The sequence below is a fragment of the Budorcas taxicolor genome, chromosome 15 (genome assembly GCF_023091745.1).
Source record: "Budorcas taxicolor isolate Tak-1 chromosome 15, Takin1.1, whole genome shotgun sequence".
NCBI lineage: Eukaryota > Metazoa > Chordata > Mammalia > Artiodactyla > Bovidae > Budorcas > Budorcas taxicolor.
Window position 1 is genome coordinate 42,914,242 of NC_068924.1, and position 126,622 is coordinate 43,040,863.

A 126,622-nucleotide genomic window follows, 5' to 3' on the forward strand; every position below is an offset into this window, starting at 1 on the left:
TGAAGTTGAAGGTGGGGCAGCTTCCCTCCGAGGAACAGGGGGTATCTGGGGCAGGGGAAAACATCTGTTGTGAGGGACAAAAGATCAAATGGAGGTGGGTCCAGATCAAACATACTGGAAAGGTTTTTCAGGAGATGTGAAAGCCATCCACGGAGGAGAAATGAATGTGTGTGTGAGAGCTGATGAGTTTTCTTTTCTGCATTAGTTCTCAGGACCTGCTAACCTGCAGACTCTAGTACTTTCATCCGTATCTCATTGCTGCCTGGAGGACGTCTCAGCAAACACCTTTCCCCTGGGGTACAGTATCATTTGTTAATCAAGACATTGCATTTTATTTATTGAGACCCACTTTGTGTCTTTTAGGCAAAGGGAAGGGTGTGAGCAAAAGAAAAGATACTATGAGGTGGGAAATGGCAAACTCCTGATACAAGTAGTTCAGTGTTGCTGGAGCATAACTTGTGGGTAGGAGAGAAGTTGGAAGGGCAGAGGGTGTCAGGCAGACCACAAAGCTCTTTGGCTAGGCAGTTCTTGTTTTAACTTACTTTTTGAGGTAAAACACATACAATAAGGTGCATAAAATGTTTTACATGTAAGCCAGCGTCTCAGTGAATTTTTATATGTATACATCTATCACCCAGATCAAGATCTAAAACATTTCTAGTGTTCCAGAAAGTTCCTTCATGCTTCTTCCCAGTCAACACCCATTCCCAGAGGGAATTACTATCCTGGCCTCTATCACAATTCATTAGTTCTATCTGTTCTTAACCTTCATAGAAGTGGAACTGTACCATATGTGCCCTTTTGTATTTGGCTTCTTTCACTTAATGTAAATAATCATGAGATGCCTCTGTGTCATTGAATGTGTTAGAGTTTGTTCATTTTATTGTCCTACAGTATTCCGTTGAATGAATATCTCACAATTTGTTTATGCATCCTCTATTTGATGGAGATCTGAGTTATTTCTAGTTTTGTGCTAGTGTGAATACAGTCATTATGAACATTCTTGTATGTGTTTTTTTGAATAAACACTCATTTCTCTTGGGTATGTACCTAAAAGCAGGTAGTCATGTTTTGCTTGAGTAATACTGCACAAATGGTTTTCAGAGTGATTGAATCAAGGGATTTGGACTTTAGCCTGAGAGAGACTGGGATTGGTGTGACAAAATTTACATTTTACTCCCACAACCACTGTGAAGATGCACTGAAGGTAAGATTCTAAACAGGGAGATCAATAAAGAACTACAGACTAGGAACAACAGACCAAGTGAGGGATGATGAGGTCCTGAGCTCTGGAAGCTTGCATGAAGGAAGAGGATGGTTTTGAGAGATGATAAGAAGGTTGGGTTGACATGAGGGTTTGTATTTTGTATGTCATGGGAAGAGAGAAGATGGACTCTGGTGTGACTGACAGGTCTCTGACCTAGTGCTGGCAGAATGACGGTGCCTTTCTATCAGGTGCTATCAAGAGGAAGCGCTTGATAAGGAGCAGGTTTGAGGAAGAAGATGAACTCCATTTTGAATGTCTTGAATCTGAGGGACCTGTGGGTGATCAAGGTGCGGGTATCCAGTAGACAGCTGGAGGCAATGCACAGAATCGAAGCTAAAGGGAGATTCCTATTACAGAAACAAGTGACTGAACGAACCATTGGGGAGAGGGTGTCGAAAGGGGATCTCGAAAAGATGACTGAGAAGGTAATTCCTGATAGGCTGGAAAATCAGGAGCTTGCCTGCTGCCATGAAAACCCAAGGGAAGGAGAATTGCCAAAAGGAGTTTCCAAAAGCTGCTGGAGAGTCAAAAAAGTGGGCACTGAAAGGTGTCCAGCGAATGCAGAGTTTATCTCAGCCATATGCAGTTCAGGGGCACGCACAGTTTTTGCTTCCACAGTCTTCTTAGTGCCAGAAGCCCACACCAGTGAGACAAGGCTGGCTGGGTTCTCTCTCCCCTCCGGTCTGGTTCACAGGCTCTTAGCCTGAGGGAGGTGAGAGGGAGGTACAGCCTTAGTCCACGGACAGTCTGGGGACCTCAGTGAGACAATGGAGGGCAGACAGCAGCTACCTCAGGGCCCACCAAGTCCCCCCTGATGTTGGAACACTGAAAACATTGACATTTGAGCACAAATTTCCCTGAAGCCTTTCCCCTATGGAAATTCCCCAGTTGTAAACCATATTGACTTTAATCTGAAGCGTCAGAAAGGTTGCCCAGGCATCTGGGAGCTGACCAGCTGAAAGAACGTTTGTATGGAAGTTTGGGGAAACAAAATAGGATTCACAACATTTTTGGAGATCTGTGCCAGTGGTAAACTTTTCCAGGAAACACGAGGGAAAACTGACTCTCTTAGGCAAAGAAGCACTGGGTCTTATAATTAATTTGTATTCTTACTGACATATAAACTTGGGGAAATGGTGAAGGGAAAGAACAGTACATCTTATTTCTTACCAGGCACAAGGACTGGAGGAGGCTCCCATAGAGTTTAACGGGCAGCTTTATGTATTTATATGCTTTGACTGGAGCTAACGAGGTCTGTGCCACACAATGGGCAGTTTCTAGTTGGATTTTCAAAGAAGATAACTTTGATCATTTCAAAAGCAATGAAGCCTGATGCAGCTGGAGAGAAAAAGAAGGCAGTAATTTATGGCTACCGTTAAGGACACAAAGACAAAGGCGGAGAGAATGTTTCACTAAGTGAAGATTTACAAATGTGTAAAAAACCACCCTTATGACTAGAAATAGCTGAGTGAGTGTCTCTCAGCACCAAACAAAAGAGGGTGGGAGGGATGGGGGAAAGATAGAAGAAGGGATGCAACCTGCTTGCCTTAGCTGGGGATGAAAAGGTCAAAAAAAAAAAACCAACCACAGAAAAGTTATTTTCTCCGATTCTCCTTCGGACAGCAGCTCTAGGAAGTAGGAACGAAGACGTGAAGAGGCAGTCTCATCCTGGGAGTGGTGGGGATGGGCGGGGCAGAGGCAGTGGAGGAGAGGTGCTGAGTGGGGAGACATGTTTTTGTGCCAGAGCTAGGTGGGGATTTTTGTGATGTTTATTTTTTTCTGATTATCAAAGGAATGAATATATATACATATACACACACACAGACATACACATATGTATGTCCGCATATATTCACGGGAGAAAATTTAATAAATACAGAGAAGCTCAAAGAACATTGAAATCCCTGAGTATGGTGTTTTGCTGCATCTGGGAATTGCCGCTACCTTTGCCCCTGGAGCCATGCTGATGCCGCTCATCATGAGCTCCAGTCTCCCGTGCCTAGGACCGTGTGGGAGGGCCCTGTGCAGGTGTGTTCTCTTGTAAGGATGTCTTGCTTGGAGGGCCAGGTGACAAGTACTGCCTTGTACATGCAGCTGGCCAGACCTGATGGTTATTAGCTCAGGTGGTCGTACATACCACTTGTGCCCCTGTTGGGCTGTCTCTTGTTCCTGGCGGCTCATCCTTGACCTTCTGGTCCCCCTTTCCCTTCACTTTAGGTTCCAAAAATACATTCAACCGGTTTTCAATGAAATGAACTTTTTCTTTTATGATTCTGGGCCCAGCATTTTGCCAGAGAGGGACAGTCTCAGCAGTGTGTGTGTGTGTGTGTTGGGCGGCGGTGGAGGGGGGGACAAGTGGGCCACTGTCATCCGAGGACTTTGGGCCAGGGGATCAGAGAAGGCCTGGGCTGAGCAGAATGGAGAAGGGCATAGACAGAGTGCCTGCTGAGGTGAGCAGAGAAGCTAGGGTCCCACTCTCCAGTGAGCTCTTCTGAGGCTCCGAAGGAGGCAAAATCACTTTCATTCCATCCACATTCCCCTAGTAAGCGGAGAGAAGGTCAAGTCCCGTAGGTGGCGTCGAGGTTTGGGGACTATAGGACTCTGAGATACACAGGACACTTTCCGGGTGCCCCGTGTCCGAATATTTCATGCCAAAAGTGCTGTTTGTCCTCACAAGAGGGACCGGGTCAAGTTGGAGGACACCGCGAACGGGCGGAGCGCGGCGGCGGTGCGGGAGCGGCGGGTTTGGGGCGCGGGGCCTGCGCGGGGGACTGGGGGCCCGCCCGCGCCCCGCTGACAGCCGCCCGCAGGCCACTGCGGCCGCGCCCCCTCCGCCCGGACCGCGAGGGAGAAGGGAGGGGGCCGGGAGGGGCGGCCCGGGGAGGACCGTGTGAAAATGAGGCCGGGGCTCGGGGGCCGGGCGGGGCCGGGCCGGGGGTGTCAGAGCGCGGCGGGCACGGCGCCCGCACACACCTCCCGGAGCCGCCGCCGCGCTCGCCGCCCGCGCTCCCCTGCCTCTGCCCGCAGCCGCCGCGCCTGCCATGGGCGTCGCGGGCCGCGGCTGCCCTAGGGCTGCCCGGGCGCTGCTGCTGCTGCTGCTGCTGCTGACGGCGGCCGTCCCGCCCGATCGGGGCCGCGCCGCGGGGCCGCCGGAGGGTGAGTGTCCGGCCGCGGGGACGCACCTGGCACGCCGGGCGGGACGGGCGCCGGAAAGGGTCCGGGTCCCCTCGCGGGGGGTGAGGGGCGCTCGGGAAGGGCGGGATCGCGGCTCGGATGCGGGGCTCCGCGTGGCCCCTGCTTCCCTGGGGCCCCAGCCGCCGGACAGGCCGAGGCGCCGTCACCGCGCGGGTTAGAGGCCGGGGCCTGAGTGCGCGGCCGGGCCTGGGACCCGGGGCTGATGACAGTTCCCGCTCCGGTCCGCGCGGAGCGTCTGCTGGTCAGACTCGCGCTGGCAGAGCTCGAGGAGCAGGGCTTGGGAGTCTCCTCTGCGGAGATGGGGAAACTGAGGGCTCCGGCCGCGGTCCAGAGTGAGGTCGGGGCCGGGAAGTTCTCCGATGGGCTTCGGGTATGTTTCTATCCGTGGAACAGCTGCTGTTGGAGAATCGGGGAACCCCGTTCTGCACTAACTGGCCTTGCAATACTTTCAAAACTTTTGTTTTTAGTTCACATGCTAGAGGGATATCAGCCAAGCAAATACTTGTTTTGCCCAGGCGGGTTTCCAGGTTGAGAGGGTGGGCAGCTGTGAGGGGCTGCGGGTGGAGGCACCACTCCCGCTTTGCCTGGTTGGAGGGCTCAGGGTGCTGTGCTCAGAGCCCAGGGTGAGCTGTCCCCCCATATCGCAAACCCTGAGAAAGCTGACAGACCCTGCTTGGTTTCTCAGATCATCTTTGCCAACTTGGTCTTTCCTTCAGTAGGCCTTTACCATCGCCTGCTCATGTGCCAGGCACTGTGCGTGGCCTCAGGGACACAGACCCAGTCTGTAATCAACCGTCTAGATGGCAAGACAGGCAGGAAAGCAATGACAGTGTGATATGCGAGCACATCCTGGGCAGGCATCTCACCTGCACTCTGGGGTCCTGGCATGCTCCCTAGGGGAGGTGGGTCTGAGCTGTGTAGAGAGGGCATCCCAGTCAGAGTGAACAGTCTGCACCTGGAAACAAGGACCTGGAAATCATATGTCAATCCCCAGACTTCCAAAATGGTGAGATGTGAGGTAGGGTGGGCTGGTGGGAGATGATGCTAGAGAGGGACCAAGGCCAGGTCATCTAGGGAGACACCCTAGGAGCTGCTGTACTCTTTTGCAGACGTGGACGAGTGTGCCCAGGGGTTAGATGACTGCCACATCAATGCCCTGTGTGAGAACACACCCACCTCCTACAAATGCTCCTGCAGGCCTGGCTACCAAGGGGAGGGCAGGCAGTGTGAGGGTAAGTGACCTGGTAACCAGTAATGTGTGGGCCACCAGGGGAAGCCCTCAGCGCTTGTAGTGGCCACTCGTGTTGGTAGAAATGCTTCTACTCCCACGCTCCCACCCCAGCCCTGGGTCACATCACCCATTCTCTGAAATGTATTTCAGATCCGTAAAAAACTGGGAACATCAGGTTTTCCCCAGAGCTGATCATACAGTTTCATCTGCCTCTGGCTCTGAAATGCCCTTTTGTCTAGCTTCTGCAAAGGAAAAGTGGTGCTTTAGTAGTGTCTTTTGGTCCCACTCAGTTTGGGGGCAGAAAGTTAACAGCTGTGTTGATCAGACAGCCATGCCTGCCAGAGCAGGGCTGATCCCTCACCTCCCTGGGGTAGCTTGTACTCTCACTCTGGAGTCTGAGTGCCAGAGTTCTGCCCTCCCCTGAGGCTCTGGTGACTCCATCTTGTCCATGACTTCGGACGGTTTGGCGTTGTGACCTGCCAAGCTTTACAGCTGCATCAGGAGGCTGCCTCGTTTGGAGCTGCAGGTTTGCCCCAGCCCTGGAAAAGTGTATGTGGAGGGATGTTTTAAGCCCTTAGAGCTCCAGATCTGGGAGCCTGAAGGCTGGACTCCACTATATTGTGTTCTGGGCCACTGGAGATTAGCTCGTGTCAGGAATTCTGAAGTTGGGAACTGGCTGTAGAGTGGACTTTCGTAGGAGCAGGCTGCTCTGGGGAATGGCAGTTGTAGCATGTTGGAGCTGGCTGGGCTCTTCTGGGAGCTCTTAGCCAATCCTGTCTCTCTTGTTACTGATGAAGACATGGGGCTCAAGGGAATTGGGAAAGGGATTGTGGGCATGCTCACACAATTAGCCTGGACGTGAAAGAATGTTAGATAAAACTCCAGCTCCGTTGCTGGCCTCACATCTCTCCTGTTCACTCAGCTCCTGGTGTCCCTCTTTGGTTGAGTGTGAAATCCTATTATTTACAGTCTCTTTTGTGCATGAGGAACAAAACTCTCACTTCTCGCATCAGAGGAGATGTGCTCCTGGTCAGGTTCATAGCAAGTGGGGTTGGTGGACCATCCATAAAGCCCTTCTGTTTCTTCAAGCTCATCTTTTCCTGGAGATAGACGGCCATCTCTCTCTATCTGCCCTATATCATGGGAGGCCAAAAGACTACCTCTCTCTGAAACATTTCTCTGTCAGTTCCTCCATACCACATCCTCACTGTATTAAATATTCTATGTACAGTACTGGAATTCACATATGTTCATATACTGCTTGGGGATTTCACTTTTTCACTGTGACTTCCAATCACTGTATGCTTTCTGGGGGTAGAAACCATGCCATGGTTTCTTTTGAATAAAGTACATATTTAGTAAATGATATTGAATGACAAGTGGCAAGAGTTTGGTGATTCTTAGCTGTTGAGTTTTGCTTATCACAATTGAAATTGAATTACTAACAGTTTAGAGTGAAAAGTTTGCTATTTAATTTAAAAGAATTAATGATCGGCATTGCTGCTCTTACACCTTTAAATTTTTTCAAAATAATTTGTGATTATTATTATAAACACAAAACAATACAAAAACGTGTGAGATAGAAAAGTAAAGGTCCTCCTCTTCCTCTCTCCATGGGTGATCGTTGTTAACAGGGGCGTGTATTCTTTGCACTGTCATTTTCAACCCAAACCCTAGGACAAGCTGATCTTTTGAATACTTGTAGTATTTATAAACCTAGCAAGTAAGGCTCTCCCTGTTTAGTTTGGATTTCTTGGCACAGGGATCCTTAAGTGGAAACTTTCTTCCAAGAAGGGAAAGGAAAGAAAATGAGGATTGCAAAGACTCAAAGATACAGATATTCAAAGATGTGACTCCTTCATGTGTACTTTCTGGCTTATTAGTTTTTAAGCCTCTTGGGTCCCGTCTGTGGTATTTGTGATAATCACAAGACAACAACATTTGTGTTGTGATTATCACCAGAGTCACTTGGCCCTATTTAAGTTCAAGGATGGGAACTGGTTTGCTCAGAGTGAACAAAATTTTATACTCCATGAATTTCTTCTGCCAAAATGTTGGAAAAATGAAAGTATAGGACCTGAGTAAGTATTTTTAAAATAATGTGATTCAGAAGTGACTTTAGGTGAAGGATGTTATATTCTAAATGATCTTTGCTTATACCCCAGACTTTGGAGAGGGGATGTTTCAGTGGTCAATATTCATTACATGGTCCTTATTTCTAAGTTTAAGGAACTGAATCATCTAGGGATAAATCTAGACTTGGCCTTTGTATTTTTTTTTAACTTTTTATTTTGAAATAATTTTAGGCTTCAGAAAATTTGCAAAAATAGTGCAGAATTCGTTACATATGTCTGCTACTTATTTTACCCTAGTGTTAGCAACTTACATAACTGCAGTAGAGTATTAAAACCAGGAAATTAACATTGGCACAATATTATTACCTATATAGACTAACTCAAATGCCACCAGTTTTTCCCTAATGTTCTATTTTTTCCCTTCCAGAATCCAGCTCAAAGTCCCACAGTACATTTAACTGTTGTCTCCTTGTCTCCTCCGGTCTGTGACAGCTCCTCAGTCTTTCCTGGTCTTTCTTGACGATGACATGTGGATGAGTACGGTTCTTTTGTTGGTGTTATGTCTCCACATGATAAAAAGTAATATGGTAGGAACAGACACAGTAAGAGAATGTCCTGTGTTTTCTCGTTCTGCATTTTTAATAATGCAAAAGTGGAACTTTTGGCAAAGGCTGCTGCAGAAGTATTTTTGTGTGCTTTTCAGTGCATCACAGCTGGGGTACACAATGTCAACATGTCCCACTACAGGCAATGTTAATCTTATCACCTGGTTAAAATGATATATTCTGTTTTTCCCCACTTCAAAGTTACTTCTTTTTTCTGTTTCAACAGAGCTGTATCTTGGGGCAGATACTTTTGGCCCGTGCTAATGTCGTGTTTGTTCTCACATTTTTGTCCACTGATTTTAGCCTCTCACGGTGGATCTTGCCTGCATCAGTTGTCACTGTAAAGTGTGCCTCTTGGTGGTTTTGTATTTCTCTTGTTCCTTGCACATCTAGTAATAGGGCTTCTCTAAGGAAGCTCTGTCCTCATTTCCCATTTACTTATGTGTTGATTTATGTGTTTGTGTATGTTATGCCAGTATGGACTCACAGGTATTTATTTAATTATATAGTTGTTTATTTTGGGCTTAAGTTCTTCCAACTTTAGCCATTGGGAGCTTCTTCACATGGTCTCCTGTGTCCTGTTGACATGCCCCCATCCTTTTTTGAGAAACTCCTAATTTTCTGATACCACAAAATGCTCCAGCCTCAACCTGTATTTCCCCCTCCCTAACCCTGGAATCAACCACTTCTTCAAGGACCCCTGGCTTTCCTTTTATTGGGAAATGGTGTATGGAAACCAAGATCTGGATGCTTGATATTTTCACTGTTACTGGGATGTCATTCCTCCTAGGCCCTCTCAGTGGACAGAGCTAGGAAATATATGTATGTATACTAACCCACACATACACACTTATCTATTTTTATTCCTTTTATTTATGCATTTCTCTCTATATTAAAAACAGTGAGTTATATGGATATTTCAGATTTCAAAGCAGTATCACAGGATTATTCTAACCTCCCTCTTGGCTTATTTGTAACTTCTTTCTCTAACAGTGAGAAGCCTGACTCTCATTATTTGCCATATATATATATTTGTTCAATCCCAGTATACACATAACATATATACAGAATTGCTACTCCATAATCCTGTGGGTAAAACAGATATAATAATTAGGGTATGGTATTTATATACAACTGCTTTTGTTTTCAGCCTTACAATATCCAGTCAAGTTAGTATTTTTTGAATTTACTTAGGCTGGTACTTTTCTTCCCCATCCTCTTCGGTGTGGTTATGTTACTCATTTATAGTACGTTTGGATTCGTTTGTTCCTCTCTGTATTCCATTTTTTCTCTCCCCTCAGTCCCCACTTCTGCTTCCTGCTTGACGTGTGTATGTAAAACATCACCATGGTTCTGAGTCGAAGCTGTACAAAAACCAGAGAAGTGTGACTCCCTCCTCCCATTCCCATCCTGCTTACATTCCTCATTTCCACCCCTTTTCCCACAAGCAAGGGTCACCAGTCTATGCTTTCTGGTTTCTCCTTCCTACGTTTCTTTTGTACAAATAAGCAACTGAATATGTATTTTCTTTTTAATGATTCACTGAGTTGTAATTTACATAGCGTAAAACTCACCAGTTCAAGTAATGTACAAATCAGTGATTCTGAGTGAACTGGTTGAGGTGTACAGTCACCACATAATACAGTCTTCAAGCATTCTTCTTGTCTCAGTTTCAGCCCCATTCCAGGCAACCGCTACCCTATTTCCCTGTTTCTGTAGCTTTGCCTTTGTGACTATTTCTTCTAAATGGAATTATATAATATATGGTCTTTTGTGTTTGGCCTCTTTCGCTTAGCATAATGTTTTTGAGGTTCATCCATGCTATATCCTGTAATGATATTTCATTCCTTTTTATTGTCAACTAGTATTTCATGGATGTTTAGGTTGTTTCAGCTTTTAGACTATTATAAATAAATATGGTGCTGTGAATATTCACCTGCAAGTACACGTGATTTGGCATTTCCCTTGGATATATATCTAGTAGTAGAATCTTTGGATTATGTGGTAAATTTGTGTTTAATCTTTTAAGAAACTGCCAAGGAACTTCCCAAAGTGACTTATTACTATTATTATGCCATCTTATTACCATCAGCAACGTATGAGGATTCCCATTTCTCTGCAACCTTACCAACATTTGTCATTGTCTTTCTTTTAAAAAATTGATTGATTTCTGGCTGTGCTGGGTCTTCTTTGCTTTGCGTGGGCTTTCTCTAGTTGCGGCGAGTGGGGGCTCCTTTCTAGTTTCGGTCCATGGGCTGCTTCTCGTGGCTGACTTCTCTTGTCGCTCAGCACAGGCTGTAGGCGCACAGGCTTCAGTAGTTGCAGAACAGGGGCTCAGTAGTTGTAGCACATGTTCCCCTATGGCATGTGGGATCTTCCCAAACCAGGGGTCAAACCCATGTCCCCTGCATCGGCAGGCAGATTCTTATCCACGACACCACCAGAGAAGTCCCTGTCTGTCTTTTTTATTAAAACTGTCTAGGGAGTGTGGTGGAGAAGGAAATGGCGCCCCACTCCAGTACTCTTGCCTGGAAAATCCCATGGACAGAGGAGCCTGGGAGGCTGCAGTCCACGGGGTCACTAAGAGTTGGACACGACTGAAGTGACTTAGCAGCAGCAGCAGGGAGTGTGGAATGGTATCTCGTGATTATAATTTGAATTTCTCAAATAACTAACGATGTACTTTTTTTATGTGCTTATTGTGTCGGAGCAGAGTGTTAGTCACTTAGTGGTGTCCAGCCCTTTGTGACCCTGTGGACTGTAGCCCACAAGACTCCTCTGTCCATGGAGTTCTCTAAGCAAGAATACTGGAGTGGGTTGCCGGTTCTTTCTCTAGTGTATCTTCCCAACCCAGGGATTGAAGCTAGGTCTCCTGCATTGAAGGCAGATTCTTTACCATCTGAGCCAGCGTATCGTCTTTGGTAAAACGTCTGTTCAGATCTCTTGCCCATTCTAAAACTGGGTTGTTTGTCTTATTGAATTATAAGATGAGGTATGTGATTTGCAAATATTTTCTATCAATTTGTGCTTCTCTTCACTTTCTTAATGATGTCTTTTGAAATGTAAAAGTTTTAAATTTCCACAAAGTCCAATTTATTAATTTTTAAATGTATGGATTTTGTGTTTTGTGTTATATATGATGTTGTACCTAAAAAAATCTTTACCTAACCAAAGGTCTCAAAGATTTTCTCATAAAACTTTTATATTTTTTTATCTTAAAAGTTTTTTAGTTTTAGCTCTCACATTTAGGTCTCTGATGCATTTTGTGACTTTTGTGTATGATATGAGATAAGGGCCTAAATGAATCTTTTTTGCATATGGATATCCGGTTGTCTCAGCACCATTTGTTAAAAAGACTATCATTTCTCCCAATAAATTGCCTTAGGATTTTTGTCTAAAATCAAGTGACCATAAATACAGGTTTATTTCTGGACTCTTGATTCTGTTCCAGTGATCTGTTTGCCTGCCTCTATGCCAGTACCACACACTGTCTTGATAGTGAAAATCTTCCAAATATGTTTTCCTTTTTCAAAATTGTTTTAACTCTTGAGTCTTTTGCATTTCCATGTAAATTTTAAAATAAGCTTGTCTAATTCTGAGAAGAAAAAAAAAGCATGTTGGAATTTTATGTGTATTTGTATCTCCTTATTTTTTACATGAAGATAACATATAACAAATAATCTTATGCATTTTGACTCTTTTTTACTTATTAGTATATTCTAAAAATCACTCCAAATCAGTTTGTAGAGATCTTTCCCATTGTTTCTTTTTAACAGCTGCACAGTATTCCACCAAGTAAACGTACCTTAATTCTTTAACTATTTATTATGGACATTTAGGTTTTTTCCAGTATTTTGTAATTACAAATTCTGCAGTGAATAACCTTATGTATATTAATTTTTACTGTTGTTGGAGATTCCTAGAAGTGGGATGGCTGGTTAAAAGGTAAATATATATTTCTCTACATTAAAAAAATAGTGCCTGTGTGGCTTACTTCTGTTTTACTCCTCAGATATTGATGAATGTGAAAATGAACTCAATGGAGGCTGTGTCCATGACTGTTTGAATATTCCTGGCAATTATCGCTGCACTTGTTTTGATGGCTTCATGTTGGCTCATGATGGTCATAATTGTCTCGGTAAGAAAAACAGGTAGAAATGGTAATTATCATTTACCTCCCCTCTAGCACCTCACCCCTTTCTTTTCTTTGACAAAAACATATTCATTAAAAGAAAACTGGGATCATAAACTTGTGTTTTCTGGCTCCCGAGAAATCATACTCCCTCATAGAAAACCAGGGTATGTATTTTAGTTTTTATCTGGTCATTCATAATATAAACCCTCCATTGTCCAAGGAGGTGGGTGGATATTGTCATTAGTACTTATTGACTTTCTGGCATTGACTTGTTACTTTTAAGATCTTTAGTCTTGTGTTAAAAGGGTCTTGGCTTAAAGCTATTTCTTTAATCCTGTAAATACCTCTATTCCAGAATCATGTAAAACTATTTGTCGTAAATATTCCACATGTGTGCTTGGATCTCAGCCAGATAGACTCCCTTCTTTTTCCTTCAAAGAGAGAAAAATTAAAACAGAAACCTTCCATTAACATCCTCCTAGTATCCCACAAACCAAAAACATCTGTTAGAGTTTCAGTCTCTGAGTTAGGAACTGCAAAGAGCATTGTTTACATTGGTTCCTTATGCTAGGAATAAAACAGAACTTAAAAATAGCAAGCAGTTGGTTAGGGTTGAATGTTGGATGGTCTTAGAAGATGTGGCACACCTGGAAGGCAAGTGTTTATGGTCTAATTGCACTTGAAGGCCGATGTTAGCAGTGGTACAGAGGACATCATGGGACTCGGAGGACGTCAGATTCCTTTGGCATCAATCCTTCATGTGGTTGACCCACTGATGTCCATTTGGCTAACCAAGAGAAGCTTGAGCCAGGCCCCACCTCTGCGGGGACAGCTAATTCAGATGCTCCCTTGCTGTGCTGTGGAAATGGCCACTTGATCAAATGCTTTGAGATGAGCATGGTGGTGGTGGTGATTTAGTCACCAAGTTAAGTCCAACTCTTATGATCCCATGATCCCGTAGACTGTAGCCTGCCAGGCTCCTCTGTCCATGGGATTTCCCAGGCAAGAATGCTGGAATGGGTTGCCATTTCCTTCTCTAGGGGATCTTTCCAACCCAGGGATCAAACCTGCATCTGGCTCCTGCATTACAGGCAGTCTGCTGTATTGCAGGCAGATTCTTTACCGACGGAGCCGCTGGGGAAGCCCTAAAGGTCACTAAGTGAGTATAGGCCGAACTTGTATTTTGAGTGTTGGGGAAGGAGAGTATTTGGGACTTAGGCCTGATATGACCTTTGTCATGTCACCTGGAGCCCCATCCTGATGTCGACTCTGTCCCTTCCTGTCTGTGTGTGGTATGAGAGGTCCAGCACTGGTTAGACCACTTGGCCTTCCAAGCCTGCAGCTCTCAGGGAGGAGAGATTGAGGGCTGGGAGTCACTAATCCCTCTGCAACTTTCTAGGTCATCAGCACCACCAAAAGACACATTAGAGACACAGTCCTGAGAGCAGCAATAAATTGAGATTAATTAAAAACTAAAAAAAAAAAAAAGAAATTATATTTAGTGTGTAATTTACAGTATGTTTTAAAAAAAACAAACATTTTCTGGGGGAAATCACTTATTTCCCTTTGATTAGCCAATGGCATGTTGAGGATCTGTAGTTGATGGAAGACCCATTGATCAGTTGTGCTCAAACTCACAGCCTAGGGTAAGTGTGAACTTCTGAAGAACAACACGCAGAACTGTCCAAGAGTTAAGGACTAAGGACCTTGGGTGGGGTCATTTGGAGTAAAGGCCTGCTCAGAAATCCCGAGGCCCCAAGTTCTTCCTTGCCTGGCTCAGATATTTCAGCAGACTATTTCCATTTCCCTCTCTCTGGGCTCTCTTTCTGGGTTTGGTAGCAAGAGTCTGCCTTGCAGAAAGGTTCTGAGCATCCACTGAGTACCTCTGAAGGGGCTCAGGATTCTATGAAAAGGAAGGCGAGAGAAAATACAGTGATACGTGAAGAGCAGGGCCAGCACACAGAGAAACCTCTCTGCCATTTGGACTCAAAAGAGCAGAAAAGCATTTTGTGACAGGAAAGGAGCTCAGTATCAACATTTAGGAGTGGCAGTTTCCTATGTTCTCTTGGATGGCCCCTACCTCTCCTTGGCCCCTCACCCTACACCAGCTGCCGATATATGAACCAGGATACGCAGGGGACAAACACCACTGAGTTCTGGCTGTCTACCCAGATTGCTCTAGGGTCTTGGGTGCCTGTGAGCCTGAAAAACAAAATGTAGCTCTTCCAGACAGCTCACCCCACCTGAATTCCATTTCTGTTTATTGGATATCTGGGAGCACGGAATAGCTACTAGGTCTTGTAGCATCACTTGAGAAGTTTAAAATGACACCAGGTCTCATCCAAGGCTAGTTAGCCCAGTGTGGCCCAGATATCAGCGTTCTAACCTGCGGCCAGGTTGTGAAACACTGTTTTATGCTCTGAAGAAACTCACCAGCTTAGTGTGCATGTGAACTTTGGTATTAATTCATTCCCTGATAGCTCAATTGGTAAAGAACCCACCTGCAATGCGGGAGACCTGGGTTCGATTCCTGGGTTGGGAAGATCCCCTGGAGAAGGGAAAGACTACCTACTCCAGTATTCTGGCCTGGAGAATTCCAGGGACTGTATAGTCCATGGGATTGCATAGAGTTGGACACGACTGAGTGACTTTCACTTTAATCCGAGTGCATCGCCCAACTTGATACATTTCTGATTGCTCTGGAGAAAAGGAATAGTGGGTGAAGCATAGGGTAGGGTGGGGCAACTCAGAGCCAGGCCAGGTGTTGGTGTCCAGAGAGGCAGATTGCTCCTGCTCACCCCAGTCCTCTCTGCAGGAACAGCTGGGCCAGGTGTGTCCCAGCATCTCTCATCCTCCGGAATGTGCTCCCTTCACCCTTTGGCACGGAGAAGGGCGAGTTTGTTAGGCTTCAGGGGATGGCTGGAGTCCCATCAGTTTAGAAAGGCATCTGCTGGGTAGTGTGGGAGGACGGATGACTGTAAGATCTGAAGCTTGAAACCAGATAACAGATATTTAAATGTGGATGTTCCTGTTACAGATGCCCCCAGGAGCTAGTGATAGGCACATGGGAAATCAGGGCTGGAGAAAATAAATTGCTTTTTCCATTAGCCTTCTCCTCGAGCCTCTATCAGATCTGAGATTTTTCTGGAAGTTTCCTCTTCTTTAGCTCTGATGATGCTATGCTCTTCTTCTTGTTTGTTCATGCATTGAAGAGTTAATATGTGCCTGCAGGTTACAGGGCTATGCTAAATATATATATTTTTTAAAAATCTGTCTTCAAGGAGTTTGCAATCTAGTGGAGATGGATAAATAAACAATTTTGAGGAGTCAAAAGGTACAAATTAAAAAAAAAATATTTGAGAATGCATAGCGGTAAGTGTATTGATGGAGCCGTGTGCAGGAGAGTTTGTGACTCAGTGGAAGAAAGGTCCTCTAACCTTCCCCTGGGGGCACAGCACTGGGTCAAGGCTCCCTCCCTCCCTCCCTGCTGATGGCTTCTTTATTGGGGCTCCAGCTCTCTCATCCTGCTACCCTCAGAGTTCTCCAAATTCTTCCTCTGGCCGTCTCCTCACTCTTCTCTCCTCTCCCTTCCTACACTCCTGCCTTTGACTTGCTCAGCTGCCTCCAGCATTTTATCAGGACACCACAAGTAAGTGGTTTCCAGCGCTGTCTTCACACCGGGCTCAGGTTTCCCATAGCCTACTGGATCTAGCCCTGGATGTCAGCATCTCAAAGGTATCACCTCCCTGCCCTGCTGGGGACCAAACAATCTCCACCCCCAGTTCTTCCCCGTGTTTCTCAGCCACCTCACCCTATGTCCACATGACACCTTGTCCACAGTTCTCCTTTATTTCTTCCATCATAGACATCCCCTCTATTGTCCCCTTCTCCTCCTGCCCTCAATCTTTCCCAGCATCAGGGTCTTTTCCTGTGAGTTGACTCTTCGCATTAGGCAGCTTAAGTATTGGAGCTTCAGCATCAGTCCTTCCAATGAATATTCAGGGTTGATTTTCTTTAGGTCACCAACTCAATGGGCATGAGTTTGAGCAAACTCCAGGAGATAGTGAAGGACAGGGATGTGCTGCACTTCTTGGAGTCGCAAAGAGTCGGACATGACGAGCAACTGAACAGCAGCAGGCATCCTCACGGCCAGGCCCCAGGTCAGGTGCCTACTGGCACCAGCTATGGCTATTTCAGGCGCATGCTTGAAGCTGGACTCCCAGGTTTCAATTCTTCCCTTCCCTGTGTCCCTCCCCCAGTGCTGTCTTATCCTTCCCAACATGAGGGGCTGACCGTGTCATCCCAGCTCCCGTGATTTCCAATTGCCTCTCTGATGAAGTGGGAACTTCTTCGCCTGGTATTTAAGGTCCTCTGCATTGTGACCCCAATTTGTTTTCCCAGCTCTATCTCCTGTAACTTCCCTACCTATACCATGCTTCAGTCAAATTGAATGACCCACAGTTATCTGGACATACTCCATGTCCCCCAGCCTTCCTGCTACACTCATGCCCTTTCTTCTGCCTCCATCCCCTTCTCCTGATTTATCATTGAAGAAAGACTGCAAGGCTCACGCCTTCATCAGCTTTTCCAAGGAACCCATCCTGAAACCCACAGCCAGATGTGACCTCCGTCCTCTGTACCCCCATTTACCTTACCTCACCATTACTCCTACAGTGTCTCTTTCCCTTCGCTGAAGGGGATGCTCCTAGAGCCAGGGAATTGCATCTTACTCATCTGTGCCTTATTGTCTCCTCTAGCACTGAGCTTTGGAAAGAGAAGGTGAATACTCACTGGACTGATTGCCTTGTGTCCAGGTGGAGGGCCTGTTTAAGGGAGCCACGGACTTGTGAGGGCTGGAGTTAATTACCTGCAGTCCCACTAGCTTCAATTCTGAGAGCTTCTGTGACATAAGGACCTGAAGAGGGACCTCGTCTCTGCTTAGCAGGAGCCCCTGAGCTGCTGGGCAGTGGGGTGGGGAGTTGGGTGGGGTATGGGAGTGTGCCGGGGAGGGTGTGTGTGTGAAGCAGCCCCACAAGCAAAGGCTCAGCCTTCTCCCCCTGCAGACGTGGACGAGTGCCTGGAGAACAATGGTGGCTGCCAGCACACCTGCGTCAACGTCATGGGGAGCTACGAGTGCCGCTGCAAGGAGGGCTTCTTCCTGAGCGACAATCAGCACACGTGCATTCACCGCTCAGAAGGTATCTCTGCTTGGCCAGGGGGAGGCAGGGAGAGGGGCAGGGTCACATCTGAGAGTCCCCCTACCCCCCAGTGACTCTAGAGGGAAAGCGTGCCGTGTATAAAGTCTGGAGGCCTGATGAGTACGCAGGGTATTTCAGCTTCACCTTCTTCACCTGGCAAAATGAGAGAGTTGGTCTGGGTGAGATCTGAGGTCTCTTCAGACTCTCACAGTTGCTGATTCTAATCTCTAAATAGAGCACATTTCAAACATGACGATGTCTCAGAAGAAATGATCTGCCAAGTTTTTGAAAAAGGTGCTGCAAAGCACAGCACCAAGTGCAAGCCTGCTCTTAGTGGGGAGGGCCGGGAGGGGCTGGAGCCTTCCTGTGGAGACTCAGTAAACAGCCCTGTTTTCAGCAAGAGCGGGCCTTCCCTATATTTTGTGTTTTTGAACTCTGACTTCTGGGATTCCAGGGGGCAGGTGGACCCCTTCCCGAGACTGGGGGGTCTCTATTTTAGGGTTTCCTTCACCCATATTGCTATTCACCATTTCTCCATAAATTTGCAGAAAACTCTCCTCTGATGGCTTTCGTTCTCTCTGCTTTGTGTTTCTATCTATTTTCGTTTTCTGTTAGTTCAGTGGATTGTCAGGAGGGAAAGGCATTAAGTTCTTGTGGCCAGCCAGCCATTTTTAACTCAGTGCTGTGGTTTCCATTCTTCCCTGCTCTTTCTTAAGCCACAGAGCCACACTTTGATGGCTGTATGTCTCCCATGGCTGTCCGTGCCTGCTTTTAAGGGAAGTGCTCCAAATACTAGACTATGAACCCCTTTGTGCTGCTTGTTCATCCTCTTAAGTTAAAATGAGGTGATTTTCAGTTTTTCTGCTATTTAATCACAAGATTTATAGATTTATTATTTTAATTGTGGTAGTTTTAGTGATTTTTCAAGGGTTTCTTTGTGGAAGATGATTTTTGCCTCATTTTCCAAGAATGATGGCTCCTTCCTTAGCCCTCACCAGCTGTTTGGGTACTAAGAAGAGGAGTCAGAGAAATGGGGAGTTGGATGCTCTTATCCCCCAGCCTGCTTACTGTCAGAGTGTGAGCTGGTTACACATAGCCCCTGGCTCTGATCAGGTGATCTTTTATCTCTTTAGGTGTGGCCCTTGACTGAGTAGCAGGTTTGATTTTCATTTCCCCTGCAGGGTTCTCTGGACTCTTCCATGAGCTGTGCCTCTTGTTGGAGGCTGAATTAAGAGGCCAGCAGCACGAGAATGATCCTGATCTCAGGGCCCCTCCCGTTTGGTTGCTCAAAGCTGCTTCCTGGAAAGTCCCTCTGGCTTCCTCCTCAGGTGGCGGGGAGGTAGAGCTGTGCTTGAACACCCCCAGTATGGGTCCCATCTCTCGTGAAGCCACTGGCAGTGATTAAGACCTTCTCTTACCCTCGCTCCTCCAGAGCAGTGATTCAGCCCCTTTCTCCTGTCCCCAAGTCCCCAGACTGATTACAGACACAGGCTCCTCAGACTGCAAGACCATAGGAGCAGTTCCTTTCTGCAATCTGTGTTTTCTAAGTTTTTTATGATTCAGACATTCTTAGAACCCTTAAAGAGTGTTTAAAATGAGCATATTTGTTTGGGGCTAAAACCCAAGTCCAAGTATTGGAGTTGTGCTCTGGAAGCACTCTGTGATTTTCTGTTGTGTTTCAACCTGGCTGCTGGGTGAATTCACAGTGGCGTGAGCCCACAGATTAGAGTAGTTTGCAGCTGCCCAATTCCATTGTAGGGTTTTAACTCTCCAAATCGGAGAAGGCAATGGCACCCCACTCCAGTACTCTTGCCTGGAAAATCCCACGGACGGAGGAGCCTGGTAGGCTGCAGTCCATGGGGTCTCTAAGAGTCGGGCACAACTGAGTGATTTCACTTTCGCTTTTCACTTTCATGCATTGGAGAAGGAAATGGCAACCCACTCCAGTGTTCTGGAGAATCCCAGGGATTGGGGAGCCTAGTGGGCTGCCGTCTATGGGGTCGCACAGAGTTGGACACGACTGAAGCGACTTAGCAGCAGCAGCAACTCTCCAAATAGAGCCAGCTGTAAACAGTATTCCCCTTAGGATGCCCTCCTTGAAGTGCACATTAAACTCCTGAAATCTATATTAAAATAGACTTTAAAATCCACAGCTGATCCTTTAAAAATGGTTCAAAGAAGGTAAACACTGCAAGCTAGTATTTTCTGGAGTCATCAATGTTGTTATTAATAATTATATACTAAATGTTCTTTAATATAAGGGATCACACTAGTTAATTCCGAGAGAAACTCAAGCTATTTGTGTTTTTTTCATCCTTTGAGACCCCAAAGTTCTGATAAAGAGACTGTGTGTTTTCACCCATGTAATGGGGGTAGGCTGGAGAGAGACACATGGCCCCAGCCTGCCTTTGTCCCTATTCATGGGTGCTCAGGCTCTCAAAATGAGCATTCCTCTTTTGTTTTGTCCTCTCTGAGAATATTTCTAAATGTTTGCACCACTGCCTTTTTAGAGTAGTGGGCAAGGTGGCAGGTTAGTGAATAAGGGGCTGTGCTGTTAACAGGGGCTGTTTCTTCCTTTTCTTGCCCTATTTGCAAAGCTTATTTTTATTCAGTTTCCAATAATGTACTTCAGTGAGATCCTGGGCCAGGGGTCCCCCAGAATGGGATATTTTTCAAGTTTCTGAGCTGTTTCCTTCCTGGTGAACTAACAGTCCTAAACATAACTGTCCAGGCAGTTTCTGGGATAGCCAGGACCCTAGCTGGGTCGCCCAGTTTGGACCAGTCCATCTGCCTACCCTAGCAGTGGCCTTGTTTTGAGTCAAGTACTCTGAAAAGCTTCGGGGGCCCCTCTTAAAAAGCCCTTAGCATTCCCAGAGCCATTTAAACCTTTAGTGTCTTCTGGTAACTTTAGGTCTTGCTTGATCTGATATGACATCAGGGGGCAACTTCTTTGTGCATCCCCATGGTATCTGGTGCACAGTCAGTTCTTAGAAAATATTGCTTGTGCAAATGAATTGCTCTGAGAAGCAGTAAAGGTCACTTTGCAAACATCTTAACAGACTTGTAAACGGAATGAAAAAGAAAAAGAGGAAGAAGCAGCTGATTTGTATGGGAGTGTACTTTGCGGTGCTTCCCCCATCCCCCACCCTGGGAACCATCTTGTGCAGCCCAGCATCAGAAACGTCGGAAAGGCCGGCATGAGATGTGGAAGATAGTCTCCTGTAGGGAAGGGAAATGATGTTTCTACTGCTGCCTTTTCTTGGGCACTGTTACATTTACCCCCAGATGCTCCTGGAGCCTGTTATTGTAAATGCCCTGCTGATCCAAGAACAACTGTAATGCTGGCTCCTTCTTAGGAGGACAGGGTGCTTCCTGGAAGCAGCTCCCACCTCCTGTGGCATCTTAGTACTGGGAGCAAATAATGTCTTCAGAAATCACTGGCCCAAGCCAAGAGAAAGCTCCCCTCTCCGACCCAGTGCAAGCTTCTTTCTGTGTTAATTGACAGCAGCCCTTGGCACGGGTGAATAGATCCCAACCACCTCCAGCAGATTGAGTGCTGGAGCTCAAACAGCTCGTAACTGTCAGATAAAAAACAAGGTTTTAAGAGAATGTGGGATGTATTAGCTGTTGCCCTCTCTTTTGGAATAGAAATGACATCTGTGTATTAAAACAATCATTCCAGTTAAGCATAGATCCATGGGGCCCATGGTGAGATTTGGAGAGAAATGACTTTTGACTTCATTAGAACCAATTGGCTAAGGTTTTAGGGGCACAATACAGAGCAGTATTGGATCCTGGAGAAGTCGAATGAAATCTTTTTGTACTCATGTTAAAAGAGTGCCACTTCCAGTATTAGAAAATGTCTTGTCAGTGCAGAATCAATGAGAACAAAATCCCTACTCTTAAAAATGTTTTAGAGTTACATTGCACAAAGGCAAAAAAGCATCGCATGAATACATACCTATTTAGTTCAGTTCAGTCACTCAGTCATGTCCGACTCTTTGCAACCCAATAGACTGCAGCACACCAGGCTTCCCTGTCCATCACCAACTCCCGGAGCTTGCTCAAACTGATGTCCATTGAGTCGGTGATGCCATTCAACCATCTCATCCTCTGTCGTCCCCTTCTCCTCCTGTCTTCAATCTTTCCCAGCATCAGGGTCTTTTCTAATGAGTCAGTTCTTCGCATCAGGTGGCCAAAGTATTGGCGCTTCACCTTCAGCATCAGTCCTTCCAATGAATATTCAGGACTGATTTCCTTTAGGATGGACTGGTTGGATCTCCCATGCAGTCCAAGGGACTCTCAAGAGTCTTCTCCAACACCACAGTTCAAAAGCATCAATTCTTCGGTGCTCAGCTTTCTTTATAGTCCAATTCTCACATCCATAATGACTACTGGAAAAACCATAGCTTTGACTATATGGACCTTTGTCAGTAAAGTAATGTGTCTGCTTTTTATTTTATTTATTTTTAATAAAATTTTTTTTTTTAAAGAAATGAGGTCATTAGCAGATGGAATCAGCTGCCCCTCACCCCTCTCAGTCTAGATGAAGATGATGTCTCTGCTTTTTAATATGCTGTCTAGGTTGGTCGGAGCTTTTCTTCCAAGGAGCAAGCATCTTTTGATTTCATGGCTGCAGTTACCATCTGCAGTGATTTTGGAGCCCAAGAAAATAAAGTATCTTACTGAACCCCATGAACAGTATGAATAAGAAAAAAAGATATGACATACCTATTAATGTTGTGCAAACCAGGGAGAGGTTTTGAGAATACTCTTGGGTATGATAACAGTTCCTGCAGAGTGCTAGGATATGGCAGAGTCCTAAAGAATTGGTATTGAGAAGAGGCATGAAGCTGGCAAACCACACAGATGTCTGTTTTGCTGCAACCCCATCAGTTAGATGCATGCTAACCCATCTAGGAAAATAACTCCCTTCCCACCATATTTATCACAAGATCAGGCCTAATGAAAATTACAGTTTACTCGGGAAGGATTTTACAGCAGCTCAAGGAAACCACATGTATGAGGTCTCTCTTTCTGTTCTTTCTGCTGTTGACCTCTGAGCCTGCTGAGGGAGGGCCCAGGAACTAACTGAAGGTGGTCACATAAGAGAGGTCCCTGGGCAGGTGTCCACGGGGTGATGCCAAAATACAGAAGTAGTCACAGTGGCCTCCAGAGTGTGGATTTGGTGGGGGTAGAGAGGAGGGTTGAAATTTTCTGAAAATCTTCGAGAATATATGAAAAGGAGGATTTCCCTGGTTAAGACTCTGCTCCAAATGTAGGGGGCTTGGGTTCCATCCCTGGTCAGAGACCTAAGATCCCATATGCTGCAGAGCATGGTGCTCCCCTGCCCCCCCCCAAAAGAATATGTGAAAAGGTTGAGAATCTTCACCTATCTGCAGATTTTTGTAGAGAGATTCTCCTTTTCTGTTTGCATTCTTGATCAGCATGGGTAACAGCATGGAAGAGATAAGAGTCTGAGGACAAGTTCCTGGGGTCCACAGGTTCTGATTCCACATCCAAAAGAGAGCTCCTAGTGGTACTTCTTTTTTTTAAATTTTTTGATCACACCACATGGGATCTTAGTTCCCTGCCCAGGGACTGAACCCAGGCCCTCTGCAGTGAAAGCATGGAGTCCTAACCACTGGACCGTGAGGGAATTCCCTTCTAGTGGGTACTTTCTTCTTAGTGTATTGAGTGGGCTCCTATCTCTTTTGGAGAATTGAAACGTCCTATCTTTTGGGTGACATAAGAAAATTTTCACATCTCTGTTAACTGGCTTGATATGAATGACATATTCTTGTAAAATGTGGGGCTGATGGACATCCAGACAGGCAGGTCTGTGGCCTGCCTGCCAGCCCCTCCAGACACTCCAGGGCTCTGGATTCTGGTGCAACCTGGTCATCGGCTGCATGCTGCTGTTTTGCAGAGGGTCTGAGCTGCATGAATAAGAATCATGGCTGTAGTCACATCTGCAAGGAGGCCCCGAAGGGCAGTGTTGCCTGCGAGTGCAGGCCAGGCTTTGAGCTGGCCAAGAACCAGAGAGATTGCATCTGTAAGTACAGACTGGTACCCCACCCCTCCCTGCACCCTGGGAACCATGAGCCATCCTACCCCAGAGGTTGTCTTGTGCAGCCCAGCATCAGAAACATCAGGGAAGGCAGCTGGCATGAGATACAGAGAATAGTCTCATGTAGGGAAGGAAAATGATGTTTCTAAAGGGACCAGTCAGAAGGAGCTCACACTCAGGAGTGAGGAATGTGAATGCTGGGGGACAGGTCTCCCTCTTTCCATGGAATAAAATAAAATTTCCTCATTTGGCAACTCTTTGATACCCGCTTCCTGCTTCTTGTGCAAGCCTCATCTACCTCCTTTCTCCAAACACCAAACTCCTTACTTTTGGAAGATAGTTCCCATTCTTTCATGCCTTCAAGGCTTTTCCAAGACTCCTCCCCTTCCTGGCTTGGTGAATTCTCCCTCAATATTTACTTACTTATTTTTGGCTGTGCTGGGTCTTTGTTGCTGCAGGTGGGCTTTCTCTAGTTGTGACGAGCAGAGGCTAACTCTTCTCTGTGGTGCTCGGGCTTCTCATTGCAGAGGCTTCTCTTGTTATAGAGCACTGGGCTCCAGGGTGCATGGCCTTCAGTCGTTGCAGCACCACGGGCTTAAGTGCATGTGGGATCTTCCCAGACCAGGAATCGAACTTGTGTCCCCTACATTGCCAGGTGGATTCTTATCCACTGTACCACCAGAAAAGTCCTCACTCAGTTTTTAATATCCTGCCTAAGTTCTAATGATAAAGATAATAGGTACTTTGGGAGAGCACTTATTATGTGCAAAGGCTTATCTAAAAAGGTACCATATTCCACTTAATTCTTACAGGCATCACCTGATGAGCCAAGCTGAGAAAACTGTGGAGAAGGTAAAGCTGTAAGGTCACAGAGGGAGCAAGTGGCAAATGTAGGATTCACACATAGATCTAGCCTAACTGTAAGGCTTGCGCTCCTAATCACCATGCTGCACGACCTCAGAAGCAGTCCCCAGTGGCCTCAGACAAGGCAGCCAGTTTGTATTTTGGCTCCCACAGTGGTGTTTATTCCTCAATCATAGCACGTGGCTCTGTGGGTTGAAATGTATGTTTATGTGTTTGTTTCTCCAGCTATGAACCTCTCCAAGTCAGGGATTTTGTCTTACTTTTGCCTCTTGGTCTTGTCCTGGATGTGTTCAATACACATTTGTATAATGGATGAGTCAGTACATGGTGTACACAGTCCAGATGCAGCTGCCTCAGGATGAAGAAACACAATAATAGCTCCAACGGATAACAGGAAACAACCACCATTAAAGGTGTTTCTAAACCACTATTTATGCCAGAGGAAACACTGAGGGTTTCCTTTTAGGAACTCTTCCCAAAGTCATTGGGCTTCCATGGTGGTTCAGCTGGTGAAGAATCCGCCTGCTAATGCAGGAGACATATGAGATGTGGGTTCCATCCCTGGAGGAGGAAATGGCAACCCGTTCCAATATTCTTGCTTGGAAGATTCCATAGAGGAGCCTGGTGGGCTGCAGGCCATGGGGTCTCAAAGACTTGAACATGGCTGAGTGAACATGCACCTCTATTACATTTTGGGGTTTCTCAGGTGGCTCAGCAGGTAAAGAATCTGCTTGCAAATGCAGGAGATGCAGGAGTCATGGATTCGATCCCTGGGTCAGGAAGATCCCCTGGAGAAGGGCATGGCAACCCACTCCAGTATTCTTGCCTGGAGAATCCCTTGGACAGAGGAGCCTGACAGACTGCAGTCCCTAGTGTTGAAGAGAGTTGGACTGAGCATGCACGCGGCATGCCCAAAGTCATGGGCCTTCTAGAAGATGCCCGCAGTTTGCTAGGGTTGGTTGTTTACAGTGAGTAGACCCCCATGGTTAAGAGATGGAGAGACAGGGACTTCCCTGGTGGTCCAGTGGCTGAAACTCCGCACTCCCAATGCAGGGGGCCCAGGTTTGATTCCTGGTTGGGAAACTAGTTCCCACATGCTGCTACTAAGACCTGGTGCAGCCAAGTAAATAAATATTTTTTAAAAAATTGAGATGGAGAGACAGTTTTGCTGGTGAGAGACTTCTCTCTGGTATCTCCATCACAAAGCAGAGCGCGGCCTCATAGCCTGACACACTAGGGCTGATGCTACCATCACCATCGGCAGGTTCTGACAGCCTCATAGGGCCCTAAAAGTGGGACTGGCTACAGCTGTCTTCAAAAAGAGGACCCAGGTCTCTGCAGGAGACTCACCTGTGGATGAGATCCAGCATTTTACAGCCTTTCAGGAGCCAGTAGGCTACCTGAGAGCTTATTTTTAAAGATTTAAAATGTTTTAAAGATATCATTGCTCAAATAATACCATAAGATTATATTCAAATAATATTATAAAACTTGAAATAATTTTAAAAAAACCCAGAATTTCACCACATAATCCAGCTGTTTTGCTTTTCTCATATTCCTATTTAGTTGTTGACATGCATATGCAATTATTATACAGCTATAATCATAGAACATTTTCTTTCTTACAGCACAAATATAGTTTTAGTTCTTTTAAATTAAAAAATTAAAAATGATTGTATAAGAATTTAAACAGTCCGAAGAAACATATAACCTTCCCCCCTTCCCATTTCCTTTGCCAGAGGTAACCACTGTTCAGTTTGATGAACAGATAGTTTTGTGGTTGGCTTTCTTCCCCTCCTTGGCTTGTTATCAATGTGTTCATACACAGTCTTTGTAATTATTGGTTAATGTTGCATTAACTGTGCGAAAAGTCATCATTTCCTCTGATTACCCTCCCTTCTAACTAATCAGATATAATCTGATGAGAGAAATCCTAACATATACATATAAATTAAATACCATCTGTTCCAGACATAAAACGTGAAAGCATTTCCAAATGTCCTAGTACTTCTTCTGATAGAGCAGAGCACTAGTTTAGAATCTTTTGGTATCATTTCCTTTAAATGGTGAAAATCTCCCTCCACCTTCGCATCTCTGTCTTCCTATATAGTGTTGCTCAGATCCGTCATTCAGCATTTCTACAAATCTTATCGTGACTGCTTGCTTACATAGACAGGGATATGGACTGGGTCAAGGGTCTTTTATGCACAGTCCCTAGTACATGCTAGGGGCCTGAAGACTTCCTGAATGAAAATCAGAGCTCTTCTGAAGTAAACACAGCCCCAGGTGTGGACATCAGTGTTCGATGTGTCAATTCATTTTCTCTTAGTGACCTGTAACCATGGAAACGGTGGATGCCAGCACTCCTGTGAGGACACTGCTGAAGGCCCAGAGTGTAGCTGCCATCCTCAGTACAAGATGCACTCGGATGGGAGGAGCTGCCTCGGTGAATGGTGACCCCAACACTGGGTTAGGGTCTTCCCCAGCCTGCTTGCCACTAACCCAACCCTAACCCAAACCCTAAGTATTAATAGCATTTGGAACCAGAGGTAGGGTGTTGCCAGTGCACTCGCCCTCGGGTTCCATGCTGCTTCACATGGGGCAGGGGGACCCTCCAGACCTGGAATGGGGGCCCTTTTCTCCCTGTGAGGACTCGGAGAGCCGTTGATCCTCTCCTGGACTAGGCTGCTCCCAGAGCTGGTATTCTGGAGATTGGAACAACACCTCCCAAGAGACCAGGACAACCGAAGTTACAGCTAGCTGTTCATTGTGACGGGATGGCCTTTGCCATCAGCAGAAGCCAGAGTTGCATACTTATGGCTGGATGCCTGCCCTGTCCATCATGATGTGTCCTTTGCTGGCTCCATTTTAGAGGTTCCCCGATCCAAGATTCTTTTTGTCCTGAACTAGGGGTTCTGAAGTGAATCTGAAGCTTGTATTCCCCAGGGTCTGTGGTCAGTACAATATAATAAAAAAACTCTTTCCCATATTTAATGTCTATTAAGGCTCTGTGGCCATGTAACACAGAGCCTCATTGCAACATGTTTTTGTTGAGCAAAGAGTCACATTTCTCACATTGTTCTCGTGTCTGGGATTTCCAAGGAAGTGGTTGTGCTGGGGATGAACGATCTGACTCATTCAGTCTGAGAACTGTGCTTTCTGCGTCTCTTGCAGAGCGAGAGGACATTGCCCTGGAGGTGATGGAGAGCAACGCCACATCTGTGGCGGATGGGGATAAACGGGTGAAACGGCGGCTGCTCATGGGTAGGCACCTCACACACACCCCCAGCCCAGCCACTGCATTGTCCCTTTCCCTCCCCAACTTACGGCCTCAGGACTGAAGCTGGGGCCATGTGCCCCAGACCAGTTGGACCAGAGTAAGTAGCTCCTGTCCAGCTGGGGTATGTCTGTTCTCCATCCAGGACCATCCAGGACCCTTGGTCTGGTGGGAAGAACATCGGTCCAGCCATCAGCATAGCTGGTTAGCATCTGAAACTTGCCGTGGGACTTGGACAAACCGTGTCCTGGTCTTCGTCTAAAATGGATGTAATACAGTTGATCTCTTCTGGCTATCAGGAAGCTCAGTTGACAATAATATGCCAAAGTGCTCAGAGTCCACTGCCTGGGACTTACTGGGTGGTCAGTACATGTCAGATCCCCTCTCCACTGAGTAACTATGAAGAGAGAGGCATTTTGGGCAGCCCCTGCTTAGCATGGCACTTTGGCTGGGTTTTTGTCCACTGAGTCTTCTAGTTAAGACTCAGCCAGTGTTAATGGCAGGGTAGATGAATGGAGAAGGGTGGCACTTGGCTGAGGGACACAGGGAGGTCTGCCAGCAGGCCCGCTGGAGCTGGAGGCCACAGACAGCAGACGCTCAGCCTTGGCTGTGGGGCAGGAATCAAGCAGCTCCTTTGATGTTATTTTTCTGGAGAAAGCTTGGCTTGACCTAAATGAAACTGATCTTTTGATAGCTTCTGGATGTAACAGTCAGGTAAGATATTAAGCAGCCGTTGGTTACCAGGCAGGTGACATTTCTGAGCTCTTTTCTGCTCTGCCCTATTAAAATTATTATTTTTAATTGCCTTAGAACAGTATGTATGAATAATATAAAAACCTTAAAATGTTAATTAGTGCTTAATAGTACTTGTAATGAAATAGATCATTTCCCTGTCTCATAACTTGCTGTTTGCCAGCGGCCACAATTTTTAATTCTCCTGGTTGTTTCTTCTTCTCCTGACTTACCCTCCCCCATATTTCTGAAAAGGGAAGTGTATATAGTTACTTCTTGATGTCAGGTGTTTTTTTTCCCTGCACCACAGGGTTCATGGGATCTTAGTTCCCTGACCAGTTATCGAACTTGCATCCTAGGCAATGAGAGCACAAAGTCTTAAGCACTAGACTGCCAGCGAATTCCCCTGAGGCATCAGTTTTAAGTGTTAGTTTTTTACTTCCTACTACAGAGGATTAAGTTGTTAAGCTCCCTTTTGACCCCCTCCCCCAATACACACACAACTCTCTCATACCCTTAATATGTTGTTAATAGTCACTAAGTTGTGTCCAACTCTTTGCAACCCAATGGACTATAGCCTGCCATGTTCCTCTGTCCATGGGATTCTCCAGGCAAGAATACTGGAGTGGGTTGCCATTTCCTTCTCCAGGGGATCTTCCCAACCCAGGAATTGAACCCAGGTTTCCTGCATTAGGGCAGATTTTTTACCAACTGGGCTGTGAGAGAAGCTAGTTTTCTTAGTACCTCTTACCATTTTTTTTCCCCAAATTTCTGGCAGACCTCTAAAACCCTTTACAATGTGTTCAAATACAGCAGATAACTTGCCAATTCCATTTTTTACAAAAAAGTCCCTTCGGGGGACCCTGCTCCAGTGGGGCCTCCCTCCTGGGCCAGTTGCATACCTGTCATCTTGGCCTTCCCTGGGGCCCCCACTTGGAAATTCCCTTCCCCATGCTCCTGCTTTGCTGGATCCCATGGCTTCTGTTTTGCTAGTTTGCAAGGGTAGGTAGAGATTTTTTTAAAAACTTTGCACACCTGAAAATGCCTTTATAGTTTACCTTCCCCCTTTCTTAAGAATTTGGCTTAGTACAGTTCAAAATTGGGAAGAATATTCCGTCAGAGTTTTGAATAATGCCCTGTTGTTTTGAACATTCGGTGTTCTTTCCAGAAGTCTAATTCTTGATTCTTTGTGTGAAACCTATAAGAGCTTCTCTCTGGGTGTTTTCAGAGTCTTAACGTTGTCCCTGGTAATCTGAAATTTCATGACAGTGTCCCCCACTGAAGGATTTGTCTCACCTGTTATACTGAGCACTTAGTAGGCCTTTTCAGGAGGGACATTCACATCCCTAGGTTCCAAGAAATTTTCTTTTATTTTTCTTTCAATAATTTTCTTTACTTTTCTCAGTCTTTCTGAAACTCCTGTTAGTTGACTATTGCAACTCCTGGTTTGCTCCTCAAATTTACTTCTTTTTTCTCTTCTTGATATTTACTTCCTAGGAGATCCTTCATTTCCGCCACTAAACTTTCTATAGGGTTCTTTTTATATTTCAGCCTTCATATTTTAATTTTTCAAGAACTTTACTTTGGTATTTTGTTTTTGGAACTTGTTCTTATTTCATGGATGGTTTTCTTACCTCCCTGAGGAAATTAATGATAAGATTTTCTAACTTCTCTGTTGTTCCCCTGTACTAGCTTTGTTTTCCCCAGATTCCTTGTCCTGTGTTTGTGTGACTTGATGTATTGTTTCATACTGGAGGCTTTCCTGAAATGGATGGTGATCCTCGGCTGACTTTTCATAATCTGTCAGCTGGTGGGCTTTATGCTTGGTGGACTAGGCAGTGGCTTAGTCATTTCATCTGGAGATCTTCAGATGCCAATATCTGCAAGTCTATTACTTGGGCAGGTCAGTTTAACTGGAAAGGAATCCTCCGTCTCCTGCTGGGGTTGTTTAGGCTTGGCTACCAGCGTCCCAGGAAATAGGGAGACAGAGGGTGAAAGTGAGAGATCGCTCTTCTCACAGTATAGACTTTCCCCTGACAGCATCTCCCCTTCCTTCCTCTGCTGTTTTTGGTGCCAGTGAGTCCAGAGTTTCTCTGATCTGGCTTTTTCAGAGATTATATTAACTTGCTTTAGCCTGAATAGGGATGAGCTATGGGCTATGGAATTAAGATGGGTATCTGGGGGCTTATTTGTTATATGGACTCTCAAATCAGTCTTCATATTTTAACTCCATCCTCACCTCTGCCTCTCGAGTAACTTTAGTGCTTCCAATTCCCGAGCCCCTCTGGGATTCTGTGGCTCACATGAGCTGACCACTTGTTGGCATCTCTCTGCAGACTGCAAGGGTTTAACTGCTAGTTACCGTTCCTCCATTGACATGCCACTTCCAGAAGATTTGACATCTTTCATCTATTATTTTCTATTTTATTTGTACTTAAGGATTTATACTTAAATTTTTATTTACTCTCATTTTAGTGAGGTTTGGAGAGGAAACAGAGATAAACATATTTGTTCTATCTGTCATATTTAATCAGAACTAAGTTTGTCCCCCAAGACTTCACAAAGAGGTAGTTTTGGGGGTAAAATCAGTTTCTGGTAGCTAAATGCTAACAGTTGGATGAATGTTGAATAGCATTTGTGTAATACTTGGAATTAATGCAGAGCTAAAAAGTTGTTACCTGATTGTTACTCATCTCTACAGATATGATTTAGTAACTGCAGCTAAGTTTTTGCACAGCCATAACAGGTCTTTCTCCTTTCAAGGAAAGGTAAACTTCTAATCTGAGTTACTGGGCAGTTGCCGAGGAAGTCATTGGTCTGCAGGAAGGGAAGGGTTGGGATGGGTGATATTTCCCCTTTCTCACTTTGCCCATAACACACAGTGAACAGAGAAGGTTCAGGTTAAAGGAAGGAACATCCCCCTTGGCTCTGTTCTGCATTCGCATCTAGCCTGCTAGGAGAGGTTGTCATACTCAGCCTCTTTAGTGTCTTCACTAAAGAACATTTGGGTTCTTTAGTGACTTCACACCTGCCAGGAACTTTTTGTGTTTTCACATCTGCCAGTAGAGAGGAAAGCAGGCTGGCAAGGGCGTCTGTGCCCCCTGTCATCCTGTCAGGTTTCTTGGGGAGATGTCACTTGTTTATCTGGCTGCTCTGGATCTTAGCTGTGGCACGTGAGGTCTTTTAGTTGCAGCACGTATGATCTTTAGTTGCAGCATGTGAGCTCTTGGTTGCAGCATGTGGGATCTAGTTCCCCAACCAGGGATTGAACCTGGGTCCCCTGCATTGGGAGCGCAGAGCCTTAGCCACTGGACCACTGGGGAAGTCCCGATGTCACTTATGTAGATAGGGAAGGGGGAGGAGCTGCACTTGCTCTTCCTCCATCTCACCTGTGGGTGGCAGAGACTTGGGGTAAGGCTGTGAGTACCCCACATACTCCCTGATGTTCATGAATTTTTGTCAAGTATTACCACTGCACGATGTCCCTTTCCTCCCAGCTGTGTCAGCACTTCTCTACGAAGCTAACTGCCTCTTTCTCACCTCCCTGGCAGAAACGTGTGCTGTTAACAATGGAGGCTGTGACCGCACCTGCAAGGATACTTCGACAGGGGTTCATTGCAGTTGTCCCGTCGGCTTCACGCTCCAGATGGATGGAAAGACCTGTAAAGGTAGCCTGGGCCTCTCCATGCAGCTCACCTGGGGGAGTAAAGGCAGTTCTCCCCCTCCACGCCTCCTGAGCGACTCCAGATTTGCTTATGATTCATATTGATCAAAAGAAAGCGTTTCTTCCCTAGGCTAGTAGAAGGTTATAATTGAGGAAGCGTAATTAGAACTGACTTAATTACAGTAACTGTAGAGAAGGTCAGCTTCTACAGGCACGATCCATTTCAGGCAGTGGCCTTATTAGAAAAAAGCAGTCGTTCACGGAAACATTCATTTCCAGGAGATAATATCATCCTATCATAAATAACAGCCAAGATTGTTATCCAGAGAGCTTAATGAATGTACCATTAACATGTAGTAATGAATAGAGACCCCAGTTACTTAGTATTTCATGGGCAAGAGTACAAAGGCATCGTTCTTTAATGTGATTTAAAAAAGTAGATAAACAGTTACCAGATGGAACAGAAGAGATAAGATTAATCAAGTATCAGAAATCATTTAAAAGCATTGAGGCTATTTAATCATTATGTAATTTGCCAAAACAAATATTCTCGTTCCTTATAGTTTAAATCATTAAACTGGAATGGGAAGTATAGAAGAGGAAGCCATCTCATCTTGAGAGACCAGTGCAGGCATGAGAAAGTAATAGGGCATCCCTATTTTCCCTTAGTTTGTTTCCTTAATGCCGGTTAAGAGAAGGGCAGCGTAAGTCTGAATTCTCCAGGGTATGAGGCACTTGTCTTTCAAAACGGGTTAAGCCAGGCAAGAGAAGTTGTGTAAGATGGAAAACATCAGTAAACATCCTTAAATGCCTTTATGGGTCTCTTTCTGTTTCAGAGAATAATGAAGCACGCACAATAGCACTTCAGGGATTTGTGGCTAACAAGGCAAGTACTGCTGTCTGATTTGCCGATGCTTGCCTGTTACAGATATTGATGAGTGCCAGACGCGCAATGGAGGGTGTGATCATTTCTGCAGAAACACCGTGGGCAGTTTTGACTGCAGCTGCAAAAAGGGATTTAAATTATTAACAGATGAGAAGTCTTGCCAAGGTATGTGCTGAAACATAGCTGTGCCCTGCAGCGCCCACTGGTTGGATTGGAGAAGACGAAACCTCACTTGGGCCGAGACCGGCTCTCTGGGCTTCTCAACGGAGTCGTTAATCCAACCTCCAGCCTGTGCTTCACTTTTTTCATCTGTTAGGTAAAATAAAAACATGAGTTAGCTCACAGGTATATTTTGGAAATTCAGTTGATGATTAGAGAACACCTCAAAGAACCTGTGTGGTGTGATTACAGCCAGATCTTGCTGCTAGAAATGGGTCACAGAATGCAAGCAGGGTTGTGTTAGGGTTGAGATGATGAATATGTTCCCTTTTCTAAAACTTCCTTGAGTGTTATAGATTTGCTAACAAAATTTGGTACAAAAAGATGTTGATTTAATTAACATATCTTTTCTCAGCAAAAAGTTGGGGTCAACTAATTGGTCCCTTTCTTATAGGCCTTGTTTGAATGACCAGCCTTTGGTGTTTGGGGCAAGGGTAGGGGATGAGGGAGAGAGGGGACTGAGTGGAGGAGAGGCTGGGCAGTCCTTGGGCAGGATGTCAAAACCCCTTCTCAGACACATTCTTCCCACATAAGGGATGTTTTAAGGGAACTTCTCTGGGTAGCTGTTATTGATCTTGATAATTGTTTTGGACAGCGATAAGCTGTTTTGGGTTGAGGGGGCATCATTTATATTTCTAGATGAGCACCTTGTATGCCCTATTGACATGCAGAAAGAAACCCACAGGAAAGATGTGCTGGCATTTATTACTGTTTCATTTCTGAGAATAAGAACAGCTTAATTTATTTTGTTAGAAGTCCCACAAAATCAGAAAAAAAAAATCTGATTTCACTTCAGATAATAAAGATACAACATTTAAAAAAAAATCTTATGGTCTTAAAATCTTAAGTTTCTCTCTTGGTTTTTTCCTTCTTGATACATAATTTGTCAGACTCTTCACATATAGCCCCCTTTAAAGTCAGCGAGTTCATTTTAGATAACTACTGCGTGATTTTCTTCTGTTTGACTTGGAAAGAAAATTTACTGTTCCACATGATGTTTCATAATGTATAGAGCAAGAAATACTATTTAAGCTGTGTAAACACATTAAAAAGGAATTAGAAAAGTGATCTCATTATTTTTGGCAAAGCAAGAGCCCTTTGTGAGCAGCCAAAGTTAGCTACCGAACAAGCCCACATTCTCAGCAACTGGCTGGTATTAATAACAGAATTCATAAAATGACATCAATTGCTACAGAGCAAATAGACTTTTTCTCATTTTTCACTGATCAGTCTTGGTAGAACAAATATTTGCACAGAACAAACTTACTGAAGAAATTTCCAGGACTTCTGGGAAAAAGTGGATGAAGAGGTTTTTTAAGATTTTGTTCTTTTTTATTTCATGTTTTTCATTCCTCCAGTTCCTTCCAAATGTTTGTTTTTTATTAACGAAGTTTCTCATGGCACAGTTGGTGTTGTCAAAGGGATCTAGCAATGGTCTAGTTGGCTTGCACTGAGTCCTGCCCTGGTCCTGGTCTGTCCATCTGGGGACACAAGTCATAACTGTTAAAATCTTCCCAAGAGTTGAGGAAGTGAAACACTGAAATTCCAGTGTACAGGAAAGATGTGAGAACAGACCAGGGAGGAAGAGATGATTAGATCGACGAATGCAGCCTCCTGAGGCTAGTTTCCATGACCTCTACTGAAGCCAAGGAGGCTTCCATGCTGAACCAGGAAGGGAGGGGTCTCCTGGGACTGAAACAGGAGGGAGGAACAAAGCCAAAAGATTGGCCAAAAGGATCTAGTTTGGTACTTAAGCACCACATTTCAGGGTCTGCAATAGAAAATTACTGAGGATGTTAATGTTAATACATTTTTTTTTCTTTTAGTGCAGAGGGCATTAAAGCTCAGGATCAGCTGGTCTCCTGGGGCCAGAAGACAAATTCTGGTTAGACCCAAAAGAGAAATCTCCAGCTCAAGTGTTTTCTCTTTTTAACTGAAGATAGCTTATAACATTACTACGGCTCTTTTACCAATTAGTAATAGAATAGTAATAACGCACAGTTCAGTTCAGTTCAGTTCAGTTGCTCAGTCGTGTCCGACTCTTTGTGACCCCATTAATCGCAGCATGCCAGGCCTCCCTGTCTATCACCAACTCCCAGAGTTTACTCAAACTCATGTAAATCGAGTTGGTGATGCCATCCAGCCATCTCATCCTCTGTCGTCCCCTTCTCCTCCTGCCCCCAATTCCTCCCAGCATCAGTCTTTTCCAATGAGTCAACTCTTCACATGAGGTAGCCAAAGTATTGGGCTTTCAGCTTCAGCATCAGTCCTTCCAGTGAACACCCAGGACTGATCTCCTTTAGAATGGACTGGTTGGATCTCTTTGCAGTCCAAGGGACTCTCAAGAGTCTTCTCCAACACCACAGTTCAAAAGCATCAATTCTTTGGTGCTCAGCTTTCTTTATAGTCCAACTCTCACATCCATACATGACCACAGGAAAAACCATAGCCTTGACTAGAAGGACCTTTGTTGGCAAAGTACTGTCTCTGCTTTTGAATATGCTATCTAGGTTGGTTGTAACTTTCCTTCCAAAGAGTAAGCATCTTTTAATTTCATGGCTGCAATCACCATCTGCAGTGATTTTGGAGCCCCAAATATAAAGTCTGACACTGTTTCCACAGTTTCCCCATCTATTTCCCATGAAGTGACGTGACCAGATGCCATGATCTTAGTTTTCTGAATGTTGAGCTTTAAGCCAGCTTTTTCACTTTCCTCTTTCACTTTCATCAAGAGGCTTTATAGTTCCTCTTCACTTTTTGCCATAAGGGTGGTGTCATCTGCATAGCTGAGGTTATTGATATTTCCCTTGGCAATCTTGATTCCAGCTTGTGCTTCTTCCAGTCCAGCGTTTCTCATGATGTACTCTGCATAGAAGTTAAATAAGCAGGGTGACAATATACAGCCTTGTCGGACTCCTTTTCCTATTTGGAACCAGTCTGTTGTTCCATGTCCAGTTCTAACTGTTGCTTCCTGACCTGCATATAGGCTTCTCAAGAGGCAGGTCAGGTGGTCTGGTATTCCCATCTCTTTCAGAATTTTCCACAGTTTATTGTGATCCACACAGTCAAAGGCTTTGGCACACAGGCAGCACCTTAATAGTTTATAATCATTTTTAGGTATGTTAGGGCTTCCCTGATGGCTCAGATGGTAAAGAATCTGCCTGCAGTGAGGGGGACCAGGGTTTGATCCCTGGGTGGGGAAGATCCCCTGGAAGAGGGTATGGCAACCCACTCCAATATTCTTGCCTGGTGAATTCCACGGACAGAGGAACCTAGTGGGCTACAGTCCATGCGATCACAAACAGCTGGACACGACTGAGTGACTTTCACTTCTCTTTCACTTTTAGGTATGTTATTTCACTTGACTTCATTTCAGTATCTTAAATTGCTCAGCCCTGCAAATAAGCATGGGTGAGAGAGACCCACCTGCAAATAAGCATGGGTGAGAGAGACCCACTGAGCTTTTTAGTTTGCAATAGCACTTGGCAATAAGGGTCCTGGCTGTGTATATACCTATTGTGGGTTGCTCAACACTTTCTTTAATACAAGTGAGCAGGGAGAGCTGATAGGTAATTCTTCGTTGTTTTTGTTATCGGTCAGCAACTAGTGTTCTTATGAGCTTGTTTTTCTCTCCGCTTGTGCCTCAGAGTCAGTTTCAGCTCCTCTCTCCCTTTGACAATTACAGATGTGGATGAATGCTCTCTGGATAGGACCTGTGACCACAGCTGCGTCAACCACCCGGGCACCTTCACATGTGCTTGCAACGAAGGGTACACCCTCTATGGCTTTACCCACTGTGGAGGTGAGCAGAGTCCCTCTAGAGTCAGATGAGGCTGGGCCTTACTCCTAAGGTTTCCTGAGATCAGGGCCAGTTTTTCTAGCATGGGAGCTGGACTGGACATACCAGTCATTTAACAGTAGTAGAGAGTCCCTCAGTTCAAGGGAAGCATCTGCTGTGGGAAATCTTCTCACATTGATGCCTTTAATTCATCAAGTGTGAAATGGAGCAGAGAGAAGAGCTGAGCTCTTTTAGCAGTGAATGCTTTATGGACTTTATTGATGTTGTACTCAGAGAATGGAGGGTCTCTCAGGAGCTGATGCACTGTCTGCTGGAACTTCCCAACAGATAGTGAAGTCACAGTCCTCAGAGAGGCTTGGCGGTGCACCAACTGATTCCACAGTCTTACTGTGCATAGGGGCTGGCTGTGGGGCTTGGTTCGAGCTCTTTGAGCTGGTCTTTGTGCAGGTCTCTCAGCTGGAAGTGGGACCACGGACCCTATCTCTCTGCTCTGAGCCCTTGAAGCAACATCTTCTGATGTCTCATGACCTTACGGCCAAGTAGACTATAGCCCAAGTCGGATTTGGTGTCACTCTGCACCCGCTAATCATCAGATGCATTTAGCAATCTTTGAGAATGCAGATTCTGATTCTTATTCTAAATGGCTAGACTTCCAAGGTGATTTTGGGGATCTGAGGATATGGGAACCACAGGTCTAAGTATTTCCTACCCCATCCTTGTGTCCTGTGTCCTTAGGAAGAATGGATAGTAGTGATTTGTCATAAATAGTGTTGTTTCTTTTCTCCTCTTCAACACATACCTGTCATGGCTGAAGACATACTCTCCAGTCCATCAAGAAAGTTCAAGGAAATGTTTCCTGAATGTGAATATGTATCTGCGTTTTAGTTGGAGTCACCTTCCAACTTGGACCTAGTCTCAGGTTGATGGGGATTAATGCGCATCATTTTTCTTTTTTAATGCCAAAATTTTGACAGCATAACTGCCTCATTTAAAAAAATTTTATTATGTATTTATTTAGCTGCATCAGGTCTTCGTTGTAACACACAGACTCTCTAGTTGTGGCACGTGGGCATTTTTCTTATCTATACCTCAACTTTACGAATTATCAAGTGGGGAATCCTCAGTCTCTCTATCTCCCTTGGGATGTAAGTCAGGAAGACAGTGGAGTTTTAACCTGGGAGCCTGTGCTGTGGCTGAGTTGGACCCTGACTGTAGAGTGTGACCCTTTCTCAATACGCTCATTGGGGCAACTGTTTGGTCAAGAATGGAACTTGAGATCATCCTGTTGAGGCTTCTGCGAGGAAATCCACTGAATGGGGAGTGGGTCAGCTGGTGCCAAGTGCACGTTCCCTTAGTGAGTTTCAGTCACGTGACTCCCCTCCTGCTTCTTCCTTGATGGAGGGGTACTGTCAGCCGGGTCAGCGACAGACGCCTGTGACAGGAGAGTGTTTTACTTCCCAGACACCAACGAGTGCAGCGTCAACAACGGAGGCTGTCAGCAGATCTGTGTGAACACTGTGGGCAGCCACGAATGCCACTGCCACTCTGGGTACAAGCTCCACTGGAATAAAAAGGACTGTGTGGGTAAGAGTCCCCGCGGCTCAGGCTCAGTGCAGCCCAGCAGTTCTCTCCATGCCCCCTGGACCCGGCGTGCGCCGGCCAGTCCTCTACTGAACTCTCCTGCCCTCCGCTGCAGCAGCCCATCTTTAAATAGTTCAAAAACAGGAGATACTTTGCAGGCTCTTTGGTGTTTCCTTCTGTGCTTCAGCATAGGTTGGAACTCACTTCTGTTGGCTTTTCCCTATGAAAGGAATAGCAAACCAGAAGCTCCTTTCCCCGGGGGGTGGTGGGGAATAAGTGGCTGTCTGTGTTTTGGGCCGGGTGTTAGCGCGGCCTTCTTTGCTCAGGTCTTTGGTGTGTGGGAGTCAGCTGGCCTGGTCTCACCAGGAAGTGTCCTTCTCTTTCTGTAAGTGTCTGCATTTTGTCCTGTCTAGAGGTGAAGGGGGGCCTGCCCACTAGCCTGTCACCCCACGTGTCCCTGCAGTGCGGTAAGAGTGGCGGAGGCGACAGGTGCTTCCTCAGATGTCACTCTGGCATTCACCTCTCTCCAGGTGAGTGGGTCCCAGGCCCGGGGCCAGGCCTTCCTGGCTTGAGGTGTTGGAAGCCCTCACAGGTCTTCCCTGACCCCTGGAGGCCTGAGCTCTGAGACCCTGTGTTTTGGGGGTTTTTCTACTGGTTCACGTGGAGTGGGGGGAGGAAGGGACTCGAGCTTCCGGCAGGAGAGCCTGTAATCTCACCCACATGCTGACAATCCACCTTCTGTCTGTCAGGACTGCAAGAGGCCTATTCTGTCACCTGCGGCTCTTCCTCTCCTCTTGGGAACAAACAGCAAAAATCAAATGACTCCACTTTCGGGGGTAATTACCAAATCGGCGTGTTGTCTCTCGGGCTCACCGTGTTCAATGGGCTTCATCTGTGGGGTGCTGTTCTTGGGCGTTGGCTTTGTTTTCTTTTCTCCTAATCTCTGATGCCACGAGCATGATACAGAATGTTCTTGCCTGCAGCCTCGGCGCCTGCGATCTGACTCACCGCCTAGCAGACACTTACTGAGTGTCCACTCGCTTGGGAGGCTCTGTGCAACCCTGGTGGGTCATCATATTGGGCAGAGGGCCATGTAGCTCTGGGACCAGGAGACTCGGGTCTCCCCAGCTCCCGGTTCCATAGAGCCCCTCAGAGGCCCCCCTCAAGGAAACATGTACTTGGGGTGCAAGGCATTGGTGGAGACATGAGCATGACAGGGGAGCAAGGATCCTGTCAAGAGAAAGAAGCCCAAACCCTTTTTGGTTTATCAAAAGACAAAGAGTAACCTTTAAAGCTTTTCAGAGGCCTTGTTCTTCTAGATTTAGATGGGTTTGTGATGATGTCATGAGAATATCTAAATAAGGAAATGGTTCTAGATGTCCATACTATGTGTTTAAGCAAAGATAGAGGCTCAAAGCATGATAATAACAGCTTGTATGAGTTGATGGAGCAGTTAAAACATGTATGAGCTGATTTATTATAATCCACGCTATAGCCCTCTGGGGGTATTTTATTGTTATTTTTATTAACCAGATGAAGAAACTGAGGTTCAGAGAGGTGAAGTAACATATCCAAAGTGAGTCAGATGTGACATTAGTGGAGCCAGGATTTTGACCAGGCGCTCTGGATCCAGAGTCTTGAGCACTGTCCTTCGCTGCTCCTCTTGTCTGATGTTTGCATCCAGTCAGAGGGGACACTATGGTCTGTTTCACTTAGAGATTAAGGCCACCCTAAGGGTGGGCAAGCAAATCGTTAACAGTTATTCAGTTCTTACTATGTACCAGACAGGAGGCTAAACATTTTTTTGTTTCGTTTTGCATTACCTCATTTAGTTCTCATAACAGCTTTAGTAGTGTAGGGACTGCCTGTTTTATGGATGAGGACACTGAGGCTTAGGGAGACTAAGTAACCTGCTCAAGTTCTCATCACAAATCGAAGGGCTGGAATGTGAATCCTGGTCATTGGCTCCAGAGTCTAACACAAGGTTAAGACTGCCTGCGGAAGGAGAGCAGAATGTTCTGTGTGAGGCCCTCAGAGTAGGACCCTTGCTCCCTCACGGACCCTGAGGGTCCTGGCTGTGTTTAGTGATGCTGGCTTTGTCTGGACTGGTGGCTCCCTCGGCCCTGCCCTCCCCGGACGGGCTTATTGAGGAGAACCTGCTTGTCCATTTTTCTCCACTGTCTTGTCCAAATGTGAACTGGGGGATTCTGGTGACCTCATTTTTATCTCACTGCTGAGGCTGTTTTTGGCCCTTCCTTTGTTATGTTTGAGTGCTGGCTTCATCTTAGATGAAGGCCAAGTGTAACTCTTAGGGGACTCCTGGTGCCATTCATCCCAGGGTCATGGGTGCCCCCGGATCCCAGTCTTCCTTGCTCTCAGTGTAAGAGAGGGGCTCAGGGTATGCTTCCAGCAATGGACAATTGCCGTCACCCGCTGTGGTTTTCATTCCTTTGCCTCCAAAGGTAACCTCTCTCACTTGTTTCTTTCTGAAGATGTCGCCACCATCAGGACAAGTGTAACCTTTAAGCTAAATGAAGGCAAATGTAGTTTGAAAAAGGCTGAGCTGTTTCCTGAGGGTCTGCGACCAGTCCTCCCAGGTATGGAATCAGATGGCTGGTGCAGGTAGCGTGTCTGCATGCCGGGGAAGGGATCTGTAGCGAGCAGAGCCCTTCAGATGGGATCCTACCGTTCAGACTCTCTATGGACTCTCTTCTCAAGAGGAAGAAGACCCCTGCCTGGCAGCTCCATATGCCCCTGAGGTTACACATTAGGACTTCCTCTGCAGGGTACAGAGGGCGAACCTCTGGGGAAATCTGTGAGTTAATAGCAATCAATATGGGCTTAAGATGCAAGTAACTTGTGATCATATTGGGTTAAAATTTATAGATCTTAGAGTTTGCTTAAAATATAATCCAAAGAAATGAAAAAAGGTTTGGCTCAGAAAGGATCATCTTTGGTGAACAAAAATATCATATCCAGCTTTTCTGCTGGATCTCGTCTTTGGAGGCAGTGATGCCATTGGCTTCAGCAGAACAAATACTTTCCAAGTAGACCTGGCTTTATGGAAAGAGCAGAATCCAACATTCCTCTTTCTCCCCTAGCTCACATTTCCAGTATTAGTTCATAGAATAATTTTAGAGAATAAAAGAAAAATCAGGATTCATGTATTAGGGAGGGTTCTTTCCCTAGTCTACCCTCAAATAAATCATACAAACAAATAAAAGCATAGTCACTGTAGTCACATCTGGCTGCCTATTTTAAGTAACTAACCAAGATTAATTTGGGCACCTCCATTTGATGGAATTGGAGAAGGAAATGGCAACCCACGCCAATATCCTTGCCTGGGAAATTCCACAGACAGAGGAGGCTGGGCACTACAGCCCACGGGGTAGCAAAGAGTTGGACACAACTTATCAACTAAACAGCAACATTTGATTGAATATTACACAGCTATTAATTATAGGTTTTCTTGATGGACTATTATGCAGCTATTATTTATGGGTTTTCAAAGAACATTTAATGGCATTAGAAAATGTTGTAATAAAGATGAAAAAAAGAGTCACATTTTGTATATCTAATACAACCTAAACTGTGAAAAAAAAAAGCATAAGTAGAAGAAAAAGAAAACTCACCACGTCCTTATTAGTGGGTTAAATCTAGGTGGAAGGATGTTGAGTGATTTTAATTTTTTTGCTGAATTTTCCAAATTCCCCAATAGTGAGCATTTATACATTTAATCAGAGGGTGAAAGCATTATTTAAAGATAGATTTAGTCTTTAGTTCATTTAGTGGTATTATACTAATGTTAATTTCTTAGTTTTGATAAAGATACATGTAAATATAAGATGTTAACATCAGAGAACACTGGATGAAGAGTATGTGAGAACTCTGAGGACCCTCTCAGAAACTTTCCTATACATCTAAGCTTACTTCAAAATAAAAAAATTTAAAAATAGATATGGGAAAATAGAAAGTGAAAGAGGTTCAAAATGAACATCTGTTCAGTTTGAGATTTGAAGTGAGCCTTTTGAGAGGTAAGATGGATCTTTAGGGAAAAATTAATTTGCCTTCTCCTTCCTTTGACCCTGATGCCCTGCTGATTTGAACATCTTTATAATGTTAAGAGAAGAACATGACGCAGACAATTCATCAGTTCAGTGGAGATTAGTTCATTGTGTGAATAGTATGTGGACCTGGTCTTTGGTTCTGGTGAACAATCATTAGTCAAAAGATTCACTGGAAGTCATGGAATGAGGAGTGAGGGTCAGAAACGAGCATGTGCAAGGCCCCGCCTTACATAACACCTTCACTCCCGTCCTGTGTGCCGTCATGACTGTTTGGATCTGTTGATTTTCTTTGTGCCTTTGGTTCCCGTCTTCCACATGTGTAGCTGGGCATTCAGAAACATCCAGCATCTGTTCATGAAAATCAGTTTCGAGAGCTAAATGGTAAAGTTACATAGGAGGCAATACTGGCTCTTCAAGACTAGAATGTCGTCGTGCTCCAGGCTGAGGGCTTGCAGTGTCTTGGCATCTGGAGTTAATCATCTGGTCCCCTGAGAGCTGTTCTAATGAAATGTTTACAGAGTTTGAGCGAATGTTCAGCCGAGTGCTTTGCCAGGATTTGGCTTCCGATAATTTTGTTTCTCCATACAGAGAAGCACAGCTCAGTAAAAGAGAGCTTCCGCTACGCAAACCTTACATGCAGCTCTGGCAAGCAAGTCCCAGGAGGCCCTGGCCAACCGAGCGCCCCTAAGGAAATGTTTATCACTGTTGAGTTTGAGCTTGAAACTAACCAAAAGGAGGTGACAGGTTGGTTTGAAAATAGTCTCTGGTGCCAGGCTTCTTACAGCTTTCTCCTGTTTCTTTGCCTTTCGCTCTTCATCATTCTTGTGGGGGGAAATTGTACTTTCACTTAAGTATCTCCTGTTTTTTTGTTATTGTTGTTTGTTTACCCCCAAACTACACTGAATTGGTTTGGAACCTGATGATTTTATCTGCCTCATCAAAACTCAAAGCTACCATTTTGGCCAACAAATTTCTGTTTGAATCAAATACTGCCCAGCCTGCTAGGTGCCCAGCTCCACGTCTCTCCCCACACTGTCTGCAGGGGGCTGTGAGTGTTGGTAGGCCCTGCAGTCAGTCTAGACATAGTCCAGCAGACACGTACGGCAGCCTGAACTCCCCTCCACTGCACTCTCTGGTTTCTGCAGTGTCTTGTGATCTCAGTTGCATCGTAAAGCGAAGAGAGAAGCGGCTCCGGAAGGCCATCCGCACGCTCCGGAAGGCTGCCCACAGGGAGCAGCTGCACCTCCAGCTCTCAGGCGTGAACCTTGAAGTGGCTAAAAAGTCTCCCCGAACATCTGAACGCCAGATAGAGTCCTGTGCAATGGGCCAGGACCATGGAGGAAACCAGTGTGGTGAGTGGCCTGCTAGCCGGGACATTTTTACTAATAGAACTCTCTTGAGCTCCAAAAACACTAGGGGTAGCCATAAGCAAGTCTGGCCCATCCTTTCTCCCCAGGATCCTTCCAGAGAACTCCCAGGATCCCCACCCTCATTTGAAATCTACGCTTGGTATTGCCCTTTCCTACTGGATCAGGAGCCCCCGTCCACGAGGAATAGTGCCTGGCCCTAAGTAAATGTTGGTTGAGTCAAGGGATGGGATGGAAGAGGCAGGGCTGATGAGAAGAGAGGGTTATCCTTTAAGGATCTGAGGGACTGTGGTCTTCAAAGCGCTGTGGTCCCCTAGCTGGGGCAGGCCTGCAAATATAAGACATCATTGAGCCTTCTTGACACTCCACTCTCAACAGTTCCCCTATCATCTCCCTGTGGTTTGACCCATGGTGGCAGTTAACAAACTCCTGTCCATAATTTTGTGGAGGGGAGAGGCTAGGGATCCTCAGCTGCCTTATGAGATCCCGGAGGTATGGCCCAAGCTTCTGATGAAGTTCCAGGCAAGAGGAATCTGGGCAGGAGGTTCCAAGGTAGTCAGTCTTGAGGTGTGTTTGTTGTGAGAGATTGTTCTGGGCAATTATGGGAGACTCTACCGAAGGAGTCTTAGATAGGGGATAAGTAGGGTCTTACTTTATAGTAATAATGGTAATGATTTGAGGCTTCACCTGTGACAGGCATAACACTAAGCATTTTATGTACATTACTTCATTCAATCCTTATAGTCATCTGACCAGGCAGTATTATTATCTGCATTTTACAGAAGAGCAAACTGGAGTTCAGAGGGGTAAGTATTCTTGCTCAAGGTCACATGGATGGTCCTATTCCAAACCCTGTGCTCTGGTCCCAAAGAAAGGTGAATTTCAACAAGCAGACCCCTCCAGAGTAAAGTGATGTCCTTTCTAAAGTGTCATTAGAGGAACAAGGCCTGAGAAATGAAGCTTGAGCTAAGGAGTAATAAATCAGTGTTTCAAAAGAAGCAAAGCTAAGCCCAGAGGCACTTGTTCAGAAAAGTTGTCAGCAATAGCTCCACAGCCCTATTCTGTTGCTTTGGCAAAACATACTGGAGATCATGTGTAAAATCAAGTGGTAACTGTCTACCAGGGGCTGTTCTCAAATAGTCGTAACTCTCACTCCAGCTGACTCTCTTGCAAAAAAAAAAAAAGATAAAAACAACCTAGCTGGTTGATTTGTTCTCACTTAAAATTCGAAGAGTTCCAGTTTTCATACCAAAATGGTGATGAGAATTGGCCGTTGCTGCCCTAGTTTCCAGGGTGAGCTGCAGAAACTGTCAGGGACAGGCAGGTCTGTCCTGCTTCTGGCCTCAGAGCTGTATTACACCCCTCGTCTCCCAAGTGCTGCAAGCTTGCCAGGGAGACTTTATGGCCAGTTAAGAGTTCAGAAAAAGCTAATGTCAAGGGCCTTGTGGAACAACTCCCAGTGAGAATATTATTACTACTACTATGGGTATGCTTCTGGGGAATAAAGACCTCACGGTGAGGATCGGGAGTTGCTTAGCAGGGGCCTTATGACTGTGGCCACTTGTGGAAGACACACAGTACAAGGTTAGTGTGGCTGTTGTGTGTGTGAATGTGTTCCTGAGATGCTTGTCATACCGAGTTAGGTTGGATTTGCTTCTAAGAGAGGCCCTGTGTCTTGTCTCGAGAGCTCCCTCTAGCACTGGATGAATTTTATAGCCCTCAAGGTTCACCCTGTCTGACAGCAGCATTGACGATTTTACAATGTTAAGGAACACAGCCCAAGGAACTACCAGTGAAGCTTTGCTCCTGCTGGAGGGAGGAAGTGGGTATAAAGAAGGGTCAGTTGAGTTATTTGGAAAGGCTTTTTACCCAGCACACTCCTGGCAACGGCAAACCATGGTGTGTGTGTGTGTCTGTCTTATATTCCTGGTCGATTAACGCAGTTGTGTCTGACTCTTCCCAACCCCACGGACTGTAACCCACCAGGCTCCTCTGTCCGTGGAATTCTCCAGGCAAGAATACTGGAGGGGGTAACCATTCCGTTCTCCAGGGGATCTTCCCGATCCAGGGATCAAACCCACAGACCCACATCTCCTGCATTGCAGGCAGATTCTTTACCATCTGAGCCACCAGAGAAGTCCTGCATTAATGGTGTTAGAACCTCATAAAGACCAGGCTTACTAGTATATTTTGAACTCTGATACCACATGCAATAAAGACAAATGGAGGATAATTCTTTTGGGGAATTATTTTATATTTCTGGGACTTCTTTGGTAGCTCAGATGGTAAAGAATCTGCCTGCAGTGCAGGAGACATGGGTTTAATCCCTGGGTCAGGAATACCTGCAGTATTCTTGCCTAGAGAATTCCATGGACAAAGGAACCTGGTGAGCTACTGTCCATTTATGTTTCTAGAAAAGAGCCCAAGGAGTGTTTTGAGTCACCTAGAAGGAGAGATGGGACCATTATGTTTTTCCTTTAAAATATATATTTTTTTAGTTTTTAATTACCTAGAAGTGGTACATGTGTCAAATGATATAGAAATGTACACAGGATGGAAATTTTCCAATCAGCTTCTAACCTCACTCCCCAGAAATAATCACTGTCAATAGTTTGCTGTGGATTTTTCTACATCTGTTTTTATGCAGATATAAAAATGAAATTTTATTTATTCATTCAACAAATATTTATTGGGCACCAAATGTGTGCCAGGAACTATTCTAGGTGTTGGAATCCAGTAATGAGACGAAAGAGCAAAAATCTCAGCCCTCGCCAAGTTTAGAGTTCTAGAAGAGGGAGACAGACCACAAACCAATAGAGAAGAAAGTATATCCTGTAGCAAATGGTGGTGAGGGAGTGAAGAGCAGGTAAGCATGGAAGTGGAATAGAAAATGCCGAGGCGGGACTTCCCTGGTGATCCGGTGGTTAAGACTCCACGCTTGCAATGCAGGGGGCGCAGGTTTGATCCCTGGTCATGCTGTGCAGCACAGCCATAAAATAAAAATAAATAAATAAAAAAGAAAATGCCTGGGAAAGGGGAGGGGTGAGGAGGAAGGTACTCCGCCAAAATGCAGACTATGCTCAGGGGCTGTGGTCATTGAAAAGTGAAATTTGGGGAGAGATGTGAAGGATGGGAGGCACTAGCAGTGAGGACTTCTAGGGGAAGCATCCTAGGTAAAGGAAACAGCGAGTACTAAAACCCCGAAGCACTGAGGAGAAGGCCGGGATGAACAGAGCTGGGGAGAGGAGGGTGGAGGAAGAAAGTCAGAGCAGAGACAGAGGGCCAGAGCACGTGGGAAGTGGAAATTATGGTGAGGACTCCGAATCTGAGTGAGAGAAAAGCCTGAGAAGGGATTTTAGCAAAGTGATAACAAGGTTCTGACTTACGTTTGAAAAGGATAACTTTGGCTGCTGTATTAAAAACAGGCTGAATGTTTGTGTGTGATAAAACAGTAAAAAATATATCAATGCTATTTTAATGTACTGCATATTGTTTTTAACTACAGAGTAGATCATGGCCACCTTTCCATGCTAACAGAGGAGCTATAATACTTCTTTTAAAGCTTCCTGGTCTACGTTTGTTTTAAGACACCAGTATTTATTAGCCATACTCCTGAGGGTGACATTTAATCAAGCTATTCCTAATTTTTCTATTACCAACAATGCTGCAGTAAATATTCTTTTTGTGCACAGACCAATATTTCTGGAAGGCAGACTTGTAGATGTTTAATTGCAGGTCGAAGGATGTATGTGTTTAAAACTGAATCAGTTCAGTTCAGTCGCTCAGTTGTGTCTGACTCTTTGCGACCCCATGAATTGCAGCACGCCAGGCTTCCCTGTCCATCACCAACTCCCGGAGTTCACTCAGACTCGCGTCCATCGAGTCAGTGATGCCATCCAGCCATCTCATCCTCTGTCGTCCCCTTCTCCTCCTGCCCCCAATCTCTCCCAGCATCAGAGTCTTTTCCAATGAGTCAACTCTTCGCATGAGGTGGCCAAAGTACTGGAGTTTCAGCTTTAGCATCATTCCTTGCAAAGAACTCCCAGGGCTGATCTCCTTCAGAATGGACTGGTTGATCTCCTTGCAGTCCAAGGGACTCTCAAGAGTCTTCTCCAACACCACAGTTCAAAAGCATCAATTCTTCAGCACTCAGCCTTCTTCACAGTCCAACTCTCACATCCATACATGACTACTGGAGAAACCATAGCCTTGACTAGATGGACCTTAGTTGGCAAAGTAATGTCTGCTTTTGAATATGCTATCTAGGTTGATCATAGCTTTCCTTCCAAGGAGTAAGCGTCTTTTAGTTTCATGGCTGCAGTGATTTTGGAGTCCAAAAAAATAAAATCTGACACTGTCTCCACTGTTTCCCCATCTATTTTCCATGAAATGATGAGACCGGATGCCATGATCTTTGTTTTCTGAATGTTGAGCTTTAAGCCAACTTTTTCACTCTCCTCTTTCACTTTCATCAAGAGGCTTTTTAGTTCCTCTTCACTTTCTGCCATAAGGGTGGTGTCATCTGCATAGCTGAGGTTATTGATATTTCTCCTGGCAATCTTGATTCCAGCTTGTGCTTCTTCCAGTCCAGCGTTTCTCATGATGTACTCTGCATAGAAGTTAAATAAGCAAGGTGACAATATACAGCCTTGTCGGACTCCTTTTCCTATTTGGAACCAGTCTGTTGTTCCATGTCCAGTTCTAACTGTTGCTTCCTGGCCTGTATACAGATTTCTCAAGAAGCAGGTCAGCTGGTCTGGTATTCCCATCTCTCTCAGAATTTTCCACAGTTTAGTAAAACTGAATAGATACTGCTAACTCAGCCTCCAAAAACATACTAATATATACTCCCTCCAACATTGTGATTGAGTGCTTATTGCCCCACATCATTGGTAACATGGATTATATTTTATTGATCTTTTTAATTTTTGAAAATCTGATAAGTAAAAATGATGATCATTTGAACTTGTGTTTTTTTGATTATTAGTAAAACTGAGCATGCTGTCATATGTCTATGGCCATTTTGATTTCCTCTTCTGAGAATATCCATTTTCTTTAGCTATTTTTCCATTGAAGTTTTTGTTTTTCCAACATAATTTTAAAAAAATAAAATTTAAGACCCCACGTTTTATCAAAGAACATAGTCACTTCTGACCAAACATTTTCTTTCTTATAATAATTTTATATAGTAAAGTCTCATTATTTTGGCATTTGAGGACTTTGAGGACAGCCCGCTCTCCAAGTGATCTTTGTACCATCAAAGGTCTTTGTACCATCTGTGATCAATTTTAGCAAGATGGCAAAAAAAAAAAAAAGCAATTATATTCTCCAAGGAACAAATTCATCAAGCTCATAGTAATTCATAAAGTCCTTTGTATCTAAAGAAAAATTAATAATGACTTGGATTTCTCTTTTTCTTTCATAGCTATTTATCCTTTCATAAAGGATACATTATTTAAAGAATATACTTGCTAAAGTATAAATTTTTATATTTGATTATTTTGAAACTTGCTGAAATTTTGAAAAGACAACCCAGACAACTGGCAAACTGGGAAGTATTCTAGTGCCTGGGTCCTTGGGAAACTAGAAAAGTTTAATTCAAATTTTAATAGTAGTAGCTTTTTTCTGCAGCAATTGGGAAAAATTAATTCAAGTAGAATTTATTGAGATCCCACTCTGTGCCACAAAAAGAACTTGGGATGAAGCAGTAAGAATATAATGGGTGAAAACCATGCTTTTATGAAGTTCACATTCTAATGGAGAGAGATGGGTAATCAAAAAGTAAAGGAAACGATAGTTTCATGAAGTATAAGTGCTACTGAACATAATAGAACAGAAAGTGTCAGAGGGGAGGAGAGACTTCTACTCTTTCCAGGGTATTCAAGGAAGGCTGTCAGAGCAGGTTGCGTGTGAGCTGAGACCTAAGTCAGAAGGAAGAACTGAGCATGCAAACCCAATGGAGGCAGGGGGCGCTTGGACAGAGGAGACAGCAGCATGTGCAAAGGGCCTGAGGCAGGGAGAAGCCAGGTATTTTCGTCTTGATTTTTTCAAAGCTGAGAAATTATTTGGAATTGAGCAGGTGGAAAATTTCTGTTTTAAATCAAGGAAAATGTAAGTGGTATATTAGCAATATAGACCAATATTAAACTAATATTTATCACCTAGACTTGATAGGAAATTCCTTTAATTAAAAAAGTTTAAAAAACATAATTTAGTAAAATGTTGACATCTATTGAACACTTAATGCATTCAACCCTTTGTTAAGCACCTTACTTCTGTGCGTGTTTAGTCACGTCAATCACGTCTGACTTTTTGCGACCCTGTGGACTATAACTGACTAGGCTCCTCTGTCCATGGGACTCTCCAGGCAAGAATGCTGTAGTGGGTTGTCATGCCCTCCTCCAGGGGATCTTCCTGACCCAGGGATCGAACCCGAGTCTCTAATGTCTCCTGCATTGGCGGGTGGATTCTTTACCACTAGTGCCATGTGGGAAGCCCTAAGCACCTTACACGACTCTTCTAATTTAGTCCTTGTCACAAGTCTATTCTGCATCATACCATTTTTATAGATAAGGAAACAAAGGCATGAGAAGGTAAGCAGTTTTCTCAGTCTCATGCAGCAAGCAAGTGGCAGAGCCAGGATTCAAATTCGGGTCTGACTCAAGAGCCCATGTTCCTAACTCTCAGTTTGAATACTCTCACCTCTCCTGGGTACTGTGTATGCCTTGTGATTATCCTGAGTGAGTGAGTGAAGTCGCACAGTCGTGTCCGACTCTTTGCGACCCCATGGACTGTAGCCTACCAGGCTCCTCTGTCCATGGGATTTTCCAGGCAATAGTACTGGAGTGGATTGCCATTTCCTTCTCCAGGGGATCTTCCTGACCCAAGGATCGAACCCGGGTCTCCCGCACTGTAGACAGATGCTTTACCGTCTGAGCCACAATACCCAACTGATATGGAGAGTCTTCTGTGGGCCAGCTTTGTGGTGGGTGCTGAGGAGGACTGAATAAGTAAGATAGCATCCCTCAAGTCATAACCCTCCCAGGGAAAAGTCAGAGAAGGCTTCCCCAAAGAGGGAAAGCCTTGGTGAGCTTTAAAGGGAGCACAGATGATGCATAAATGGGTAGAGGAACAGCCTTGGAGAGTGAGGACCAGCCAGATGTGCACAGGGGATCTTTGGCAGTTCAGTATTACTATCCCTGGAGTGGAAGGTGGGATGTGATGGGCAGCAAGGCTAGTGGGAAAAACATGGCCAAGTCATGAGAGACCTTGAATATGTTTATCTGTAGGTGACAGGTATCATTAGAGGCTTTAATCAGGGAGCATAAGGTCATATGTTTATTCTAGAAAGAGCTCTCCAACTGAACTGAGGGTCAGGACTGGAGGCAGAAAAACCTATTTGGGAGCTTCTGAATGCTTTGCATAAGAGATACTGAGAACATGAAGGCACTAGATGGAATAGAAAAGCAACAGTGGATTAGAGAAATATTCAGGAGGAGACGTGAACAGCATTTGGTGATAAATTGGACTGGGGACTGAGACGAGGAAAGGGTTGGGGTGAGCTCAGAGGTTTCTGACTTAGCCTCTGATTTGCATTTTCTTCCCATACATCCCCCATCTTACCCAGCCCTGTTTCAGATGCAGGAGGCACCGACAAAAAGCCTATGGGTTGGTTGAATGGTAAGATGAATGTGATCACTGGGGAAGAAATAATCAAAAGATTTATAGGAAAAGTGGGAAAAAAATGGGCTCTTGAGAGGGCATGAGAAAGAATGAAAACTCATATACAGAAAGGGAGACTGAAGGCTGAATTTGAGTTGAAGACACTGAAAAGTGCAGGTTGGCAAGTCGAGGAGGTTTTTGAGGCAGGGAGTGAAGCAGTTAGAGAAGTACTTTAGGAAGGTGAATCTGTTAGTAATAACAGAGCTGGGGCCAGGAGGAATGGCCAGCCAGGGAGTGCACTGGAAGGTTATTGCAGTAATCTAGATATGAGATGGTAAGGAGCAAAGGACACTAGTGCCATAGGGATAAAAAATCGGGGACAGACAAAAGGGACCCAGGTATAGGGTGCTGCAGCAGGGAGAAGAGAAGTCTGGGATAATGTGGTTTGGAGCCTTGGTGACTGGGAGTATAGAGATGCTGTTTATAAAGAGAGTAAAGTCAGAGGGGTAGGAAGGCTTGGACAGGGGGAGGGAAGAGAAGCATTCCCCCTGGGAAAGTAGAATTTGAGTTGCAACAAGACTCCTAGGCAGAAATGTCCACAGGAAGGTTGGAGTCTAGGAAAATGACGTCACCTCTCCATGTGTAGACTGACCCCCCTACCCTGCATCTGTCCACACTGCTCTGACTTGCCTCCTGTTAAAAGGGATGAACAGCCCACGCTGCTTCCTAAGGCCCACTCTTCCCCTGGGGCTCCAGGGCCCATTCCTTCTCACCATCTCAAGAGCAATGTTCCGGCTTTTGTCCCCACCGACCCTGCATCTCAGAATTCTCCTTCTCTACTGGATCATTTCCAACAGCACACAAACCTACTCCAGTCTTAAAACCTGCACAAATCCTCCTTTGACTTCTTTTGCTTGTCTCCAGATCCTGCCTCCTGTCTTTGACCCCCTTTCAAGCAAAACTCCTTGAAAGACTTGTCTAAATTCCCTGTCTTTGCTCCCTCATCGACCATTTTCTCCACCACCCTAACCAACCTGGCTTTCATTCCCAATGTCTTCAGGGGAACCGCTTTTCCCAAGGTTTCTAACAACTTCCATGTTACCAAATCCATTGCCAGCTGTCACCCAGACTCTGCTGAGCCCTCCCTCCTCCCGGAAACTCTCCTCATGGGTTCACATACCACACACCTCTGGTTCTCTTCCTGCTTCACTGACTGCTCCCTTTTCATTTCCCATACTGGGGATCCCCTAATTTTTTATCTCTACACATCAGGGATCCCAGGTCTCAATCCTCCATGCCCATCCCTTATTTTTTTTTTTTTTACTCTCTTCAATGACCTCATTCAGCACTGCAATAGCTTTAAATACCAGCATATGCTGGTGACTCCCAAACTGCCCTCTACAACTCACATGCCTACACACAAACACACACACAGTGAAATACTTTTGAATTTATGAATGTTTACTTATTTTAAAATTATATACTTATACTATTGCCTAATATATTGTATACATCATTTAAAAAAAAAAAGAGATACAGATTAAATAAACAAAATTTTAAATAGCTGGCTAGCCTCTGAAGGCACCATGCTGGCAACTCAGCAAGGTTTATTGTTAACGGTCGTGGCTGTAAATCATTTTTTTCAAATAGTCTTTTTGTTCATTGCTTCTAAGAGTCGAGCACGACTGAGTGACTTCACTTTCACTTTTCACTTTCATGCATTGGAGAAGGAAATGGCAACCCACTCCAATGTTCTTGCCTGGAGAATCCCAGGGACGGCGGAGCCTGGTGGGCTGCCGTCTATGGGGTCGCACAGAGTCGGACACGACTGAAGCGACTTAGCAGCAGCAGCAGCAGCAGCAGCAGTGTTTTGGCTCACTTCTTGTCAGAGCTGATTAAATCGTCACTGTTTATATCTTGGGATATGGTTTGACAAGAGCTGGTATCAGGAGAACAAGCTGTGTCAGTTCTGCGCTTCCCTGGGGCTCACCTGCACCTGCAGCCCTGGTCCTGCATCATGGGTCCCAGATTTCTACAAGAATTGTTGGAAGCTGCTTTCTACTTCCCGATGGTTTGTTCGTTTGAGACCAGATAATATAATCAGGAAACCTGTTCAACGAGGCCTAATTGAAATTCTTCTCAAGACACGGAAAAGCAGTCAGTCAGTTAGTGCCTCCCCACTCACAGGTCTCTTTCTTGGGGACTTTGTGTCTTCACATGTGTGTCTGACTTGTGGAGATGTGGACTGACTGAGGGGCCAATCTCTCTTCTTTTTTAAACAGAAGAACTTTAATATATATATATATATATATATTTCAGTTTTATTGAGATATAATAGACATACAGCAAAGTATAAGTTTAAAGTGTGCAGCATAATGATTTGACTTACATGCATCATGAGATGATTACCACAGTAAGTTTAGTGAACATCCATCATATCAAATATTTATAGCACTGAAGAAAGAGGAAAAAAAATGTTTCTCCTTGTGATGAGAACTCTTAGGGTTTACTCTCTTAACAACTGTCGTGTATAACATACAGCAGTGTCAATTATATTTATCATGTTGTACATTATATTCCTAGTACTTATTTATCTTATAACTGGAAGTTTGTACTTATTGACCACCTTTATCCAATTTCCCCTTCTGCTACCCTGATCTCTTTTTCTGTGAGTTTGTTTGTTTGTTTTTGAATTATAGCTGACCTATGCATTGGAGAAGGAAATGGCAACCCACTCCAGTGTTCTTGCCTGGAGAATCCCAGGGGCAGGGAAGCCTGGTGGGCTGCCGTCTATGGGGTCACACAGAGTCGGACACGACTGAAGTGACTTGGCAGCAGCAGCAGCACAGCACTGTGTTAGTTCCTGGTACATGACATAGTGATTCGATATTTCTATATATTTCAAAATGATTACTGTGGTAAGTCTGGTTTAGATGCTAAACCAATGAACCTTTCTTTATGTCTTATTTTTTAGATAAAATTTAATATGCATAGATGTGAAAATGCTTTGTAAACTGCTGAGGTGTAGTATTCTAGCTTGGAGACCACCAGCATGACGAATGCCCTCTCAATACCAACACTTGCATGGCCCCAAAGTTTCTTAAACTCAAATGTCTAAACAAAACCTTCTCTTCTCCTCCCTCACTCCACACCAAAACCCTCATCTCTGTAACTGGCTTCCCTGTGTCCTCAGTTGCTCTAGTTTTCTTGAGCTCTCTTGTCCTGTCATGCTCCTTATTGGATCCGTTAGCAAATCCTGTCAGATCTGCCTTTTTACCTGAGTCTAACTAGTTTTCTCTTCCTCTGTTTCCACTACTCTGTTCCAAACCACCACCATCTCCTGCCCAGTCTATTGCAATGGGCTCTGAATTGTTCACATTACCCTTGCCTGCCTTCCATCTGTTCTCCGCACAGCAGCCAGAAGATCTTTCAGAAGCATAAGTCAGATCATGTCCCTGCCCCATTCAAAACCTTCAGCACACTTTGAGTAAGAGCTAATTTCCTTACCAAGACCTTCAAGCATCTATGTAATCTGCCCCTTGCTTGCTTTTAGAGCTCATCTCCTATCACTTCAGCCCCTTTCACTATGTTCTTGCTGCACTGGTTTTTTTGCTATCAGGCAAGACCATTGCAAAACTGTTTCCCTCATTTCACTCTGATCTCTGCTCACAGAGGCCTTTCTGGGCTATTCTTCTAAAATAGCATTCATGCAGACCACTACTCTTTGCCTTACTCTCTTCCCTGTTTGAATTTTCTTCGCTGCACTTACCTCTTGTTAGCATTCTACTATATATTTATTTGTTTGCCCATTTATTGCCCATATTCTCCACTAGAGCAAGAGCCCCTTTAGGGCAGGGCCGTGTCTGTCTTCTCTGCTGTATCTCCAGCTCCTAGACAGTACTGGTGCTAAGTACTTAACTGAACAAATGAGTAGATGAATCTTCACAAGAACAACAGATGACATCCGAGAATAGTCACCAACACTAAGAAAAAAGGGGGCTGGGGTAAATCTTAGGGGAAATATTTACATTGAGGGCAAAAGAGACATTTTAAACGCAGGGAAATCAGTCCCATTAACCAGGCATGAAGAAAACATAGCATACCCTGGGAAGTCAACAAGGAAGGCATCAAGTTGGGCTCCTCTCTCAGCCTCAACTATAAGAAAGTTTTCAAATAGGGGACCTGAGAACACACCAAAACCTGGACAGACGCGACAAGTCAACTTCTTGGCCCAAGAGGGTGCTATCTCCTGTCACTCTGAAACGCTCATTTAAAAGGTGTTCAAGTCGAGATCCCTAGGCCACAGCGCTGCCTCGGGTGCCATTGCCTCTGAGCAGGGGCAAAGCAGCAGCTCCAAGAGGCCCTGGGAATTCGTGTGGGCTGCCTGAGGCTCTGCAGAAGGGAGGGCGTGATCCTTAAGAAACCAGTCAAATGCTGGGGAGTGACCTCTTTTATTAGGTTCACCATCTTAACTGCAGAGAGACCACAGTGTTTGTCCACAGCCTGAAATACCCAAAGGCCATGGTGTTGAAAAGAAGGCCAGCCTTCAGGTCTCTTTGTCACCATTAATCCTGGTCCCCACTGGTCTCTCCCTTTTGCATCAGAAAAGCTTTCTCTTTTTCTTTTTTTTTTTTGAAGAGGAGGAGAAAACAGCTGTGCGGGATTGGAGAACGGGATTTTAATGGCCACTGAAGACACACAAAAGCTTTGCTGTGATCGTGAAGTGTTCTGGGGGCAACTGACTCCTTTGTCTGGGGCAGCGAAACAAGCTGGCTGCTCAAGGAGAAAAGAGATGCAGCTGGAACTGGGATGGAGGTCTCTTGAGGCCAGATCTTCAGCACATTTGCAAAGAGCTGTTTTCAGGCATCTCTTCATGACATTTCAGAATTGCTTTTTAGTGTTTGGCTCATTTTTACCTTGAGAAAGAAACAAATTAATCTGGAAAGTTGTTGGCATGGATTATTTTTGTAGGTCTGTAGGTATTTCTCTCTGGAAGGAAAATAGAAACTGTGAGTGACGAGCTTGTTAATGTGGAGCAGGCCTCTAATGCTGAGAAAAAAGAACCAGTGCTTTCTTTTCGGGCTGAGGGGGGTGAAGGGTGGGAGGTGGGTGGCGGCCTGAGGGGCATTTCTCAGTTCTTCACTCACTTGAGAAATTGTAACAGATGTGGGTTATTGTGAGGCTTCCCAAAATGTAACCTTGGAAAAATAGAGGTTTTGGAGTGGGAGTGGTCAGTAGTTTTAAGGAGGAGTGGACATCCAGAACAGCAGGAGTCCATTCAGTTACTGTTTGCAGTAGGAACCAGGTCATTTTTATCCACTCACAGAGGGGGTCTTTTTCTGACAGAGGCGCTGTGATGGAACAGACCAAGCTGATCTGACTCCAAGTTATGATTCGTGGGGCTGTTGGAATCATTGTTGTCCATACAGGCACTGTCCCTTTAGGTGAATGGGTGTTACAAAAACAGCCCTTTCCCACAATGGACATGGCTTGGGCTAGAGGAGCCCCAGACAGCCTTGGTTTTATTTACTTCTTCCAGTCTTCATGACAGTTGGCTTGATAGAGTCATGAAGGGGTTAGCTCTCATTTTCTGTCTGTTGTAGGCACTAGAATAGTCAGGTGGGACCCAGGATAAAAATCCATGAGTTTCTAGTACATAATTCAGCCCTGCTTTTCATGGGAAGGGAAGGGAAAGTCGCTCAGTTGTGTCCGACTCTTTGTGACCCCATGGACTGTAGCCTACCAGGCTTCTCAGTCCATGGGATTTTCCAGGCAAGAGTACTGGAGTGGGTTGCCATTTCCTTCTCCAGCTTTTCATGGGAGATGAGCTGAAATAGAGTAATTATGGAAACCATTATCCAGTAGGGCTACATTTAGAGGCTAAGTCTGGAATTACAGGCTCTGTCTGCCGCAGTTCAGTGCCTCATATCCACTATAATGTCATTTGCCAAGAAAGGAAGAGTTTAGTTCACTTATAATTTTTTTTTAAAAAATCATAAAATTAAATTAAAAACATATGAATATTATAAAAGAAAATCCAAACAATATAAAAAAGTATTAAGATTTAGATTTTAGTGTAGACTTTCTTGATTGATATCTTTTCATTGTAAAAGTAATATTTAAAGTGGCATATTTCAGCTTACTATGATTTTTTTTAAGTCTCATTTTTGTTTTCTTTAGATTATGGAGTAAATAATGAAAAGATTTTTATTACTGATAATAGAGAAAAAGTACATATGCAAATTGCACTTGTAGGGTAGGATGAAAACCAGCACTACCCCTTATACACATCCAAAGGCTGTAATAACTAATTTTATCATGTGATATTTTGTTTTGTAGTTCTGGGCAGCTTAGATATAAAAGAAAATGTGTTTATTCTAGTCAAACTCCCCATATGCCCCATAGAGAATCCTTACAAAGTCTGGAATTGTGATTCAGTTGGCGCTTTTGTTCAATGATCTTTTTCCTCTTTAAACTCAAAGCTCTTGATCTCATTGTAGGTGTATTTCACAGATTAGCTGTGGGACCTTGGCAAAATTATTTATTGTCTCTAAGTCTCTGTGAAATGATAGCTAATAGCACCTTGCTCCTTTGGGTTGTTTCCAGGACTAAGTGAGATAATGTGTGTAAAGCTTATTGCACAGTTGCCGTGTCCATCTCCAGAGGATCTTCCTGACCCAGGGATCGAACCCGTGTCTCCTACATCTTGTGCATTGGCAGCTGGGTTCTTTACTACTAGCGTCACATGAGAAGCCCCAGTAGATCACAAGTAGTCAACAAATTTTAGCCATCAGAAAGCCTGTTTGATGGTTCCAATGATGTTGTTTAAGTATTAAGTAGAGAATCCACTTCAGTGTATTTACTCTATGTTCATATCCTAAATGGAGAAGGCAATGGCACCCCACTCCAATACTCTTGCCTGGAAAATCCCATGGGCGGAGGAGCCTGGTAGGCAGCAGTCCATGGGGTTGCTAAGAGTTGGACACCACTGAGTGACTTCCCTTTCACTTTTCACTTTCATACATTGGAGAAGGAAATGGCAACCCACTCCAGTGTTCTTGCCTGGAGAATCCCAGGGACGGGGGAGCCTGGTGTGCTGCCGTCTATGGGGTCGCACAGAGTCGGACATGACTGAAGCGACTTAGCAGCAGCAGCAGCAGCAGCAGCAGCGTATCCTAAAATAAGATATTAAATGTTTGTTGTTTAACAACACCAAAAAATATGACCAGAAGCATGGTTTATTAACTTCCTTGTAGTTTATTCTTTCAGGAGATGCTTACTAGGATTTGCTCTTTGTAATGTATTAACATTATTACAAATATGAAACATCCTATTTTGTACCGCTCATCTGTAAGACACTTGAGATCACCCTCCCCATAGCCAACAGTCAGTTCAGTTCAGTTGCTCAGTCATGTCTGACTCTTTGTGACCCCATGGACTGCAGCACTCCAGGCTTCCCTGTCCATCACCAACTCCTGGAGTTGCTCAAACTCATGTCCATCGAGTTGGTGATGCCATCCAACCATCTCATCCTCTGTCATTCCCTTCTCCTCCTGCCTTCAATCTTTCCCAGCATCAAGGTCTTTTCCAATGAGTTGGCTCTTCGCATCAGGTGGCCAAAGTATTGGAGTTTCAGCTTTAGCATCAGTCCTTCCAATGAATAGTCAGGACTGATTTCCTCTAGGATGGACTGGTTGGATCTCCTTGCTGTCCAAGGGACTCTCAAGAGTCTTCTCCAATACCACAGTGTGAAAGCATCAATTCTTTGGCACTCACCTTTCTTTATGGTCCAACTCTCACATCCATACATGACTACTGGAAAAACTGTAGATTTGACTAAAGGGACCTTTGTTGGTAAAGTAATGTCTCTGCTTTTTAATATGCTGTCTAGGTTGGTCATAGCTTTTCTTCCAAGAAGCAGGCATCTTTTAATTTCATGGCTACAGTCACCATCTGTGGTGATTTTGGAACCCAAGAAAATAAAGTACCCACAGCCAAGAGAGTGAGCATTTCAAACACAGCTTCTGGTTATATTCCTTGCCTTTCAGTGGCTCTTTCAGGATAAAATCCAATCCTTCAGGATAAAATCCAAAGGCCTGACACTCAGGGACTTTTTTTTCCTATTTTTTAAAATCTATTTTTAATCTTTTTTTATCTATTTTTTTCCACCAAACTTTCTTCCTCCCCTTTCCTCCCATATGTCAGACATGAATCTTTACAACCTGCCCCTTTGCCTATCTGGGGAGCTCCTACTCATCCTTCAAGCCCTCCTGAAGATGTGGCCTCTTCTAGGAAGGCTTCCAGAATGCCACCAGCCTGAATTAATAGCACCTTGCTGTCTATTATTCCAATACCAATCCTATGTTCAGTGAATGATTTTCACCTTTATACTCCTGACAATCCCGTGAAGTAGGGGATGTCATCACGTGCTTGTGTTTGAAACTATTGAGGACCACTGTGATCCCTGCCCTCAAGGAGCTCAAGGTCTAGGGAAAGAGGACCTGTAAACGCCCTGAACAGAGGGTGAGAGGGATCATGGCAGATGAGTGTGCACAAGGAACCCAGAGATGGCACATGTTCTGTGTTCAGGGGGATTGTATAGGAAAGTGTGGGGTCAATGCCAGCAGTTGACCTTCATCCCCAGTACTCATATCATCCTTCCTTGGGCTCTGTCCTCTCACTGATCAGATCATTTCCCCCTTTGGCTAGTCAGTTGCAGGGCTGGGACATATTATGACGGAGCACAGGAACGCTGTATTTTATGTCCAAATGGAACCTTCCAAAATGAGGAAGGGCAAATTACATGCAAACCATGTCCAAGACCAGGAAGTCCTGGGACCCTGAAGACTCCAGAAGCTTGGAATGTGTCTGAATGTGGAGGTAAGAATTCTGTCTGTCCCTTCTTACTCCTCCAGTCTCTGAAATCATTGTTGAGACAGAAGGCATAAATAACATCTTAATGCAGAAAATGTGCACTGCACCATGGAATTCCTACTGGTAGACACTTTACTGGGCTCATCTTATTTGCTGAATAAATAAATGAAGACCTGACCTAACACACTGGCAGAGAAAATGTGTATTTGTTGCGACTGCATGTTTCGTCGCTGTAAATAAATGCCCTCTGAGACCTGAGTGAGCAACCAGTGTGGAGGCACTATCTGAAAGTGTCAAAAAATGGAGAAAGTAGCTCTGATTAGTTCAAGATTTCATCTCAAAGTCACAGCTTATTGATTTTTTTCTTTAAATTGGAGGATAATTACTTTACAGTGTTGTGTTGGTTTCTGCCATATAACAACGTGAATCAGCCGTAAATATACATATATCCCCTTCCCCTTGAACTTCCCTCCTACCTCCCACCCCATCCTACCCCTCTAAGTCATCACAGGGCACCGAGTTGAGCTCCCTGAGTTATATAGCAACTTCCCACTAGCTATTTTACATATGGTCATGTTTATGTTTCAATGCTGCACTCTCAATTTGTCCCACTTTCTCCTTGCCCCGGTGATTTTTTTTAAAAGTGTCCCTCTGGCTATTTTGTTAAAACTCCGTGAAGAGTTTTTAATCATCTATAAAATATTAACTCTGGAGCCACACTTACTCGGGTTCTATGGGCTTTTTTCCTATTTTACTGTAAATGTCTTTATTAAACAGTAGAAGGGCCAGCTGTCCTGACACTCTGTGGGCTCAAATGGATGGTGTGATTTGATCTGGAAATTTTTAGGTGATGTCCAGGGCTGAGTGCACCGGGGCCCTGGCGGCCCTGCCTCTCTTTCTAGTGACCTCTGGGGCCAACTTTAGTTCCCACCTTAATGACTCCAAACTCAACTACAGGACCTTTTCTGATTTAAAAATCAGATCCTCAGATTGACTGTGTGACTTCTAGCATAAACTTTGGCCTGTTATGAAATCCTAGAACCAATGGTAACATTGATAAGGAGGTACTGTGGGGGCATCTGTTCACACTTGTATGTGATCTCAATAATATACATATTTATAGTAAATAAGAACACTAGTAATAACAATTTATTGACTACTTACCTGCGTAAGGCATAATGCAGGCATTCATGGATAGTTCAGTGAATTACTCATGTGGTTGCTGTATCACTACAAAAACTTTATGAGGTTAAAGTGACTCATTCAAGGTCACACAGCCAAAGAGTAGAGGATTTAGAATCTGAACCCAGGTCTGACAGACTCCAGACTCCTCCCTCAGGTGTATTTGTTAAATACTGTTATATCTATAACTTATGGTTAGAAAGAAAACTGTGAAAATTAATAGAGGAGAGAGGATTAGGAATATAAGACAACAGATTTCTTTTTATAGCATCTTGCTAATGACAAGCTAATTCCTAAGTAAATACGTGCTTTTAGAAATCCTTTTGTTTATGGCTGTAATACTTGTCATAAACTAAAATATATAAATAAGGTGTTTAAGGCTTCCCAGGTGGCGCAGTGGTAAAGAATCCACCTGCCAGGGCAGGAGGTGCAGAAGACCTGGGTTCAGTTCCTTCTTTGAGAAGTCCCCTGGAGAAGGAAATGGCGACCCACTCCAATATTCTTACCTAGAGAATCTCCATGGACAGAGGAGCCTGGCAGGCTACAGTCCACGGGGCTGCAAAGAGTCAGACATGACTGAGCGGCTGAGCATGCACACACACACACACACACACACACACACACACACCTGTTTGAATAAATGCCTCTGGGTCCCTCTGTTACTGTGGATGGGATTGGCTGTGCTTAGTAGACTAAATGAAGGAGGCCAGCACACTCCTCAATGTAAGGAGATGTAACTTAGTAAATAAAATTGGTAAAAACTGGTAGACCCTTCCATAACCAAGAGTCTTTTTATCCCAGGATGTAATCAGCTGGGTGACTGCAGGCAGCGAACCCTCTCTCTGGGGCCTCTGGTACTTCAGTGGCTGCCTGGGCCCATGTAGTCCTCAGCCTGCAGCACACTCAGGCCTGCTCCATATTTCAGAAGGGTCAAACACTTGTCTCCATCTTCGCCCTGTGGGTAAACATCAGGCACCCACATGCCACTTCATCGGGGTCAGCCGAAGGGCAGGACAAGGCTTCTGCTTGCTGATGTGGGAGCTGAGGTCAGCACAGGCGGACAGGCCTGACCACATCTCTCTGATCTCACTGGAAGAGAGGTGCGGCAGGCTCTCCCCAGAGGCCTTGCTCACCTAGGGTCCTTCCTCCCCCAGGTCTGTGCCAACCTGGTGAATACTCTGCGGATGGCTTCACACCCTGCCAGCCCTGTGCCCGAGGCACATTCCAGCCTGAAGCCGGCCGCACTTCCTGCTTTCCCTGTGGAGGGGGCCTCCCCACCAAACACCCTGGAGCCACTTCCTTTCAGGACTGTGAAACCAGAGGTGAGGACTTGGCAGCTTGCCTTTTCCCCAAGTGGAATTTTCCTTTTGAGGACCAAGGGGTCTAGTACAGCTCCGAGCAAGCCCAGCCCGAGGTGCCCCATATGGAACTCAGCAGCAGGGAGCTTAGGTCCCCAGGGTGATTCATTCCTGCAGGATGGGCAGGGAGCACAGGAACTGCCTAGACATGGCCTCCTTGCCCTCCCACCTTGGCCCCTTTGGATGGGGCTGACTGCAGGGAGACTGGGGAGAAGCACACAGGTTTAGTCCCCAGCCTCCCTCTGCTCCTTCCTTCCAGGCTTCCTCTAGCGCTTCTCCCTTACCTAGAGCTCCCTGCTCCAGAACAGACCCTGCCCCTTCTCTGGAGCCTTACCCGCCTCCTGCCAGAGTTCAGCCTGGAGCCTGGGGACAGCTCTGTGCCCCTCCATGCTCACAAGCTGCTGTGCATGAAGACAGAGCTGTGAGCTTTCATGTCTGATGGCACAGACCCTAAACTCAGAAGATACACCCATACCTCATTCCCTTTGTACTTTTCTCAGTGTCATGAGTCACAGGTCCCACCCAAGCTGGCTATTTAGGGAATTAAGTGTTGATTAGCCCCAGATTAGTAGGAAAGCAGTACCTCATGTGGGAATAAACATTTCTTTCATGAACTGTGAAATTTCTTGTGTTGCATTTGATAAAAATAGTCTTTTTGTTGTTGTTGTTCTCTCCACCCTCCCCCACTCCTGCAGTTCAGTGTTCACCTGGACATTTCTACAACACCACTACTCACCGATGCATTCGTTGCCCAGCAGGAACATACCAGCCAGAATTTGGAAAAAATCATTGTGTTTCCTGCCCAGGAAATACCACGACTGACTTTGATGGCTCCACAAACATAACCCAGTGTAAAAGTAGGTTTCCCACTAAGGCTTTTCACAGTATGCTTAAGAGGGCAAGTGCCTGGGCCTACCTGGGGGTGGGCGATGGCAGGGGTCCTTGGTTCATTCGGGACCATGGAGCCACTCTTAGCCCCGCTCGGGGCTCTGCCGATCAGCTCTGGATGCTCAGGTGCTCACCTGTATCCATCCAGTCTACTTCTCCAGACAGGCAAGCTGCGCTGGCTGTAATTTCCTGCTAAGAGCCAAATGTCAGCTCAGCCCTGTTCAGCAAGCACTGCTTGAGGATCTGTACTGTGTCAGGCACTGCAGGCAGAATGAGTCCTTGGTTCTGCAGCAGCACCAGCTGTGGGATTTCAGAGGCAGCAGCCACGCCCTCTGTCTGGTGCTGTGCTGTGCTTAGTCGCTCAGACGTGTCCGATTCTTTGCAACCCCATAGACTGTATGTAGCCCACCAGGCTCCTCTGTCCATGGGGATTCTCTAGGTAAGAACACTGGAGTGGATTGCCATATTCTTCTGCAGGGGATCTTCCCAACCCAGGGATTGAATTCAGGTCTCCCGCGTTGTAGTCGGATTCTTTACTGACTGAGCCACCAGGGGAGCCCCCCTCTGTCTGGAGAGATGAGGAAAGGCTTCAGGAAGGTAGGAGAAGGTTTTGAAGGGGGAGGTTGGCGGAGAGAAGAAGAATGAGCCTCAGGCCCAGGAGAGCAGCTGGGAGGAAGCACAGACTCAGGAGAGTAAAAGGCTTTATGGGAGGAAACCCCTGGACCTGATCATGGAATGTGCTGCAGGGAGGCTGAGCAGACCAGGAAGGGAGGCCTTATTGACCAGAAAAGGAAGAAAAACCACAACCTGAAAGTTGAGAGTTATGTTTTATTCGGTGTACAAAGCTGAGAACTTAAGCCTGGAATGCAGCCTCTCTGATAAGCTGTAAGGAACTGCTCCAAAGAGGCAAAGGAGGAGCCAGGATACACAGCAGTAAAGAGAGACCAGGTAGTTGGAGCCTTAAAAGACTACTGTTAATCAAAGAAAACCAGACATCTCAAGGAATTTAACACTCTTCTGTGTATGGGAAGATGCAAGCGTCTGGGCTCACGGATTTCATTCCTTTGACATGTACTCAGCTATCTGGGGCCAGTGCCCTCTGCTTTCTCATCCTGAGTCTCCTCAAGGTGCACCCTTTGGGGTGCCTGCAGTGTCTCATGGCTCGAGGGCCGCAACATCCTTTGTTTACTGCTACTGCTATGGCAGGCAGCATTTTTTCACTGTGGTCTTGAAACTGCCAGGCTAGAGAGTTTGGTTTGTATTCTGTAGGAATGGAGAGGTAAGTCATTCAACAACTTGTGCGGTTTGTTTGATTGTTGTTTATAACCATCATGTGACATTCTCTAGTAAAGGCCAAAAGACAATCTAAGCTGATTCAGTGTCATTAAGACTGTCATGGAGGGTAGCAGAAGGCCTCTCCAAACTGCAAGAGTAGGGGATTGGAGGGGTGAATCATTGGAATTTATGACTGGAAGAGTATCTAGTTTTCTCTCTATCCCAATGAAGTCCTTTTAATAACATCCTCATAAGTAGCTGTCTAGTCTCTTTTTGGGAGAAGGCAGTGGCAACCCACACCACTACTCTTCCCTGGAGAATCCCATGGATGGAGGAACATGGTGGGCTGCAGTGCATGGGGTCGATAAGAGTCAGACACAACTGAGCGACTTCACTTTGACTTTTCACTTTCATGCATTGGAGAAGGAAATGGCAACCCACTCCAGTGTTCTTGCCTGGAGATTCCCAGGGACGGGGGACCCTGGTGGGCTGCCATCTATGGGGTCGCACAGAGTCAGACACGACTGAAGCGACTTAGCAGCAGCAGCAGTAGTCTCTTTTTGAACATTGGCCTTAACAGGAAGCTTACTGCTGATCATAATATCCTAGTCTGTTGGTAGATTAGACTTGGTCAGTTCACAGTGTGAGGAGATAAGGTTTTTTCTCCCTACCGAGATGAATCTGTCTCCTTCTCCCCCATCCCTGGCCCTCATTTGTTTCTTAGTTCCCTGGGTGGCCAGTCAGGCTCAGAGGCATCCAGAGCACTCCCCTCCCCTTTTTCTCTTCCAGGAACAAAAGCCTATTTATTTATTTTTTTCTGCCAGGAATAATAAATCCAAGTTACAACTAGAGAGGCCAAAGGTAGTCCCTTCAACATCTTCTTGAACACATTCACCTGGTAGTTTTAAACAATACGCTCCTCAAGGGCAAGAATATTTGTTGGATGAGTGGAGAGATAGTTAGTGACGATGTGGCTAAGCTGGAATGTGTGTGTGTACCCACAAGTATGTACTCTCCTTGTCTTTGGTGCCAGAGGCGAATGTGTATCATGCTCCATACTGACTGATAGCTGAATGGAATTCTCTTCCCCACTTGAAAATAAAACCTGGTCTTGACCAGAGAGAAAAGTGCAAGTATGGCTGCCAAGTCTTCATCAGAGATGTCTAGGAAAGGGTAGAATACCCTCTGCTGAACAGTCAGCTCTGTTCTCCCTATTTTGACAGACCTGCCAGTTTTGTACCACCTGTTCTCCCAGCGCTTGGACTTTGTAAACAAAACCGTAAAAAATAAAGTTATTCTTTTGTTTCACAAACACCTGCCCCTGACCTTCAAGTTGATGAGAAAATGATGCTCTGGGAACTCAGAGGGGTGGGCTGTGTGTGGAAAGCTAATGTACGTGGGCTCCTAGCGGGGGCTGGGGGTTGGGTGGGTGGGGACTGGTACAGACTTATCCCCACAGTGGTGTCACTTTCAGGCCCTCTTCCTCCATGGCAACAGAGATGTGGGGCTTCTCCCTAGCCAAGTGGGTGCTGGCCGGGACATGATGATAGCTCTGTTGTACTTTCGTGACTCATGGCATTTCCTCTTCCAGACAGAAGATGTGGAGGGGAGCTGGGCGATTTCACCGGATACATCGAATCCCCAAACTACCCAGGCAATTACCCAGCCAACACAGAATGTACCTGGACCATCAATCCACCCCCTAAGCGCCGCATCTTGATTGTGGTCCCTGAGATCTTCCTGCCCATAGAGGACGACTGTGGTGACTACCTCGTGATGAGGAAAACCGGTGCGTCTCACGCCTCTGCTCCCCTCTCTTTCTGAGGCCAGCAGGGAAGCCTGATGGCACACCACCTGGCTTTATTATTTTAAAAATTTTTTATTGATGTAGAGTTGATTTACAAGATCATGTGAATCTCAGGTGTACAAAACAGTGATTCAGATTCTTTTCCCTTATAGGTTATTACATAATATTAAGTATAGTTCCCTGTGTTGTACAATATGTCCTTGTCGGTTATGCCTGACTTTAAATGGGAGATGCAGGCCTAGAATGCCACCCTGTATTAGAACAGAGATGAGACGTGAGTTTACAGGGTTTGCCAAGAAAACAAAATTTAGACAAAACCACAGGTTGAGACCTCCTGTTGAACCCTAGAGGAAGCAGTCCTGCAGGTCGATCTCTCCTCTGTGCTCACTGGGAAGCCTCTTCGGCAAGGACACAGTGTCAGTGAACCTCAGGGAGGGCTGATTTCAGGACGGCAGACACAGGCTTCACCCTGGGAAACAACTCATGGCTTGGGCACTGACCAAGACCAAGGGCCTGGTCCAGCCAGGAGGGACCCACCTCCCATCCTGACACGTGACCCAGTGTCCATAAAAGGATACTGCCATCAGCACAGCTTAGAGGCAGCATAGTGAGGGGGCTCTGCAGCCAGACTTCCTGGGTCAGAATCCCAACTCCACCTCTTATTAGTTCTATGATCTTGGGATACATTCTGGAACTTTCTGCCTCAGTGTGCTCATCTGTTAAAATGAGGATAATAATAGTTGCTACCTCATAGGGTTGTCGCGAGGAATAGCTCAGTTTATATTTGCAAAGCACTGAGAATAGTGATGACACACCAGGCCACCGCAGAGTGTTTGCCATTCTTATTAGTGGTTACAATGCCTGAAGTCAGGTGTGAGTCTGAGTCCTGATTTTTCCACGTATTGGCTGTGTGACCCTGTGTGATCCATATGCTTAATCTCTCTATAAGTGAGGGAACCACTGCACCAACTTCCTCTTGTTTGGGGGAGGGCAGGGTTAAGTGAGACAAAGCCCATAAAGTGCAGAGCACACTGCCTGGTCCCAGGAAGCATGCAGCCAATGGTGGTGATTATCACTAGGTTCCAGCAGGTTGGCTCTAGAATGTGAGGGCCCTAACTCAGCTCCTGCATGACTGCTACAGCCTGAGCTGCTGCTGTTTGCCAGCCAGGGGCCTTGCAGTGAGCTGTCTGTAGGGCCCACCACCACCAGCTGCATCTGCTAGATATCCAGGGCTAGATCTCCAGTTTCCTTTGGTCCTGAAGAACCTTGCACGTGACTTGTTCTGTGGTGTGAGTATCTGAAAAGATGAGTGTCCATTGTCTGCAGGCTCAGTGGTGACTTGAACCCCATCCCCTCCAACTTCTCTTGGCAGCTTCATCCAATTCTGTGACAACGTATGAAACCTGCCAGACCTATGAACGCCCCATTGCCTTCACCTCCAGATCCAAGAGGCTGTGGATTCAGTTTAAGTCCAATGAGGGGAACAGCGCCAGAGGGTTCCAGGTCCCATATGTGACATATGATGGTGAGCACTGTGAAGCTCAGGCTGCAACATGTATAAGGAGCAGCTCTGGTTTGAAGAGAACCTACTCTGGGCCAGCTGGTGGAGTGCTGACAAGCACACATGCTCAGCAATGCAGGCAGGTTAGAGAAAGGACATTGCTGACTCACAAGTGCCAGTTTCTAAGCAGGTATTTGGAGACACTAACAACAGGCATGAAAAGATGTTTGAGAAAGTAAATAAAAGTGAACATAGCTTGAGGGGGTGGAATGTGGGCATTGGAGTTAGGCAGGTTGGGTATCATCTCTTGTGACTTTGTGATGTTACCAACTCTAGGCTTCATTTTCTTAATATGTAAATTAAGATAGATAATCATTAGACTTAATGTGAGAGTTCAGTGGGATAATCCATTAAGAACTTGGTTTGGTGCCTGGCACATAGTAAATGCTCAGCAAATATTAACTTATTATGATTGTGGCTTTTCTTATATGGAATCCTAAGGATGGAGAAAAAGACCTGAGTTCTGATCTTGTCTCTGCCACTAACTTGCTGTTTAACTTTGGGCAAGTTAGATGACCTCTGGTTTTACTTTCTTCTTGTTAAATGAAGGGGTGGCTGATGTGAGCCCTGGGGCCCTATCTAATTCTGAGATTTGGGTAACAAACATTTACTAGGAACACAAAATGAACTAGATCCTGTCCTGGAGGGACTCATAACCTAGTGGGGGAAGAGTCATCTATTCATCATGAACTTATTCATTCATCCATGCAGCAAATATTTAATGAGCATCTACTATGCCAGGTATTGAGTGAAGAGCTGGAGACACTGTGGTTAGTGACCGTCATAAAATGTATATGGTATTATAGATGCTACAACAAGGCATGTACAAAGTTTTGTGTGAGGACAGAGAAGGGGCTGCAGTTCACTTTGCATGGGTTTTTGGAGAGAATAAAGCAAATTCTCAAGAGGTTTGAGTCAAAAGAATTTATAAGTTTTCTTATAAGTGGCAGGAAGAACATTCAGGAAAAGGAAATTACATAGGTGAAATGATGGAGTACTTGGCATGTTGGGGACTGATGATTTGGCCAATTGGTGGGGTGCATGGGGCTCAGCCGTGAGATGGCAGTAGTGGGAGACAGACTTAGGCTGTGACGAGACTCAAGTGCCAAGCCCAGGAGGGGAGACCTAAGTTTATAGGGAGCCACTGAAGGTTTTCAGGTAGACAAGTATGAAAAGTTGGTGTTTTGGAAAGACAGTATTCTATGGAGTTCCTAAGAACATCTCACATAGTTTATTTCTAACATGTGATAAGATCTAGAATCATCACCTTGGTGCCTAAAACATGTCAGACGCCAAGACAAAGCATCTCAGCATCAGACTCCTAGATGGACGCACATGACTCCCATGTGGCTCTGCTGGGAGACAGAATACCTCCTTTCCCCACAGGCAGCCAGCCCACAACCGCCCCCATCTGGGATGAGGAAGGCACCCCAAAACCACGGAGAAGCCAGAACAAATGTCACCAGAGCTCACATACTTTAGTTCAGGCTGTTCTCAACTCTGTGACACATAAAAACATCTTGCTTTTTTAATTAAAAAAAAATTCAAATAAAGAGTTGTCACTTGAACCAGAGAAAATTACGTATAACTCTGGTTAGGCTCATGAGAATGGATCTGGCACGTCACAGCAGAAAATAGTTGAAAAATGCTGCTTTGGCCATGCAGAGCCTCTTAGGTCCTGACCAGAGCCTATTTAATATTTTTTCTCAACATATATTTCAGACAAATCTGATATGTGGTTCTAAACCCAGAAGAACAGCAGTTGCGTTGAGAAGGGGCAGCCGAGGCTGCTACAGACTAGCCCACCGGCCCGGAGAAGCAGGAGGGCCAACAGCTGCGCTATCGTGTGCCGAACTCAGGACCGGTGCCAAGTGCGCTTGACCTGGTGCATTCCTCCCAGCCGCCCAGGCGGTAGATGCGGCTGCACCTCTTTCCTGATTTATAGATGAGGCCGCTCTGGCTTAGAGATTTAAGTAAGCGCCCGAGGACACAGGAGGACAAAGTTGCAGGGCCTTTGCGGCCCCTGAGTTCTTACCTACAACACTGGAGTGCTTTTCCCATGACAACTGGAGCAAGTGAGAAGACAGTCATTCTTAAAAGCAGAGGAAAGATTTTTTTTTTTTTAAATGGTGCTTTTGAGGACTTCCCTAATGGTCCAGTGGTTAAGGCTCCACGCGCTCCCAGATTCAATCCCTGATCAGAGAACTAGATCCCACATGCTGCAACTCAGACCCAGTGGAGCCAAATAAATAAATAAGGATTCAAAAAAAGATGGTGATCTGGAAGCATCTGTGGTGGCAGACAGCTCTCCAGCATAGTGACAGGCATTCCTAATGGTAAACTCCTCATCAGAAGGGGCTAATTCTCTGAGGTAGAAACTCAGCAACAGAGGAATTCAAGATTTTTAAAAAAGTGTACCCTTATTCATATTTTATAGGTTTTGTATTCACTAAAATTAAAGGATAAGAAGAAAGAGACCAAATGAACAGAGGACCAGAGACATTGTACAAACACATATTCAGTTAGTAATTATGAGTATTATCCTATGAATTTCCATTTCCCATCACTTGACTAGGGGAAACTTTTTTGAGAACTCCTCCCACACAGTTCCAGTGATGTTCTTATGATTTGTTTGGTTTTGTTGCACATGATATGCATACAAAGAGGCACTTTTTTTCTGCCTGGAATTTTAAAGAGATTGTGTCTTGCATATGCTTGATTTGAATTATGACTGTAGGAAATAGGCTAGAATTCGAAACGCTGCTGCGTCAGGGAGGATGATGACTGAGAATTGAGCTTTGGGATTTAGCAATGTGAAGGTCACTGGAGACCCCAACAAGCAGTTTTGGGGGAGTGATGGGGGCCACTGTTGACTGGAATGGGTTTAAGATAGAAAGAAAAGAATAGAATTGGAGACAGTGAGTGCTGACAATTCTTTCAAGGAGTTTTGCTACGAAGGGGAGCAAAGACATAGGATGCAAGCTGGAGGGAGAAATAAGGTCAAGAGAAGGTTCTAAAAAAAACCCCAAAACTAGAGACACAACAGCATGTTTGTTATGCTGATGTGAAAGACTAGCAGAAAGAGAGAAGTCCTAATGTAGGAAAGGAAGGGCAGAATGACAGGAATAATGCCCTTGATTTGGTGAGAGAAGAGGGAGCTGGTGAGCAAAGTGGAGGGGGGAGCCTTGGCTGGAGGCTCTGAGGGTTCATCTGAGGGAAAAGGATCAGGAGATGGTGTACAGGTGCTGGTGGGTGACAGAGGCGGGGGAGAGTCTGTGGGAGTCTCTGATTGGCTTCTTAGTATCAGAGGGGTCATTGTTCTCATGGCAGCTGTGTTACCCACCAGGGTTCTTGGCCTTCCCCGATCATTCCTAGAGGACAGACAAGAAATTCAGGCAAGGCTTTACTGGGGCCCTGCTGGAGTGGCCAGGGGAGGGAGAACAAACAGGTTCCCTTGATTGCTTGCTCGCTGCTCTCTGCTCCCCGAGAGGGTGCAAGCTTGTTCCTTATATGGGGTGAGGGAGGGGATGTGTCCAGGGGTCGGGCTGGAGGGGTGGCTTCGGTGTTTTGCCCACCCCTTTAGTGGTGTTGTATGCCGGGGGCATGGGCAGTACCCTGCTTAGTACTCTTGCCTGGAAAATCTCATGGGCAGAGGAGCCTGGTAGGCTGCAGTCCATGGGGTCACAAAGAGTCGGACACGACTGAGTGACTTCACTTTCACTTTTTACTTTCATGCATTGGAGAAGAAAATGGCAACCCACTCCACTGTTCTTGTCTGGAGACTCCCAGGGACGGGGAGCCTGGTGGGCTGCCGTCTATGGGGTCGCACAGAGTCGGACACAACTGAAGCGACTCAGCAGCAGCAGCTTCAAAAGTGGCAGTTGGGTTTTTTGGTCTCCTGTATCTTTGGGGTCGAGAGTTTGCCCCAATTGAATATGCGTGCTGTTATTTTTAGTCCCATACAGTTTCTCTGTATTTTGTTCCAGGAGTGGCGTGTCTAGGTGCAAGCACTGCTGCACAGGGTCCCAGGTCCCAGCCGGTCTCAGCTGCAGAAGGGGCATTTCCCAGAGCATTATTTGAACAATTAAAGAAAAGAGTGAGCTTGGAAATAACTAAACCATAGCAATAAAAAATATGTCCTTTTTTCAGAGGACTACCAGGAGCTCATTGAAGACATAGTTCGAGATGGCAGGCTCTACGCGTCTGAGAACCATCAGGAAATACTTAAGGTGAGTATGTACCTAGGTGGGCATGGCAGTTACCCATGCCAAGCACCACAGAGGAAAGTTTCCTGTCCCACCACGTTGCTGCCTTTCAGACATTGAGCCTGCTCTGGGCTGAGGGCAGTTTTACATCTTCACCAGACTTAGTTTCTTTAAAAACAACAACAGGGAGTTGTTTTTAGTGTTGTCAAGTGTTTATTGTGTTGTTTAGTTGCTAAGTCGTATTTGAATCTTTTGCGACCCCATGGACTGTAGCCCCACCAGTCTCCTCTGTCCATGGCATTTTCCAGGCAAGAATACTGGAGTGGGTTGCCATTTCCTTTTCCAGGGGAGCTTCCCAACCCAGGGATGGAACCCGCGTCTCCTGCATTGGCAGGTGGATTCTTTACCACTGAGCCACCAGGGAAGCTGTTTTTAGTGTTGTCAAGTAAAGTTGTATTTTTTAATCTAGAAATATGAGGAAGAGCAGTGGGAAACTTGTTTATCATAAATCCAAGCCAGCAGCAAATCATGTTTTCATGTTTATTCTCCAAATAGTTGAAGAGTCTTGGCTCCTTGTTCATCCTTCAAGCCTGAAGTTCACCAACTTTCAGATACTTATAAGTATAAATAAACACTTGCCACATCACTAACCCTAAAAATATTCCCCAAATTCCAAAGTTATCATGTGGTTTAACAAAACAATTTTTTACATATTAAGTTTTCTGTTATGAAACTAATATGTGCTTTTTAAAGATCCTTGGGGAGAAAAAAACTGGAAAAAAGGATAAAAATTAGAGGAAACAATTTTCACAAAGTGTTTTTTAGCCTATCAACTTACTGTCTCACAGTGGGACATTATAGTTCCATTGGCAAAATGTCATCATATTTAAATATTTTGGCCCAGTAACAAAAATTCTGTTCTTTTTAGGATAAGAAACTGATCAAGGCTCTGTTTGATGTCTTGGCCCACCCCCAGAACTATTTCAAGTACACAGCCCAGGAGTCCCGGGAAATGTTTCCACGATCCTTCATCCGATTACTCCGTTCCAAAGTGTCCAGGTTTTTGAGGCCTTACAAATGAGACTGCCCACATGCCACTTGACACAATGTTCGGCCTGTGGGCTGGCAGGACACAGCCATCTGCTTCTGCAGCCAGCATAGATGGATAACGCTGCCTCTAGTAGCAGTGACTGGTTAGAGTTCAATTTTTATAGATAATACAGATATTTTGGTAAATTGAACTTGGTTTTTCTTTCCCAGCGTTATAGATGTGGACAGAGAATGGGTTTGAGTCTTACCTGCTTCTCATTGGTGTGGGCAGCCGTCTTGGATACATTAAGGGCTGGCTGAGCTGGATTTCAGTCAGCTTAGGTGAGACTTGCCTGTCCTTCTCGGTCCTCACTTCTCCTCGAGGGGGCTGCCTTGTCTGAAACTTCAGCTTCTTCCAGCATAGCCTTCCCTAAGGGAGCCCTTTGTACTCAGGTGTTGGCTCTGACCAGGCAAAGCAGGAAAGCGGGGAGGAAGGGAAGGGGAGCCCTCCAGGCACCATCCACCTCCCCACGACCCGAGACCTGGGAGGACCCGGTTTTCTCCACAGCCTTCTCCAGTCTGTGTGACTTAAATTTGATCCCAGCAGCTTGGATTCCAAGCAGTGATCACCAAAAAAATACTTAAAGCAGAAAGAATTAGAAATAAAAAGGTAGGAACTCAGCACTTCCACAGACATCATAGTGTGGACCTGTCGATGACCTTCCATGTTGCCAGTTTCCATCTCGTAGCAAATGCACTGTGCTTGGCTTACACCTGCAGCTGTGCCTTCAGGGCACTGCTCTTCTGGGCACCGAGGTAGGGCCTGGACAGGTCAGATCTGATGTGATCTCGTGATGGATGTGACTCCATCCGTCATGAAAAGGAGATTCACACACCCTGAGTCAGTACCACCAAGGGTCCTCCTTCCAGCTGGGCTTCCCACTACGGGGCGGTGGAGGTCCAGGTGGTGGCGCTATGGCCCAGCCTGTCACGCTTGCCTCCCTTGCCCCGCTCCAAGCTCAGAGACCGACTGAGAGCGTGAGCTGCATGGCTCAGGGTGGCCTCACTCCCTCAATGGTCACACCACTGCCAGAAGCAGCTACACTAACCCCAGCCTCTGAGTACCGCAGAATCATCTCACTTTCGGTCAACACGGTGGGACCTCATAATCATTTTCTCCCACAGGAATCCGATTTTTCAATACTATTGAATTTTTAAAAACTGAAATCCACAGGCAAAAACCTTATTACAGTGAATAAAAAAATTCTATCAAACAAGCTGCTGTTTCCCTAATGAAAGGGTTGCCTACAGGCAACCATATTGTTTTATTTCAGTAACTAATTCCACACACAATCAGTTCTCTACACCAAAGTACCAAAAAGATGATCAACAAATATTTCTGAAGAAAACGAAGATTATTTCATTGTTGAATTCACTTTTTACCTCAGTGATTTTTTTTTAACCTATAAGCAATATTGACTTTTTTAAAGCACTTAATCAAAGTTTTTAAATTTATTTGAATGATCCTAAGAACCCTTTTCTAAGTCTCTCATGAAAAACTTGAACATCTTCATTTTTAAAGGTATCATTAATACAAGTCCTTGTAATTTATAATGCTGGAACTTGGCCTATATTTCTGAGTCTGACTATAATATGAAAATTCAGATGTAACATAACATGAGTTAGTGACCTGACCGATGGGGTGAGCTGAACTGCACCATTCTGTCCAAGCATGTTAGTAACTATATGCTCAGGACTGTCTGGTTCCGTACTGCTGATTTCATAAGAAGGCAGCTGATGGCAGTACCTGGGGGTTGGAAGGAGGCTGCGTAAACCTGGTCTCTGTGAAACATCCTCCAGGAGCTGGACCATGCACAACCCACTGAGGCCCTCGTGAAACTTCCTGTCTATACCCATCAACCACTCTGAGAGACTCTGTGGTCCCATGGGAAGGCTGGTGGGCAAGGGCTACTGATACTATCTGTTAAATCAATAAATAGTTAACTAATATCACCTCTTTGCCTTAGGGTTGCACAGTGACAAGACAGACAAGGTCTTGTCGTTTTAGAGCTTACCATTTAGAGGGAGGAGGCAGACAATGAACAAATCAACAAGAAAAGTATCAGCTAGTAGTAAGTGCTATGTTGAAAAATAAAATAGGTTAATATAAGGGATGATGGTGTGGCTGTTTTAGATTTGGGACTCGTGAGGGTCCTTCTGGGTAAATGATTTTTCAACTGAAAATAAATGGCAAGAAAGAATCAGCCTTGGGCCAATCAGGGGGAGGAACATTCCAGAGAGAAGAAAGTCAGGTGCAAAGGCTATCTAGGCAGGAAAAAGCGTGTGTGTGGATCACAGACTAGTGAGAAGTCAAGTGGTATGAGATGAAGCCAAGAAGCCAGACAGGGTCAGAGCACACTGGGCTTTGGAATCCAGAATGGGGGGTGTGGGCTTAATTCTAAATATGTTGTGGAGCTTTTGGAAGGGGTTTAAAGAGAAAAGCGGGGTGGTCTGATTTATGTTTTTAAAAGAGAGCTCTGGTTACTATATGAAGAAGAGGTTTTAGAAAGCAGGCACAGAGGCAGAGAGCAATTAATAAATTATTGCTACCAACCAAGCAGCCATCCAGCGAGAGGTGAAGCTCTCTGGGCTAAGACAGTCTTAGCGGAGAGGACAGAACAGAAGGATTGTGGACATGTTTTGGGAGAGAGTCCCCAGAACTTCCTGATGATTGGATGGAAATTAAATGGAAAGACAGCAACTGAAGGTGACTTCTAGTTGCCCAAATAACTGGTAGATGAAGACTGCAGAAGGAGCAGGTTTGGGACATATGACAATTCAAACACCTGTCTACAAATTCTCTGATGCTTCTTCCATGGAAAGCTGAGGGTCTTTTACCCCTCCCCTTGAATCTGGGATCTGTGATTGATGAACCAATACTCTATGGCAGAAATAACATTTTACCAGTTCCTGGATCCGGGACTTAAGATACTGGCAATTTCCTCTTCCTCTCCTTGGGAAACTCACTGGGCCCTCAGTCACTGTACCTTGAGGAAGCCATAGCAGCTGGTGAAGAGGACCCGCACCCATAGCCTAGCTGACTCTCAGGTGACAGCTAGCAAAACTTGCCAGCTAGGGGAATGAGCCACCTTAGAAATGGATTTTCCAGCTGATGCTTTGCTGAGCAGTTCCCACTGAACCGTACCCAAATGACAGACTTGTGAGCAAAATCAATGGTTATTATTAAGTCATAGTGATTTATTATGCAATACGATGCTGGAAAAGAAGATAAGGTCAAGAATTCAATTTTGACCATTCTAAGTATGAGATGTCTATCAGGTAACCAAATAAAGAGTTCAAATAGGCACCTGGTTCTACGAAGTCCCAGGAGAGCTCGGGGCTGAAATATGAATTTCAATGTCACAGGATAAAGGATAAGACAGATTGAGGTCACCTGGGAAAAGTATGTGTAGATAAGACCAGACAGCTCTGAATTCTGGGGGTCCCTGTGTGGACAGAACTTACAGGAGCCATTGATTAAGGCAACAGGAAGAGGTCAGAGCTGAGCTTTGCCTCCTCAGAACTGAGCGGGAGAAGAGTCTGAACACGCCCTTCCCTCCAGCTGTGGATATTGTTCTCAAGCTATTTACTGAAGTGCTGCTTTTGTGGCTGTAGCCACGTTCCCCTTGAGTTTCCAGCGCTAAGGAAAGAGTGCTTGCCGCTTCTCACAAACAGATGATTATCTTCACTTTGGAAAATTGCTTCCTCTGAATCACCCTCGGAGCTGTTAAGTGCGTCGTCTGTAGGTACTCACTGGATTTAGGTTCGCAGGTGATTTTCTAGTTGTCATGTGGGAACTTGGGAAAGGCAGCAGCTGTAAAGCACGAAGCTTTGTGGATCTTTGCAGGAAGATGAGCCAGGGCTGCCGCCTGCTGCCCTCCACTGCAGACTCCCGCAGCCTGCTGGGAAGCAGGGGGCTCCCACACCCAGCCCAGCCTCCATCTCCTCCTCAGCTCAGGAGACAAGCCTCTGGCTGGGGCTGTCAGTATCTCCGCTTCCTTTCACACAGCAAGATGGATGCTGGGAGCCTTACCCGGCTGCATCACTCTTGGTCAGTGTTTGGGAGGCACTTGGATTGGGTGAGGCTCGAGTAAAGCAGTTGCTTACCAAGTCAAGAGAACCTTGTCACCTGGGGCCTTCTTTTAGGCAAGGCATCAACTGACTCTGAACCCAGGTCCTAGGCATGGCCAGTAGGGGCCCATCCAGAAGAGATCTGAAGCCGTGGTATGGCTTTCTCTCTGTGTCATCTTCTACTCCAGGGGCTTGTGAACCCAACTCAGGGATGTCCTGGGTATTTGTGGTACCCTGCTTCCTTCTCCCTTCAGGCAGTCCTGATTGGCCTACGGGGGACAAACCTCAGGGCCCTGATAGCCCAACAGGGCTGCTTCTATGATTGACAGCTACAAAGACATAACCACCTAGCAGGGATCACTTTCCAGAGAACACAGCAGGATTGAAATAGATTTAAAAACTGAAAGCACTCTAATTCACAGGCAGGATGCTCTAGTGGAATAAAACCCATCTGCCATAAACAATGATCATAAATAACTCAGCATCACTTGATTTTCAGAGTATCTTATTAGGGGAATGTGCCTACAGATCTTAGTTTCTAATAATTCTTTGTTATGTGTTTGCTCATTCATTCGTTTTTATATGTTTACTGAGGGCTTAGAAAGTATTAGGTATTGAGAAGCTGGTGATACTGTAGTGGGAAAGATGCTCTTGTCAAATTTAGATTCTAGTTGGGGGAGACAGAAAATATGTATATAGTAAAGTCAAGGGTGTTGTAGAGAAAATTTAAAAGAGTGAACATATAGAGAATGAGGAGGTGGTGGGAGGGAGTTGCCACTTTAGATAGGATGAGCTCATCATTGGAATCGTGAATCCAGTTCCCTCCCAGGGCGCTCGCTTCTTAAACCAAGCCTGGCAGCACTGGCCCTGGCGGGCTCCTCTACCTACCCAGCAGGAGCTTGACAGTTGGTCTCAGGCCAGGCTGACCACAGCTCCAAGCAGTGAACGAGGCGTTTTGCAATTCCTAGAACAGGCGCCACCTAGTGACTATAAATGGGATCCACTTGTGTTTCAGTCATCCCACTGCCTTGAAGCTTAAATGACATGGGGGCTTAAATGCTCAAAATTCAAGACAAAATTTTACCAATGGGATGCTGGGGGCTAGGGCTGTGGTTTGATAACAGATTGATTGCATGTTGAATGTATCTGTTTAGATCGTTTGCTTCTCTCTGCCTGTCCCAATGACTAATGACCAGGTAAGAAGTTATTGATCTTTGCATGTGTGTGTGTGTGTGCTCAGCCGCCTAGTCGTGTCCGACTCTGCAATACTACGGACAGTAGCTCAGCAGGCTCCTCTGTCCATGGAATGTTCCAGGCAAGAATACTGGAGTGGGTTGCCATCTCCTCCTCCAGGGGGCCTTCCCAACCCAGGGATCAAACCCGCATCTCTTGCATTGGCAAGTGGATTCTTTACCACTGAGCCACCTGGAAAGCCCACATTGATCTTCAGGTCCTTTCAAACTATCAACAATGCTGTGAATCATGTCCATGTCCAAAGACACACACACACTGCATTCATTCATTCATTGTTATGGTTGGATACATATTCCTGAGACAGGAGGAAGAAGGACTTGAAAGAATGAGGGGGAACAATTATTCACAAATTGTAATCTTGTGTAATTTTCACTGCATGTCCTTTCAAGAGCTACCACTCTCCACTGACTTGGACTGTCCTCTGATCCTATATTCTTTTTTTAAAGTTTGTTTGCTTATTTGCTTATATATATATTTTGGCCACACCACATGACTTTGGGATCTTAGTTTCCCATCCAGAGATGGAAACCAGCTCCATGGCAGTGAAAGCCTGAGTCTTAACCACTGAACCACCAGTGGTTCAGTTCAGGGAATCCCCTGATCCTATATTCTATCCTAGGGCTGAAGGGTAATTTGGAGGCACATTTTGGAGTTTCCATCTTTCCCTTACGCAGTGCAAAAAGCAGAAATACAAACCTGTCTCAAATCTGAGCTTTGTTGCTTGCTTTGCCTTATTATACACACTTTGTGGTTGAAAAAATAGAATAGTTTCTGAGCAGGAAATGGAACCAATATCCCAGGGAGGACAGAGCCAGCAATGTGTGACGGACACAGTCACAGCCAGCAGAAGAGTGTGGCGGGAAGAGTGTGAGGTAGGGGTGAGCCCTGGCCAGGCTTGCTGGGCTCAGCCCTCTGTAGCCTTGTGTGTAACTCACTGTGTGTGGCCGCAAACTGGCCATCGTTACCCAGTGCCAGTGCAGCTGCAGTGAATGGTGCCTGCCCATCGATGGAACTGCGGACAACATAGCAGGATGGCAATGGTGGCAAAGCAGGAACGTGCGGCCAGAACCTCAATGTTAGATCCAGGTGACTTGGTTGGAGGAAGGCAATTTTTAGCAGCCATATCAGGCACCAAAGCTGAGGTTTTGAGTGATGTGAGTACAACTAGAAGAGGCTTGGTAAATCATCACTCGGGGTTTCCAATGAGGCACTGAGGGGACTCAAGCAACAGGAGTCACCAGATAGTCCCCCTCTCAGTATTCCTAATGTACTTTTCTGAGAATACACTCATTTTCTTTATCTAAATGCAAGAGTTCTCTAAAATCTATATTTCATAATATTCATTTTCTCCAAGACTCCCATTATGTCCTCCGCAGTACCTGGATTTGTCCTCTACGTCTGCCACTTCATAGCTGTGTGACCTTGCACAAATTACTTGACCTCTCTGTGCCTCAGTTTCCTTATATAATATCTCTATTTTTTGGTCTGGCTATTGATTGTGAAAACTGATAAACATCTTTTACTATTGTGATTATATAACTGGTATTTGTTTTAATACCGTTGTATCATGATTGGTCAACAGAAAATAATAGAATTCTATATCACTAAATCTAAAAACAAAAGAAAGAAAGATAAAGATAGTCCTTACTGGATAGGGTTTTGTGAGAATAAAATGAGTTCAAACATGGAAAACTCTTGGAAAACTGCCTAGAAGGTAGTATGGACTCAATAAATTTTGGCTGTCATCATTATCATCATCATTATCTTCCACTACTTGAGACTAGAGAAGTTAAATCCAAGATACATTTTAAAAATGGGTTCATAATCTGCTAGTTTCTCCCATTTCACTGAAACAGAAATCCTTTGGTTACGAGCTTTCTGGTGGGACGTGTTCTAGGAACACATTAGAGCTTGAATTACAGCTTGAAGAATTAAAGCTTGAAGTAGGAATGAAAGGCCATAATGTCAGACTTGGGTTCTCTCCCACATGATCTTCTGAAAACCCTAGACTCCTGAACTGGAAAGGAGAAATGTGCTCTTCCAATCTCCCAAGACTATCTCTCTCAGGTCAGAAACAGCACCCATACACAGAGACCTGTCGGCCTTTCATCTTTTCTTGTCTCCAGCCCTCACCCTGTGATGTGTGGGGATGGCAACACACCTCCTTGCTGAGCTCAGAATCACACATTCCCCAGAACTGCTCCTTTCAAGTTTAATGTTTCCAGTGCGAAGAGGTCCAGCCTTTCTTCACTCCGAAGAGGCTGTGCTCAGGGCTGTAGACAAATAAGACCAATGAAGACACCTACTTTGGCAGGGTGTGAATTCCACCTGAACTGAGTAATTTGCATGAGCCCTTGTGGTCAGTGGGACAAAGTCCCCGATGAGACTGGAGGACATAGGCCTGGCCAAGGTGGTCTGAGCTATCATGCAGCATGTGTCTTGGAGGGCACAGAACTCAAAGTGAAGTGTGCTAATGGAGTGTAGACAGCCTGAAAAGAGAGAGTTTCACCTTTCAAAAATGCATAAATGGGAGAGGGGGAAAGGCAGTAATTATACAGTGCAGATATCAAGCAATACCTTGATGAGGTGATCAAAATTAGCATCTTCATTAAAAGGCAGATGGACAATGTGTGCTTTGGAGGAGCACCACATCACCTAAACAGTACTCAGGCCAGGAATACAACCCTAACTGGGCAAACACAAAGTGAGAAATACTCTATTGTTTAAAAGAGAGGGGAGTTGAGATACAAATAACTTGCACATCAAGGAAATTTAAAACGTTCATGTTTCAAAGGACATAATCAAGAAAGTAAAAAGGCAACACATAGCACTAGGAAAAGTTTGCAAATCATTTACCTGGCGAAGGACTTGTAGCTAGAATATATAAAAGCTCTTACAATTCAATAATTAAAAGACAAATAACTCAAAATTATCCAAAGAAATATTTTTCTAAAGAAGATAAATGGCCAATAAGCACATGAAAAAAATGTTCAACATAATTAGCCATTGCTACTGCTGCTAAGTCGCTTTAGTCGTGTCTGACTTTGTGCGACCCCATAGACGGCAGCCCACCAGGCTCCCCCAACCCTGGGATTCTCTAGGCAAGAATACTGGAGTGGGTTGCCATTTCCTTCTCTAATGCATGAAAGTGAAAAGTCAAAGTGAAGTTTCTCAGTCGTGTCCGACTCTTCGCAACCCATGGACTGCAGCCTACCAGGCTCCTCCGCCCATGGGATTTTCCAGGCAAGAGTACTGGAGTGGGGTGCCATTGCCTTCTCCAAATTAGCCATTAGGGAAATGTAAATCAAAGCCACAATGAGACACCATTTTTTAATAATACCCACTAGGTTGGGTATAATCAGAGACAGACAAGGGTTGGTGAGGGTGTGGAGACACTGGAATGCTCATACACTGATGGTTAGGATGTAAAACGGTATAGCCATTCTGGAAAACAGTCTGTTAGTTTCTCGACAGATTAAACATAGAATTACCTTGTGCTGTGCTTAGTCCCTCAGTCGTGTCCAACTGTTTGCTATCCCATGGACTGTAGCCGGCCAGGCTTCTCTGTCCAGGGGGATTCTCCAGGCAAGAATACTGGCGTGGGTTGCCATGCCCTTCTCCAGGGGATCTTCCCAAACCAGGGATCGAACCAAGGTCTCCCACATTGCAGGCAGATTCTTTACTTTCTGAGCCACCAGGGAAGCCCAAGAATACTGGAGTGGGTAGCTTATCCCTTCTCCAGGGAATCTTCCTGACCCAGGAATCAAACCAGGGTCTCCTGCATTGCAGGCAGATTCTTTACCAGCTGAGCTACCAGGGAAGCCCAGAATTACAATATGAGCCAGCAATTCCACTCCAAGAAATGAAAAACGTATGTCCATATAAAAACTTGCACACAAAAGTGCACAGCAGCATTAATCACAATAGCCAAATGAGGAAACAACTCAAATGTTCATTATCTGATGAATGGATAAACAAACTGTGACAGTATCTTTACAATGGAGTAGTATTTGCCATGAAATTAAGTGAACTACTGATGCATGCTACAGCATAGATGAACCTTGAAACTGGCTAAGTGACAGCAGTCATTCACAAAGGGTCATGTATTGTGTTATAGTTACATGAGGTGTCCAGAATAACTAAATCCATAGAGACAGAACCTGTAGATGACAGGATGCCTAGGGCTGGAGAGGTTGGGAGGAAATAAGGAATGACTGCTAATAGGCACATAGTTCCTTTGGGATGATGAATATGTTCTAAAATTGAATATAATGATGGTTGCCCAGTTCTGTGAATATATTAAAAATTATTGAATCGTACACTTTAAGTGGTACATTGTATGGTATATGATTAATGTCTCTAGAAAAGAGTTATTTAATAAAAAGATGGAGGACTGTATTCTTCAAAAATGTCAGTGTCATAAAAGACAAAGAAAACTGTGGAGATGCTCCAGATTAAAGGAGGCTAAAGAGACATGACAAGTTCAACTCCTGACCCTAGCCTGGATCCTGTACTAGAGGAATATATCAAAAAGAACATCATTAGGTCAATTGAAAAAACTGAAACACGAACAATAATAAATAAAATTATTGTACCAATGAAAATGTATGAGGTTTGTATTTGTACTCCAGTACTCTTGCCTGGAAAATCCCATGGATGGAGGAGCCTGGTAGGCTGCAGTCCATGAGGCCGCTAAGAGTCAGAAACGACTGAGTGACTTCACTTTCATGCATTGGAGAAGGAAATGGCAACCCACTCCAGTGTCCTTGCCTGGAGAATCCCAGGGACAGGGGAGCCTGGTGGGCTGCCGTCTATGGAGTTGCACAGAGTCGGACACGACTGAAGCAACTTAGCAGCAGCAGCAGCAGCATACATGAGAAAAATCCCTATTCCTAGGAAATACATAATGAAATCTTAGTGGTAAAGGGTCATAATGGATGTAACTTTTCCTCAAATGGTTCAGAAAAATTTTTTTGCTTGGGTGTGTGTTTGTATGGGTATGGACATGCATACTGATATAACCAATGGAGTAAAATGTTAATGATCTGGTTAAAGGATATATAGCTGTTCTTTGTATTGTTTTTATTTTTGTAAGCTTTGGTAAGTTTAAAATTGTTTCCAAATAAAAACTTAAAAAAAATAATCACAAGGACGTATCTCCCCAGGCAGTGCAGAGCTGCATGAAAATAGGTCAGTGAATGCCATGTGAGTGTGTGTGGTGTGTAGATGTCTGCACACCCAAGCATGGAGCCCTTGGCCTCTCTGCTGCCATTGCCCCCAAACCCAGAGCTTGTCCAGCGAGGGCCACTGGCCTGTCACTGTCACACCCAAGCGGCAGGCTTACTTAGGCGGAAGGCGGTGGTGGCCTTCATGCTCCTGAGGTAGACAGAAGTGACCAGTGTGCGCTGAGCTGCCTGGTAGGCCCTCTCACCCTGGACAGGGGTGACAGAAAAAGATCTGGATACAGCATGTCAAGCCAAGGTTGTGCTGCATTCTGAGAAGCTCGCCATCTTCACAGTGTGTGCATGCACGCTAAGTCACTTCAGTCATGGCCAACTCCTTGCGACCCTGTGTACCATAGCTGGCCAGGCTCCTCTGTCCATGGGATTCTCCAGGCAAGAATACTAGAGTGGGTTGCCATGCCCGCCCTCAGGGGATCTTCCCAACCCAGGGATGGAATCCACATGTCTTACATCTCCTGTATTGACAGGCAAGTTCTTTACCACTAGCACCAGCTGGGAAGCCCCATCTTCACAGGTGTTTCCAGATGGAAGAATTCTCCCTTGGCCTGTGAAGGGTGCCCTTTCTCCAGGTTCTCTGCTCGTGCTGGGCAAAGGAAGGAAAGTGGAACAGGACTCTTATTTATTGAAGGCTCACTTTGTGCCAGGCCCTGTGCTTTACATATTATCTTATTAAAACCACACAGAGCCTGGCCAGATGGATGAACTGAGGCTCAGAGAGCTGCAGTAACTTGGCTGAGGTCCCACAGCAAGCAAGGAGCAGAAAACGCCAAGCAAGCCTCTTTCCACCAGAGGCTTGAGGTATTGAGATTTTCCCCCACCTTGTCCTGCCCTCTTTTGCTGTCTTATTTGAGGTCACAGCCTGTCCTCATCCCAGGAAATGAAACAAAATCGTCATTGACAGGAATGGATCCAAAAGGCCCAGCCAACTTTGGAAAATGCTGGCGGGGCTGCCATCAGCCCTGTTTAAGGAGGCTGTGGTGATGTTGGCAATAACCCTGAAGGAAGAAGACAGAAATAACGCTTGTCTTTGCAGTAACCTGCCAAAGTCGACACAGGGCTGGATGCCAACTGGCAGGCACCGCGTAGCCAGAGATACGGGTAGGCATACAACACCTGCTGTGGACAGCTGTTTGAAGACTCTTCCTGCCAGAGGGATTTGGGGTGGCACTGAGGACACCAGAGTAGAAAGGGGATTCTGCAGTTACAACGGTGGAGATGGGGAGTGAAGGGACAAGCAGACAGCGACCATTACTTCCAGGGTGTGTCCCAGGGCAAAGCCAGAGCAAAATATCCATAGGTGGGAAGGGAAGGGGGATGAAAAGTCCTTGACTGTCTCTCCTTTTTCCTCTTCTCTCCTCATCTACTTTTCTGGCCTCCCACCTTCAGCACTCGTCCTGTAGACCATCCTCCAAGGTCTCCCTGCAGACCCAAAGGAGAGTTTCTAGGTGGACAGATGATAAGCCTGGAACTGAACCTGCCTACAGTGGCATCAGCTCAGAGCTGAAACACAGCGATGATGTTTGAACCTCTGGATTCAGCCATGCCTGAAATCCCTGCATTTTATTTTAATCTTACTTTTGTATTTTTGCTTGCGTGACATGTGGGATCTTAGTTCCCCAACCAGGTATCAAAGCCTTGCCCCCTGCACTCGAAGGGGAAGCACGGAGGCTTAATCACTGGACCACCAAGGAAGTCCCTGCATTTTTACATTAAAGGGACAAGAAGTTTTCCTTTAAAAAAAAAAAATGAAGTATAGTTGATTTACAATATTGTGTTAGTTTTAGGAGCAAAATTTTCATTTTTGCTTAAGAAGTTTTCAACTAGGTTTCCTGTCACTTATAATAAGCAGAACATGAATAAAATCCTAACTGAAACAGCATTAGCTTGTTGAGCATAATTTTCAAGGACAGATTCTCTATAGCAACCCAGGAAGGATGTAGAGGATTTTAGAACAGAGCTACTTGACATGGTAAATTCAGAATTCAGAGGCACCTGAGAGAGGAAGAGAAGGGGCCAGCTCCTGCCCCAGCAGGCCTTGGTTTCAGGAAGGGGGCAAGATGCTCAGGTGTGTAGGGAGGAAGCATAGGTCAGAGCCCATTCTTGGCAATCCTGAGACTGTCTCAGGTAATGATGGTAGTTGCCTTCTGCTGAGCCCTTCCTACTTGCCACAATGTGCTATGTGTATGATTATTTCACATAATCGTCACAGCATCCCTCAGAGGTAGATATATCACCAGCACTATTTTCTAGATGAGGAGCTGAAACTCCGAGTATCTTGTTGCATACTAGTAAGTAGCAGAGCAGAGATTTAAACCTAGTGCATCAGACTCAAGAAACTTTGCTTTTAACAAATACATTATACTTTCCCCAAATGTGTTAGTGGGACAGGGGAGGTTATCAAATGGAGAATTAATAATCTGTCCTGTTGATATAGCCTGCCAGAGTTTACAAACTCCAATTTTATAAGCAATCTTACTGCATCCATTTTATCGATGTAGAAACTGAGGCTTAGAGGTAAGAAGTGACTTGCTCAAAGTCATTTGGTCAAATGGGATAAACTACCAAGAGGTCTGCAAGTCTTCAGAAACTCATGGGGTATTTGCAGGGGGTGGGGTTGGTCTTCTACCTTGACCCGTGCTTAACAGCAGTGAAGGTGTAAGTCTGGCTGAGGAAGATCTCTGAGACATGAGGTGGCCAATCGTGGCTGTGGCCATAGATCCAACTGCAGAACACAAATCCCACTACATCAAGGAGCTCTGCATTCACAGAGAGGTTCTCAGCTCCAGCCAAGGCCCTATTTACTTTCCCATAACACTTGATATGGACAAATTCCAATTCAACTGGAGACATTCAGCTCCTGGCTTTTTGGGTAGGAGTGTGAAGGGAATCTAGTGATGAAAGGAGGCCCTTTCTTCTGTCAGGACATCCCCAACAAAAGGCTGCAAGACTGAGCTGAGCTGCCGGCGCTGCCGGCGGTTGGGAAGTTGGAATCTGCCTGCCTGGCTTCCTCTCAGAGGAAAGTAGCTGTCCTGGCCACAGCCCCAGGGGCCCTCATTGTTGGACCTGTCCTGATGGTTTACCGAGCTTGGAGGCACCTGTCCTGGAGAGACAAGGCCAGTCTTTCACTGTTGCCTGGGCGACTCAGGCTTGGTGAAGTGACCAGGCAGGGATCCAGGAGACAGGACAGAAGGGACCAGGGCAGCCACTGTTGTTTACTGCTGGCAGCGTGCCAGGAGGCTGGAAGGTGAGCTGCAATCCCATCGCCCCTCTAGGAGACTGTGTGTTCAACGTGTATGTTGACGGACAGGGAATCCCTGGGGCCTCCCTGAGGCCAGCTAAGCAGCCTTCTGCCCTTCTGGATTTATTTCCCTGCAGAAGTATGTGAACTCTGAGTCTAGGGCAAGTGCTAATGGCAGGAACTGAAGGAAAGAAGCAGGAGATCAAACCCAGCCCTTCTGGATCTGGGAAGTTCAGCACAGGTTCTGGGGCAGACAGTCTGAGGTTAAAATCCCAGCTCTACCAGTAGCTTTACTTGGACAAGACTTTAACTTTTTGCTGTACTTATACTAGTGTTTATTGAGAACCTTCTGTGAGCAAGGGATTCAAAGGTAAGCAAAAATGGACTCAATTGCCTTCTTGGAGCTTATAGTTAATGAAAGAGGTAAATATTCACCAAACAACCAATAACATCCCCACCTCAACCACCAAAAAAAAAATATATATCTAGGAGAGATGCATAGTTTATAATTCTCAAGAGCGTACTCTCTCTGGGAGGTCAGAAAAGGCTTTCCTAAAAAAAAAAAAGACAGTGGAACTGGGTCTGTTTACTGCACAAGGTAGGAGGGATCATTCCTGCAGAAGGAACAGGATATTCAAAGGTAAGCCATTTGGCAAGAGAGCATGGCTCCTCCAAGGAACTGCAGGAAAGACAAATCATGAGGCTGAAGTACATAGTGGAGATCCAGGTGGGTGCAGACCAGGCAAGAATGTGTCTTTAAGAGCAATAGGAAACCTCTCACGGTGCTCTAATCAGGGATATGAGATGACCACATTTGCAGTTTGAAAAGATTGCTCTGGCAGCAGCAAACTATGGATTGGAAAGGAACCAAGGTACATTCAGGGGACCAGTTAGGTCTCAGATATTTGTCTGTAAAATGAGGATAATGACCAGGTGGCGCTAGTGGTTAAGAACCCGCTTGCCAATGAAGAAGACAGATGTGGGTTCCATCCTGGGTGGGGAAAATCCCCTGGAGGAGGGCATGACAACCCACTCCAGTATTCTTGCCTGGAGAATCTCATGAACAGAGGAGCCTGGTGTGCTACACTCCATGGAGTTGCAAAGAGTCGACACTACTGAAGCCACTGAGTACCCACAACAATACCCTCTCATAAACTGATGCCAGGATTCAATGAGAGACTTCATTTTAAGTATTTATTCTGGTGCCTGGCACATAGTAAAGGCTCAGTAAATGTTACTGTTACTTTTGTTGGTTCTCTCCAGAGAGCAGATCTTTCTGCTTCATGCTTGCTCCCGTGAAATGGGGTGGTAGAGGGTAGGGGTGGTGGTTTCTAGCCTGGAAACGCGGTTTGTACTAAATCACAGCGTCGAGGCCAGGGCCCAGGACGCCTGAAGGCTCCATTAGAACGCTTGAAAAGATGAAAGATTCACAAAGAAAACCGGGTTCCAGTTGCTCCCGGGCATGCTGGAGAGACCGGTTAACGACCCTCTGGACCGTAAGCCCGAATGTTGGCTGCGAAAAACGTGCTTTTCTGCCGGGTTTTCCGAAGAGCGAGTGCAGGACTCGTACTCTTGCGCAGTCGCGCGAGGACCCTCGCCACTCCTCAGCCCCAGGCTGGCTGGCAGGCATCCACCCGCCCTGCTTCCCCAGCTCGGATGCGCTGAGGGAGGAGGAGGGTCCCCAGAAGGCTGACTCTGGCCGGCCCGCAGGGGCTGCCCCCTCCCGGGTCACGTGGCTTGGTGGGTGGGGACCGATCTGAAGTTGGAGAAATCCAGGGCTATCCCAACTTCAGAGTGCGCCGCCTGTTCCTCCGGATCCCGGGCTCAATTTGAGCGCTGGGGCTCCAGGAGGAGCGCGAAGGTGGGAATTGGTGAAGCCGAGCAGCGGCGCAGACGGCGGGACTCCGGGCATGGCCCAGCTATCGGTGATCCCAGGATCGGCCACTGCGTGGACAGGTACGCTGTAACCAGGTGGTGGCGGCGGCCGGCGTGGGCGAGGCTGCTCGGAAACTGCCCGCCCCCGCGCCCCACACACACCTCATCTCGGTCCAGGGGACACTGGGCACCTACAATGGGAGGGACCGGTTGGGTAAAGTGGCCGCAGCAGACTCTTGGCTCTCCGAGTCAGTCCCGCTAGCGCCACTCCTCCTCGCCCCCACTGTCCCCGCAGCCCGGCTGACGCGGTGGTGGGCAGCGGCGGGGAACGCTGGGGAGCCGCGCGCCGGCCGGGGGAGCTGTGCCGGGCCCGCCCCCCGCGCGTACACAGACTGCTCCGCGTGACGTCACGCTCGGCTATAAAAACTGAGGCGCGCGGCTCTCGCTGCGCCGGAGGAGCTCGAGGCTGAGGGCTGCCGTGGAGCGGGGAGCGACGGGGCCGCTGGGCCGCGGGCGCCTCAGCGATGTTTTACTCAGGGCTCCTCACCGAGGGCGGCCGCAAGGATTCAGACATGCGGGAGGCGGCGTCGCTGAGGCAGCAGCGCCGAATGAAGCAGGCCGTGCAGTTCATCCACAAGGACTCGGCCGACCTGCTGCCCTTGGACGGCCTCAAGAAGCTGGGTTCGTCCAAGGACACGGTGAGCCCCCGCGGCCGCACCCGCCTCGGGGACCCCGCGTGCGGCGGTCTGTCACCTTTGCGCTGTAAGGTCTCCTAGGGCCCGCCCTTCGCCGCTTTCACTGAGTCACCGGCCCGGCCCCCTCGGTCTCCAGCGCTGTCCGCTGTCTCTGGTGCTCTGTTGGGGATTGCGCTCCATCCAGCATCCCCCTGCTTCAGTTTCTCTCGGGATTCCAGAGTAGCTCTTCCAGCTCGCCCTCGCTTCAGCGCACCCTCCTCCCTTCTTTCTCCTCTGGAGTAGAAGAAACCCTGCCTTCTTGCCCTCAGCTCCCCTTTCCTTTATTCGTAGTGCCGAGTTTGATTGCCCGGGCCTTGAGCCTCGCGGCCAGGGTAGCTCCCGCTGCCTCCTAGGCTGCTTGGCCCGTCTTGTGACTCCTAGTGGGTGTGAGGAGGAGAGAACGAAGTGGGAAGGGGGCTTTCTGGGCAGTCACCATATCCAGATCGCTTTTGTTGAATCCATTTCCCCTCTGTGCAAAATCTACTTTTCCGTTTGATTTTGGTCTCATCTACCCTTGACCTTCCAACGGGAGGGGGCGGGGAGAGAAAAAGGGTGACCGTGAAGGTTTCCTGAGCCCTAGACCTCTCTTCATCATTTTCCTCTCCTGCTGCTCCATCCCCAAAGAGTGGATAGAGGGAGAAAGCCAGGCTGCTCCCTCTCATCAACGGCTAATGTGTGGAGCTGGGTCTGTACTGGGGCTCCCGCAGTTCTTTCTTTCTTTTACTAGCAAGGTTGTTCTTGGCATTAAGAAGGAGAAACTCCAGAACTGGAGGTCTGAGTTCAAAGACCATACTGTCCTGTATCTATAGGGGGGATCCTATAGGGAGATAAAGATTACTAGTTTAAAGAACTGTATCTAACTCCCCTCCTTAATTCACTGTAGTGGTGCTGCACCGAATTGACGTTCAGTTTTGTGCTTTCATCTGGAATTTTCTTGTAGTTTAACTTGTTTTCTTGAAGTTCATAATCACTTTATTCATTTAGGCAATAATTTATAAAGCATTACTTAAATGTCTTTTAAATAAAGTGGATGCTTTCTATAATTTTGCCAGTATTTTTGAGGTTTTGGAATGTTTAATTTGTCAGGGAAGAGAGTATCAGCCTGGACCACTGAAATTGCCATTTCCAGCACATGTTGGGTATGGAGGGCAGAGCCGCTGAATCCACTTTTCTTTTTTTTAAATTTTATCAACTCTAATGAGACATACATATCAAGATCAGGTTTGCCTTCCCCTATTGTGATAGAGAGTTATTTTTAGCTATTTATGTGCAGGAGATGTCTACTCAGTTATCCTGCTATGTTTTTTAAAGGATGTTTTACTTGAACAAGCCACAGGATAGGTAATCTGATTCATGCTAACTTAGAGTGGTGGATAAGTGAAATGTATTCCTAGAAAAGAGATCACTGTCTTTCTTCCTTCCATTTTACAGCAGTCAAAATTCATGTAGCAAATCTGGTACAAATCTTCTTACTTTCAGGCCAAAATAATCCTAGTTCTTGGAAGCCTCAGGAGCCAATAAACAGTAATAGGAAAATAAGTCAAGTGTGGAATTTCCCCCCCTTTATGCTGAATTTAAGATGTTTCACATTTGGTTGTCCTTGGGATGTCGAGGAGTTTCCTAGCCCTGAGGAACTGCCTCTCCATTCTTCTGCCAAGCATTCTTTATACTGCTTCATCCTGTGTAGGAAGAATTCCATCTGCTTTTCTGACTCCAGTCTGTCTCAGTTGAGCCACATAGGAGCTGCTAATATGGAACGGGCAGTAGGCCAGAAGGAAGAAACATCCTCAAAGCAGGTTATTGCCATGGATGTGACACACTGCAGTTTACTGTGAGACCCTAACCCATGGTTCACAATTTCTCTCCCCACTGCCCTCCACTGCCAGGGAGCCGATACTCTCTCACTGTTCGCACACCTGGAGTACGCAAGTATTGCACAGAAGAGTTAGAACCAGTCACAGATGCTAAGGCAGACTGAGATAGGGCTAGGAGAGCTCTGGGTACTGGGGTGAAGTGGCAAGCTTAAGCTTTCTTGGACCTTATGCTGCTGCCTTTGAATAATCTTAGAAATAACCTTAGAAGTACTGTGTCACTTGTCTTTATGGATATAGCTGGTAGTATAGACCAGTGTTGACTCAATGTTCTGTCACCTAAGTGAAATTTGGAGGATACCAAAATTGATTAGACAAGTCTATAGTACAAAATAGGCAGATTCTTTACCACCTGAGCCACTACTGAAGCCCAAAATTGATTACATAAGTCTATACAAACTCAATAGAAGTGGGACAAGAAAAGGAAGGGGCGGCACCAGAGGAAGATAGGAGGGAAAGGATGAATTAGTTCTCATTGACTTTGGGGTTTGTGCTAGTGAGAAGACTGTATGTTGTTTTCTTCATACTGGTGACCTATATTAGAATTATATTGTTGAATATTCTGAATTATCTACCTTTTACCATGCTGTTTCTATAATATTCACTATTTGAATCCAGCCTGCCAACTTTTTTTTTCTGTTGGCAAAGAGCATCCATAGACGGTCAAATGTGATCTTGTTCTCTTGGCCCCAGGGAACTGCCTTTGCCCTATTCCTGTTTGTGTGTAGTTGGCTGCTACAAAGTCTACTGTGGAAATTAATCTTATTTCTTACGTCTGGCTGTCTTATTTTGTTTGTCCTTTCATCTTGTACAGTTTGTGTGTGTGTGTGTGTGTATTAGATTAAGAACTAAAATCAGAGATATAAGTGAGTAATATTTTATTTCACTTATCATTATTATTATTCAAGTTGATGAAGCTAGAAAAAATCACTCTTGGAGCTTTGTGTATTCTAATTTCTTTTTTGTTAGCTACCAGATTAATAAATATTCTTCTCATTGAGGTGAAGACTTTTCAACTTTTAAAAATAGTCATATCATGGTATAATATGCTGTCTTTCCGTTATGATAATAGTACTGACCATCAGGGTATATCCTTACTTATTCAGGAATAAAAAGAGGGTTTTGCTTTTCTCCCTATGATTGCTTCTGCTTATAGCCAAATGCTTTAAGAAAACTCACTAAAATTAAAAGGCTGGGAAAGGAAATAAAGCAAAGCCAACCGACTGTGAAATGACCAGCCCTGTACTCTTGAGTATGGGTTTACCTGGTGGCTCAGTGGTAAAAAACCTGTCTGCTAATGCAGGAGATGCAGGTTTGATCCTTGGTTGGGAAGATCCCCTGGAAAAGGAAATTGCAGCCCAATCCAGTATTCTTGCCTGGGAAATCACATGGACAGAGGAGCCTGGTGGGGTGCAGTCCATGGGGTCAAAAAAGAGTCAGACACAACAGCTGCAAGGAATATTCTGAGTATCTGATCTTCCTGGTCAGAATCTCTATCAATGAGGGCAGCCTTGGGTGTTACTCTATAGATTAATTTTTCATAATGCCACAAGACATCCAGAATGCTGTAGATTTTGATCCAGAGGATTTTGGAGTTTTAGAAGAGGAGCATGAAATAGCAGTATAAATCAGTATCTGGTGCAAACTGAAGATTTCCAGAGCCATGATCAAATCCTAATTATAGTAAACATTATTTGAATACTAGCTGTGTTCAGGACAGAGTGCTAGGAACACAAAGAAGAAAACAGCAAAGTTTACCTATACAAGGAATTTATAGATTGGGGAAAGGATAGGACCAATTGATTTATTTCTTCCCCAAATATTTATTGAACACTTTTTACATGTCAGGCATAATCTAGGTATTGAAGATATAATAGTGAACCAAAACGGGTTTCCTGCCCTCACAGAACTTGCATTCTTGTGGGCAAGAAGGTAGAAAATAAATCAAGTAAATATATACTATATCAGGTTGTAATCAGTGCTATGGAGAAAATAAACCAGGATTAGGGAATAGAGAGTGTAATGGCCAGGTAGGATGAAGTAGAGCCTTGCTGTTTTATCTAGGGTGATCAAGGAAGGCATCTCTGGTAAGATGACACTATAGGAGATATTGAAGGGAATGAGAGGGCAAAATATCTTGGGGAAAAATGTTATAGGCAGAAGGAACAGCCAGTGCAAAGGCTCGAACATCATTGTGCTCGATGTGATTGAAGAATTATAAGAAGGCCATTGTGGCCAGAGCAAAATGGGCAAGAGGAAGTGATAGACAACATCAGAGAGATAGTGGGAGTCCAAAGTACTTAGAGCCTTATAGATCACTGTACAGATATTTAATCTGGTAAGGGAAACTGGTGGAAAACTTTTTGCAAAAGGAGGAGATGATGTGACATTTCACAAAGCAGACTATTGTGTGGATTATGCTGTAGGGGGCAAGCGTGTAAGCAAGGCAGACTGGTTAGGAAGCTGGTTAGTTAGCATTTAGATAGTAATCTAGGTAAAGATGATGGTGCCTCAGAGCATTGTGCTAGCAATGAAGAGGACAAGAAAAGACCAGATTCTTGGTTCTTTTGAAGACAGAGCTGACAAGTTTAGTTGAGAGTTGGATTTAAGATCTGAAAGAAGGAGTCGTCAAGAATGACACTTATGTTTTTGATCTAGTCATTGGAAGAATAAAGTTTGTCATACACTGAAATGGCTAAGAGGTGCAGGTTAAGGATAGGAAATAAGAATCAGGAATTTGATTCTTGAACAAGTCAAGTTTGGGACGTCTATTAGTTATTCAGGTGTAGATGTTGAATAGATATTTCCATGAGAAGATGAATAATACCACCAGGAAGCTTATGCCATGTCAAGAGATTAAAGTCAATCAGCACTAGAGAAGTTCAGTGGAAGCAGTGACTACTCTGGCCTGGTGTGACAATCGTGATGGAGAACAACATCTGATTAGAGCTTTATCATCCCCTGGAGAGTCAACTGACTGTGATATTATATAGAGAGGAGGCTGCTTCCAGAGCATGCCCTATAGAACCTCAGAATAAGAACTTTATAGGTTATCTGGTTTAATTCCCTGCCCCTGTATAAATCCTTTCCTGCAATAATGCAGCCCACCAGGGGTGACTGAGAAACCACCATCTCAGGAATAAGGCTGTTCTCTTGAAAAAGCATGACTGTTGGGTCATAAGGCAAAAGTAAAGAGACAGAACACAGAAGGCCTGGGGCAATGTGACAGACTGCCTTAGGTAGAGTCCCATGTGATTTTGAGCAGCTGTAATACCAAGGATAATCTGTGTTTCTATGGTGTAGAAAGGGTCACGTGTTGTATATTCAGCTTATAAATAAAGAGAAAGCACAGAAATTAGTGCCCCTTTAGATTTCCAAGACCAGATAGAGACACGTATATTGGGCTTGAAGTGAGAGTCAGTCAGGAGTCCGTGTCTGTCTACAAACTATACATGAGGATGAAAACGGAGTAAGCTGTTTCATACCCTTTTAATAAAAAAAAAAAAGTGATCAGCTTCAATTTTAAGTTGAACATGAGGGTTTAAAATACATATATACACATACATATAATTTGCATGCTTACTCTATACCTGACACAACGTTAAATGCTTCATATGGACCATCTCATTTTATCCTCACAAAAGCTCTGCAGGGTACTTACTAACTTGAACCCAGCTTTGCCTGACTCCAAAGCATATATATTTTAAACAATACTCTAAGTCAAGAGTTGGCAAACTTTTCTGTAAAGGACCAGATGTAATTGCTTTTGGCTTTGCAGGCCAGTCTCTGTCTCAGCTACTCAACTGTGCTGTTATAATGCAGAAGCAGCCATAGACAGTAAACAAATGGGGTTGATTGTGTTCTAATAAAACTTTATTTACAAAAGTGCACAACAGGCTGATTTGACTTGTGGGCCATATTTGCTGACCTCCTGGTAGGCTGCAGTCCATGGGATCACTAAGAATCAGACATGACTGAGCAACTTCACTTTCACTTTTCACTTTCATGCATTGGAGAAGACAATGGCAACCCATTCCAGTGTTCTTGCCTGGAGAATCCCAGGGACGGGGGAGCCTGGTGGGCTGCCGTCTATGGGGTCGCACAGAGTCGGACACGACTGAAGCAACTTAGCAGCAGCAGCAGCAGCATTTCTAAGTGTTCTATTGCTAAGCTAGAAATCTTGGGTTTCTCCTTTGGGAGTAAATACTACAAAGAAGGCAGATTCTGTAATTTCTTCTATTTTCCAGTCTGGTCCATCCTATAAAGTGAAGTCACTCAGTCGTGTCTGACTCTTTGCAACCCCATGGACTGTAGCCTACCAGGCTCATCCGTCCATGGAATTTTCCAGGCAAGAGTATTAGAGAGGGTTGCCATTTCCTTCTACAGGGGATCTTCCCGACCCAGGGATTGAACCCAGGTCTCCCGCATTGCAGGCAGATACTCTACCTTCTGAGCCACCAGGGAAGCCCTATCCTATGGACCACAGAAATCTATTAGACTGATTCTGTGTGGATTCAGTGCAGCATAGGTAAGTGATTGAGAAGGTGACCTTAGAAGTTCTTGTTTAAATCATGATCCCATGGTATCCTGCAGTACAGCCTGCTTCCTCTCACCTCACTTTTCTTCCCACTCTAAGGCTGGTTAGAAGAAATATTTAATATTTAACCTCAGCTGTGCTACCTAGAATACAACACTGCCCACAAGGCTCATTTCCTTCAGAAGCTCCTGGTGGTGATAAAGACCTCACATTTGAGCTTGCCTGCTTAGGATTTAGATGCCTAAATGCTGGTTAAGGTTTAGCAGCCACATTAGTGGGAACAGTAGAGAACCTGGGACTACTTAGGTTAGTAGTTGCCTTGTTGAACTAAAACATAAAGCAGGATCCACATCAGGAAGGTGACTTGAGCTATGCCCAAAAGGCCACCATAGTATCTGCAGCATCTATCTGACTAGTGCTGTACGTCTTGAAGGATATCTGGAAAGTAGAAGATAGCCCTTGGAAAGGCAATATTTCAATAAACATAAAATAAACCACTTAAGCAAATTTGCAAAGCAGCACTCAAGGAGTGGGAATGCAAGTAGTACAAACTATGTAATGTATGAGTATTGAAGGGATTCTGAAAGAAAGAACTAGATGATGTTGATCAAGAAAGCTTTCTGAAAAAGTGAAGTGTAGAGATTTGTTCATTCAGTATGAATTCTGAAAGTAAGAACTAGATGATGTTGATCAATAAAAGTTTTTTGAAAAAGTGAAGTATAGAGATTTGTTCATCCAGTATTATATCAAGACCTGGAGATATAGCTGTGATCAACACAATCAAGGCCCTTGCCCTTGTGAAATTAATACTCTAGTTGGGGGAGTGAAATAAGAAACAACTAAATAAGCAAAATAATTCTGAACTTACAATTACTATAAAAGAAATAGTGGGATATGTTAGTAAGAGGTGGAGTACCTCCTTTAAATAGTATGGTCATGGAAGATGTTTTTGAGAAAGTAATGTTTGAGCTGAGACTTGAATGATGAGAGCAAGCTAACTATTTGAAGTATTAGGGGGAGGACATTTCAAACAGAGGGAATGGCAGGTACAAAGGCATTAGAAGGGAAAAGAGTTTTTGAGTGTGTATATAGAATGTATGAAAAGTTGGCAAGACTACAGAAAAGAACTGTACAAAAAAGCTCCTAATTACCCAGATAACCACAATGGTGTGGTCACTCACCTGGAGCCAGACATCCTGGAGTGTGAAGTCAAGTGTGCCTTAGGAAGCAGTACTATGAACAAAGCTAGTGGAGGTGATGGAATTCCAGCTGAGTTATTTCAAATCCTAAAAGATAATGCTGTTAAAGTGCTGCACTCATTATGTCAGCAAATTTGAAAAACTCAACAGTGGCCACAGAACTGGAAAAGGTCAGTTTTCATTCCAATCCCAAAGAAAGGCAATGCCAAAGAATGTTCAAATTACCACACAATTGCACTCATTTCACATGCTAGCAAGATTATGCTCAAAATTCTTCAAGATAGGCTTCAGCAGTATGTGAACTGAGGATGTCCAGAAGTACAAGCTGGATTTAGAAAAGGCAGAGAAACCAGAGATCAAATTGCCAACATATACTGGATCATAGAAAAAGCAAGAGAATTTTAAAAAATCTACTTCTGCTTCATTGACTATGTTAAAGCCTTTGACTGTGTGGATCACAACAAACTGTGGAATATTCTTAATGAAATGGGAATACCAGACCACCTTACCTGTCTTTTGAGAAACCTGTATGCAGAACAAGAAACAACAGTTAGAACTGGACATGGAACTATAACCTGGTTCCAAATTGGGAAAGGAGTAAATCAAGGCTGTATATTGTCACCCTGCTTGTTTAATTTATATGCAGAGTACATCATGTGAAATGCCCAGCTAGATGAATCACAAGCTGAAATCAAGATTGCCAGGAGAAGTATCAGCAACCTCAGATATGCAGATGATACCACTCTAATGGCAGAAAGTTAAGAGGAACTAAAGAGCCTCTTGATAAAGGGGAAAGAAGAGAGTGAAGAAGTTGGCTTAAAACTCAGCATTCAGAAAATGAAAATCATGGCATCCGGTCCTATCACTTCACGGAAAATAGATGGGGGAAGTGTGGAAACTGCCAGATTTCAGGGAAAATATAGAAACTGTCAGATTTCACTTTCGTGGGCTCCAAAATCAATGCTGATGGTGACTGCAGCCATGAAACTAAAAGTCACTTGCTCCTTGGAAGAATAAGCTCTGACAAACCTAGACAGTGTATTAAAAAGCAGAGACATCACTTTGCCAACAAAGGTCTGTCCAGTCAAGCTATGGTTTTTCCAGTAGTCATGTATGGATGTGAAAGTTGGACCATAAGAAGGCTGAGCACCGAAGAATTGATGATTTTGAACTGTAGTACTGGAGAAGACTTTTGAGAGTCCCGTGGACAGCCAGGAAATCAAGCCAGTCAATCCTAAAGGAAAACAGTCCTGAATATTCACTGGAAGGACTGATGCTGAAGCTGAAGCTTCAATACTTTGGCCACCTGATGTGAAGAGCCGACTCATTGGAAAAGACCCTGATGCTGGGAAAGATTGAGGGCAAGAGGAGAAGGGAGCAACAGAGGACGAGATGTTGAATGGCATCACTGACTCAGTGGACATGAGTTTGAGCAAACTGTGGGAGACAGTGAAGGACAGGGAAGCCTGGCATGCTGCAGTTCATGGGGTTGCAAAGAGTTGGACACAACTTAGTGACTGAACAACAGTAATGGTATGTATGTGGAGGTTGGAGAGATAGACAAGGACCAGATGGTGCTGAGCCCTATAGACCATGGTAAGAAGTTTGAATTTTGTCTGAAGAACAATGGAAAGTCATTGAAGGGCTTTAAGTAAGGGAATGTATTATCTCACATATTTTTAAAAGCTTGCTCTGGTTGCTGTGTAGAGAATGATTTGCAGAAGAGTGAGGGAAGAGGTGGAAGACAAGCCAGGAGGCTGTTGTAGCACAGATAAGAGATGACAGTGGCTTGGATTAGATTGGAGGTAGTAAAGATGGGGAGAAGTAGATCGATACCAAATAAATTTCAGAGGAAGCAGCAACAGTACAGATCATCCTCAACCTACAATGAGGTTACATCCTTATAAACACATCGTAAGATGAAAATATTGTTAAGTCAAAAATTCATCTAATATACCTAGCCTATCAGACATCATATTTTAGCCTAACCTACCTTAAACGTGCTCAGAACACATTACCCTGCAATTGGGCAAAATCATCTAACACAAAGCCTATTTTATAATAAAGTGTCAGATATCTCATGTAATTTATTGACTATCACACAGAAAGTGAAAACAGAGAATGGTTGTATGGGTCCAAAAGAGTTTTAAGTGTATCAGTTGTTTGCCCTTATGATCATGAGGCTAACTGGGAACTTCAGCTTGCTGCCTCTGTCCAGTGTCATGAGAGAGTGTTGTGCTGTGTAGCACTAGCCCAGGAAAAGATCAGGATTCAAAGTATGGTTTTTACTGAAAGTGTATTACTTCGGCACCATCACAAAGTTGAAAAATAAGAAGTTGAACCATTGTAAGTTGGGGACCAACTCAGGATATACTTGGGATGGAAAGTTAGGAAGTTTGATTCTCTTCTGAGAATCAAAAGAATCAAAATGGGTGGGTGGGTAATGGTGTCATTTTACCAGGTTAGTGGAAAGAAAGTAATCCAGAACATTAAAATGGAACAGGACTTTGAGGCTCATACCTCTTTTATTACTGATGAAGAATGTGAGACTGATAAAAAAAAAAAAGTAATACTTAGATTAGTGATTTACTCAAGGTTGTGTGTGACAAGTGGTCATTTTGCTGAAATAGAAAGCCTTCATGGAGGAAATAAAGGTAAGATTGGGAAGCAGGATGAGTTAGTGGAAGGTCTTAAATGCTAAATTGCATATTTTGTGTTTAATACAGCTGGTAAAAGAACCACTGCAGGAGAAGGAGACCATGATATAATGTTTTAGGAGATTATTTGAACTTTGCTATAACAGCAGAAATGGGGAGGAATCTGCGAGGTGTTAAAACAGCAGAATTTCACTCACCAAGATGAAGATGATGGGAGAAAGCACAAGTTTTGTGGGAAAGATTAGTGCGACAAGTTAAGTTTGAAAGTGCCTGTGAGGTATCTAAGTGGAGAAGTTCAAAGAGACAGTTGGTTCTATGGATCTGAAACTCAGAAGCGAGGGCTGGGCATGAGACAGAGTCATCATCATAAAGGCAGTTATTTACACAATGAAAGTAGGTAAGATTGCCCTTAAAGGTTTTGTCAAGTGAGAAGGGGACCCAAGGAGAGCAATGAGGAACACTAACATTTAGGAAATGAGCAGAGGCAAAGGAACCAATAAATGATATAGATGTAGAATAGACAGAAAAGTGGTTTTAGAAGCCAGTGGAGGAGAGTTTCAAGAAAAACAGAATGTTCTTTATTAAAGCATTGTTTCTAATGGCAAATATATAGAAACAATCTACATGTCCATTAGTAGTTATGTAAATTGAGGTGTGTTTGTACCACAGACTCATATGTTTACAGATGATGTCCTGTTTTAAAATGCAGAGGGTAGGGCATATGTGAAAAAAAAAAAATAGGTGCTAAGGTTTTTGGATAATCTGACATTACATCTGCATTGGACTGCAAGGAGATCAAACCAGTTGATCCTAAAGGAAATCAGTCCTGAATGTTCATTGGAAGGAGTGATGCTGAAGCTAAAGCTCCAATACTTTGGCCACCTTATGTGAAGAACTGACTCATTAGAGAAAACCCTGATGCTGTGAAAGATTGAAGGCAGGAGGAGAAGGGGACGACAGAAGATAAGATGGTTGGATGGTGTGACCGACTCGATGGACATGAGTGTGAGTAAGCTCTGGGAGTTGGTGATGGACAGGGAAGTCTGGCATGCTGCAGCCCATGGAGTCGCAAAGAGTTGCACACGACTGAGCGACTGCACTGAACTGAACTGAACTGAAGTTACGTTATTGGGGTGTGTGTAGGGGGGTATCAGCATGCATACATGTGTGTGCATATGCACACATGTACATGCACTTTAGTTTTTGCACAGTTTGGTAGACAGAGTTAGTTGGCTAAATTATCACCCATTTTCAGCCCTTTTCTATCTATCCGACTCCTCTATGGAGAAGCTAAATTCATCTACATTTCATTGCCATTAGAAGTGGCCATGTGAATTCTGACCAAGAACATATAGGTAGAAAACTGCTGAGGGAACTTTTGGGAAAGCTTTTGCTTTCCTGATAAAAAGGATAGATGACAGAGAGTCCCCTCTTCCTTCCTCATTCCTTGGATGTGGTTGTAATGCCTGGAGCTGGGGCACCCATCATAAGACCATGAGGGAATATCCATGAAAATTATAGAAACAATAGCCCTGAAATTGTTAATCAGCTGAATTAATGCCAGCAGCTACCTACCTCCATCTTCTTGTTATATGAGAAAAAAAATGTACCTCCATTCAGGCCCCATAAAGTTGGTTTTTCTTGTGGCTGTATGCTTTCTTAATGTATAGGGTATATTTTTTAAATTTACATTTATCAAAAAAAAAGTATATAATTTAAAACTTAAAAAAATTTTTTTGAGCTGTTCCTTAATTCTCTTATTCCTCTCCATCATGTCCCCTCTCCTACTATGCTAACATTGTAATATGTTCAGTTCAGTTCAGGTCAGTTCCTCATTTGTGTCCGACTCTTTGCGACTGCATGAACCGCAGCATGCCAGGCCTCCCTGTCCATCACCAACTCCTAGAGTTCACCCAGACTCATGTCCATTGAGTCGGTGATGCCATCCAACCATCTCATCCTCTGTCGTCTCCTTCTCCTCCTGCCTTCAATCTTTCCCAACATCAGGGTCTTTTCAAATGAGTCAGCTCTTCTCATCAGGTAGCCAGAATATTGGAGTTCTGGCTTCAACATCAGTCCTTCAATGAATACCCAGGATTGATCTCCTTTAGGATGGACTAGTTGGATCTCCTTGCAGTCCAAGGGACTCTCAAGAGTCTTCTCCAACACCACCGTTTAAAAGAATCAATTCTTCAGCACTCAGCTTTCTTTATAGTCCAATTCTCACATCCATACATGACTACTGGAAAAACCATAGCCTTGATTACAGGCCTTTGTTGACAAAGTAGTGTCTCTGCTTTTTAATATGCTGTCTAGGTTAGTCATACCTTTCCTTCCAAGTAATAAGCATCTTTTAATTTCATGGCTACAATCATCATCTGCAGTGATTTTAGAGCCCCAAAAAACAAAGTCTGTCACTATTTCCACTGTTTCCCCATCTATTTGCCATGAAGTGATGGGACCAGATGCCATGATCTTCGTTTTCTGAATGTTGATCTTTAAGCCAACTTTTTCACTCTCCTCTTTCACTTTCATCAAGAGGCTTTTTAATTCTTCTTCACTTTCTGCCATAAAGGTGGTGTCATCTGCATATGTGAGGTTATTGGTATTTCTCTTGGCAGTCTTGTTTCCAGCTTGTGCTTCATCCAGCCCAGCATTTCTCATGATGTACTCTGCATAGAAGTTAAATAAGCAGGGTGACAATATACAACCTTGACGTACTCCTTTTCCTATTTGGAACCAGTCTGTTGTTCCATGTCCAGTTCTAACTGTTGCTTCCTGACCTGCATACAGGTTTCTCAAGAGGCAGATCAGGTGGTCTAGTATTCCCATCTCCTTCAGAATTTTCCACAGTTTATTGTGATCCACACAGTCAAAGGCTTTGGCATAGTCAATAAAGCAGAAGTAGATGTTTTTCTGGAGCTCTCTTGCTTTTTTGATGATCCAACAGATGTTGGCAATTTGATCTCTGGTTCCTCTGCCTTTTCTAAAACCAGCTTGAACATCTGGAAGTTCACAGTTCACGTATTGCTGAAGCCTGGCTTGGAGAATTTTGAGCATTACTTTACTGGTGTGTGAGATGAATGCAATTGTGTGGTAGTTTGAGCATTCTTTGGCATTTCCTTTGTTAGGGATTGGAATGAAAACTGACCTTTTGCAGTCCTGTGGCCACTGCTGAGTTTTCCAAATTTGCTGGCATATTGAGTGCAGCACTTTCACAGTATCATCTTTCAGGATTTGAAATAGCTCAACTGGAATTCCATCACCTCCACTAGCTTTATTCATAGTGATGCTTTCTAAGGCCCTCTTGACTTCATGTTCCAGGATGTCTGGTTCTAGGTGAGTGATCACACCATCGTGATTATCTGGGTCATGCAGATCTTTTTTTGTACAGTTCTTCTGTGTATTCTTGCCACCTCTTCCTAATATCTTCTGCTTCTGTTAGGTCCATACCATTTCTGTCCTTTATTGAGCCCATCTTTGCATGAAATGTTCCGTTGGTATCTCTAATTTTCTTGACGAGATCTCTAGTCTTTCCCATTCTATTGTTTTCTTCTATTTCTTTGCACTCACTGATTGTTGAGGGAGGCTTTTTATCTCCCCTTGCTATTCTTTGGAACTCTGCATTCAAATGGGTATATCTTTCCTTTTTCCTTTGCTTTTTGCTTCTCTTCTTTTCACAGCTATTTGTAAGACCTCCTCAGACAGCCATTTTGCTTTTTTGCATTTCTTTTTCTTGGGGATGGTCTTGATCCCTGTCTCCTGTACAATGTCACGAACCTCCGTCCATAATTCATCAGGCACTCTGTCTATCAGATCTAGTCCCTTAAATCTATTTCTCACCTCCACTGTATAGTTGTTAGGAATTTGATTTAGGTCACACCCGAATGGTCTAGTGGTTTTCCCTACTTTCTTCAATTTAAGTCTGAATTTGGCAATCAGGAGTTCATGATCTGAGCTCCAGTCAGCTGACGGTCTTGTTTTTGCTGACTGTATAGAGCTTCTCCACCTTTGGCTGCAAAGAATATAATCAATCTGATTTCGGTGTTGACCATCTGGTGATGTCCATGTGTAGAGTCTTCTCTTGTGTTGTTGGAAGAGGGTGTTTGCTATGACCAGTGCTTTCTGCTGGCAGAACTCTATTAGCCTTTGCCCTGCTTCATTCTGTACTCCAAGGCCAAATTTGCCTGTTATTCCAGGTGTTTCTTGACTTCCTACTTTTGCATTCCAGTCCCCTATAATGAAAAGGACATCTTTTTGGGGTGTCAATTCTAGAAGGTCTTATAGGTCTTCATAGAACTGTTCAACTTCAGCTTCTTCAGCATTACTGGTTGGGGCATAGACTTGGATTACTGAGATATTGAATGGTTTGCTTTGGAAACGAACAGAGATCATTCTGTCGTTTTTGAGACTGCATCCAAGTACTGCATTTTAGACTCTTTTGTTGACTATGATGGCTACTCCATTTCTTCTAAGGGATTCTTGCCCACAGTAGTAGATATAATGGTCATCTGAGTTAAACTCACCCATTCCAGTCCATTTTAGTTCACTGATTCCTAAAATGTCAACGTTCACTCTTGATCACTTCCAATTTGCCTTGATTCATGGACCTAACATTCCAGGTTCCTATGCAATATTTCCCTTTACAGCATTAGACCTTGCTTCCATCACTGTCTTTAAGCTTCCATTATTACCATTGAGTAGTCATATGTAATTCTGATTCCTAATCCTTTGTATTTGAATCTTCTTTTTCTCTCTAAAAACTTTTGGAATCTTTGTCATCCATGATATTCCAAAAATTCTTAATTGTGTGAAATCTTGGTGTGGATCTTTTATCTTTCATTATGCAAGGCTCCATGTGAACCCTTTCAATCTGTAAGGTCATATCCTTCAGTTCTGGTGTAGTAGGGTGCTCCACCCTCGTCCTCAGCTATTGTAGGAATCTGTTCTAAGCCTAGCCAAACTATCAACCAGCCAAAATCTTTTGATTTACTCTTACAAAAAAGAATAAAGTATTGGCATTCTTCCCAGCTGTCTGGGTCAAGTAAGAGTCCCATGCAGGCTTTATATTAATCTCTTTCCAGCTCTAATTGTACCCTCCAACTGTAGTTTCTAATACCTCTATTCATCAGCTTTCCCAGGGTTTTTAAGTAGGAAAACTGCTTTTACAGCTAGACCCCCAAGTATCAGTTCAGTTCAGTCGCTCAGTCATATCTGACTCTGCGACCCCATGGACTGCAACATGCCAGGCTTCCCTACCCATCACCAACTCCCGGAGCTTACTCAAACTCATGTCCATCGAGTCAGTGATGCCATCCAATCATCTCATCCTCTGTCATCCCATTCTCCCGCTGCCTTCAGTCTTTCCCAGCATCAGGGTCTTTTCCAATGAGTCAGTTCTTCGCAGGTGGCCAAAGTATTGGAATTTCAGCTTCAGCATTAGTCCTTGCAATGAATATTCAGGACTGATTTCCTTTAGGATTTACTGATTTGATCTCCTTGCAGTCCAAGGGACTCTCAAGAGTCTTCTCCAACACCACAGTTCGAAAGCATCAATTCTGTGGTGCTTGGCTTTCTTTATAGTCCAACTCTCACATTCATACATGACTACTGGAAAAATCCTAGCTTTGACTAGGCAGACCTTTGTTGACAAAGTAATGTCTGTGCTTTTTAATATGCATATATGCTTTATACCCACAAGTATAAAATAGTCCAAATGTAATAATTTATTGTTTTAAAATTAACAGTTCTAGTGGAAAGGTCAACAAGATAGCCCTCTTCCATGTAGTCATTTGGGGACTCAGGCTGATGGTGGCTTTTTATCTTAAACATGTTACCTCCAGGAAGGTTACCCTAGGGGTCATCTCCATTTCAGCGTCAGAATAAGAGAAGAGTATGGAGGAGTGTGCACAGGAGAGTTTTATGAGCCAAGCCTAGAAGAGGTGTGTGTCACTTTCCCTCACATTCTGCTTGCCAAACTCAGTCATATGGCCTTATCTGACAACAGGAAAGACTGGGAAACATAATCTATGTATCCGTCCAGAAAGAAGAGGAAATCATGGATTTTAGTTAGCAGCAGGTGACCTCTGCTACTCTAGTGTCCCATGAAGTAGAATGGTATGAAGAATATAGCTTTCTCTAGGTGATGGCACCCCACTCCAGTACTCTTGCCTGGGAAATTCCATGGACAGAGGAGGCTGGTGGGCTGCAGTCCATGGGGTCGCTAAGAGTCAGACACGACTGAGTGACTTCACTTTCAGTTTTCACTTTCATGCATTGGAGGAGGAAATGGCAACCCACTCCAGTGTTCTTGCCTGGAGAATCCCAGGGACAGGGGAGCCTGGTGGGCTGCCATCTATGGGGTCGCACAGAGTCGGACATGACTGAAGTGACTTAGCAGCAGCAGCAGTCTAGGTCATTTACCAGTTTTTGGTCTGTTTTTTAGATTCCAAGATTTTGTCAATATCTCTTTTGTTGTTGTTGTTGTTGTTTACTCTTCACTTTGTGAAAGGATTAGGCCTTTCTAACTCCAAGATTTGGAGAAGGCAATGGCACCCCACTCCAGTACTCTTGCCTGGAAAGTCCCATGGACAGAGAAGCCTGGTAGGCTGCAGTCCATGGGGTTGCTAAGAGTCAACACAACTGAGCGACTTCACTTTCACTTTTCACTTGCATGCATTGGAGAAGGAAATGGCAACCCACTCCAGTGTTCTTGCCTGGAGAATCCCAGGGATGGGGGAGCCTGGTGGGCTGCCGTCTCTGGGGTCGCACAGAGTCGGACCTGCCTGAAGCGACTTAGCAGCAGCAGCAACTCCAAGATTGCCAGGAGAAATATCAATAACCTCAGATATGCAGATGACACCACCCTTATGGCAGAAAGTGAACAGGAGCTAAAAAGCCTCTTGATGAAAGTGAAAGAGGAGAGTGAAAAAGTTGGCTTAAAGCTCAACATTCAGAAAACGAAGATCATGGCATCCAGTCCCATCACTTCATGGGAAATAGAGGGGGAAACAGTGGAAACAGTGTCAGACTTTATTTTTTTGGGCTCCAAAATCATTGCAGATGGTGACTGCAGCCATGAAATTAAAAGACGCTTACTCCTTGGAAGAAAAGTTATGACCAACCTAGATAGTATATGCAAAAGCAGAGACATTACTTTGCTGACTAAGGTCCGTCTAGTCAAGGCTATGGTTTTTCCAGTAGTCATGTATGGTTGTGAGAGTTGGACTGTGAAGAAGGCTGAGCGCCAAAGAATTGATGCTTTTGAACTGTGGTGTTGGAGAAGACTCTTGAGAGTCCCTTGGACTGCAAGGAGATCCAACCAGTCCATCCTAAAGGAGATCAGCCCTGGGATTTCTTTGGAAGGAATGATGCTGAAGCTGAAACTCCAATACTTTGGCCACCTCATGCGAAGAGTTGACTCATTGGAAAAGACTCTGATGCTGGGAGGGATTAGGGGCAGGAGGAGAAGGGGACGACAGAGAATGAGATGGCTGAATGGCATCACTGACTCGATGGACGTGAGTCTGAGTGAACTCTGGGAGTTGATGATGGACAGGGAGGCCCGGTGTGCTGCGATTCATGGGGTCGCAGAGTCGGACACGACTGAGCGACTAAACTGAACTGAACTGAACTCCTTCACCATCATTTTAGCGAAATTTTGGTTGGGAGCAGAGGTAAATGTGCAGTTCCATTGTAATTTAAAACATGAGGGCGTAATTAAATGACTACCGAAAAGCATCTCTGAGATTCATATGAGTTTATTGGCTGTGAATTTTCAGCTCCTGAACTATACTGTGAATACTTTTAGTTATAAAAATAAATGAAAATAATTATATTACTGACATGGAAAAATGCCTTTCATATATTAAACAAAGTTTTTAAAATTTAGAAGAGTATTATGATGTGATCCTATTTTTATTTATGTTTGTAAATGCATTAAAATTTAGGGAGGACTCCCTGGTGGTGGTTGAAATTGTGCATTCTCAATTCAGGGGGCATAGGTTCAATCTCTGGTTTGGGAACTAAGATCTCACATGGATCTAAGACAGGAAAAAAAAGGAAGGATATTCTTCTAAATTTGATGGTTGTCATTTGTAGGGAGTGGAACTAAGAAGGGTGAGGTGCTGAGGAAGCTTTCCCTTTTAATTGTATTTGCTTTAGTGATATTTGAATATTTTACATTGAACATGTGTTATGTTTAAACCTTTTTTGGTTACTAAACAAAGGAATAGTCCCCAGGGCCAAATACCCTAGAGAATGAAGGCTGAAAAATGTCTATCAGATTTGGAAATTAGGAGATCATTATTGGTATTGTGGGGTCAGAAGTGACTTCAGTGAAAAAATATAGAATGTCAGGAAATAGAATAGTGATTTCAACCTTTATTAAAGGCCAATTAAGACAAGGGTGTGATTAGATTGGGCTTCCCAGGTGGTAATAGTGGTAAAAACCTGTTTGCCAATGCAGGTTCAATCCCTGGGTTGGGAAGACCCCTGGAGGAGGGCATGACAGCTCACTCCAGTATTCTTGACTAGAGAATCCCATGGACAGAGGAGACTGGCAGGATACAGTCTATAGGGTCACAAAGAGTTGGACAGGACTGAATCACTTAGCACATGATTAGGTTAGGATGTGGCATTGAAGAGACAGGATCTGGAGTTCTGTGGAGGAGTTTTCTCCCCAGTATATGAGAACTTGGAGTGTATATTAATATATAGGCTATGGAGAAGGGGTCTAGGAGGAAAATTCAGAAGAGAGATGACTCAAGGGAAATGATTTCAGAACCTTCCTCATTTGCCTTATATGTCCAATGATTAGACTCCTCTCAAGATTTAGAGTATCCAGGTAAAGTGGTATTCAGCAAGACCACTGTAGAAGGAAAGCCACAAACTTTAGGTTGGGAGGGCCTAGGTTAGACAGCCTTTGAAGTCCCTTCCAGTCTTCAGTTCTACAAATCCAACTTATCTGAGTTGGTTCTGCTAAGCATGGATCTGACAGAAACAAACACCTGCTTTCATATAAATCTAGGCTTATTAGTGAAAGAGATAAGAATGAAGAATTTCTGTTTCTTTTGCAGAGCAAAGCATTCTCCCAGGGTCAAATCGGGAAATCTGACAAAGTTAGCACTTCCTGTAGCTCCTTATCAAGTTAAGAATCTCTCATTTTCATTTAAATGCCCCCCCTCTTTTTCCCAAGGATGTTAATTTAGAATCTGCCTTGCCAAGAATCAGTGTATTTTGGGAATCTATTTCTTCGCCTCACGAGGGTTACAGTGAGTCATGGCTCTGATTCCTTTCTTCCTCAGAAATCTGTGAGATAGTGGATAATGAAAACTCCAGTTCTACTCCTTGCTGGGGAAGGTTCTAGGCTCTGGACTTCTAGGAGTGCCTATCTTCCTTTTAGAATTGAAATGACGTCTAGAATGTGTCACGAAGATACTTGGGATAAGGCTCTATCCTCTGAGGGATTTGAAGTATTATTGTAAACTGGGAATAATGTGCTCCTGTAGAGATTTCTTAGGTCAAATGACTTCAAGAAGTGGCTTACACTTTCTGGAGGCCACTTGGAGCAGAAAGAGTAGAGCGTAGTTATATCTACCCTAGTAACTCTCCTGCTGCTACTGCTACTGCTGCTAAGTCGCTTCAGTCGTGTCTGACTCTGTGCAACCCCATAGACAGCAGCCCACCAGGCTCCCCCGTCCCTGGGATTCTCCAGGCAAGAACACTGGAGTGGGTTGCCATTTCCTTCTCCAGTGCATGAAAGTGAAAAGTGAAAGTCAAGTCGCCAAGTCGGGTCCAACTCTTCATGACCCCATGGACTGCAGCCTACCAGGCTCCTCTGCCCATGGGATTTTCCAGGCAAGAGTACTGGAGTGGGGTGCCATTGCCTTCTCTTAGTAACTCTCCTAAGCACTATCAAAGAGCACACTTGAATTCACATTCCTTATTCTGCATCCTAACATTATGTATCCTGGCATGGATATAAGGTCTAATTAAGCCCCCTGCTTCTTGGTCAGTTTCTGCCCCCTTTATACTCCACTTTCGGCCCATTAAGAGAGAGAATGGATAACAAGCATATGGCAGGAGGAGCCTTATGCTTCTTGAAGTCCAGAGGATAATGGTAAGGATGATTCTCATGGGTTCTGTCAGGTTCTAAAGTGTATCTCCTAAGAGTGTTATTCAGCAGGTATGACCTGTCTTCCCACCTCATCCACGCCATGGATGACCCAGCCCACTGGAGAGAGCCAGGTCACCAAGGCATATGCATTTGAGTCCAAAAGATAAGACTGTGAGGAAGTGAGACTTGAAATAGAAGTACACAGAACTCCTGAAAACCAGTGCTAAGGTTTCTTTGGCCTGTGAGAATTAGCTGCCCTTACTTATAAGTTGTCTGGAAAGATATATTTATTCCACATAGAGTAAAGCCACTTTTCTCCAGAAATGCCCTTGGAAGGGAAGGGAAGGCAGGAAGCCCAGGTAGTACAAATCACAAGAGTCCCTTACTTTTCTTTAGCCATGGAATACTGACCCTGTTCACATTTCCCAGAGTCCCATATTGCTTTTTCATTCACTGAGGTTGGTCTACTGTTCTGATAGTTCCTGCTCTGATAATACTCATGAAATCTGTACTTGAGGGAAGAATAAATAAGAGGCAAAGGTGGAGCTCAGTTATGTGAGGCTCCTTCATTATTTCCATGGCGCCTGGGAGACAATGGGGGGAAGGGGAACATGGCCTGTCACTAAGAAGCCTCTGCTTTCTGTTCCCCAAGCAACCTCATAACATTCTGCAGAGGCGCCTCATGGAAACCAACCTATCTAAGCTCCGAAGCAGTCGTGTCCCTTGGGCTTCTAAGACCAACAAATTCAATCAGGCCAAGTCTGAGGGGCTGAAGAAGTCTGAGGATGATGACATGATTTTGGTTTCTTGCCAGGTAAAGTTCTGATAATAACTTTTCCAGGTTTTCTGCAGAGTAGGATTCAGGTCTAACATGATCCCAATAATGGGGCCCTTTCCTCCAAATTGTATAGAATGTGGATGTTATCACGGAATCCATAAATGAGTTTTAAGGGGGCACTGTGTGCATCACTGGAAGTGTATGCAGTCTTTTGTATGCATGTGCATCCTTTATGGGGAAAAGGACTAAATGTTACATCAGATTTGCAAAGGGATATGTGATACACACACACAAAAGCCACTTTGTGTATAAAAGGAAACATCCCAAAGGCCTTTGGGATCCTCTGTCAGCTCTACAATCAGCAGGAAAAAGAACCCCTCAAAGGAGACACCACAATGGATACAGATGGGACACTATCCTCCATAAATGTGAGGATGCTCTCCAACCCTGACTTTCATGTGACATCTGCGGCTTGCTCTTTGGATTTCTCTTCCCTTTTGTGTCTCTGGCTTCTGTTGAACAGTATATTTTCTCTCCACAGTGTGCTGGAAAGGATGTGAAAGCCTTGGTTGACACAGGCTGTCAATATAATCTCATCTCTTCAGCCTGTGTGGACAGACTGGGGTAAGTAGCCACTTGTACTAAAAGTCAGATGCTGTATGCTCTTTGCTTGAATTTATTTTGAAGTTCAGGCTTTCCATTGAAACTGAAACTGTTAGTCACTCAGTCATGTCTGACTCTTAGCAAACCCATGAACTAGCCAACCAGGCTTCTCTGTCCATGGGATTCTCCAGGCAAGAATACTGGAGTGGTTTGCCATGCACCCCTCCAGGGGACCTTCCCTACCCAGGGATCGAACACGGGTCTTCCACATTGCAGGCAGATTCTTTACCGTCTGAGCCACCAGGAAAGCATTATCTCCCATCAGTTAAGTTTTGAACAAAGACCTTCGGGCTCTGGAATGAGAGAGTATGAGATCCTTGACTCATTGCATGCCATGCCCTGATTCTGATTTGTGCCCTCCCCAGACAGCAAATTAAAAAGAGCTGCCCTGCAGGTATAGCCCAGAGAAGTAAAATCAGGGATGTGGTTGACCTTGGCTTACTTGGAATTCTGGAGGTCACCCTGCCTGTCCCAAGAAGCATCAGTCAGACTGTGGAATAGAGCTGTTAGGCCTGAACCATTACAGGGGTGGTTAGTCTCTTTCCTTTCTGCAATTAACATGTAAAATCAGATCTTACTGCTGCCCCTGCTGGGAACTGGATGTGAGGCAGACACCTTATATATTGAATATATTAAGTTCTCTAAAGCTGGAATTGGGTTCTCCCTCTTTTTTAGTCAGAGAAAGACATTTTGTATCTTTCCTCCTTTTCACTCAATCCATCCTTTTATTCTCTTTCTTCTTCCTTTTCTTTTCTCCAAAGTACCAGGTGGGCCCTGAGGTCTAGCCCAGAATTGGGAGGATCAATCCAATGTCTTTTTCCACTTCTCTAGCCCTAAGTACAACAAAGCATCCCCCAGCCCAGATCTCTGTATTGAAACAATGACTAGAGTAGATGTAATGGCCCATTTTAAGCCACTTTAAAAAATATTCTTGTTCTTAGGCAGGACTTACACAAATCTTGATTTGTATATCAGTGACTTCTGCCCATAGGACCTGTTCCTTCTTGTTTCTACCTTCTCACCCCTCACTGCTGACTCTTTGCAGCTGGCTCTGTGGGTTTTGTGCATTGCTATTTAGGGTGGTGGGGGAGCCCAAAGACACAGTGCTCCTGTGGGAAGAATCCTGAGCCTTTTTATGTAGTGAAGTGATGAGCTATAGTGCAACATGATGTTTCCAGAAAGACTAATAATGTCCTAGTGCATAATTAGGCAGTAGACTGCCATGATTCCAGAGGAGTTAATAACCATCTGTAAAACTGCAATTATTTTCCTTTTGCATGGGCTGTAACACCGAAAGAGAGAAAATGGAGTAAAGCAGAAGTATCACCACAGAGAGTCCATAATTAAGTATTTATCCACCAACTCATAATAGCTCGGATGCTGGCTGTTCCAACCAGCTTACATAACTGTGAAACCTTGGTGCTGTTCTTTCCTTTCTCTTCTAGACAGACAAGTTAAATTAACTAGGAATTAACCAATATCAATGCACTCAGCAAGTAAGTACCTACCTCTACCAACCTTATAGCATAAGACTAAGTGAAGAAGAGAGACTAAAACAAAGAGAAAATTAGACATTGAACAAAGCATCTTCTAAAATTAGGATTAATTTGCCCACTCTGAGATCTTTACTTACAGATGTGTAAAAGGCTCTGTTAACTAAACTGCCTTGTACATAAGTGGGGATGTTGGAATGCAGAAAAGGATTCTCTGAGTGTGTCCCATGAGTGCAGATAGTGACATAGCCTTCTAGAACAGGAACTAAATCTTTATATATATTTTTATATACCCCCTGACATGTTTAGGATAAAGTGCTCAAACAAGAAATGTAGGCTAACATTTTCTTTTGGTAAATTAACCCAGGAAATCCCTGGAATATTCCAGCTGTGAGTCAGAAGGTAGGCATTGCCAGATTCCATCAGAAACCTCTGCCAAGGGGATTCTGGTATTTGCTCTCTGGTGCAGACTCAAGGAGCATGTCAGATCTCACAAGCATGAAGGAGAGAGACTTTCCCTACCCCGGCATCTGAAAGTTGTGGGCCAGATTGAGCACCTGGTGATCACACTGGGCTCCCTCCGCCTGGACTGCCCAGCAGCTGTGGTTGGTGAGTTGAATTGGGGACTGGACCTGTGGACCCCTAAGGTAAACCCTCTCCCTCCTTCCACCAAATCCTCATGGGATCTCAGGCCTCTAAGTACTGACTTCTTCAAAACCCCAAGTTTCCACTTTTCTGTACTATAAACCTTGTCCCAGTTTTTGCCTTCCAAAGTACCAGATGGGCCTTGAGCTTCATTCAAGACATGTTGAAAATCACTCAGAGAATAAAAAATTTCAAGGGGGTAAGAAAACAAAAATTTCTGTGTGCCAGTAAAAGTGGCTACTGAGAACTTTCCATGGGCTAGTTAGATGTAGAGGGCAAGATCCTCTTACTCCTTTGCCCTAAATCCCATCATAACTTCCCACCAACTCCTGTACTCTATTCCCCACTACTCTAAGTTCTTGGTTTTTGTCCAAAGGGCTTTCTTTGTCCTTTAAAGTTAAAAAGACCTGGGTTTGAATCTTGACTCTACCACCTTTGTCATTCAATCATGTCCGACTCTGAGACCGTATGGACTGTAGCCCACCAGGCTCTTCTGTGGGATTTTCCAGGCAAGAATACTGGAGTAGGTTGACATTTCCTTCTCCAGGGTATCTTCTCAGCCCAAGGATTGAATCTGGGTCTCCTGCATTGCAGGTGGATTCTTTAGCACCTGAGCCACCAGGGAAGCTCAAACTATAATGATCTGGGGGAAATTACTTAGTATAAGAAACTCAAGTCTGCGGGCTTCTCCAGCAGGTGAGAAGCAGTCCACGCGGACCCGTGGCAGGAAGCAGGTTGCCTGCAGAGGGGCACTGCGACGGTACTTGGACCCTGGTAGTTCCAGGTGCGGTGGGTGGGGTAATAGCAGCTTCTCATAGGATTCAGAAGCAAGCCATGTATGGTTGGCTGCCAGGGAACCGTATTTTGATGTGGCTTGTTGCTGCTTTGAAGTGTTTCTGAACAATTTATGAGCAAAAATGGTGTTTTAAAGTTTGCCATTTTACTGAATTATGGGATGTAAGATGGAAATACTTGTGAGGAGGCAAGGGAAGTGACAAGAATGTGGCTGTCAGTAGAAAGTGAGCGGCTTTCACGGATGCAGCAGCGGCCTATGGCAGGAGATTAAGACTGTGCTTTCAGGAATCATCTGTACAGTTCATTGCTAGAGAATTTTTCTTGAGTGGGTATTGTACTCTTCTTGTACCCATAAGCCATGAGGGAGAGGTACAGTGTTCCTTACTGAGTGTGAAGCCAGTTCTTGGCAGTGTGTTTTTACTTTGTAACTGCCATTGGTTTTTGAGGATCTATTTTCTAACTATCTGGGAGAGTGAAAAAGAAAAGGTTATGTGAGTGGCTTTGTATGAAAATAGAGAGAAATGCTTGCTGCTGCTGCTGCTGCTGCTAAGTCGCTTCAGTCGTGTCCAACTCTGTGCGACCCCATAGACAGCAGCCCACCAGGCTCCCCTGTCCCTGGGATTCTCCAGGCAAGAACACTGGAGTGGGTTGCCATTTCCTTCTCCAGTGCATGATAGTGAAAGGTGAAAGTGAAGTTGCTCAGTCGTGTCCGATTCTTAGTGACCCCATGGACTGCAGCCTACCTGGCTCCTCTGTCCATGGGATTTTCCAGGCAAGAGTACTGGAGTGGGGTGTGATTGCCTTCTCCTGAGAAATGCTTTGTTTATTAGATGGATGGGAGAGGGGGAAGTTGTATAGAACCTGAAGGTGATAAGGCCGATTTCTAAACAACATGGGAATGGTTAAATCCTGGGTGTTTTTTGTTTTTTGTTTTTTTCTTATTAGAGGATAATGAGAAGAACTTGTCTCTTGGTCTGCAGACTCTCCGATCCTTGAAGGTATGATTGGTTCTACTAACCCACTGGTACCTTTTGCCTGAGGTAAGGGTTCTCTTACACAGTGAAATCATTGACAGTAACCAGTGATCCTGTTTTGTTTTCAGTGCATCATAAACTTGGATAAGCACCGGCTGATCATGGGAAAGACAGACAAGGAAGAAATCCCTTTTGTGGAGACAATTTCCTTGAATGAAGATAAGTGAGTGCCAGAATGGGTCAGGTCAAGTCAAATCAATTTGTTATTAACTGGAGGGGTTCTCATACAGGGTATTGGATTGTATCCTGCTTTTGACTTTCAATCACATAACAATGACACCCCTCCTCACCCCCAGAGTTCACAGTCCCACACAATTCTGTAGCCCGTGTTTCAGAATGAGTACTGATTGATACTGCATAGTGTGGTGGAGGGAGTAGCTTTTAAACTAATATTGTATGTGCCTTCAGCCTAATTTCTTTGAATTTGGTATCATTTCTTCCATTTCTTTCTCATTTCAGCACTTCAGAAGCCTAACTACAGCCTACAGCATGTCTGCATGTGTGCACACACACCAGGTTGACAGATTGAAAAAACTGGGTTTGAACCAAATGCAGCAGCAACTTGCTGTGGACCAAGTCCTACCCTCTAGTAGAAGCTCCAGGGGCTCATTCCCTCCCAGACCTCTCTCGACTTTAGTCTGTGCTTAGAGATCTTGTCTGGTTATAGCCATTGTTTTTTACTCCTTTGACCACTTAATTTATAGATCTTTTTGACACTGCCAGGTCTCACTTATGGCCTATTTCTCTGCTTCTTCAAGGAATTTGCTTTTATTAGTCAAATATAGGGGCTGCCGGGTTCTATTTCTCCATAGATAACTTGCTTCTTCTCTTAAAGCTAACATATGTAATAAACAGGAACCTGACCTTTACTTCTTATGCAGAATACCTATGGCTCTGAATTAGAATCTATTCTAATTCATTTGTTGATTTCTCAAGTATGAATTGAACTGAAAGAACTCAGAGAGATGGGCTAGTCCAGCCCTTTCATTTAGAGGACCAGAGAGGCAAGTGAATTGTCTAAGCTCATATACTGTCAGTGGCAGAGGGCACCTAGAACTCAGACCAGACAAGCCAAAGCCAAGGCCATGTTCATTTTCATTTGTGGCTTCAAGCCTTGAGAGGCGGATGAAGCGGTAAGGGTTTGTAAAAAGGCAGGGTAGGGGAAGAATATGCTTTGGGGATGGATGCCAGAGGACCTGGGTAGCCCTCCCTCCTGTGTGCTACGCCCACTAAAAGTTCCCTGAGCCAAGCTGTCACATTTAGGTGCTTATCTTTGTGCCTGAAAGCAGCAGGTATAAAGATGAATGAGGTGGCTTCTCACCTTGAACTTCTTGGAGGGGAGAAGGAGGAAGGAATCACAGACAGAAGCACATTAACCACTCTCTGAGATGGAATCGAAGGCTTCAGTAAATAACCTGGGCATTGTTGTCGGATGATGATACCCTCAAGGTCCAGTCAGTATTTCTGTCTAGCCTGTTATTTGTCTGCCTTGGACTCAAGTAGCTGGGAGTAGGAGAAGATGAGAAGACCTAGAGCAGGTCCAGAAGAGAAGGATGGAGTCAGTTGGTGGGAATGCCTACCTACCTAAGGAAGCGTTTCTGGGATGGAGGTCTGGGAATGAAACCTGCTGGTAGGGAACTGAGGGTTGGGGAGTTCTTCACTTCTGTCCTGGTGTAAGGAAAGAGGCATGGTAGGAGCTGGTAGTGTCAAGGTCAACTTTTTCTGACTCAGTACTTCCTGACCCCTCTCAAAGGGGTCACAGGGTTTCTTGAAGCCTTCCGTTGGCGTGTCAGTTGGAGGTATAGATACCTGTAATGGAATCTCCCTTTTCAGTTTGGTCAAAGATGTGCTCAGAGAAGTCAGAAAAATAGCCAGCTGTGGGTGTCCCTATAGGAGATTCCCAAGTCTACCCTTGGTTCATAGCAGTAGTTCCTCAAGTATTCACTGATCCTACTTCAGACTTTGCCACATCCCCACCAACTATTTCGTCCATGTTCAGCTACTGTTTCTACCAGGCAGCTCTTTGGAACTCGGAATGTTGTTAGCTTTTCAGAAGCTCCCTGAAGACTATGAGCTTGGTGACATGACCCCCATTTGAACAGCTAGGCAGCCATACTGTAGCCAAGTTGTCACTGGGTCACCCCCAGCCCCATTCTTATCAGCCTCTACAGAGAAAGCAAGATGGAAAACTAAGCACAGCCACAGCAGGGGAGGCCACATCTGACGCTCCGCAGGGGTGACCCCATATTACCAGTCTTCAGTGCCCGCTCAAGTTACCCTTGTTTTCTTAACACAGGGAGCATCTGTACTTTTCCACTGAGGCCTCTCCACTCTCCTCCCTCACCTTTCATGGTACCACTTTGACCTACTTCTTACCCTAGGACTGAGTTGAAATACTTCACCTCTTCCTTCCCTAGTTGGAAGTCCCAGTCTGAGCCTCAACTCTTGGGCACAAGAGAGGCATATTAGAAGTTCCTTGGCCTGGTTTATCCTGAATTCCCTGTGGACCAAGTAAGGCCAGGAATTCTCAGATACTAGAAAGATGCCGCTGAATCTAACCCTTTGAGTTCAGGATTATATGGCATCAGGGGGATAGGGGGATGATCAAATGGCCCTTAGTGATCTTTCTGGCCTCTGAGAATCAGTCTGTGATTTTCCAGTTTTGGAATTGAAACAGTTGGGGTGATCTGAGCTTAGGGTATCATAATCCCATTCCATGCAGTCAGATCATTTGAATTTACTAACCAAGTAATTGTGCTTTAAACCTTAGGCTTGATAGTGGTACCTAAAGATGTCTAAAGATAACTGTAGAAAGTCTTGAGCCTCATTAATCTTCTCTAAATGCTGCCAGGTTGATTACTCTGATAGTGCCTGTCTTACCTTGATTTTCCTGAGGAAACATTGAATCCACATTTCTTGGGCTGGCTAGGTAAGCAGGTAAGGTCGGTTCTTCCCAGAATTCTAGAAAATTCTCACTGGTACCTCTGATAGAAGGTATGGGAAGAGTGACTACCTAGGTCACAGCTCAGAAGACAGGCAGTACAAGAAGAAACCATGTACAATTATAACCCTCTCATTCCTTATTAGATGTCCAAATAAAATACAGGGAGTTTGAAAACAATATTGTTTTTGTTATTTGGTATTTCTATGCATGGCTTATTTGAGGAACAAATGTTTTCTGACTTTTCTATTTTCTTGCCCTGCACAGACCCCACCTGGTAAGAGTTTCTGTTCCTTAGCTCTAAGTGTCTATTGATGGATTGCTTAGTATGTCAGCTTCCCTTACTCTCGTATAGTAGAAATATCTTTCCAGGCTGGGCATGTGGAGGAGATGAACTGGATTCCTCCCTCCTCCTGTTGGCAGGCCTCTCTGCATTGGCATTTTATCTGCTCAGTGTTTCTGGCTGTGTTGGGTTTATTTGTGAGATTAATGTAACAATAAAGTGAAATCTTCCCCTCAGTGTGTTTGTCTGACAAAGTCTCTTGTGTCAGGGCCCCTGGAAGGTGGGGAAGTGTAGGTAAAGCCCAGTTGCATCAGTGTTTCACTTATAGGATCCTCTGAACACAAGGCTTTGTGTCCTCATTTCCTCCATTGCTACTAGTCCTTCAGTTTTCTCTTATCAGCTGTATGTTCTTGGGCAAATTAGTGAGCCTCTGTGAGCTTGGCTTTGTAATCTATAAAACAGAAGTGATAATAGTACTTACTTCACAGTACCAAATGAGATAACCTGTGTAAAGTAGTTGACATGAGTCCGTCAAAGATTTCACTGTATGTGAGAACAGTCTTTCATGGTGGATCCTCAGTGTGAGAGAACATTTACTTCTAGAAATTTTATTTAGAAATTTACTTTTTTAGAAAGGAGATATTTATTTAGTTCAAGCAAATAAGAGGTTTGCGAAGGGGAAGTGATGAATGAACCTTAATATATAGTAAAATGTCTAAGTGATATTTCAAATAACTGCATTTTACAGATGATAGATACTTACCTTGTGTTAATATTTTAGTACTTAAACAGTGTAGTTATGCGGAGAAGGCAATGGCAACCCACTCCAGTGCTCTTGCCTGGAAAATCCCATGGACGGAGAAGCCTGGTAGGCTGCAGTCCATGGGGTCGCAGAGTCAGACATGACTGAGCGACTTCACTTTCACTTTTCACCTTCATGCACTGGAGAAGGAAATGGCAACCCACTCCAGTGTTCTTGCTTGGAGAATCCCAGGGACAAGGGAGCCTGGTGGGCTGCCGTCTATGGGGTCGCACAGAGTCGGACACGACTGAAGTGACTTAGCAGCAGCAGAAGCAGCAATGTAGTTATGAAATAGTCAACAAGAAATATTCTATACCTATGACAGTGGTTATCACAATCTAGAATTATGTTTCTACCACTCCTCAGAAAATACTACCATTCCATCTCAAAAGGTTTTCTGCTTTACTTTTGTCCATTTATTCTAAATATAAATGAAAAAGATTTACCCAATCTGACTCTTAAACAATGAGCCACAGAATCAAGATTCATAATCACCTTAATAGAATGAAACCAAAAAAATTAAGTACAGAGTTTAAAAAATACATCCTGACTTTCACTTTTAAAAAAATCTTATTGCATTTACACAGTGGGGGGAGAACTTTGATAACAGAAATTCATGTGAAGATGATGTTATTTAGTTGACTGCAGATTCTATATGTAGAAGGATCAAGGACTCTGTGTGTAGGAGATGTCACGTGTATTAATAAAACAGGGATGTATATATAATTTGTGGAACATTTAGAAAAGGGCATGGGTGCACAAGCTAGAATCAAGACTGCCGGGAGAAATATCAATAACCTCAGATATGCAGATGACACCACCCTTATGGCAGAAAGTGAAGAGGAACTAAAGAGCCTCTTGATGAAAGTGAAAGTAGAGAGTGAAAAAGTTGGCTTAAAGCTCAACATTCAGAAAACGAAGATCATGTCATCTGGTCCCATCACTTTATGGGAAATAGAGGGGGAAACAGTGTCAGACTTCATTTTTTGGGGCTCCAGAATCACTGCAGATGGTGATTGCAGCCATGAAATTAAAAGACGCTTACTCCTTGGAAGGAAAGTTATGACCAACCTAGATAGCAATATTCAAAAGCAGAGACATTACTTTGCCAACAAAGGTCCATCTAGTCAAGGATATGATTTTTCCAGCGGTCATGTATGGACGTGAGAGTTGGACTATAAAGAAAGCTGAGCACCAAAGAATTGATGCTTTTGAACTGTGGTGTTGGAGAAGACTCTTGAGAGTCCCTTTGACTGCAAAGGAATCCAACCAGTCCATCCTAAAGGAAATCAGTCCTGAATATTTATTGGAAGGACTAATGCTGAAGCTGAAACTCCAATACTTTGGCCACCTCATGCCAAGAGTTGACTCATTGGAAAAGACTCTGATGCTGGGAGGGATTGGGGGCAGGAGAAGGGGACGACAGAGGATGAGATGGCTGGATGGCATTACCAACTTGATGGACGTGAGTTTGAGTAAACTCCGGGAGTTGGTGATGGACAGGGAGGCCTGGCGTGCTGCGATTCATGGGGTCGCAGAGTCGGACATGACTGAGCGACTGAACTGAACTGAACCTTCAGAGCTGTCATGTGGAAAGTGTTCTTCCTGGCGCCAGAGGACAAACATTTCCAGTAGGTGGAGGCTGTAGAGAGGCATTTCCTGATTCAGTTGGAGGGAAGCAACTACTTTAAACCAGAGACTACCAACTCCTGCAAAGAAACTAGTATTGTTCACAGTTTTGCAGAAGGAAAAGCTTAGTTGCACAGAGACATAACTCTTTAGCACAATTAAATAGACTGCCTGTAAATTCTTTTTCATTGGAAGTGAAAGGTGGGGTGATCATTTCCTAGCAATATTAGAAAGAGACTTATGTTAAATTAGGAGACTTCCAAAGTCATTTCTAATGACTAATGGCAGAATTTTCTTTGATTCTAGGACATCTTTGTTAAATGGCATTGTGAATTAAATGTAGCTTCTTTTTGACTCATTGCCATCACTACAAACAGACTCATTAATTTGGACTGAAATTATGAGCTTTTTATCCACTTTTGAAGAGTTGCAGGCTACTACTGTTCTCAAGAAATCAGAAGAGAAACCTATTACTCTGTGTATTATACTAGTCTATGTGCTATTAGCTTGGACTCCTCTGTTAGCTTCTACTTCTTTCCATTATCACTGTATCCTGAGCTAAGCTACTGTCTTATTTTATCCTTACTTGTCTGGTCAGTGACCTACTGGCAGCTATTTTTCAAATGCTGTCAAGCACGTGGGCATTGTGACAAATGTTTTCTTAGAGACCTTTTTACTCAAGTGTTGTGGTATGTTTCAGAAGACTGGGGCTGCCAGATGCCTGACCAGAATGGAGAAAAATCTGGGTCTTTACCTGCTTTTAGGTAGACTTGTCTAAAAGTTCTAGTAGCCTGATAACTGTTCTTTCCAGCAAATACTAGCCACCAAAATCAGAGAGGGGAATTCAATTCTAGCATTGTTTTTGCTAGAGGCAAAGTAGCCTCCCAATTTGTGGTTAATATGAAAACATAACTTTTTGGGAAACCCACATACTCTAGTGCTGACATACTCAACCCCTCCAGTTGCCCTGAACAGGAGAAACAGGATGGGAAGAGGGAGTATGGCTGATATAGTTGATCTGTTTTCTGGAGGAGAGACTTTGAGGACAGAGGGAATGGAGATGCAAAATCTTCTGCACTGTGAGCCTGGATAACAGGAATTTAACTTTGCTTTCATCATTTGGCAAACTAATATGGGATATCTTGGGATTCTGTTATGAAATGCTGAACTCCTTGGATACATTGGGTGACCTTGCACTTGGTGGGAGGGGATGCTACAGTGGTTTTCGTCTTATTTTGAAAATGGGTAGACATGAGAATGTCATGGTTTCTGGGGCTGACTGTATGAGGAATCAATTATTCTGTTTTGAAAGTTCTACAGAAACTATCCTGCATGTGTCTGAGTTCATAATAGTTTCTCTGTAATATACAGAAACCAGTTGGGGAATAGAAAGTACAGTAAAGTGAACAGGTTTCACAAAGATCAATTCAGTCACAGGGGTGTAAGAAGACGGCCTGTTCTGAGGAAGGGCAGCCAGGAGGAAGATCCAGCTTGCTATGTCCCACAGAGGGTAGAATTTCATAGAGGCTCAGTATCAGCAGGTAAGGCCTAAGAGGAAGGCCAGCAATTGAAAAGAGTAATAATTAAAGGAAAGGGAAAATGGGTGGGAATCCCAGCATCAGTCAATACGGGACACCAATACTGAAGTATACCTATATACACCATATACCTAAATTAACAAGGCATACTATATAATTAATATCTGATGTATACATCTCATAAAATTTCTAATTTGCTCTGTTTTATAGTGGTAAAATATCTATCACCAAAGACTGCATGAGCCACTAAAAACAAGATGATTACTTAAAAGACTGTAAAGTTAGACCTGAGATCCTTACCCCTTAATCATTCATTCGTTTATTCTCTGGAGAAACTGAACTAGTTGCAGCCACCAAGAACAACTGGTATTCTACACCAAAAAAGAAAAAAGAACAACTGGTAGCCGAGAGGAGAGGCATCCTACTGAAAATGGAGGTTTAAGGTTCAGCGTTGTGGAGCATCAGATTCCCCTTTCCCTTACTTGGGTTCCTAAACCCCAAAATGTGGTTGTTCTCTTAGGCCAGTGCTTTTGCTGCAGCCCTCTCAAGGTAGTTTTTTCTCCCACAGTTCTATTAGTGGTCATAGAGATGGGGTAGATGGTCTACCTGTATCCTATTCTTGCAGACACTTCTTCCTATGCTTTCCCTTAAAACTCCCCAGCTTTGAGTCTCATGCCATCAAATTATTTCACTTAGGTCCCTTCATTGTTAATCATCCACAAAGTCTACAAGCCCCTGGGTCATTGCCCCTCCTTTTTCAGTAAGTTTAGCTCTTGGCTCATTTCACTCCCCCCAACACTACTACAGATTTAATTCTTGTGATTTAATTACATACATGGATGATTTTTTCAACACTCTGATATACTGGTTCCTTGAATAAACAGTCTTCCACTGATTTTATCCTCCACCATTCCTTGCCATTCATTTTCATGGTCATACCTTCAGTTCAGTTCAGTCGCTCGGTCATGTCCGACTCTTTGCAACCCCACGAATCGCAGCACGCCAGGCCTCCCTGTCCATCACCAACTCCCGGAGTTCACTCAGACTCAACGTCCATCGAGTCAGTGATGCCATCCAGCCATCTCATTCTCTGTCGTCCCCTTCTCCACCTGCCCTCAATCCCTCCCAGCATCAGAGTCTTTTCCAGTGACTCAATTCTTCGCATGAGGTGGCCAAAGTACTGGAATTTCAGCTTCAGCATCATTCCTTCCAATGAACACCCAGGACTGATCTCCTCCAGAATGGACTGGTTGGAACTCCTTGCAGACCAAGGGACTCTCAAGAGTCTTCTCCAACATCACAGTTCAAAACCATCTATTCTTTGGCACTTAGCTTTCTTCACAGTCCAACTCACATCCATACATGACTACTGGAAAAACCATAGCCTTGACTAGATGGACCTTTGTTGGCAAAGTAATGTCTCTGCTTTTGAATATGCTATCTAGGTTGGTCATAACTTTTCTTCCAAGGAGTAAGTGTCTTTTAATTTCATGGCTGCAGTCACCATCTGCAGTGATTTTGGAGCCCCCAAAAATAAAGTCTGTCACTATTTCCACTGTTTCCCCATCTATTTGCCATGAAGTGATGGGACCAGATGCCATGATCTTCATTTTCTGAATGAGCTTTAAGCCAACTTTTTCACTCTCCACTTTCACTTTCATCAAGAGGCTTTTTAGTTCTTCTTCACTTTCTGCCATAAGGGTGGTGTCATCTGCATATCTGAGGTTATTGATATTTCTCCTGGCAATCTTGATTCCGGCTTGTGCTTCATCCAGCCCAGTGTTTCTCATGATGTACTCTGCATATGTTACATAAGCAGGGTGACAATATACAACCTTGACGTACTCCTTTTCCTATTTGGAACCAGTCTGTTGTTCCATGTCCAGTTCTCACTGTTGCTTCCTGGCCTGCATACAGGTTTCTCAAGAGGCAGGTCAGGTGGTCTGGTATTCCCATCTCTTTCAGAATTTTCCACAGTTTATTGTGATCCACACAGTCAAAGGCTTTGGCATAGTCAATAAAGCAGAAATAGAACTCTCTTGCTTTTTTGATGATCCAGCGGATGTTGGCAATTTGATCTCTGGTTCCTCTGCCTTTTCTAAAACCAGCTTGAACATCTGGAAGTTCAAGGTTCACGTATTGCTGAAGCCTGGCTTGGAGAATTTTGAGCATTACTTTACTAGCGTGTGAGATGAGTGCAATTGTGCGGTAGTTTGAGCATTCTTTGGCATTGCCTTTCTTTGGGATTGGAATGAAAACTGACCTTTTCCAGTCCTGTGGCCACTGCTGAGTTTTCCAAATTTGCTGGCATATCGAGTGCAGCACTTTCACACCTTTCAGTTCAGTTCAGTTCAGTCGCTCAGTCGTGTCCGACTCTTTGCAACCCCATGAATCGCAGCACGCCAGGCCTCCCTGTCCATCACCAACTCCCAGAGTTCACTCAGACTCACACCTTAGATCTTGTTTATTAACCCAGACTGTAACCGCTCTGTGATCTCAGGCTCATGTATCTGACTCTCTGACCACCAACTCTATCTTCCAGACTTCCTCTAGCAACTTGATTGCAATACTCCTTTGATTATCACCTTTCATTGTCCCTAACCTCCCTGAGTTTCTCTCCTGTCTTCATAAGCAACTTAAATCCCTGGGTCACTGGCTATGATTCACTTAAATATGCCTTTTTTTTTTTAAAGAGGAACTGACTATTCTTGATAAAATGAGAAGGATTCTCTATTTTTAAATTAATTTGCTTGGTTTGGAGGTGAACCAGGATCCACTTGCTTAGAAGTCATGTTCCAAAATTCATACCACTCATTTCTTTGTGATAATAATGAGAAAAATATTACAGACTTTGTAAATTGGGCTAAAAATGTGACCTGATCAGAAAACAAAAGACCAATGAGAATTTTGCAAAACCAGTTTAAATATTTTCTATAGAATAAGAAAATTCTTATCTGACATTAACTCAAAACTGTTTGTTGTGTTTTAACCATACAGAATGTTTAATATTGTACAATGTTTGGGGATTAAACATACATTTTTTTAGAATAAGTATTAAAAGCATGATCAATTATATTCAGTTTTTAAGTATA

The 126,622-nt window shown here is 44.6% G+C and overlaps 2 protein-coding genes, 1 non-coding gene and 1 pseudogene across 4 annotated transcripts; 3 read left to right on the forward strand and 1 right to left on the reverse strand.

Moving 5' to 3' along the window:
* Positions 1-4,308: 4,308 nt before the first annotated feature.
* On the forward strand, positions 4,309-74,271 carry SCUBE2 (signal peptide, CUB domain and EGF like domain containing 2). 2 transcript variants are annotated; one of them, XM_052652443.1, is made up of 23 exons: positions 4,309-4,423; positions 5,572-5,694; positions 12,386-12,511; positions 17,572-17,706; positions 23,636-23,761; positions 26,970-27,086; positions 27,815-27,904; positions 32,201-32,317; positions 33,242-33,364; positions 37,104-37,220; positions 38,679-38,801; positions 39,212-39,328; positions 39,548-39,634; positions 41,291-41,395; positions 43,454-43,609; positions 44,011-44,217; positions 60,604-60,774; positions 63,105-63,272; positions 64,004-64,165; positions 67,063-67,260; positions 68,651-68,803; positions 72,989-73,068; positions 73,973-74,271. In XM_052652443.1, the coding sequence occupies exons 1-23, from the start codon at positions 4,309-4,311 to the stop codon at positions 74,123-74,125; spliced, it is 3,069 nt and encodes a 1,022-aa protein (XP_052508403.1). In that variant the 3' UTR covers positions 74,126-74,271. The 2 variants fall into 2 exon arrangements, with proteins under 2 accessions (XP_052508403.1, XP_052508404.1); XM_052652444.1 differs by lacking the exon at positions 60,604-60,774.
* Positions 31,900-31,972, reverse strand: TRNAG-CCC (transfer RNA glycine (anticodon CCC)). The gene has a single exon. It is a non-coding gene; the product is annotated as a tRNA-Gly (tRNA).
* Positions 74,272-89,849: 15,578 nt separating the features above from the next.
* On the forward strand, positions 89,850-116,920 carry NRIP3 (nuclear receptor interacting protein 3). The gene is made up of 8 exons (XM_052653203.1): positions 89,850-89,895; positions 90,352-90,512; positions 111,582-111,743; positions 112,249-112,331; positions 114,333-114,472; positions 116,249-116,301; positions 116,406-116,500; positions 116,797-116,920. The coding sequence occupies exons 1-8, from the start codon at positions 89,850-89,852 to the stop codon at positions 116,810-116,812; spliced, it is 756 nt and encodes a 251-aa protein (XP_052509163.1). The 3' UTR covers positions 116,813-116,920.
* On the forward strand, positions 115,573-115,803 carry LOC128061042 (uncharacterized; annotated as a pseudogene).
* Positions 116,921-126,622: the final 9,702 nt, after the last annotated feature.

What these genes read in the sequence shown, in the direction of transcription:
- NRIP3 (XM_052653203.1), top strand. Translation starts at nt 89,850, where the DNA reads ATGGCCCAGCTATCGGTGATCCCAGGATCGGCCACTGCGTGGACAG. An exon ending in ATCGGCCACTGCGTGGACAG is followed by an intron (nt 89,896 to 90,351) that starts GTACGCTGTAAC and finishes TGTTTTACTCAG; the next exon opens with GGCTCCTCACCGAGGGCGGC. An exon ending in TGATTTTGGTTTCTTGCCAG is followed by an intron (nt 111,744 to 112,248) that starts GTAAAGTTCTGA and finishes TTCTCTCCACAG; the next exon opens with TGTGCTGGAAAGGATGTGAA.
- SCUBE2 (XM_052652443.1), top strand. Translation starts at nt 4,309, where the DNA reads ATGGGCGTCGCGGGCCGCGGCTGCCCTAGGGCTGCCCGGGCGCTGCTG. An exon ending in CGCCGCGGGGCCGCCGGAGG is followed by an intron (nt 4,424 to 5,571) that starts GTGAGTGTCCGG and finishes ACTCTTTTGCAG; the next exon opens with ACGTGGACGAGTGTGCCCAG. An exon ending in TGGCTTTACCCACTGTGGAG is followed by an intron (nt 37,221 to 38,678) that starts GTGAGCAGAGTC and finishes TTTACTTCCCAG; the next exon opens with ACACCAACGAGTGCAGCGTC.